Source organism: Thalassophryne amazonica, chromosome 16 (genome assembly GCF_902500255.1).
Source record: "Thalassophryne amazonica chromosome 16, fThaAma1.1, whole genome shotgun sequence".
Taxonomy (NCBI): Eukaryota; Metazoa; Chordata; class Actinopteri; order Batrachoidiformes; family Batrachoididae; genus Thalassophryne; species Thalassophryne amazonica.
In genome coordinates this window covers 71,247,361-71,370,418 of record NC_047118.1, presented here as the reverse complement: position 1 = coordinate 71,370,418, position 123,058 = coordinate 71,247,361, and the positions used below count along the sequence as shown (strand labels likewise).

The 123,058-nt window shown below is 39.9% G+C and overlaps 1 protein-coding gene across 1 annotated transcript; it reads right to left on the bottom strand.

Moving 5' to 3' along the window:
- Positions 1-20,907: 20,907 nt before the first annotated feature.
- Positions 20,908-117,231, bottom strand: grapa (GRB2 related adaptor protein a). The gene is made up of 5 exons (XM_034190675.1): positions 116,990-117,231; positions 100,452-100,549; positions 94,134-94,253; positions 44,293-44,461; positions 20,908-21,375 (listed from the first exon to the last, which is right to left on the bottom strand). The coding sequence occupies exons 1-5, from the start codon at positions 117,065-117,067 to the stop codon at positions 21,190-21,192; spliced, it is 651 nt and encodes a 216-aa protein (XP_034046566.1). The 5' UTR covers positions 117,068-117,231; the 3' UTR covers positions 20,908-21,189.
- Between the last annotated feature and the right edge of the window lie 5,827 nt (positions 117,232-123,058).

Below are 123,058 nucleotides of genomic sequence, written 5' to 3'. Positions count from 1 at the left end.
AGTACGAATGTTACAATGTTAAAGTAAAGGTTTCAAAATAAAAGTTTTGAAAATTAATTCCCCAAATTTTCATAATAAAGGATGCACATCTTCGTGCTATTCGTAAGCCATATCGGAAACCTGAGGCAGATCTGACAGATAATCAGAGAGATATGCGAGCCACATACTTGCACTCACACAGACGCTTCTTGCTTTATAGATAGATATCTTGTAGATATCAATCTTTGTAGATATCTTGAATATTCTTTTTGATTGGACACAATATAATTGAGAGAACTCAAAATAATTTGTACCTATCTAAAATCTGATGAGTCAAGTAAAACCTATATTTTGTCAAAAGTGTTTGCCAAAGCATGTGCGTGTTCCTGCATTTGTATAGGACATGCAAACATGTTGAAATATGTCATTTTAAATCTCTGTGTCATCCTGTTGTCAGTGACTGACATTAACGGCAATATTCCACCCTTCAAAGAAAACATCATTAAATCGTTAACATGTCACAGGAATCTTTGTACTACCTACCTGTCGGGTCTTGTTTTCGCAATCATTATGGCAGCATGGGGGAATCCCAACCTGGTATCATGAAGGGTTCAAAATGAAACATAATTACCTTTGAGAAAAACCAGAGGAAGGCATGGGCATTAAAATGGCATTCATTGAAACTAATAAACATTTACAGGAATATTGGGCATGTCATTTTGATTTTCCTGAAAACAACCTTTCCAGATTAATGCTGTTTCAGATCCTGGGCTCTGGGATTAACTGAACCGAGGATATGTTCAGGTCTGATTCACATCCCCACACACCCTCTAAACTACTAAATGTACGGCTTAATAACACCTTCATCATTTCAACATCTGCCATAGGAGTCCCACAAACGTTCTTAAAAGCTGCAGGAGATGACAAATGATGTTTCAGGTGCAATTCTACCAGGTTGTCAGATGATGGCGCTTGGCACGTATGAGCACCATTGCAGCACCATGAGCTTCACAAGAAGTATGAAAGAATTCTGCACAATGTTGTCTGAGATCTAGCTCCAAATGGACGAACCCATGGACATGCCATATAGGTTTTTTTGTTCCATGAGAGATCATAAAGAAAAAATTTGGTCTAATTCAGTCTCCTATTAGACAAAATCATCATGAGAAGTTAATCTAAGATTTTCTTGAAGGCATGCAGAATACAGCAGAAGTGTTTTGAACATCACTATGGAAAAAGTATGTTACATTGTTGTGATAACTTTATATTGTCTATTGCAGTTTGTGCAGACATTATATGTATTTTATTTTAGTTTTATTGTATTTTTTATCTTGCTAAGTTAGTGTTAATTTACTTTTACCCAAGGCCATCAAATATGGCCATTGGGTATTGCAAAGGCTTTTCGTCCGTCCGTCCATCTGACCGTCTGGGCTCAGCATAAGTCCAGTTCTACATCCCCTGGCAAAAATTATGGAATCACCGGCCTCGGAGGATGTTCATTCAGTTGTTTAATTTTGTAGAAAAAAAGCAGATCACAGACATGACACAAAACTAAAGTAATTTCAAATGGCAACTTTCTGGCTTTAAGAAACACTACAAGAAATCAAGAAAAAAAAAATGTGGCAGTCAGTAACGGTTACTTTTTTAGACCAAGCAGAGGGAAAAAAAATATGGACTCACTCAATCTGATGAATAAATTATGAAATCACCCTGTAAATTTTCATCCCCAAAACTAACACCTGCATCAAATCAGATCTGCTCGTTAGTCTGCATCTAAAAAGGAGTGATCACACCTTGGAGAGCTGTTGCACCAAGTGGACTGACATGAATCATGGCTCCAACACGAGAGATGTCAATTGAAACAAAAGAAAGGATTATCAAACTCTTAAAAGAGGGTAAATCATCATGCAATGTTGCAAAAGATGTTGGTTGTTCACAGTCAGCTGTGTCTAAACTCTGGACCAAATACAAACAACATGGGAAGGTTGTTAAAGGCAAACATACTGGTAGACCAAGGAAGACATCAAAGCGTCAAGACAGAAAACTTAAAGCAATATGTTTCAAAAATCGAAAATGCACAACAAAACAAATGAGGAACGAATGGGAGGAAACTGGAGTCAACGTCTGTGACCGAACTGTAAGAAACCGCCTAAAGGAAATGGGATTTACAGACAGAAAAGCTAAACGAAAGCCATCATTAACACCTAAACAGAAAAAAAACAAGGTTACAATGGGCTAAGGAAAAGCAATCATGGACTGTGGATGACTGGATGAAAATCATATTCAGTGATGAATCTCGAATCTGCATTGGGCAAGGTGATGATGCTGGAACTTTTGTTTGGTGCCATTCCAATGAGATTTATAAAGATGACTGCATGAAGAGAACATGTAAATTTCCACAGTCATTGATGATATGGGGCTGCATGTCAGGTAAAAGCACTGGGGAGATGGCTGTCATTACATCATCAATAAATGCATAAGTTTACTTTGATTTTTGGACACTTTTCTTATCCCAACATGATAATGCATCTTACCTTAGAGCAAAAGCTGTGAAAACATTCCTTGCAAAAAGACACATAGGGCCTGCAAATAGTCCGGATCTTAATCCAATTGAAAATCTTTGGTGGAAGTTGAAGAAAATGGTCCATGACAAGGCTCCAACCTGCAAAGCTGATCTGGCAACAGCAATCAGAAAAAGTTGGAGCCAGATTGATGAAGAGTACTGTTTGTCACTCATTAAGTCCATGCCTCAGAGACTGCAAGCTGTTATAAAAGCCAGAGGTGGTGCAACAAAATACTAGTGATGTGTTGGAGCGTTCTTTTGTTTTTCATGATTCCATAATTTTTTCCTCAGAATTGAGTGATTCCATATTTTTTTTCCCTCTGCTTGGTCTAAAAAAGTAGCCGTTACTGACTGCCACAGTTTTTTTTCCTGATTTCTTATAGTGTTTCTTAAAGCCAGAAAGTTGCCATTTGAAATGACTTTAGTTTTGTGTCATGTCTGTGATCTGCTTTTTTTCTACAAAATTAAACAACTGAATGAACATCCTCCGAGGCTGGTGATTCCATAATTTTTGCCAGGGGTTGTATTACGGTCAGAGTCTTCAAATTGACAGGGAACATTCTTGGGACACAGATCTTGGACAAGTTCAAAGGTGGCTAACTGTGACATATTTTAAGAGGTATTTTAAGAGGTTAAAAAGTCATATTCTGTTTCAATCTGTCCAGTTTAGAGTAGAGCTGCAACCTAATGGCAATGGCTGGTCTCTCCAAAATCACTTCGTTTTGTGTGTTTATATACATGTTTTTCATATATTATGTAAAAGCTAGTGAGAAATAAACACTTCTAAAACTGAAAACACTGTTTTTGAACCTAATAAAGTTTTAGAAGGCTGAGTTGTAATAAAGGCTGAGTTGTAAATAAGTTCACACCTCCTGAACCTATTTACAACTCAGCCTTTATTTATTTCTAAAGCACATTTAAAATGACAGCAGCCGAACAAAGTGCTGTACATAATTAAAAAATAGGCACCAAGTTACCCCCAATCGTAAATAATCGCAAATAAATGAATTAAAAATAATAAAATTACAACAGGCAATAAAACAACTAAAAGACAAAGTAAAATAAAGAGTAAAAAAGTGGTAGGAAATAATTTAGTTTGATTTAATTTATTTTATTTACATAGTGCCAAACATTTCGCGGCCATTAACATGGTGACGTCACAGGTTGGTAACTAGCTGCAAAACTCAGTTTCATTTTTTGTGTAAATTTATCCTGTTTGTCATATAGAGTATTATGTAAAAGCAAGTGAGAAATAAACACTTCCTAACCTGATAACACCTCTGGACTCATTTGTAAGACATTTTGCAGATGTTAGCATTCATACTAAATTCCGCTAACTCAAAGCTAACTTCCTATGGAGTTAAAGTTGTCTCATTAATACCTGCAAATGCATAGAGGGTGATCAAATATGATTTGATTTTCAAAACTTCCACTCTTAAAACTTGAATATTGTTTATGATTGATTGATTGGTAGAGGGGCTTTATTGAATATGTACAAACTGTAAGTAAGACAATGGGATCTTAATAATTAAACAGCTGTCAATTATAAAGAACACAATGCTTATACAGCCAAGGGTATTTTAGCTTATTTTATCTGTACTGTGAATAATTGTTTTTAACAAAGTAACTTAACTGTTTCCACAGTTTAAAAAAAAAGCTCTTTGCACAAGTAAACTCCTGCACATGTTCATACCTGAGACTGTCAATATGCTACATGTATTCGGATTTGCAGAGTGTCGGATGCAATGAGGTAAAAAACCAAAGGACTTTTCTTTTTACAAAATTTTAGTGCACATCCTAAAGTGTGGTGCAGGAGCAATCTGACACCTCCACAGCTACACATGACAAGATCCCGCACCAACTAACATGAAAAGCAACCTACAATTGGCTGAATGCCGGTGTTCTGTCGAGATGAGGTTCCTCGCGTAACTGCACGTGTGCACTGAAAAAATTACTTGACGAAGTTTGCTTATTTTGATGGGTAAGTAAATGTATAAATTGTTCATCCAAACGTAGTAATGTATAAAATCTACTCACTATAAAACGATAAGTATTTTTAACCTGGAGTTAGCTTATTTCGACAGGCAAAATATACATATACATACATTTATGCTCCTAATGTAAAATACAGAAAATGTTTTACTTACTAGGCTTTAAATAGACTGAATACGTACAATTAATAAAAAAAAAATTTGACGGAAAAAAATGAAAAACCAAATGCGCATGCGCAGTTGCACGTCGAGCGAGTTACATCATCTCCACATGTGCAGTAGCGCGATGCACCTCATCTCGACGGGACACCGGCCTTCAAAAACACCGTCTCTTCTTGTCGGTGGATTAATATGTAACCAGTATTGTCACTGTGGTGATGCCGGTGCTCTTGTAATTCTATATTTAGGGGAGGTGATGGTCTAGTGGTTAAAGTGTTGGGCTTGAGACCAGAGGATCCTCGGTTCAAATCCCACCCTGACTGGAAAATCACTAAGGGCCCTTGGGCAAGGTCTTTAATCCTCTAGTTGCTTCCAGTGTGTAGTGGGCGCCTTGCATGGCTGCAGCCTGACATCGGGGTGAATGTGAGGCGTTGATGTGTAAAGCACTTTGAGCATCTACTACAGATGGAAAAGCGCAATATAAATGCAGTCCATTTGCCATTTACTATATATACGAGGGCTGTCCGTAAAGTATAGGTCCTTTTTATTTTTTTCAAAAACTATATGGATTTCATTCATATGTTTTTACGTCAGACATGCTTGCACCCTCGTGCGCATGCGTGAGTTTTTCCATGCCTGTCGGTGACGTCATTCGCCTGTGAGCACTCCTTGTGGGAGGAGTCGTCCAGCCCCTCGTCGGAATTCCTTTGTCTGAGAAGTTGCTGAGAGACTGGCGCTTTGTTTGATCAAAATTTTTTCTAAACCTGTGAGACACATCGAAGTGGACATGGTTCGAAAAATTAAGCTGGTTTTCAGTGAAAATTTTAACAGCTGATGAGAGATTTTGAGGTGATTCTGTCGCTTTAAGGACTTTTCACGGTGCGAGACGTCGCTCGGCGCTCTCAGGCGGCGTCATCAGCCTGTTTCAAGCTTAAAACCTCCACATTTCAGGCTCTATTAATCCAGGACGTCGTGAGAGAACGGAGAAGTTTCAGAAGAAGTCGGTTTCAGCATTTTATCCGGATATTCCACTGTTAAAGGATATTTTTTTAATGAAAGACGTGCGGACGGGTCCGCGCGTCGGGACGCAGCCGACGCGGCGCGGCGGCACAGGAAAAACACCTCCGTGTTGATAAGCATTTGTGAAAATCCAGTTGGCTTTTGATGGCTTTCAGTGGAGTGAGTATATGAGAAATTGTTTATCAGCTGGAGATGTTCCAACTTGTCCTCAAGGCTTCCAACAGAGGTGTTTTTCCTGTGGCGGAGCGTCGCGGCGGCTGCGAGCCGACGCTGCAATCCGCCCGCACGTCTTTCATTAAAAAAATCTCCTTTAACAGTGGAATATCTGGATAAAATGCTGAAACCGACTTCTTCTGAAACTTCTCTGTTTCAGAATCTATCTATCTATCTATCTATCTATCTATCTATCTATCTATCTATCTATCTATCTATCTATCTATCTATCTATCTATCTATCTATCTATCTATCTATCTATCTATCTATCTATCTATCTATCTATCTATCTATCTATCTATCTATCTATCTATCTATCTATCTATCTATCTATCTATCTATCTATCTATCTCTGTGAATCCATCCATCCATCCATCCATCATTTATCTGTCTGTCCTTCCATTATGTGTCATCTATCTATCTATCTATCTATCTATCTATCTATCTATCTATCTATCTATCTATCTATCTATCTATCTATCTATCTATCTATCTATCTATCTATCTATCTATCTATCTATCTATCTATCTATCTATCTCTGTGAATCCATCCATCCATCCATCCATCATTTATCTGTCTGTCCTTCCATTATGTGTCATCTATCTATCTATCTATCTATCTATCTATCTATCTATCTATCTATCTATCTATCTATCTATCTATCTATCTATCTATCTATCTATCTATCTATCTATCTATCTATCTATCTATCTATCTATCTATCTATCTATCTATCTATCTATCTATCTATCTATCTATCTCTGTGAATCCATCCATCCATCATTTATCTGTCTGTCCTTCCATTATGTGTCATCTATCTATCTATCTATCTATCTATCTATCTATCTATCTATCTATCTATCTATCTATCTATCTATCTATCTATCTATCTATCTATCTATCTATCTATCTATCTATCTATCTATCTATCTATCTCTGTGAATCCATCCATCCATCCATCCATCATTTATCTGTCTGTCCTTCCATTATGTGTCATCTATCTATCTATCTATCTATCTATCTATCTATCTATCTATCTATCTATCTATCTATCTATCTATCTATCTATCTATCTATCTATCTTCCCATTCATATCTTTCCATCCATCCATCCATCCATCCATCCATCCATCCATCCATCCATCCATCCATCCATCCATCCATCATTTATCTGTCTGTCCTTCCATTATGTGTCATCTATCTATCTATCTATCTATCTATCTATCTATCTATCTATCTATCTATCTATCTATCTATCTATCTATCTATCTATCTATCTATCTATCTATCTATCTATCTATCTATCTATCTATCTATCTATCTTCCCATTCATATCTTTCCATCCATCTATCCATCCATCATTTATCTGTCTGTACTTCCATTATGTGTCATCCATCCATCCATATGTCTATCTATCTATCTATCTATCTATCTATCTATCTATCTATCTATCTATCTATCTATCTATCTATCTATCTATCTATCTATCTATCTATCTATCTATCTATCTATCTATCTATCTATCTATCTATCTATCTATCTATCTATCTATCTATCTATCTATCTATTTGTTTATTTGTCTTCCCATTCATATCTTTCCATCTGTCCAGCCATCCGTCTGTCCGTCCGTCCAGCCATCATTCATCCATTCATCTGTCTATAAGTCCATCTGTCGGTTCACCCATTTATTGTCTATGTGTCCCGTCCTTTTCAGGACAGCAGGCAGTGCTGAAGATGAGATCCCAGTAAGGGGGTGGAGTCAGTTTTTTTTTTTAAATTACCTTTTAATTTTGAAAATATCATATGAGTAGCATGGTGGCATAGTGCCTAGAAGGTCCTGGGATCACTTCCCACCTTGTCTTTTCTGTGTACAATTTGTGTGTTCTCACGTGGTTTCCCTCCTGGTGCTCCAGTTTCTTCCTACATCCAGAGACATACAGATGTCTGGTGACTCTTAATGCAAATGTAGGTGTGAATATGTGTGTGAATGTGTTTGTCTGGCATCCTCTTCGGGGTGTGCCCTCCCTTTTGCCCTGTAACTGCTGCGATAGGCCCCACCCCCTCTGTGACCCTTAACTGGAATAAGCAGGTTTAGAAAATGCATGAATGAATGAATGAATGAATATGGTATGTTAGTGAAACACATTTTCACACACCTGATGAAAACCAGTCATGGCTTGAAGCGACACCTCTACATTACTCACAGTCCAGCTGACTCACCTGTCTGTCTGGCCTTTAGCTGACGACACTGACAGCCTCACTTTTTGACATGTTTAATTGAAGCGCTAACCTCCTGTCTGCTTGATTAATTTGTGTCCTCCAGGCTGATTGAGTTTTTTTGTCTTTGTCTGTGTCCAAACGGCTGGATGGCGTAGTCTGTCAAAGTCAAACTGGTTCAGCTTCTTGGATTTGCTGCTCCCGTCTTTGTCGTCACACTTGTTTTACTGTCTCTCTGCTGATGAGTAGCTTCATGTCTGTCTTTCATCAGTCCTTCTCGTCCATTTTTATCTTCGGTCGCTCTCACTTTGACCACATTTCAAACCCGATTAGGTTCCTGTCTGCGTTCTCACTGATATTCTGTTTTCTGATGTATGAGCTTTAGTGAGTACTGCTTTAGTGTAGGTGTGACATCAGGGGCACTGACTAATCTAATGGAACAATCACACATAATCTAATGCGTGACACAAATCTGTCTGCCTGACTGCATGTCATTTATCTTTTGCGCAGACATCAGGCTGATGCACCACTTTAAAAAAAAACAGATGAAGAACACAGCAATTCTATTTCTGGGACACCTTTAATTAATTCCTTCTTCTGTCCTCCTACATGCTGTTGGTTTATTAACAAACTGTCACCGGCGAGGCAGAGACAAGTCCATCAGGACTGGAAAAAAAGCAGATTGTTTTAAGTCATAATTGGTTGGAAGGGGACTGTGGCATGCATTAAATATTACAGAGAGGAAGAAACAGCATTCCCACGTTTCTATGAGAATGCACAGGGTTCACATGCATGGCCACACCATCATCACATTAAAGTGCATCAACTGTCCTGGAAACAGTGACAGTATGCCTGAAATGTGTGCATTTAGTTCCACTTGAAAATTCAGTAAGGTATGTCTTCTAGAATATATTTCATTTCTAAGGTAGACCTCTACTACTAAGGTATATCTAAATATCTAAAAAAGGAAGAGTAGAATAGAGTAAAGTAGAGCCACTTATGTGCCTGGTTTTGAGAACCAGGGATGGTTTGGGGGCAAAATACATCTTATGCTACAGTCACAGGGGATCAGCAAAAGATATACAGTGCATCCAGAAAGTATTCACAGCACTTCACTTTATGTTACAGCCTTCTTCCAAAATGGAGTAAATACATTTTCCCCTAGAAAATTCTACACACAATACCCCATAATGACAACATGAAAAAAGTTTTTTTTTCATATTTATTAAAAATAAAAAATAAAGAAATCACACACACATAAGTACTCACACCCTTTGCTCAATACTTGAGCATAGCCATTTTCAGATCTCTCCAGAGATGTTCAACTGGATTCAGGTCTGGGCTCTGGCTGGGCCACTCAAGGAAATTCACAGAGTTGTCCTGAAGCCACTCCTTTGATATCTTGGCTGTGTGCTTAGGGTCATTGTCCTGCTGAAAGATGAACCATCGTCCCAGTCTGAGGTCAAGAGCGCTCTGGAGCAGGTTTTCATCGAGGATGTCTCTGTACATTGCTGCATTCATCTGTCCCTCAATTCTGACTAGTATCCCTGTTCCTGCTGCTCAAAAACATCCCCACAGCATGATGATGACACCACCATGCTTCACTGTAGTTCCCTGGTTAAGGCCCTTCTCCCCCAGTCGCTCAGTTTACACGGGCGGCCAGCTCTAGGAAGAGTTCTGGTGGATCTGAACATCTTCCATTTATGGATGATGGAGACCACTGTGCTCATTGGGACCTTAAAAGCAGCAGAAATGTTTCTGTACCCTTCTCCAGATTTGTGCCTCAAGACAATCCTGTCTCAGAGGTCTCCAGACAATTCCTTTGACTTCATGCTTGGTTTGTGCTCTGACATGCACTGTCAAGGTGTGTGCCTTTCCAGTTGTCCACTCAACTCAGTTTACCCCAGGTGGACTCCAGTTAAGCTGTAGAAACCTCTCAAGGATGATCAGTGGAAACAGGATGCACCTGAGCTAAATTTTGAGCTTCATGGCAAAGGCTGTGAATACTTACGTACGTGTGATTTTTTGTTGTTGTTTTTATATACATTTGTAAAAATGTAAAAACAAACAAAAAACCTTTTCACATTGTCATTATGGGGTATTGTGTAGAATTATGAGGAAGAAAATGAATTTCATCCATTTTGGAATAAGGCTGTAACATACAAAAAAATGTGGAAAAAGTGCAGCGCTGTGAATACTTTCTGGATGCACTGTACTTGAGTAATCACCCGATATCAGTCATTTTATATATATATATATACGTATATATATATATATACAGTAGTGTTCAGAATAATAGTAGTGCTATGTGACTAAAAAAGATTAATCCAGGTTTTGAGTATATTTCTTATTGTTACATGGGAAACAAGGTACCTTTAGATTCAGTAGATTCTCACAAATCCAACAAGACCAAGCATTCATGATATGCACACTCTTAAGGCTATGAAATTGGGCTATTAGTACAAAAAAGTAGAAAGGGGGTGTTCATAATAATAGTAGTGTGGCATTCAGTCAGTGAGTTGTCAGTTTTGTGGAACAAACAGGTGTGAATCAGGTGTCCCCTATTTAAGGATGAAGCCAGCACCTGTTGAACATGCTTTTCTCTTTGAAAGCCTGAGGAAAATGGGACGTTCAAGACATTGTGCAGAAGAACAGCGTAGTTTGATTACAAAGTTAATTGGAGAGGGAAAAACTTATACGCAGGTGCAAAACATTATAGGCTGTTCATCTACAATGATCTCCAATGCTTTAAAATGGACAAAAAACCAGAGATGGCTGGAAGAAAACGAAAAAACAACCATCAAAATGGATAGAAGAATAACCAGAATGGCAAAGTCTCACCCATTGATCAGCTCCAGGATGATCAAAGACAGTCTGGAGTTACCTGTAAGTGCTGTGACAGTTAGAAGACACCTGTGTGAAGCTAATTTATTTGCAAAAATCCCCCGCAAAGTCCCTCTGTTAAATAAAAGACGTGCAGAAGACGTAACAATTTGTCAAAGAACACATCAACTGGCCTAAAGATAAATGGAGGAATATTTTGTGCACTGATGAGAGTAAAATTGTTCTTTTTGGGTCCAAGGGCCACAGACAGTTTGTGAGATGACCCCACAAACTCTGAATTCAAGCCACAGTTCACAGTGAAGACAGTGAAGCATGGTGGTGCAAGCATCATGATATGGGCATGTTTCTCCTACTATGGTGTTGGGCCATATATCACATACCAGGTATCATGATCAGTTTGGATATGTCCAAAATACTTGAAGAGGTCATGTTGCCTTATGCTGAAGAGGACATGCCCTTGAAATGGGTGTTTCAACAAGACAATGACCCCAAGCACACTAGTAAACGAGCAAAATCTTGGTTCCAAACCAACAAAATTAATGCCTCGCAGATGTGAAGAAATCATGAAAAACTGTGGTTATACAACTAAATACTAGTTTAGTGATTCACAGGATTGCTAAAAAAGCAGTTTCAACATAATAGTTTTGAGTTTGTAGCGTCAACAGCAGATGCTACTATTATTGTGAACACCCCCTTTTCTACTTTTTTTTACTAATAGCCCAATTTCATATCCTTAAGAGTGTGCATATCATGAATGCTTGGTCTTGTTGGATTTGTGAGAATCTACTGAATCTACTGGTCCCTTGTTTTCCATGTAACAATAAGAAATATACTTAAAACCTGGATTAATCTTTTTAGTCACATAGCACTACTATTATTCTGAACACTACTGTATATACAGTGAGGAAAATAAGTATTTGAACACCCTGCGATTGGCAAGTTCTCCCACTTAGAATCATGGAGGGGTCTGAAATTTTGATCTTAGGTGCATGTCCACTGTGAGAGACATAATCTAAAAAAAAAAAAAAAAAAAAATCCAGAAATCACAATGTATGATTTTTTTAAAATAATTTATTTGTATGTTAGTGCTGCAAATAAGTATTGATCCCCTACCAACCAGCAAGAATTCTGGCTCTCACAGACCTGTTAATTTTTTATTCTGCACTCTTTACCTGTATTGCCAGGGTGGGATAATGTTTTTGACTGTTAAACTTTGCTGACTTTACCAGCAAAAAAATGTTATCAGACTGAAAGTTATTGGAACTAAATTATTGGAAGATAATTGGTCCAATGATGGTTTTAAAATAATCTGTAAAGCTAATCCGCTAGCAAAACCGTTAGCTTTGATAATTATCTGCTATCGGATTAACTGAACTGTGCCCACCACTACTAAACACTCCAATATTCATATGTGGTGCAGTGAGTCACAGTCTTTCCTGTAGTCAATCCAGGCTCAGGTTGGTCTGCCTGGACTTAGAGTCCTGGTGTAGTCCCCTGTCAACCAGTAGCTAGTGCTTTGGCCTGCTGGCATTGTTTAAAATGCCCTTCTGACCCATTGTTTTCAATGCACGGTCATATGTTGACTCATGTGCCTACTCAGTTGGTTGCTATGATGTCTGAGAGGAGATTCCATGGACATGAGTGTCATGGTAATTTTGGGCTGTTGAACAGTTCTTTTGCCAGGGTGGAATAATTGTACAGCATTGTGACCAACCTAAGGCACACCTGTGCAATAATCATGCTGTCTAATGAGCATCTTGATATTCCACACCTATGAGATGGGATGGATTATCTCGGCAAAGGAGAAGTGCTCACTAACACAGAGTTAGACAGATTTGTGAACAGGTATTTTGTGTATACAGAAAATGTTTTAGATCTTTGAGTTCAGCTCATGAAAAATGGGAGCAAAAACAAAAATTTTACGTTTATATTTTTGTTCCGTGTATATATACATACTCGTATACCCCCACTAATATTTGCTTAAAAATGTCCCTTAGCTAGCTGCCCCTTGACCAGATGCTTTTGGTCGTCATCAAAAACCCTCTGGCATAATTGTAGTTGGATATTTGACCAATCTTCTTTGTAGAACTGGAAGAGTTCATTTAAATTAGTTGGTTTCCTGACTTGGAGTCAGCTTTTAAGCTTTCAAGAGGGTTGAGGTCGGGGCTTTGGGAAGGCAAAGTGATGACACATCTGACTGACTTGATTGATGATCTTGGAATTTGTAATTGTTTGGAAATGGCAACCTTCCCAGCTTGTGTAAGTTTACAATTCTCCTTCTTAGGTCTTCACTGAATTCTTTTGAATTTCTCATTGTTCTTACTGTTGGTCAGTCCAATGAGTGCAATCAAACACATCCTTTTTATGCTGGAAAAGAGAAACTCGCAGTTGTAGTCAATCATGATCACAAGCAAAGAGTTAATAGGTCTTGGCCTTGTCATGTTAAAAGACATGGTAGAACCTTCAGCAGGACCTGTTTAAAAATTTAACTGAATTTCTGCATGTATTTGAGCCTGTATATATAATTTTGACCCTGTGTCGATAAGAGAAGAGCTAAAACAAATTCAAATGTGTGCACCCAATTCTTGTTTGTTTAAGTCATGAATGATGGATGCGATACAAACATTCCACCCTGGCAAAAGAACTATTCAAAGACATCATTAAAAGCCCAAAATGACCATGGCACAGTCATGTCCATGTTAAGTGTACGTAACCGTCAGACCACAACTGTGTTTTTAGTTTCTTTTAAATTATGCTGAGTGTAAATCTGTGCACTGTTCTAAAATGTAATGGTTTGTTCTTGATAAGATTAATTGTTCCAACAGTTTTCACAAGGCTTTATAATCATGCCTGAACAAACAAGCAAGCAAACAAGAAAACAAATGGCAGTAATTTCATGATATTACACGTGGAGGTAAATACAAATGCACATGAACATAGAGTGTGTTGCAGAATAAACAGAACTCCAATGAAATATAGGCCTCTTTTGTAAAAAGGAAAAAAAAAAAAAGAAGAAAAGATAGGCCTTGCATTGAAGATTTAGGTATTGTAATTGCATTGAAATTTGCCATAAATTTGGTTTACACAGTTTTAAGTCAGTCAGACTGCTTCATCTGAATTTGAAGCATTCTGAATTTATTGATCCTAAATCCACAAATTTGGTGATTGTGTATTTATTGGGTATGTTCTTAATATTAAAAATGTATAATCCAATTAATGGAAATTATATATGTCATGAAAATACATGAATCTTAAAATTAAGGCCAATTTGTTTCTTGAATGAAACTTTCCATCAGTAACATTTTATTACTGATCTATTTCATATTCTTTGTAAATGTATAAATAATGGTGAATACATATAAAAGTGAAGTGTATCATATCACAAGGTGCAAACAAACATCTGAGAACAAAAGCTTAAAGAGAAAAAATTGTGGCTTTATTTTAAATGATTTGTCATTACACATTAAGGAAGACTGAACCAAGTTCTTCTATTATATGTACACATACATACATACATATATATATATATATATATATATATATATATATATATATATATATATATATATATATATATATATATATATATACAACATAAAGCTGGATTGTGTGTTGAGAGAAGCAGAGCCTTTTTTACATTATGTTTAATATTTTCTTGGGATATTATTAGTTTACACATGAACCAAAAATTCCATAAAACAAAATATTATTTTAATGAAGGAATCCATATATTTTATTTTGAAAAACAGGTGGTATCTGGACAGTGTTCATCTGTTTGGTTACTGGAACACAATATTCTTCTTTACTAGTCCACATGGTGTACACCAGTCCATTAGTCCCTTTCCTCTCAGCCAGTGACCTAAATATGGCACAATCATCCTCTGACTCTCCAAAAACTGGATCTCCTCACAGGAAGGTCCTCACAAGAACCCATTTGTCTCCCTGGAAGGTCCTCAAAAGAACCTGGTCTCCTTACAGGAATGTCTTCTGAAGAACTGAATCTCTGCACAGGATCATCCTCTGAAAAACTGGAGCTCCTCAAATGAAGGCCTTTGTTATGTGTCGACGCGGGTTGAGGAGCGGACCTGCGTCTGACAGAACCCAGCGGTTAAAATAACCAGAAGGCGGTTCCCAACAGAAAACAATTTATTTTTCACCTGTGCTTACAAATGTAAAACATAAAAAGCGTCCCTCTGGTGGAGTGATAAGTGGCACGTTCTCCAGCGCCCGCAAGGATTAAAGTCCGGCGCTCCTGGACTCACTACCACCGCCAAACACCCCCCAGGTGGACACGACGAACCGATTCTCTGTGGAGCAAAGAGGAGGTGAGGTGAGTCAGCAGATACAACTCTATCTTTCGCATAACACACGCTATCAGCAACACACTCAGGTCAATGTTTCTTTTTAACTTTATGCAAATGAGCAGCCTCTCACAACAAGTGGAGGATCACTTATCCTGCACGCCACTGCAGTGAGAAGCAAGCTGCACAATTCTCTTCACAGTCTCAGTTTACTGTGTAACAAAACACCAAGATACTATCAACAATTACTTAATCACTTAATTACCTTTAGCGTGTGCTGACAGCATGTGTCCTCACCCTTCCCTGCTTCACGGGCTCGATATGTCAAACCCAGGCGCGGTCCTCAGCGTCTCACAAACAAACGTCACAAGGTCGAGTTCCCGGCAGTTCTGCTCAAATCACACATGACTTATATGCAGAACGCCATCCAATTATCTGCTCCAGCTGCAAGTCTTCAAGGCCGCACGTGAGCCCCTGCCACAGGTGTTCCACATGACGCTAATAAGGGTGAGGACTCTTCAGCCAGCACTTTCTCCACAGACAAATCAGCCCTCATGCCACCTGGAGAGCAAAGAAAAGAAAAGAACACCAACACAGCCAGCCACGCCCCCCAACACACAACAGCCTTGACAACAATCAGATATTCCCACAGGAAGGTCCTCTGAGGAACCAGATCCTTTCACAGGAAGGCCTACACAAGAACCAGATATCCTCACAGGAATGCCTTTTGAAGAACTGGATCTGCACACAGGACCATCCTCTGAAGAATTGGATCTTCACACAGGAAAGTTCTCTAAAGAACTGGATCTCCTCATGGGAAAGCTCTCTAAAGAACCAGACCTCACAGAATGTCTTTTGAATACCTCCACAGGAGCATCCTCTAAAGAACTGGATGCCCTCATGGGAAGGTCCTCTGTAGAACCAGACCTTCTCTTAGAAATGTCCTCTACAATCGCCTTTTTTCGTAAGGCAAAAACATCAAAATTCTTCACTGAAGTATAAAAGGTTACAGGTTATACCAGTATTGTTGTATTTCACATAAAATAGCCCAATAGCAATGTCTAAAGTACTTTTAGTGTAAAACAATGTTAAAATGTTGAAATAGAGGTACCCCATAATTGTCCAGTTTCATACTTATCAAAATAGTTTTCCTTATGTAGAAACATAGGCCTGTGACTCCCACAAATATGTATAACATACATACAATTTATTATCATCTTTTTCATCACAGAAGAGATATAAATAATTAACAAAGAAAATCAACAAGTACAAATGAACATATAAAAGGGGTTTATTGATGTGTGTCAAATAAACATGTTCGAGATGAATTATCTCTCATTTATTAAAAACAAAAGTAGATCAATAAATAATAAGATGTTTTACTCTCTTTCAGTAACAAAAATAATATATATTTTATATATACTGTACAGTTTGGCACTTTTCATATATAATATAAACCCTCATCATTCCCATGGTTATAACAAAGAAAAACATTCCCATGGCAATCTGGAAAACACAAAGCATATTGCTAACAGTCTATTTCATACCTAGTTAAACTACCATTTGAAGTCTTAACTGTCTGAATATAAAAAATAAATTGCAAATTGCTAGATTCTCAACATCACAAAAATATTTGTGATGTACGAACTGTGACATGTACGAACCAGACAATTATGGAGTGCCTCTATTTGTTTCATAAAAATACATCAACATTTTAACATTGTTTTACACTAAAAATACTTTCGATGTTGCTGTTGTGCTATTTTATCTGAAATACAACAATATTTGCATAATATGTAACCTTTTATACCTCAGTGAAGATTTTGGTGTTTTTGCCTTATGAAAAAGGTGATTATAGGGTATGTCTATTTGTTGTGTGAAAACAGGTAGTGAGGACCACAATTTTCAATGTTAACATTCAATTTCATTAATGGGACACTCTAAGGCTTCAGAAAAATATAGATTTGTAGAGTTATGGGGGGGGTGCATGGTTACCCATGTTGACCCACGAACTACATCCCATCTCCCCATTGAAGAACCCGTATGTCTTCCAGGGAGACGTATGGGATAAGTCTGAAATAATGGACTGTGATCTGCACCACATATTACTCTTTTAGGAGGCGTCGCTGTTCTGTCTTTTTATTTTCCATCCATTTCCATCCTTGTTTGGTCAGTATGTTTCACCTGATTACCTGCACCTGTCAAACCACTTACACCTGCTTCCTGTTGTCTCATCATAAGGATGAACCACTTCCCCTCAGTCCTTCTTCAATCATAACATTTGTGTTGTGTATCTCACAGACTTGATGCCTGATCTATTGTTTGCATGTTTTGTTTACTGTATATTGCCTTTTCTCTGAGTATATATCAGGGAAAGCCATGGCACCTTTTTGTTTGTTCTTTTGTCTCATTTTGGACTGTAAATTACTATTAATAAAACCTGAATGAGTGTTCTGTTGTTAGGTCTATGCATTCCACCAAGCTGGTGGATGCTCTATCACCAGATCCAGCATTGGGAGCCCAGTACCAGTGGCGGCTTTTGGTACGGGCGATGCAGGCTGCCGCCCGCGATGCCGTTTATGATGGGGCAGTGCAGTGGGCACGACCACTTAAATAAAAATCATCTCCACCACAAAATAGTTTTCTTGTCAGTTTGTAGGATTGGCAAATTGGCGCCCCCTGCAGGCAGCTGTGGCTGCCCCTGCTTGCTGTCAGAGTGCAAAGAAGTAGTGAGATGGTGAAAGAAAGGGGAGGGACGCATGAGAGACAATTCACCTCTGGGTTTCTCTAACAAAAGGGACAAGCGGGGGGTGGTTGTGGGCTGAAGTCAGTGACACCCAGACTTTCTTCCAAATAACGCACATCTCATTCATAATATTGTAAATACAGGCGGACTGGCGTCCTGACCTGGGTGTACCCGGCCTTACGCTCTATGACTGCTGGGATAGGCTCCAGCCCCCCGCGACCCTTAATTGGACTAAGCGGTAGAAGATGAATGAATGAATGAATGAATTCCTGCACATTTTTATGAATTGTGTGAAATGTCCTGCCGCACACAGAGAGGATTCGGCTGCATCCCGAGCTGGGCGCAGCCGAATCCTCTCCGTGCACCGGAGGAAACTGGGGACAGGCGTGCTTCTCCCGTGCGGACTGCTTTGCTTTGGCTCCATCCACTTAGGATGCAGCACAAAACCAGAACTCTGCGCCACATGTCTCTGCAGATCATCCAGCGAACGAGGCAGGCAGCTAGTTTATGAAATAAAAGGCGTTTGAAAGCAGACAGACAGGGTGTGAGAACAGGTTTGAATCTCACCAGAGAGGACAAACTGTACACTCGTGGAAAAAAAGTTTGCAGAAAGGACAGCCTGTATATTTGTAAAGACGGCTTAAAACTTATGCTGTGTTCACATTACTAGCTGAAGTGACTGAATCTGACCATTTTTTGTGTGTCAGCAAAAGAGTGTGTATTTTTACAAAAATGTTCCAGCAGATGGCAACTCTTGTGTTGTCATGTACACTAATAATAATAATAATAATAAAAATTAAAATTAGGCTTATCTTCATAATTAACTGGTTTATTTAATGGAGAAAAAGAATCACATTTGATTTCAATGGCATGAAAATGCTAGTAATATTTCAGTTTAGATTTTCTTTGTTCCACAGATGAAGAGCAAAAAATTGGGAGAAAAAAGGAAAACACTACATAATCAAATTTCTGTCAAACCTAAAACTTTTGCAGATTAGTTAATGCTAAGTATTTCCACATTTAGCCTGATATTTACAAATGTCAAGCTAAATATTTAGCTAAATGTTGAGACAAATATCCACCTTCATAAAACAGTTAATTGTTCCTCCCTGAAAGACAGATTAGTAAAGTGTCCAATGACAGACATTTGGCATGTTTTAAGTTAATCTTGCTACATTGCAGAGGTAGACTTTAGGTTATGAGTACATTAGAAAGAGGCATTCACTGCAAATTAAGTTTTGATTGTTTCTATTTATTCAACACATATTAAATGTTTTAAAATCAGGCTTTTTGAAATGTTGTTTGTGTGAATTTTCTCATAAATAGCTAATGGACTGGTGTTGCAGACAGAACGGTCCCCCCTAAAAATCAGTCTGCCCTGCCTTCACTGCTCATGCGTCATTAGCCTCGGTTCACAGATTATCACCTCATTTCTGCTTCAAACTGCACTCCAGTCATCATCTGTCTCAGCAACAGATATCTGAAGCTTTTGTACAACAATCATTTCCACATAAATTCAGCATTATTTCATCATAAAAGCCAGAGGAAGCGATCAGAATGCCTCAGCTACACGAGCTGCTAACTGATGTGTTCACTGCACGTCTGTCACTTCAAAGCGTCAGAGATTATCACTTCTTTTCTGCTTAACCCTGTGGGGCCGTCGCCGTCGTATACGATGGCTAAGACCAAGCTTTACTAAATTATAAATAACTTTTTTAATGATATGAGATAGAAACTTACTTTTTTTTTTTTGCTGAAAAGTTAACTCCACGGACTTTCGAGCCAGCCATCGGCCATCTTTGTACTCCTCATAGAAGCTGTGTGATGGTAATGGTGAATGTGAGTGTCCAATCAGAATTGGATTGGTTCACCGTCACATGGTTTTCCAAAATCCAATTGCAGGGCAATTTTACCTCATATGAAAAGCCAAAGATCGTTTTCAGGAGTGATATGTTACTAGTTGGCCCGTTTGAATAGCCCCCTGGGTGCTCCAATGAGTACATACTATTGTGCTCCAAATGCGCCCTGCACCATTACACAGCGATCAGTGAAAGCAGATGGAGCAGATGGAAAGCATCTGGTGACAATCTCACGTGCTCAAACAAAGTGTGTATAACTATCAGGATTGCTCCACTAGTTTGCATGTGAATGTTACTGGATAACTCTGTTGCTTTTACCATGAAGACAAATAAACGCATAGATCATTTTGTATATGTTGTTCAAAATGTGCATTTGTGTTTATTGTTTGAACCTTTTTGTTGTACAGTCTTTCACACAGACCTCAAATTATCTTTATAAAGTGTCAAAACAGTTGTTTATTATAGTTTGCTATGTGTTTTGAATAAATGGTGTGGGAAAATTATTTTCCGCTATACGTTTTCCTTCCTTATTTTTGATTGTAAACCTTTATTACACTTATAAACACAACAAAGCATATATATTATGAAGCACAGGTTGCCCTGAAAAAAAAAAAAGAGACATAAAACATTGTGGGATGCAGGGAGAGCTGTTAACAGCAATAATAAAAGATTTTTGCCAGGCGAGTGAACTGTCCAAAATATGCCCTCAGACCCCAGAGGGTTAAAATGGCCACGTTTCTGCTTAAAACTGACTTTAGAATGATTTAAGAGGTTTTACATTGTCATCTGATAGTTAATAATCCCATTAATCCATTTCAGCACTTTGGGTGAAGAGACTCTGTCTCAGACAAGCTGTTGATGCTCCGAAATGACGCATGCGCAGTGGAGGCACGGCGGACCAATTTTTTGGGGCGGACTGTTCGGTCTGCAACACCGGCCTTTAGAGGTGATAGAAGCCTTTGAGAAAATGACACAAAACCACTTGAGCGGATCTAAAATACTGAGATTTATTTATTTGTTTGTTTTGGTTTAGGGTGGATGTATTGTAAATTCCTCAAAGCGTTTAGGCTCAAATCTGGGATTCTGTTTTCCGTATTTAAGGAAAATTGGATTTGAGTTGAGTGGAAATGAAAAGAGTGCCTCTAAGTGACAGCGGCTGTGAAGACCAAGTGGAAGAAGTCTTTGACATGAAGAGACGTTCAGTGTCTGTTCATCTTTCATCTGCTCCAACTGCTCGATGAGTAAAAACCAGGTAGACGGGAAATGGCTGGACGTAGCTCGGCCTGACGAATCACGTCATTGGTAATGGTAAATGGGTTGGACGTACTCGGGGGAAAAGTAGCCGACGCGTCCATGGCAACGGCCTTTCCATCGCAAAGAATCTGAACAGTCAAGCAGTTCAATGACGTCACCACGCAGGAAGCGTAGCTGGGCGGGGTGGTGTGCGGTGAAGTCGAACAGAGCGTGGGCGTGGTGAGGACGCTGTGGAGGAAGAGACAAAACAAGGTCATCACAGTTGTCTGGGATTTTTTTTAATAATGGTTTTACAAACTGAGCAGACAGAACAAACAAGGAGTGGCTTTAGCTTATGTGATGTGATTTATTTTGAATGAGCCGTGATGTTTGCAGAGGATTTTTTTTGTGCTGTCATTGTATTCAAGTGGGAGTAACTTGGTGTGAATTCAGTCTCTTTTGTAACAGTTACTCATAGGTGCACACCTCCCTCTTTGCACTGGAGGATCACCCTGCTTCAACCTTGCCTTTCTTAAAATAGATCAACGAAAAAAAGTCCAACATTTGTACTGAGCAGCCATAACACTGTGGCCACTGACAGGTAAAATGAACAACATTATTTATCTTTTTACAAAGGCCCCATTTACATGCACATAAAAATATGGTTGCTATCTGATTTTTAAGTGGCCGTGTAAACTGCAAAAATGATTATCTGATTATGAGTAACTGGATTGAGACACCTGGAATTCTCCCCTGTACAGTGCATCCAGCACTTTTTCTACATTTTATGTTAAGTTACAGACTTATTCTAAAATAGATTAAATTGATTTTTCCCCTCAAAATTCTACACACAATACCCCATAATGACAATGTTAAAACTTTTTTTAGATGTTTGCAAATTTATATATATATATATATATATATATATATATATATATATATATATAAAGAAATCAAATGTACATAAGTATTAACACTCTTTGCCATGATGCTCAAAACTGAGCTCAGGTGCATCCTGTTTCCGCTGATCATCCTTGAGATGTTTCTGCAGCTTAATTGGAGTCCACCTGGGGTAAATTCAGTTCAGTTGGACATGGTTTGGAAAGAAACACACTTCTCTACATATAAGGTCTCACAGTTGACAGTGCATGTCAGAGCACAAACAAAGCATGAAGTCAAAGGAATTGTCTGTAGAACTCTGAGAGGATTGTCTCGAGGCACAAATCTGGGGAAGGATACAGAAACATTTCTGCTGCATTGAAGGTCCCAATGAGCACAGTGGCCTCCATCATCCTTAAATGGAAGAAGTTCAGATCCACCAGGACTCTTCCCAGAGCTGGCCACCTGTCAAAACCGAGTGATCAGAGAAGAAGGGCTAGTCAGGGAAGTAACCAAGAACCTAATGGTGACTCTGTCAGAGCTCCAGCATTCCTCTGTGAAAAAAGGAAAACCTTCCAGAAGGACAACCATCTCTGCAGCAATCCACCACTTAGGCCTGTATGGTAGAGTGGCCAGACAGAAGCCACTTTTTAGTAAAAAGCACATGGCAGCTCACCTGGAGTTTTCCAAAAGGCAGCTGAAGGACTCTCAGACCATGAGAAACAAAATTCTCTGGTCTGATGAGACAAAGATTGAACTCTTTGGTGTGAATGTCAGGCGTCATGTTTGGAGGAAACCAAGCGCCATCCCTACAGTGAAGCATGGTGCTGGCAGCATCATGGTTTGGGGATATTTTTCAGTGGCAGGAACTGGGAAACTAGTGAGGATTGAGGGAAAAACGAATGTAGCAATGTACCGAGTCATCCTGGATGAAAACCTGCTCCAGAGCGCTCTTGACCTCAGACTGGAGTGACAGTTCTTCTTTCAGCAGGGCAGTGACCCTAAGCACAAAGCCAAGATATCAAAGAAGTGGCTTCAGGACAACTCTGTGAATGCTCAGCCAGAGCCCAGACCTGAATCCCATTGAACATCTCTGGAGAGATCTGAAAATGGCTGTGCACCAACGCTCCCCATCCAACCTGATGGCGCTTGAGAGGTGCTGCAAAGAGGAACGGGCAAAACTGCCCAAAGATAGATGCACCAAGCTTGTGTGTGGAATCACAATCAAGAAGACTTGAGACTGTAATTGCTGCCAAATGTACATCAACAAAGTATTGAGCAAATGGTGTGAATACTTATGTACACGTGATTTCTTAATAAACTTGCAAAAAATAAAAAAAAATATTTTTTATGCTGTCATTATGGGGTGTTGTGACTAGACGTTTGAGGGTAAAACATGCAACATAACAAAATGTGGAAAAAGTGAAGCGCTGTGAATACTTTCCTGATGCACCATGCTCCGCAGAACAACTCTTGCTTGGACTGTATGAGACAACAATTACAGCAATGGCAAGCCAGCTCAGCTGAGGTAAGTCTATCTTTTACAAATGTTTGTTTTTTCACATTACAAATCAATAAAGTGCTGAGTTTTCAAATGTTTGATTACACTGCACATTTACCTCAGCAATGATCATCTATTCAGTGGCCAAAACACAGTTTATTCATGTTTTGTGCCTTGTACAATAACATTAATTAGCTCAGTAGCCTCTGATTGCTCATGCAGCATTTGCATTATTTGCAATCTGGCAATTAGATTAATTTTGCTTCTTATTGCATGAAGTGGTAGCACCACATTTCCAAAATAAGTTGACAGTACTTATGTATCATATTTTCCTCTTCGTGGTGCATTATTGGACACATGCGACTAATACTACAGGGCTACTTATAATCTGGAAAATACGGTACACAAATTTCTGCATGTTAAGTTGATGAAACTGTCACTAAATGCTGCATTAGGAGTAATAGGAGGAGTAACAGGAAGACGGGGGACGGGAAGGAGAGGAACAGTTGCAACCAGTAGTCAATAGCAAGCAGTATTTCTGGTATTTATATTTGTATTTACATTTTGCAAATTGTTTTTTACTTCTACTTTTGATACTCGGTGTGCTTCTTACCCTGTGTGCTGCTGTAACCTCAGTTTCCCCAAGGGAGTCTTCCCAAGTCTTCCCAAGTTGTATCTAAACTAATCTAATCTAATCTTTATGACAGATGTAATAAAGTCTTAAATCTTCTCTATAATCTCATTTATTCTTGATTTGCACATATCTGGGCTTTATCAGGGCTGAACATCTTGAAACGTGTGACACAGATGAGTTATGAGACCAGAACTACATAAGTGAGGCAGAGACAAGACTGCAAACTTGTCCACACAAAAATACGACGGCCAGCTGTTGTCAGGTAAACGCTTTTGTCTCGTTGTGTATTTTGGCTTCACAAAGTCGCCTCTTTCTTCTCCCCTGATAGCGGCCTCCTCTGATCTCAGTCAGCACGCGGGGTAAACACCGGCAGAATAAAAGTGGCTATTTTAAGGACAACATCTTGCACTTTACCAGCCTCTTCGCCATCAGTTGCACCCTGCAGAGCAAAGCGAATGTTGCGCGAACCCCGAGGGAGCCGAAAGAGACAAGACTTTCAGATTTTATATATATATATATTTTTCCGCATGAATGTATCTGCATTGAAAAAGATGACTGCCTCAACACAGAGTAGCTATGCATTTAAAAATTTGAACTAAATCCTGAAGGATGGAAGAGGAAAATGATTTCTGTTTTTCCCCAGTTATAGTTATTCTTTTTTTCTGGCATGAAATTGAACCCATAAATGCCTCAATCATTGTGAGCTTTGCTTTTTCTTTCAGACAGCTCTTAATGCTCACATTTAGCAAAGACATTATGTAGACGGTTCAGGAACTATAACCCATAAACTAAAATGGTGCTGAAAGCAGGTCTAATGACCAACTTTACAGCCAATGAAGTAAAACAGGATATGACCATTGGGGAGGTGATGGTCTAGTGGTTAAGGTGTTGGGCTTGAGACCAGAAGATCCTCGGTTCAAATCCCTGCCTGACTGGAAAAATCACTAAGGGCCCTTGGGCAAGGTCTTTAAATGGTTACATTTACAGCTGATAGCATCCAAACTTCACATTGTGTGAAGGGGCCCATTAGTTTTGTATTTTTAATAAACTTGCAAAAATTAAAAATATTTTTTATGCTGTCATTATGGGGTGTTGTGATTAGAATTTTGAGGGGAAAAATGAACATAACAAAATGTGGAAAAAGTGAAGTCCTGTGAATACTTTCCTGATGCACCGTACTACGCAGAACAACTTTTGCTTGGACTGTGTGAGACACAATTACAGCAATGGCAAGTCAGCTCAGCTAAGGTGTGTCTATCTTTTACAAATGAAACTGAACCCATAAATGCCTTGATCATTGTGAGCTTTGTTTTTCCTTTCATACAGCTGTTAATGTTCATATTTAGCAAAGACATTATGTCAACGGTTCAGGAACTACAACCCATAAAATGAAATGGTGGTGAAAGCAGGTCTAATGAGCAACTTTATAGCCACTGAAGTAAAACAGCATATGACCACTATCAAGCTGACGTTAATAATGGAGACGCAAAACCTTCAAGTCTTTTTTTTTTTTTTAACTCAAACTCTGGATGTTCCAGCACTGTTTCATTTAAAAACCCTTAGAATTCTTTACAATTATCATTCTTAATGTTTGTTTCTGTTGCCAAGTGTGAAAGGGTATAAGGATCTGGGCTCCTCTTATGTCAACCTGGGTTCAAATCCCGCTCATGCTACCAGCTGTAAATGATTACCGGGCTTGGCTGGGGGAAGTAGCCTGAGTTGGACTGGTGTTTCATCCATGGGGACTCTTGATAGTACTTTATTGGCTGCACACCTGACTGAGCTAGTCAGCTTGTGGCAGAGTGAATGGAATGGAAAATGAAATGGAAAATGTTTCATGTTAGGTGGTACTTGAGAACCAGTGCGATCCACTAAAAAGGTCTTCAACTGTGTTTCACAGAGATCACCTGTACAGCATGTTTTCCAACCATGCTGACTCCACCTACAGCTAACTGACTCAGCTGTGCTCAGGCCAGTCAGGAGCTAGAAACACCGGTTGTTAATTAAGCAGTATGAGACATGCAGGGCGTTCTCCAGAAGCAGGTTGGAAACCAGTACACATCAAATTTTGCAGAGTAAAATATGCTCTGCCAGGATAACATTTGGTGCCAGTCCAAATAGAGTTAAATATACTCTATCACAGTGCTAACAGTGCTAAATCAGTTCTATTGCAGGGTCAAATCAACTCTATCCTGCCTGTGATTGACTCTTATTGGAGCTGAAAAATGTGATTTGACAAGACGGTAGAGCTGATTTCACTGTATTTATCTCTGTTTGGACTGGGACCAAATGTTATCCTGGGAGAGTATATTTTACTCTGCAAAATTTACTGTGTAGTCTTGATAATGCATTCTTATGGCCTTTTTACACTGGATTAAGACCCATATAAGACCTACAAGACCATGGCCTGTTGTCAGCTCTCACAGGTCTTGGCTGGTCACCAGTTTGATCTGTTATTTGTGTTTACACTAAGCTTGCATTGCAACTGAATTGTGCGAGTGAAATATATGCTAACATCCGCAATCAGTCATGCAACACCATGCAGAGTCAATTGAGAGTCTATTACAACCCATAGGATTAGGTTGGGAGTGGGTTGGAACCTGTGAGAGTTAATGAGACCGATTATGAGACCCGTGTATCTTTTAACCAGTTGCACAACTGTTGCGAGTGTTTTAAACACTTCAATGCACTCATGCACCTACTGGAGACCGATGGAGAGTAGGCATGTGGAGATTAATTGATACAAATCGGTATCTAGATACAAACGTGCGTGATGCGAGTGCATCGATTCATTCAGTATGCATCGATTCAATTGACGGGTTGAATTGTGTTGCATCGCTCGCTGCCTGCTTGCATCAATTTTTCCAAGGCACATTGAATGCACCACGTATGGTTCGGGACACCAGAGCAGCCATTGTTGTTGAGGGTTGTTATCAAGAAAATTATTATTTCTTGATGATGATTGCAGACTACATTGGGTCTGCTTGAAGCTTGAAGCAATGAAACAGCGATTTGCCCTGCCGTACGCTGGTTTTCAGAAGCGGCAAGTCCTCTGGCGTGAGGACCAGCCGCTGTGTACAATGAAGTTGTTAAACAGGTAAAGAAAATAGAAATAATATTAATAATAATATCCTCTGTTTTGTGGGCTTAAGTGCACAGCTCCAAAGAGCCGCTCAGATGTCGGTCAGAATTAATAACTTCAGAGCAAATCGCCGTTTTAAATCAAGTGACACCTCTTTCCAAACGTTATAATACAAACAATAAACTACAACCGACCAAACCCATTTTCCCCCAAAATGAGACGTCCTGCACTTTTATGAATTACATCCTGACGTGCAGCACAGCCAGCTGAGCTCAGCTCAGAGTCTGTGGGGTTACATTTGTGCGATTAATATCTGAAAGGAAACGCTTCTGACAAAAACTACAGATTTTGTTTATTCCTATTTATGTTCAGAGATCAAGGATCCATCATGTACATCAACGATCCAGTGACCAATTACATATTTATTTACTTTAAGACTCAATAAAATGCTGTTGACATAGAAAACCTGTAAAGCCTACTTTTAGGAGACAGAAAATTCACAAGAGGTATTGATAAGGGAATCGATAAAATATCGGATCAATAAGCAGAATCGATAATGGCATTGATATCGATAAAATCTTATCAATACCCATCATTAATCACATCATGCCAAATCGCATCGTATCACATTGTGAGGAACTGAATCGCCATCAAATACATATCAAATCGCATCAATCAGGAACAGGGGTGAATCATATCACATCGTATCGTCAGCATCATCATGTATCACTATAGGTATCGTATCGCTGGTAGTGTATCGAGGTGCACATCGAATCGTTGTCAGTGATGAGATTCACATGCGTAATGGAGAGTGATGATGACCGAGGGGGATCTTTGTTCTGACCATGGAGACCCCACTGTGACCAGCCTGCAACACCGGTAAGAGCCATTGAGATTGATGGTGAGCAGAACCCATTTTTCAATCGCACATCGGTTGTGGACTCGGTGTAAAAGGGCTGTAACTAGACAGCAGGATTAAACTCAGCAGATGCTACACATCAATTCCACATTTGTTCGGGGGATCCAGTTAGTTAGCGAGTGCATGTGTTTGTCAGCCTTCTGAGAGGTAACCGTTTGAAAAGACAAACACGGTCCATCTGCATCAACTATGACTGGTTTCGTCTCACAGCAGCTGCCTCAAAAGAAGTACACTGCTACCGGAACAAATCAGTCTGCAACATTGCTGGACTGCAACTTTTGCAAATTTATTGGAATGATAAAAGTGACTGTGCGAGCATTTCCAGTTTAAGGCAATGCAGTGTCAAACAGAGGGTGGTGTTTTGCAGATCAGACCAAAGCTGATTTTCTGCACAGGTTTGAGATTCGAGTTGATCTGAAAACATAATGAAGTGAGTCACTGTGGAGACGTGAGCAAGAAAGAAGAAAGCGCAAAACAAATCCATGGGTGATTCATGGACTTAGGAGGAGGTTCCTGGTTCTAATCCCATCCGGTCCTTTCTGTGTGAAGTTTGTGTATTCTCTCTGTTTGCATGGATTCCCTCTTGGTGCTCCGACGACCTCCCGCTTCCAAAGACACGCAGGTGAATTGGTGACACTAAACCGACTGTGGGTGTGAGTGAGATTATGACTGTGTTTATTATTGCACACTTCAGTGACTACACAGTTTATCATAACAGTTCCGTCTTAATAAAGCACTTAAAGCTTTAAGTATGGCTAAATATGTTTTTCAAAATTAAATATACCACTCCTTGGGTGGTGGTAGTGGCCCTGAGGTGGGTGTCCTTTATTTTCATTTCTGAAAGGTGGCAACCCTAGTGTCCACGTGTCGGCTTGTCCAGGATGGACCTGCCCTTCACCCAGTAATCACTGAGATAGACTTCAAACCAGATGACCCTTAAGAGGAAGACGGCAACTCAGTAAATGATGGAATGAATGAATGGTGAAGTGATCACTTCAGGCAGGCAGAAATGTTTCCTAGAAAAGAACAGGTTTTTGGGTTTTTTATCACACCACCAATGGTACCAGATGTTGTTACATCAACTTTTCAAATCTGAGTACTTCCGACCTGCATTAAAATGGTAGCAGCAGTTGACACTCGTACTTGTTTTTACCTGCAGCACTGTTGAACCTGAGGTGAACTGTGGTTTGTGTAATTGTGCTGTTTTCCACTAACTCTAATGTCAACCATTGGCATCAACCATTAGTGGTGCAGCTTAGCTAAAATTTCCATAAAAAATGTTCATTTCCAACTTTGGAAAAAAAAAAAATGCAATTGGTTGAGTTAATAGCATTTTAAAAAGAAATAGTTTGCACCATCTGTTGTGCTTAGTTATCATGTTACGGGATAACATATGTCATACTTCATAGAATCCAATTGATGTCAACCTTGTTTGACCTTTACTTTGGAGACCAAGCATTCAACACAGTCAAAACTATACCATTTATTAATCATTTTATTTCAACCAATTATTTGCATCACTTTTTACCTAAATTGGAGCAACTTTAACTTTTGACCCCTGTACAAACTGAAGCTGATATTTGTCACCATTTTTGTCGTTTTTACCCCATAACTCCAGAACATTCAGTCATAGATAGTCCAAACTTAACTTTTTTTGAATTGTTATGATCAGACAAATAATTTTCAACATGATTGGAGCATTTTTACATTTTGACCACTGTGTAATTCTTTAGTGACCCCTGTAGCTCATTAGAGGTCAGTTCCAGGATGGCTTCATAGCTGAAAATAAAATCAAATATCCACTAAATCCATAATATGGATCAGATGCGGATGAAACTTAGTCTATTCATTGAGCGTACCAGTTCACACTTCATTGTCACAAATGAGAGTGATTGAAGCATTTTTGATTGAGATATAATAAAATTTTACTTAATTTAGAGTATGTGTCTCAAATTCCATGCTTTTATCACAAAATGAACAATTGTTTTGCTATGCCGCCCCACTACATGGTTGTCATCTGTAGTTAACATTCTTTTTTGTTAATATTGTTCATAAGTCGTCACATACACGTTGCAGCTTTGCCGCTGGCTGAATCAGCGCCCCTGATCCAGTCAGATCTCAAAAGTGAAACAATATGGGTCCTGATTAATACTTTACTGGGAGAACATCAGCAGTTCTGAGATTTCTATATGTGACTGTGGAGTTATAAGTCCATCCATCCATCCATCCATTTTCTTCCGCTTTATCCGGAGTCAGGTCGCGGGGGCAGCAGCTCAAGCAAAGCCGCCCAGACCTCCCGATCCACACACACCTCCCCCAGCTCCTCCGGAGGAACCCCAAAGCGTTCCCAAGCCAGCCGAGAGATGTAGTCCCTCCAGCGTGTCCTGGGTCTTCCCCGGGGCCTCCTCCCAATGGGACGTGCCCGGAACACCTCTCCAGCGAGGCGTCCAGGGGGCATCTGGAAAAGATGCCCGAGCCACCTCAACTGACTCCTTTCGATGTGGAGGAGCAGCGGCTCGACTCTGAGCTCCTCCTGAGTGACCGAGCTCCTCACCCTATCTCTAAGGGAGCGCCCAGCCACCCTGCGGAGGAAACTCATCTCAGCCGCTTGTACTCGTGATCTCATTCTTTCGGTCATGAACCAAATCTCATGACCATAGGTGAGGATCGGAACGTAGATTGATTGGTAAATCGAGAGCTTTGCCCCCCTACTCAGCTCTCTCTTCACCACGACGGTCCGATACAGCGACCGCATCACTGCAGACGCTGCACCGATCTGTCTATCGATCTCACGCTCCATCCGTCCCTCACTTGTGAACAAGACCCCGAGATACTTAAACTCCTCCACTTGAGGCAAGGACACTCCACCGACCTGAGGAGGGCAAAGCACCTTTTTCCGGTCGAGAACCATGGCCTTGGATTTGGAGGTGCTGATTTTCATCCCGGACGCCTCACACTCGGCTGCAAACCGCCCCAGTGCACGCTGAAGGTCCTGATTTGACGAAGCCAACAGAACCACATTGTCCGCAAACAGCAGAGACGAGATTCTGTGGTTCCCAAACCAGACCCCCTCTACACCCTGGCTGCACCTAGAAATTCTGGAGTTACAAGTGAACATGGGAATGGTTACACCATTACGGGAGCTGATTACAACGGCTGCAGAGTAAAGAATGTTGTGACTAAGCTGAACTGATGTGAAAAGACAGATTTATTCAGAGACTGTGTAGCCTGTAGCTAAAAGCTGCACTGCCAGCATGCTACCCTTGGCTGTGGAGCATGTTGTGACGTAGGTACATCACACCTCCAGGCCATGAGCAGACAACACCACAATAAAAGCAACACCCACCAACACCTTTACACTTAGATTATCCATATTAACACACACCCCAAATGCACCTGCACTATAGGTCATCCAGATAGAGCTCCAAATTTGTGGAAGACTGAATGTAGCAATGGTTTTAATCACTCCCACTGAAAAGGGAGAGGAGTAAATGAGCGTGTATGCACAAAATAAGCAATACAAAAGCATATGTTGTGTAATTTTAACAACCTACTTTAATCATTTCTTGCGCAACCACTGTGCAGAGGCTGTGGTTTGCCACCCAAAGTGTGACAAACGTATTCTGCTATATGTACTGAATATGTTCAAGTACATACATACCCTGGAGTAAAAATCACACATGAAAATCTAAATTTAAGTCATCTGACGTTCTAAGTCTTTGAAGAAAGATAAGCAGGTTTGACAGCTGACAGTTTGCAACAAGACAAGCTGACTCAAGTATATTTTAATAAAGTGTTTTAGTTTTTACATGTGATAAATTACAGATGTTCCCCAATGAATGTCATCGGCAGCTGATTTTCTGATTAGTATTAGCGGGCTGCTGTTGTCATAGTGATAAGTATATGTTGTCAGTCAGGATTACTTAAGGGGAAAAAAATTACCCAATACAAATTTGGTGTAATTGATGGTGCTGCCACACCCACAAATGCAGAACAAACATCATGTTTAGTTTAATGATTTTACAGTAACACTGCGCAGTAGCACGGCCATTGGATCGTAGATGGTAAGCATAGTAGGTCCTGATTAGACCGCAGGAAACCACCTGTATCTCCATGACTACAGTTGTGTCAGGATAGGCATCCGGTATGTAACTGGGAGAAAAAACAAACAAACAAACAAACAAAAAAAAACAGTAACCTCCCTATCAGTTCAGTTTTAAATTGTTTTTTGCAGACACTTACACTTCTTTGCAGATTACTGGTTGTTGTTGTAGAGTGTTATTGTGTATTTACAGTGCTGTTTAGTAGTTTTGAATGCATGTCAATGTGACTGTTGTTAACAGTTTAACTGAAATGTGAACTCAGTACATCACAGGAAAAAAACTGAACAGGTTAAAACTATAACTATAAAACTATATGACGATGAAAACATGAATCAGAAGTGCATGAATTAGAATGAAAACCTCCACAAAGCTCCGTTTCACACAACAGTGTAAAGTTAAATAATATATATTTTTTATAAAGTCAGTGTGCATTTTCTCCACCCCTGCCACAAAATTAAACTGTTTTTGTTCTGCTACCTGTTCTGCCAGTCTGGTAATTAAATAGTTATTACCTCTGCCAACAAAGTTGGAGGAGGTTATATTTTCACCTGCTTGTTTGTTTGTGAACAGTGAAGCCCACAGTTTTTCATATATTGTTATGATTTTTTTTTCTATTTTTTTACTGAAGATCCATATCCCGATAGGCAGGAATTGATTCAATTGTGAAGGTCATAGGTCAAAGGTCAAAATCAGGAAAAATCTTGGAAAATTAGAAAAATCCCTATCCTTAACATTAAAGGAATTTTCAATAATGCATAACTGTCGAAAATGATTAAATTTCATATTTGAGAGCCTTACGTAGGATGGTATTCTTAATCGACTGACAAAAGTTTGATCCGGATCCAGCTCCGCCGTTCGGCATAAGCAGACTACGCAGCCTGCGTGGGCCACCAACCATGTTGCACTAGTTTGCAGGGCCTCCAATTGACTGAAAAATGTGTTGAAATTAGTACATTATTACATTTCAAAATCAATATGAATTATTTATGAATAGGCCCATCGTTTTTGTCTTTAAACATTGTGTAGGCCCCTACCCCATTACTTAATTGGGGCAAATTAACTGTTTTTTTTTTTTTGTTTGTTTTTTTTTTGCCTAATATAAAGCCCCCATCCACCCCCGCCCCAATTCCCTTCTCTGTTCGCTGTGTTGCCTAACCAGGGTTGCCAGATGTGACCATTTCCAGTCCAAAAAATGCTCAAAAATGCATGGAGGCACTAAATCCTGAACTGAACTGATTTTTAAAATGTGTGTGGCAATTTTATACAAAAAACTCATCTAGTGCCATATTTTTACCCTAAACAAACCAATTGGATGGGAAAACACCCAATCTGGCAACCCTGCGCCTAACTGAAGTAGCACTGCTAGCCCACATTTGATTCTGACACAAGACAACAAGTTGCCACTATGCCACAATTAAACAATGAAGCGACAGCAGGAATCTGGAGCTGAAAAACGGGGAAAACAAACAAAAAGATGATGCCCATGCATCCCTTGCTGGTAAGTACGTGTTAAAGGTTTAAATTGTTTTGATTAGTAGAGAAGCTTGAATCTTCGACTGGACTGGGTTGCTTGACGTGAGGACGTTTCGCTTCAAATCGCAGAAGCTTCCTCAGCTAAAATTCTTGCTCTGGTAGTCTGACTTCCGTCTTGACTCTTGTAGAGAAGAATAAAACAGAAGCCAACAAAAGCTGGAGTTTTTAACCTAACCAGACCCCTCCTACCGAGAGGCCGAGTGCTACAGGCTGGTGACTAAACAATAGCTCTAATTAGCACCTATTGTGCTCTAGTTAGCACCTTCCTGATGACAGGGCAGCTGTCCCTCCTAATGATGGGACGGAAGTCTCTCCTGATGGCTCCCTTGATGACTCTCCTGATGACGTGAATGACTCATTACCATGAACAAAAGACTGAAACTGCTTTGACCTGAGTACCCCATTGTAAACAGGGGACAAAGCGTGTCTGAGACCCCCTCCCCGGTTAAGGCTGGATTTCAACTGCGAAACGTCCTCATGTCAAGCAACCCAGTCCAGTTCGAGAGTCAAGCTTCTCTACTACGGAAACCACCTGGACAACTGATAGCCTACACAGAAGCATTGTTTTGATTACTTAATGTTCAGTGGTGCTGCTTAAGCTAGGTTGCTCTGGCTTTGCTGATTTGATGTAGCTTTAAACACTAAACTAATCTGGATATTACAAGGCATGTGGCACATTTGCAAATAGTTGGGCAGTGTAGTTTGGATATTTTGAGTGCCTTATGAGTCAACAAAGTCCTAGTTAGCCGTCAGTGCACTACTTAGGTCCAAATCTATTCTGCCTGACAACATGATCAGACAGCAACTATAAATTTGACAGGCTGACAAATATACCAAGAATAGTGAGAATAATTTCAGAACTTTTATTTAAGGCATATGTATGTAAATTACATATCCACTGCTTAAAATAGACATGCATGCTTTCGTGCAGTCAGCAGAATGCTGGAAAGAAACGTGTGTGTGTGTGTGTGGGTGGGTGGTGGTGGGGGGTCTCTTGTATGGGGGTGGGGGGGCTTCCCTGACCAGTTATGCTTAGGGCCTCCAAAACCTTAGCAGCGGCCCTGTCCGGATCTGATCCAAATTACAGATTTTGTGTCCATTTAAATGTATTATAAAAATCCTCATTTAATGTTTATTTTACATTATATCATAATCAAACGTACCCCAGTCCCCACTATTGAGGTGTAGACTGACACTCACTATCACCTGACAAAATTTGATCTGGATCTAATCTGGATTGTGGATTTTGTAGACATTTGAATTTAATATTGAAAAGCCCATTTGGTGTACATTTTGTATTATATCAATCAGTATATATATATATATATCAATCAAAAGTGCTTCAATCACTCTCATTTGTGACAATGAGGTGCAAACTGGTACTCTCAACGAATAGACTAAGTTTCATCCGCATCTGATCAGTATTGCGGATTTAGCGGATATTTGATTTTTAACATTGAAAATCCCTTTTGATCTATATTTTGTATAATATTTTAGCTCATGAAAAGCCACTTCTAACAGGACTTTGACCTTGAAGGTAAAAAAAAATTTGTGGAATTGGAAACTAGTGTTGGCAGAGGTTTACTCTCTACAAGCGTGATGCTCTAGTTGTTTATATTTTTATTTGTTAATTGCATTTTAGCCTTGGGATAGACTGGCATCCTCATCCCCTATGGCGGCTGGGATAGGCTCCACCCCAACCCTTAACTGGTGTAAGCGGGTGTAGAAAATGAATGAATGAATAATTTAATTTTATTTTTACTGTTTTTTGCAGAAATTTCACTCGTTTAGTGGTTATTAGCGGCATTGTTTGTATGTAACGATGGGGAAATTGAGAAGTTTTGAGCCTGACCCCAGAAAAAAGTAGGGCATAGTTCTCCATTGTTTACATTCTGAGAAACCAACATTTCTCCATAATGTGTGAAATTCTCACTTACTTGGTGCAATACAGAGAAATGTTGGTTTCTCAGAATGCAAAAGATGGAGAACTTGCACCCTTCTTATTATGGGTCAGGCTCAAACCAGGACGGATTTAACTAAGTTACCCGTCAAATGGTGGCTGCGATTTTGCCGCAAGTCGTGCACAAAACTACTATATTGGTGGTTTTGATGGAAGTGGTTTGAGTGGAAAAAACGTTGGTGTGTCTGCATGTAAGTTTTCTGCCTGCTGCAGACTCGATGGGTTGATGTCAGCTTGAACTTATTAAACTTTCTCTTATTTCCAGTCCTTCCAATATTGTGAATCCACTTGTTTCGAAGTGTTGCATTCTTCCGAAAAAACATAGAAGTTCACATGATTATCCCTAAGATGATTATTGAAGCATCCAGGGACACAACAAATAATTCTTAGCCTTTTTGTTTACCTTCTAACTGTGTCTGTGCATCTGCAGCAGGCACACATTTCCCACAATCCCCTGCACGACCAAAATCCAACATGGCGGGTATGCAATCCCCCTACTGAATTTGAATTAATAAGTTCCCTTACCAAAAATAGTACTGATAAGTATATTAAAAGTAAACTGGAAGTATACTTGAAGCATACTTGCATGTACTACTTTTTGGTAAGGGTTGCCCTTCCGCACAATGATCATTGTTAAATTTGTTGAAACCACAGCTTTTTGTCTGTAATTTTTACAAATTATAAAAGTCTCCAGCACATTTTGCTGTTTGTGAAAGAGTTTTCATAAATCTCAGTTTTTAAATTTCCTCACTCTACCTTTAAATACAACAGTACTTTTGATAGATGTGGGCCACATGTTTTCAATGAATTCTGCAAATACTTGACAATTTCTCAAGCAGCCTATATTACAGCAGAAAAAAAAATTCTAAATAAATAAAAAAATTAAACTGATCTAGATCTACTGTGGAGTAGAATTTCACACCAGAACTGAACTGTTTACAATTTATAGTGCAGCAGATAAGAGAATATTTAGAGTGGAATCCTGCAAATGGTGATAAAGCATAAAATTCAGCAGAAATACTCCTCAGACAATCCTCTTTTGAAGAAAAAAAAAAAACGTTGGAATTTTCAGTTGGCGTTCAGGTAGAGGTCAGTTGAAGACTTACACAGGAGTCAAAATTAAAGATGCTCCAATCATATTGAAACCTATGCCACATTATTTGCCTTATCATAAAGATTCCAAAAGGTATGGTTTGGATGGTCTGTAACTGAATTCTGTGGAGTTATGGGATAAAACAGCAATTCTTCAATTAACCCCTACCTGAACCACCGACTGAAAAGTCAAATGGACAATCTTTTTTTTTTAAAGAGGAGTGTCTAAGGAGTATTTCTGCTGAATTTGATGCTTTTATCACTATTTGCCATGATTGTATCAGTTATCTGCTGCACTATTAATGAAAGTCTGTTGTTAAACAAAAAAAAATCCGTCTCACATTTTAAATAAAAGGGGCCATCCCTCAGTCAAGCACATCATTTTTATTTCTTGATATGGTTTAAGTTCAGGTTTTTAAAATTCCTTTTGGATTAATTCAACACACAACTGTGTAAACACAACCTCCTTCGGGAGGTAACCTCCACTGACTAGATGAACTCTTATCTGATCTTTATTGTACCAAATTATTTGGGTGTTTCTGGACAAAATCCAAATTTTGTCTTTAATCTCACTGTGGTTCAGTGGGATAGTTGGTTAGGGTTTCCAATATGTAGACTAGGGTTTGATTCCTGAAGTCTGCATAGAGCTTCTACTTGATTCCATAAATTAAAATATCAGCCAATCATTGAACTTTTTTCTCCATTCATTTCATTTTCTGCCGCTTTGTCCAGGTCTGGGTCCCGTGGCGCAGACTAAGCAGCCCCCTCCCTCACGTCCCTATACTCAGCCAAGTTCCCAACTATTCTTGGGGGATCCTAAGGTGTTCCCAAGCCATCTTGGAAAAATAATCCTCCAGCATGTATGGATCTTCCCAGAGTCTCCTCCAGTTAGGCGTGCCTGGAGGACCTCCCTAGGTAGATGACTAGGGGTCATCTTCACTAGATGCCCGAACCACCATCAACTGACTCCTGTCGTTCAAAGAAGCAGCAGCTCTTGACCCTGTCCCTGAGTGTAAGGCCAGATACCTGACAGAGGAATCTCATTTCCGTGACTTGTTTCTTTCAGTCATTACCCAAAGTCATGACCCATAAGTCATACACTGAAAAAATGTCTGATCGATTTACATGAAAAAAAAAATATGTACATCGGTTGCACATATTAAAGTTATGTTTACTAAAAATTATTTAGTCATGCTCAATATACTGAATTTTTACTTGCTCAAATAACATGAATTTTTTTATGTTGATTTAAAGCTTTTATTTTATGTTACATACAGTAGTGTTCAGAATAATAGTAGTGCTATGTGACTAAAAAGATTAATCCAGGTTTGAGTATATTTCTTATTGTTACATGGGAACAAGGTACCAGTAGATTCAGTAGATTCTCACAAATCCAACAAGACCAAGCATTCATGATATGCACACTCTTAAGGCTATGAAATTGGGCTGTTAGTAAAAAAGTAGAAAAGCGGGTGTTCACAATAATAGTAGTGTGGCATTCAGTCGGTGAGTTTGTCAATTTTGTGGAACAAACAGGTGTGAATCAGGTGTCCCCTATTTAAGGATGAAGCCAGCACCTGTTGAACATGCTTTTCTCTTTGAAAGCCTGAGGAAAATGGGACATTCAAGACACTGTTCTGAAGAACAGCGTAGTTTGATTAAAAAGTTGATTGGAGAGGGGAAAACTTATACACAGGTGCAAAACATTATAGGCTGTTCATCTACAATGATCTCCAATGCTTTAAAATGGAAAAAAAAAAAAAAAACAGAGATGCGTGGAAGAAACAGAAAAACAACCATCAAAATGGATAGAAGAATAACCAGAATGGCAAAGGCTCACCCATTGATCAGCTCCAGGATGATCAAAGACAGTCTGGAGTTACCTGTAAGTGCTGTGACAGTTAGAAGATGCCTGTGTGAAGCTAATTTATTTGCAAGAATCCCCCGCAAAGTCCCCTCTGTTAAATAAAAGACATGTGCAGAAGAGGTTACCAATTTGCCAAAGAACACATCAACTGGCCAAAAGAGAAATGGAGGAATATTTTGTGGACTGATGAGAGTAAAATGTTCTTTTTGGGTCCAAGGGCCGCAGACAGGTTTGTGAGACGACCCCCAAACTCTGAATTCAAGCCACAGTTCACAGTGAAGACAGTGAAGCATGGTGGTGCAAGCATCATGATATGGGCATGTTTCTCCTACTATGGTGTTGGACCTGTATATCACATACCAGGTATCATGGATCAGTTTGGATATGTCAGAATACTTGAAGAGGTCATGCTGCCATATGCTGAAGAGGACATGCCCTTGAAATGGGTGTTTCAACAAGACAATGACCCCAAGGACACTAGTAAACGAGCAAAATATTGGTTCCAAGCCAACAAAATTAGTGCCTCGCACATGTGAAGAAATCATGAAAAACTGTGGTTATACAACTAAATACTAGTTTAGTGATTCACAGGATTGCTAAAAAGCAGTTTGAACATAATAGTTTTGAGTTTGTAGCATCAACAGCAGATGCTACTATTATTGTGAACACCCCCTTTTCTACTTTTTTTTTTACTAACAGCCCAATTTCATAGTCTTAGAGTGTGCATATCATGAATGCTAGGTCTTGTTGGATTTGTGAGAATCTAAATCTACTGGTACCTTCTTTCCCATGTAACATAAGAAATATACTCAAAAACCTGCATTATATCTTTTAGTCACAGAGCACTAGTATTATTCTGAACACTACTGTATATTGAAACTACCATATGTTAAACCAACATGACTTTTTATGTTTAGTGTATTAGTCTCATCTGTTAAAGCAACATGAGGTTTTTTTTTTTGTTTTTTTTACATAAAGTATACGCAGTGTTTTTTATGTTATGAATCTAATCTGTTCAAGTAGGTCTCACACTATTAAGTTACAAAGCTTCTGCATACTTTGCTATTTCTGTATGTTGATTTTTGTTATCTAAATCAATTAATCCAGCCCAATCTCTCAATACAGCTTTACTACAATAAAACTTTCAAAAACATGAGGCATGAAGAAAACGATTTCTTTACAACAGCTGTATTTTGTCAAAAAAAAAAAATAAGACAACTTTAACACTGGACTATAAATCCAGTTTTAACACATCTCACTTGTTAGAACAGACCATTTAGTTCACAAGGACAATACTTGTTGACCAGGTTATCAAGAGTGCATCGTAAACATCCATAACTACTTCTTCTTTTTCTTCGTTGTGTTTAATGGCGTTTGGCACCAGCTTACATGGGGCATTATTGCCACCAACTGGACTGCAGTGTTGGTCAGGAGGCTGACATTACGTGGCTAACTGCTTCAGTGGTAAAGTTTTCCCTCCCATGGAGCGTAGTCCCAGGAGGTGGAGTTTCCAGACAAAACATAACTACTATCTTTCTTAATATGACTGAGACTTGTTGATTTTACATCCCTGTAGATTACAAGAATTCTACAAGACTGACATATGTTCAGAAAAGAAACATAAATTAATTGTGTCACATTATACAAACTACATATTTGTACATTGAATGATCCCCCTTTTCCCCTTTTTTCAGTGTAGGGGTATAAATCAGCTGGTAAATTAATAAAGTCTTGTCTTCCACCTCAGCATTTCCATCGCTACGATGGTCCAGTAGAGCATTCCGCAAACATCATCAACCCTCCATCTGACCCCCACTCATGAACAAGACCATGAGATACCTGAATTCCTCCACTTGGGGCAATACCTTTCCCTGACCCGAGGGGACAATCCACCCTTTTCCAACAGACAACATGGTCTCAGATTTGGAAGTGCTGATCCATCCCAGTTACTTCACACCTCAGCCTCAAACCTGCCCAGTGCACATCAGAGGTCACTGTCAGAGGTCACTGTGTGATGACTATTATACAAACAAATGGAAATAAAAATACTGTTTAACCTAAATGAAATAACACTATTGCACTGTGCATTCTCCATTTTTACTGTGTTATATTGCAACACTTGAGTCATGTTCTTATATCTATCTCCTGACTTCTGTAAGACCAAGTGAGTGTAAAAATGCTAATTTAGTTGTAAAAAAGTATTTGAAAATGTAATTTGCCTGGAGAACCCAACATTTTGGAGGAAGTAAAGTAAATGTAGCATCCAGTCTACTGCTTTTAATTGTAGCTGATGTAAATATGTATGAGAAGATTATGTTTTTCCCATTTGTCTGTTTATTGATTTGGTTTCAGGGATACTGTGAAGTGTGATACCAGCACCATACTCCCAGACTCGCTTGCTGTTTGTCTCCACAATGATTTAAAATGTTCTGGGCACATTTAAAAAAAATTTTTAACTCAAAAGAATTGGTGCAGTTCCAGAAGTTGGAATAATTTGAACGGCATGTACTCTAAAGAGTGCTGATCCAGTTTACGCTTAAAAATCCAGTTTTCTGTCTGGCTCGTCTCTGCTGATGACTCATCTTGTTCAGCTCCAAACCTGCGGCACATCTGTGATTGTTCCTCAGGAGTGCTGTGTAATAACGATGTTCCTAGGAGTGTCACTTCCTCCAGGAACGGGTTATACATAGAAGACAAAAATTAAATATGGCTGTGTGAAATTTATTTTATTTGCCAGAGCATAAAATCGTAAGTAGATGTGTCTTAAATGTGAGGGGCTGCTCTCAGCATGAAATGATCCAGATTGAAGGTTCTGTCTGATCTGGTAGACAGGAATGAGTTCAAATCTCTGGAGTCTTTTGATCAAACTTATGTTGGATGTGAGGAAATGATCTGATTTTGGTGAACTGGTTCTTAATAAAAGTCAAATTGATTAAGATATTTATTATGCCCGTCAAGGACATAATATTAGTGCAGCGGATAACTGAAATAATCCTTCAAATGGTGATACAAGTACCAAAATCGGCACAAATACTCGTTAGATATTACTCTTTTGAAAAAACCAACGAGCCACTTGAATTTTTAATAGGCGGCCAGGTAGGGGTCAATTGAATAATTACACAGGGGTCAAAATTAAAAATGCTCCAGTCAAATTGAAAACTACACCAAATTATTTGTCTGATCATAACAATTGCAAAAAGGTATAGTTTGGACTGTCTGTGAATGAATGTTCTGGAGTTATGGGGTAAAAACAGCAAAAATGGTGACAAAGTTCAGTTTCAGTTTGTACAGGGGTCAAAAGTTAAAGTTGCTCCAATTTTGGTAAAAAAAAAATGATGCAAATTATTCGTTGAGTTAACAGGGTTTTAAAAAAGGAATAGTTTGGACCATGTGTCATGCTTAGTTATCATGTTACGGAGTAAAATATGTCACATGTCATAGAATCCAATGGACATTGACCTTGTTTGACCTTGACTTTGGAAACCAAGCATTCAACACAATCGAAACTATTCCATTTATCCTATTTGATGCTTCTATCACCATTTGCAGGTTTATGCTCTAAATATTCTCTTAGCAGCTGCACTATATTGAATCATCAATGTTTATTTATTTGTCTGTCTGTTAGCAGGATTATGTCAAAACTACTGCATGGATTTTGACAAAATTTTCACCACAGATAGATATTAGTGCATGGAAGACTCCACTGAATTTTGGAGGTGATCTGGATCCGGATTCTGGATGAGGTTTCACTTTATATAAACTTTGAAGGATTACGTCAAAACTACTTAATGGATTTTCTCCAAATGTGCACCACACATTGTTGTTTGGCTTTGGAAGACTCTATTAAATTTATGAGGTGATCTGTATCTGGATCCAGTTTCTGGATCAGGATTTCTCTTTGTAGATGTTTAAGGATTACATCAAACTATTCCACTGATTTTTATGACATTTTCACCACAGACAGATATCAGGGTATGGAAGACTCCAATAAATTTAGGAGGTGATCCTGATCCTGGATCAAGATTTGTCTTTATATAAGCTTTGAAGGATTATGGCAAAACTGCTTCACAGATTCTCACCAAATTTGCAACACATATAGTTATCAGGGTATAGAAGACTTCACTGTATTTTGGAGTTGATCCAGATCTGGATTTGTTGGGAGTGATCCAGATCAATATGCGGGTTCTGCAGCAGAAAGATACATCACGGTGTAAAACCAACATCAGGAAGACACTATTTTGTTTCAGCTTTTGCATTAAATATCAGATTGCAACATCTTGATCAGTCGGACCATTCTGGATCAGTATGTAATTATTGCATTGTGTAGTGAAATGTGGATCCAGGTGAAGTCTGGGTTGCGATCTTTTATTTTGAATCTTGTCAACCCTTGGTGGACATCAGAAATCTCGGATTGCTCTTGTTGTTAGTGAACCTGACTGTTGTAACATTTTGTGCCCTGTGACGCTTGGGGGGGGAGGGGGGGGGGTAGTTTTTTTTAAACTGTGGAAAATTTGCTATTTGGGGACTGAACTGTTCCACATTCAGATCTTAGTATTAACACTGAGAACCTATTAGAATGAACTAAGGGCCCGTCCACATGGAGACAAGTTTAAGTGTATCCTCAAAAGTTTTGTATTGTATTGTTTTGGAGCCCAATGCATTTTTGGGTGTGCAACCAATACGCAACTTTTGTGAAACGATGATGTCATCTGCTGTTTTTGTATACAGGAAACTTTACATGTGCAGCTCCACATCTTCTTCTCAGGTTCTTGTGGGAGGGTACAGCACCACATACAGGTCTGGCATATATACTACAACATTTTCAGTTTTCAGTGGTTTCAAGGCATAACTGGGTTTGTGTCTTTTTTTATATATATAAATCAAAAGCTTCTTTGTGCAATGACTCCATAATAATTTCCATATTTTCTGGGGTACAAATCACTATGGAGTATAAATTACATCTATCAACAAATGCATTGTGAAGTGTGTGTTCCTAGTGCAGGTTTAACAACAAACAGGAAGTCAATGGCGGCCATGTGCAGAGCGTATCTCTGCTTTTGTTTGGGTTATTATGGATTAATTACAACAATACAGATGATGGACAAACACACATGCACTGGGCCACAGACTGGATGTTATGTGAGGCCGTGTTAACAGCAGAAGACGTGGGACAGACAGCGATGGTCTACAAAGGCATTGGAAACATTACACAAAAAAGTGAGTACAGCATTAACCCAAAAACAATGTTTTTTGTTGTTTGTTTTTTTTTTTTTTTTTTTTATCAGATTTGTCATGACTACCACATGTCTCATCAGCTGAGAGGAAGAAGTGCATTGACGTCACGAAGACTAGTCCTGTCCACTGGCTCTTAATTAAATGCTGATATAGACAAACTATGGCAAATTAGATTCTTTTTCAGTTGCCGTTGTATGAAGGACTTTCTATCACAATGATCTTCAGAGTATTACTGCACAGTTTAGTTTTTTGTTTAAGGGAATTTGAAGGGTGCATGATCTGATTGCTCCTTTTTGAGTCTATGGCTTTGATTAAAAGCAGAATTGCACATTGACTGTTTAAAATGGAGAAACACACTCACCCTGGCGAAGTGCTCGGGGTCTCTGAGAAACACGGTCCTCTCCTTGGCGATGCTGTTGCTATGATAAAAGTCCACCAGCTCATTCAGGGAAGAGAAGATCTCGTCCCACACGTAGTACTGACTGCATCGGTCCTGCAGCACTTTAAAATGCTGAACGTGGTCTCCATAACTGGAAGACAAACAAACCGATATTCAACATGTCATCACTTGAAATCATATTTACCATCAACACAAAATGTCCATTGCTGTTTGAAAAATATTCATAATGGGCATATTCGCTAAATCCTCACTCTTATCATTACCCAAGGCCATCACATATGGCCATTGGGTATTGCGAAGACTTTGCATCTCTCCATCCTTCCATCCCTCCATCTGTCCGTCTGTCTGTGCTGAGCATAAGTCCAGTCCTATTACTGCCAGAGTCTTCAAATTTATAGGGAGCATTCTTGGGACACAGACCTTGGACAAGTTCAAAGATGGCTAACCTTGATGTATTTTAAGGGGTTTAAAAGTCAAATTCTGTTTAAATCTGTTCAGTTTGTTTGTTTGTTTTGTTTGAGTGGTGGAGGTGACAGCCAATCAGAGTAGAGCAGCACCATGATGTCAGGGAGCGGTCTCTCTAAAACACTTTTTATATGTTTATATAAAATGTTTCTCATATATTCTGTAAAAGCTAGCAAAAAATACTGCAAATGCTGTTTCTGGAGCCTAATAACACCTCTGAAGTGATTTTCAAGACATTTTGCGGATGTTAGCATAGTGATGTCACAGGCTAGCTGCAATCCATTTTGTTTGTGTGTAAATAAAACCTCTTTGTCACATATTATGTAAAAGCAAGAGAGAAATAAAACACTTTGAAAACTGAAAATGCTGTTTTGTTACCCGATAACACCTCTGGAGTGATTTACAAGACATTTCGCAAACATCAGGCTAACTTCCACTAACTTAAATCTAACGTCCGCTCTTGTCAAAGGCTCATAAATGTAAATATTGTTTATGATGGATTGATTGATTGATAGAGAAGCTTTGTACAAATTGTAAACAAATAGCACCTTAATAATTTTATATATATATGTATATATATATATATATATATATATATATATATATATATATATATATATATATATATATATATATACACTCATGAAAAAATATAAATGCAACACTTTTGGTTTGCTCCCATTTGTATGAGATGAACTCAAGATCTAAAACTTTTTCCACATACACAATATCACCATTTCCCTCAAATATTGTTCACAAACCAGTCTAAATCTGTGATAGTGAGCACTTCTCCTTTGCTGAGATAATCCATCCCACCTCACAGGTTTGCCATATCAAGATGCTGATTAGACACCATGAATAGTGCACAGGTGTGCCTTAGACTGCCCACAATAAAAGGCCACTCTGAAAGGTGCAGTTTTCTCACACAGCACAATGCCACAGATGTCGCAAGATTTGAGGAGCGTGCAATTGGCATGCTGACAGCAGAAATGTCAACCAGAGCTGTTGCTCGTGTATTGAATGTTCATTTCTCTACCATAAGCCGTCTCCAAAGGCGTTTCAGAGAATTTGGCAGTACATCCAACCAGCCTCACAACCGCAGACCACGTGTAACCACACCAGCCCAGGACCTCCACATCCAGCATGTTCACCTCCAGATCGTCTGAGACCAGCCACTCGGACAGCTGCTGAAACAATCGGTTTGCATAACCAAAGAATTTCTGCACAAACTGTCAGAAACCGTCTCAGGGAAGCTCATCTGCATGCTCGTAGTCATCATCGGGGTCTCGACCTGACTCCAGTTTTGTCGTCGTAACCGACTTGAGTGGGCAAATGCTCACATTCGCTGGCGTTTGGCACGTTGGAGAGGTGTTCTCTTCATGGATGAATCCCGGTTCACACTGTTCAGGGCAGATGGCAGACAGCGTGTGTGGCGTCGTGTGGGTGAGCGGTTTTCTGATGTCAATGTTGTGGATCGAGTGGCCCATGGGGGTCGGTGGGGTTATGGTATGGGGCAGGCATCTGTTATGGACGAAGAACACAGGTGCATTTTATTGATGGCATTTTGAATGCACAGAGATACCGTGACGAGATCCTGAGGCCCATTGTTGTGCCCTACATCCAAGAACATCACCTCATGTTGCAGCAGGATAATGCACGGCCCCATGTTGCAAGGATCTGTACACAATTCTTGGAAAGCTGAAAATGTCCTAGTTCTTGCATGGCCGGCATACTCACCGGACATGTCACCCATTGAGCATGTTGGGATGCTCTGGACCGGCGTATACGACAGCGTGTACCAGTTCCTGCCAATATCCAGCAACTTCGCACAGCCATTGAAGAGGAGTGGACCAACATTCCACAGGCCACAATTGACAACCTGATCAACTCTATGCGAAGGAGATGTGTTGCACTGCATGAGGCAAATGGTGGTCACACCAGATACTGACTGGTATCCCCCCAATAAAACAAAACTGCACCTTTCAGAGTGGCCTTTTATTGTGGGCAGTCTAAGGCACACCTGTGCACTAATCATGGTGTCTAATCAGCATCTTGATATGGCACACCTGTGAGGTGGGATGGATTATCTCAGCAAAGGAGAAGTGCTTACTATCAGATTTAGACTGGTTTGTGAACAATATTTGAGGGAAATGGTGATATTGTGTATGTGGAAAAGTTTTAGATCTTTGAGTTCATCTCATACAAAATGGGAGCAAAACCAAAAGTGTTGCATTTATATTTTTGTTGAGTATATATATATATAAACAACTGCAAATTGTACCCTCGGCTCATACGGCTGAGGGTATTTTAGCATTGTGTTATTTTTTTAAAGCTTATGTTTATTCTTTCATTTGCTGGAGTGAGATTTGTTCAAGTGTTGGGGAATTTATTTGATAAATGGAGGACGCAGGACATGTTACATTACATTTCGTAATGATCTCAAACCAAATTTGACATTAATCTTGTCATGCAGCCTGTTTTAAATTATTTACTAAGAACTCAGACGTTCCAGATTTAGTTTTTTTTTTTTTGGATGGCTGATTGTCCACATTTGACTGGGATTGAGTTCTCCACTTCAATGGAGGTCTGAGGTGTAATGTGGGCCAGGAGCTACCTCTGCGAAGAAGATGGCATTTCGTTCAGGCTATGATAACATGAAAAAAAATCTCTATTGAAGTAGCGACATGAAAATCTGGATAAACATTTCCCATTTAAAAACTAACAGATGCAATCAGAAAAAACAAACAGCCATTACTGTCTCCACAACTGACGAGGGGGAATCATCACCATTATGATTTTATCATGCCAGGTCACTGGGGTGTCACAAGGAGCTGAGCATGAAATCAAAGGAAAAACCTATTATGTAATGTTACTGAAGAAAAGAAGCAGATTTTACATTACTAAATTTTTCTCAGCAGGATTACTTATATTCTTGTAAACATCATTTCAATCCGTTTGGTGAAACATTTGGGTTTTGAAAGGATCTCAACATGTTTTCATGCTTTTTTTTCTTTTTTTTTGAAGGTATCAAATACTTTTTTGAGTTGGATATATATTGATGCTGCTGACTCTCAACAAATGAAAAAAAGAAAAACAAAATCATGACCACTTTTTGGCTTTGGTGGCGTTTCCTCTCCAATTCAAAGTTCAACATTCTTTATAATGGTCCTCCCTTAGAAGAAATTTGGCTTTGTGCATGAGGGGGGGGGGGGGGGTTCTACTGCATAAACAATAAAACAAGACCAACATTTAAAACAATAAAAAAACATAAAAAGAAATACAAACCAACAATAAAATAACCTTTAAAACAGTGAAAAATGAACATAAAATCACTACAACCAACCAGCTATAAATTACTAAAACAACACAGCCATTTAACAACTTAAACCATTCGACTAGACAGATGTGCAAAACTTATCCTATAACAGAAAAGACCACAAAAAAAGGTATGCAATTACCTTGTTCATCGATAGGCTTAATGGACAACGGAACGAATGAATGTTGTACTGGTGTCGCAGACCGAACGTCCACTCCTAAAAATCGATCCGCCTTTTGCATCTACACATGCGTCATTTCGGACCACAGCAGCACGTCTGAGACGGAGTCTCTTCACCCAAAGCAATTAAATGGATTAATGGGATTATTAACCATCAGATGATAAAGGTAAAACCTCTTAAATCATTCTAAAGTCAGTTTTAAGCAGAAACAAGGCTGTTTTAAGCAGATGCTTTGAAATGGCCAACACGCAGTAAACGCATCAGCTAGCAGCTCCTTTAGCCTGCGATGCTCTCATCACTGTTTGCCGCCTTTTATGATGAAATAATGCTGAATTTATGTGGAAATGATTGTTGTACAAAAGCTTCAGATATCTGCTCTCTGAGATAGATGATGACTGGAAGTGTAGTTTGAAGCAGAAACGAGGTGTTAATCCATGAACCGCGTCATCAGGGGGGACTGATTTTAGGGGGACCGTTCGGTCGGCGACACGGTTACATTTGCACAGAAGAACGTGATACCTCCTCCCTGAGTTTAGCAAGGTATACTCTGACTGCAGAACATGTGAGCTGAGGTCCCTCATAGTTTAAAAGCCCTTTTCCCAGTAAAGACCACAGCTGATTATGGATGAAGGTTGATAAAGGTTTAAAGCTTTGGAAATATATATTTATTATTATTGCTACTATTATTATGTATTCATTCATTTATTAGTTATTTTTATATTATTATATTAATATTACAGTAGGGGTGGTGGCCAAGTGGTTAGTGCACCTGGTTTCAGTGCAGAAGGTTCCAGGTTCAAATCCCACCTCTGCTACATTTCTCCATGTAATGCTGAGTTGCGTCAGGAAGGGCATCCGGCGTTCAACATGCAGATCCACCTCAGATCTGCTGTGGCAACCCAGAGTGAAAACAAGGGAGCAGCCGACGGGATGTACTATATTAGTACTACGGAGTAAAAATTGAATAATGCCACAAACACAATCAGAAAATAAAGACCTGAATTTTCCCCAAATGATAAAAAGGTGCAGAGAGCTTTTTGAAAAGTTTAATTCCACAGGACGTGACAACTGACGACTATGTAACATGACACAAAAAATGAAAGAACAGCTGTTCCTTTTCATTTCAACAGATAATGATTATTAAAAAGGCAGACAGCTAAAATAATAATTAAAAGACAAAAAGGCGTGTGTGTGTGTGTGTGTGTGTTGTGGGGGGGGGGGGGGGTGTGTCATGCTGAGTTTCTGTCAAATCCAAAATTCCAGTGAAGGCCAAGTTTGTCTCTTCAAAACTGTTTTCACATCACACTTTGAAGGAAGACGAAACAGCAGTGAGTTGCAGAAAAAAAATATTAAAATGAAGCAGATGGCAGAGGTAAAAATAACAGTGTCCTTTGTTGCGTTTTGTTTTTGGCTGCCACTCGTACCTGCTCTCCATCCTGCTCTATGGCCGTTGCTAAGTAACTTTACAGTTTATCTTTAGAAATCAGGACTTGTCGCTGTGATTATAATGTTATATAACGGCCTCGAAATCCTGCACGCAGCAGAAGTCAAAATAACACCTCCGTGTTTCTAAATGCATTACAGGAGCAGTCGAACCATGTCTGCCTGGTATCTGTCAAGAAAAAATATGCTCTGATTTTATTATTTCCACTAGCGAAGTTGGGCAGAGATTATATTTTCACCCCTGTTTGTTTGTCTGTTTTTGAACAGCTTGTAACCCACATTTTTCATATATCATTATGAAATTTTTACTGAGGATTCATATCTTGATAGGCAAGAACTGATTAAATTTTGAAGGTCATAAGTCAAAGGTCAAAGTCAGGAAAAATCTTGGAAAATGGAAAAATCCCAATATCCTTTAACATTGAAGGAATTTTCAAAAAAAATCATAACTCAAGGCTGTAGGATGGTATCTTTTATCGAATGACAAAGGTTGATACTGATCCGACCCAGATTACAGATTTTGTGGCCATTTAGGGAATAACCTTGTTGTGTCTGATGATTTGCGGATGTTCATGCTGGTTATACAGTTGCAAATAGAGCTTTACTGGCGTCGCGTTAGCGGAGACGGTAAAAAGAAGTTTTAAAATGGCTGTTGCGACCGACATTCCGACCCTCACTTATGGTCATGAGATTTGGCTCAATCACTCTCATTTGTGACAATGAGGTTCAAACTGGCACTCTCAATGAATAGACAAAGTTCTGATCTAATCCGTATTGCTGATTTAGCAGATATTTGATTTTAACACTGAAAAGCCACTTTTAACAGGACTTTGACCTTGAAAATTTTCCATACATGAGATTTGGCTCATGACCGAAAGAACAAGATCGCGAGTACAAGCGGCCGAGATGAGTTTCCTCCGCAGGGTGGCTGGGCGCTCCCTTAGAGATAGGGTGAGGAGCTCGGTCACTCGGGAGGAGCTCGGAGTCGAGCCACTGCTCCTCCACATCGAAAGGAGCCAGCTGAGGTAGCTCGGGCATCTTTTCCGGATGCCCCCTGGACGCCTCGCTGGAGAGGTGTTCCGGGCACATCCCGTTGGGAGGAGGCCCAGGACACGCTGGAGGGACTACGTCTCTCGGCTGGCTTGGGAACACTTCAAGGTTCCCCCAGAGGAGCTGGGGGAGGTGTGTGTGGATCGGGAGGTCTGGGCGGCTTTGCTTGAGCTGCTTCCCCCACGACCCGACTCCGGATAAAGCGGAAGAAAATGAATGGATGGTTGGATGGATGGATGGATGTTTGCAACCGTATAAAAACATGAGCGTCTGCAAATCATCAGACACAAGGGGGTTATTCCCATTCTAATTCAATTCCATTGTTTGTACGGTTTATTTTTCTGTGGGTAATTCGGTCGGCGAGGCTTACCGTCAAGCCGAGGCGGCGTCACTCCAACAGCAGTCAGGGTGCAGAGTAATCCATCAAATGTGAAAATCCATCAAATCCATCAAATGTGAAACAGTAATTCTATATCAGAATCCTCATCAATACTTTCGCATGGTAGCTTAAATTCACCCATTTAGGCGGCAGCGTCAGTACGCAACTTTCTCTCGCTCTCAGCTAAAAGCGCTAACAGTTAGCAGCGCGTGCAGCCGGTGTTCTGTCGAACTTTGCGTCTCGTCACATAAATTGACAGTTCCGCGTCCTGACAATATTGCAAGTAGGAGCAGGACAGGAGTGACATTTCACAGGAATGTCATCTTGTCAGAACACCACTCAGGGTGCGGAGTAATACACCCAAATGTGAAATGGTCTAATATTTTGCCACGTTACCCCAACATTATATGGTCTGAAATCTCATACTCTTAACCAATCAGATTCATGGAAAAAAAATGTAATTGGATTAGAATAAAATTTAACATTGTAAACCTCATTTAATGTATATTTTATATTATATCTTAATCAAACATGCCCCGATCACTCTCATATTTGAAAGTGAGGTGCAGACTGACATTCACTATCACCGGACAAAGTTTAATCCTGATCCAGACTGTGGATTTTGTAGACATTTTAATTTAAAATTGAAAAGCCCATTTGGTTTACATTTTGCATTATATCTCAATCAAAAGTGCCTCAATCACTCTCATTTGTGACAATGAGGTTCAAACTGGCACTCTCAATGAATAGACAAAGTTCTGTCTAATCCGTATTGCTGATTTAGCAGATATTTGATTTTAACACTGAAAAGCCACTTTTAACAGGACTTTGACCTTGAAAATTTTCCATATATCCATTTTCTTCCACTTTATCCGGAGTCGGGTCGCGGATCGGATTTTTTCCAAGTTAAAAATTTGTGGAACTGGAAACTAGAGTTGGCGGAGGTTTCCACTCTACGAGCGTGGTGTTCCAGGTTATTTCTGTTTTCAGACTGAAAAACCAAACTGATCAATCTCATAATTTTTTTTTAACTTTATAAAACCCATGTTGTCCCACTTCACTCTATCCTTTTCACATTGTTGCTGACAGATTGTTTTTCAGACTACCATACATGTTCTTGGTTCTGACTGTGTTTTTTATCATCGATCTGTAAAAATAGTCAACCTGATATATGTAAAATATCACTATGATTGTGCGTTTTATGGTAAAGGCACAAAATAAGACAATTTGACATATAATAAAAATACATGTTGTGCCAAGCTCATTAAAAAAATAATATAATCTGTGTACGGTGTATCTGGAAAGTGTTCACAGCACTTCAGTTTTTCAATATTTTGTTATGTTAGTCTTGCTCTAAAATGGAGTAAATTCATTTTTCCCTCAAAATTCTACTTACAAACCCCATAATGACATCAAAAAGGTTTTTTTTTTTTTTTTTTACATTTTTGCAAATGTATTAAAAAGAAAAAACTAAGAAATTACAAGTATTTGCATCCTTTGCTCAATACGTAGTTGATGCACTTTTGGCAGCAATTGCAGCCTCAAGTCTTCTTGAATATGATGCCACAATCTTGGTGCACTTATGTATCTTTGGGTAGTTTGTCCATTCTTCTTTGCAGCACCTCTCAAGCTCTAACAGGTTGGATGGGGAGCATTGGCGCACCACCATTTTCAGTTCTCTCCAGAGATGTTCAATCAGATTCAGGTCTGGGCTCTGACTGGGCCCTTCAAGGACATTCACAGAGTTGTCCTGAAGCCACTCCTTTGATATCTTGGCTGTGTGCTTAGGGTCATTGTCCTGCTGAAAGATGAACTGTTGCTCCAATCTGAGGTCAAGAGCGCTCTGGAGCAGGTTTTCATCCAGGATGTCTCTGTACATTGTTGCACTCATCTTTCCCTCAATCCTGACTAGTCTCCTGGTTCCTGCTGCTGAAAAACATCCCCACAGCATGATGCTACCACCACCATGCTTCACTGTAGGGATGGTACTTGGTTTCTTCCAAACATGACACCTGGCATTCACACCAAAGAGTTCAATCTTTGTCTCATCAGACCAGAGAATTTTATCTCTCATGGTCTGAGAGTCCTTCAGGTGCCTTCTGACAAACTCCAGGCGGGCTGCCATCTGCCTTTTACTAAGGAGTGGCTTCCATCTGAACACTCTAAAATGTCATTATGGGGTATTGTGTGTAGATTTTTGAGGGAGGAAAAATAAATTCTTTTTGGAATAAGGCTGTAACACAACAAAGTGTGGAAAAGGTGAAGTGTTGTGAATACTTTCCAGGTTCACTGTGTGTCAACATACAGTCAAAAATGTGTGCCTTTCCAAATCATGTCCAATCAACTAAATTTAGTCCACGTGGACTCCAGTTAAGTTGGTGAAACATCTCAAGGAGGATCAGTGGAAACAGGATGCACCTGAACTCAGTTTTGATCTACATGGCAAAGGCTGTGAATACTTACGTACATGTGGTTTCTTAGTTGAGTTTTGTTTGTTTGGTTGCTTTTTTTTTTTTTTTTTTTAACATATTTGCAAAAATCTTTATAAAACTTTTTCATGTTGTCATTATGGGGTATTGTGTGTAGAATTCTTCTTCTTCTTCTTTGTCTTTCGGCTGTTCCCGTTAGGGGTCACCACAGCAGATCAAAAAGAGGCTTATTTAAGGTTTTAGGTGATCATGCATGATATGGTAAATGGACTGCATTTATATAACGCTTTTTCATCTGCATCAGATGCTCAAAGTGCTTTACAAATAATGCCTCACATTCACCCCTATGTCAGGGTGTTGCCATACAAGGCACCCACTACACACCAGGGGATTAAGGACCTTGCCCAAGGACCCTTAGTGATTTCCCAGTCAGGCTGGGATTTGAACTGAGTCTCCAGTCTGAAGCCCAACGCTTTAACCACTAGACCATCACCTCCCCATATACTTTTGTTTGATGTGGTTTTTGAGAGATATGGTGATTCTGCACTGGGAAATGATTAGCCCTTCCGATCTTCTTGCAAATTGATGCTGGGCCATATGTTTGCCATTTCACCTCCGGGAAGTCAGCAAAAACATAGAGGCAGGGGAAAGGAACATGCTTCTAACAGATACATGCAATAAAGAAAACCACAACAATTTGGTATCACTGGAAAGGTCTGAGTTCATGCTAACTATTCATAGTTTGCAAATTGCCATGATGTCATTAATGACATCACTAGAGGTCAAAAGGTCAATGATTTCGGGGGGCAGGTGAAAATCTGGGGTACCAGCACACATTATTTTTTGTGCCAATATGCAATGAGTTATTAGCAAATGGAATAGTACAAAATGTTAAGGAGATATCAAGGACGTTTTTGATACAAGAAAGTTTATATCTATTATGTAGATTGTACGTTAACCCCGTGTGTCAAAAATGGGGAATTTCAAGAAATCGGCCAAAATAGACATATTTCACCTCTTTGTTGTTACTGCTCAAAATAATTGTTTTATATTTATAGATATTTGTTATTTTCTTTATTTGGAATCCCCCATTTAACATTCCCACTACTTGAAACCATTGTCTGAAATTATGCCTGGTAAGCACTTCCAGGCTTCTGTACATTCTTAAAGGACTCTTCATTGGATGGAAGTATGAATTTTTGCCTCTCTTCTCCACATGTAACATGTGGCTTTCTGTCACATCACTAAGATCAGTAATTTCAGTTTGAAGTTGTGAAAACCTGTCTGAATGTGGTTTAGCCAGAGGTAAGTTAATATGTATGTGTCACGGACATGAACGAGCGAACAGCGAAGCTCTTCAGAATCTCACCATGTCATTTAGGTCCTTCAGACTTTTTTTTTTTTGAGTAAATCCTTCAGGGGAGCATTAGCATGGCTAAAACCTTTCAGCTTCTGGGGGGCTTTGCTCCCCCAGACCCCCCGCCTTTTTAAGCATTGTCCTTTTTTTGCCTTTCAGCTTTTGGGGGGAGGTTCCGCCCCCCAGACTCCCTGCCTTTTACGCGTTTTTCTTTTTTCCTTTCAGCTGACCCCCCCTAATTACAGCCATCTTAACCCCCTGCCACTTTAAGCATTTTTTTTTAATGTAGATGTAAATTAATATTCAAAGTTATCAGCAAGTTGACAGTAGGGCTGTACAATATGGCCAAATTATCGTATCTCAATATTGTCATATCAGTATGATATACGATATGACTATGATTTGACACAAAGTGCAGCAACAGTGAAAATTAAACATTCTTAAACAAAACAGTAATAATACCACACTCATTTTGCACTCATCATAAAGTTAGGACACTGTGGCCTCCAAAAGTATTGGAAAACAGTATTTCACACATTTTAATTTGTTTATGCCATTTCAAATACAACAAATACAAAAAAATATAAAGAATAAAAAATTCTAAAATTATGTTCCTCAAACTCAAACTGAAAGCAAATCTCTAAAACTTGATAAAACCTGTAAATAATAATCAGTTTTATTGCCAGTTTTCTTCAGACAAGTCAGGGGATGGAAACATGAACAATATGTCTTGGACTTTATTTACATCAGTTATGAAGAAATACAAAAATTTCTTTGACCAAAACATCAAATCTTGGCTTTCATCTCAAATGTACTTTCTGGCAAATTGTAGCTGAACTTTAAGGTCTTCTTTTTCTTTTTCTTCCAAACCATAAACCTGCATGTCAAAATGTGCAAAGAAATGATTCTGTATTTGGTTGCTGCAGGACATCACAAATATGTTTCTTGCGTGCACCACTACATACAAACAACGGAAGGGCTGCCAGATACTGTCCGATCTCAGTTTGAAACAGGAAAGTTCACTGTTCGAGTAAAGCCTGGTAAATACACTCAACAAAAATATAAACGCAACACTTTTGGTTTTGCTCCCATTTCGTATGAGATGAACTCAAAGATCTAAAACTCTTTCCACATACACAATATCACCATTTCCCTCAAATATTGTTCACAAACCAGTCTAAATCTGTGATAGTGAGCACTTCTCCTTTGCTGAGATAATCCATCCCACCTCACAGGTGTGCCATATCAAGATGCTGATTAGACACCATGATTAGTGCACAGTTGTGCCTTAGACTGTCCACAATAAAAGGCCACTCTGAAAGGTGCAGTTTTATCACACAGCACAATGCCACAGATGTCGCAAGATTTGAGGGAGCGTGCAATTGGCATGCTGACAGCAGGAATGTCAACCAGAGCTGTTGCTCGTGTATTGAATGTTCATTTCTCTACCATAAGCTGTCTCCAAAGGCGTTTCAGAGAATTTGGCAGTACATCCAACCAGCCTCACAACCGCAGACCACATGTAACCACACCAGCCCAGGACCTCCACATCCAGCATGTTCACCTCCAAGATCATCTGAGACCAGCCACTCGGACAGCTGCTGAAACAATCGGTTTGCATAACCAAAGAATTTCTTCACAAACTGTCAGAAACCGTCTCAGGGAAGCTCATCTGCATGCTCGTCGTCCTCATCGGGGTCTCGACCTGACTCCAGTTCGTCGTCGTAACCGACTTGAGTGGGCAAATGCTCACATTCGCTGGCGTTTGGCACGTTGGAGAGGTGTTCTCTTCATGGATGAATCCTGGTTCACACTGTTCAGGGCAGATGGCAGACAGCGTGTGTGGCGTCGTGTGGGTGAGCGGTTTTCTGATGTCAATGTTGTGGATCGAGTGGCCCATGGTGGTGGTGGGGTTATGATATGGGTAGGCGTCTGTTATGGACGAAGAACACAGATTTAGACTGGTTTGTGAACAATATTTGAGGGAAATGGTGATATTGTGTATGTGGAAAAAGTTTTAGATCTTTGAGTTCATCTCATACAAAATGGGAGCAAAACCAAAAGTGTTGCGTTTATATTTTTGTTGAGTGTACAATGGAGCGGGGACAAACTTTCAATAAAGATGCTAACACAAGGTTGTTCTCTGGCGTATTGCAATCCCAAACAATGATCAGCAAGCACAACAAACCCTTGAAATGGTCCACATGATGAAGGATGACGTCCTGCCAAGAAATAGTTCATCAGTGAAAGACAACAACTGTGTCTCAAACATAACCAAGGTCATTAGTGATACGTACGTTTATCAGTCCATTCACAAACTGTGTTACTGAGTCCCTGAGAAACAATGCAACAGTGGTTGTCTCTTCTAGATTGGATGATTGCAATGTTCTATTTTCTGGTTTACCGCAGTCCATCATTAGGGGTCTCCAATTGGTTCAAAATGCTGCTGCCAGACTTTTGACAGGAATCAGAACATTTCACCACATTACACCAATTTTGGCATCCCTTCACTGGCTTCCTGTCCCTGTGAGATCAGATTTTATGGTTCTACTACTAGCCCATAAAATTGTTTACGGACTGGCACCTCCCTACTTAGCTGACCTAATTAAACCTTACGTACTGGCCTGGGCTTTACATTCTCAGGGTGCAGGACTATATGGTGTCCCTAAGGTGAATAAAAAGTCTGTGGGTCACAGAGCTTTCTCTTATCGTGCCCCTGTTCTGTGGGATGATCTCCCTGCAGCTAAGTCCAGACTTAAGACACACTTATTTTTCCTTTCGTATGGCTAGCATACTGGCATAATATGTTACTATGCTTTTTACTATTTTAATTCATTTTATTAGGAAACGGAGCGGGCTGCGGCCTCAACTATATCTAAATTCTGGGTTTTTTAGTGAAGCTTAGGGCTAGTGGCCGGTGATCACCTTAGTATTTCTTATGTTTTTCTTGTTGCTTAATGCTGACAAATTATACTATATTTGTTGTCTTTCTGATGCCTGATTCTGCTTTCTTCTGTCTGTTTGAGGTTCAGCTCCATCCAGGGTTGGGTGTGGTGTCTGTTTCTGTAACCCTCCTGTCCTGTGCACCAGCAAAATTTCTTGTATATTCATTTTATGAAGTGTTTTGTAAATTGTGTCAGTAGCATGGCCCAAGCAGAGGGTCACCCCTTTAAGTCTGGTCTGCTTGAGGTTTCTTCCTCAAATCATCAGAGGGAGTTTTTCCTTACCACTGTTGCCTGTGTGCTTGCTCTTGGGGTTGGGAAGGTTAGATCTTACTTGTGTGAAGCACCTTGAGGAAACTTTGTTGTGATTTGGTCCTGTATAAATGAAAATAAATTAAATTGAAATTTAAACAGGTGAAGTAGCCTCTTCTACAGATCTGGCAACAGCCAAAAAGAAAGGCTTTACTGCACTTAAGCTGGCAGAAGAGAACAATGCAGCTAAGGTTGTTCCCCTTCACCTGAAAATCTTCCTGGAGAAAAGCAAACCATTATCAAAAGTTTCAAAACAAAAAGAGCTCCATCAGGAAGAACAGGATGCCATGTGGTCTTTGTGCTTTGCTCAAAATTTGGATGAAACACAGAAAACTGATGCATTTTTGCATGAATGGACCAGATATCCTAGTTCACTGTTTGACCCAGATAAGGATTACCTATGTGGCTTTGCAATGCATAAAGGCAATAAAGCAGACTGGCTTGTTGCCTTGAAAGAGGCCTGCAGAACCTCCTGGGTCCAATGAAACACGTCCAACAAATGAAGCCAATAGATTTTTAGCAGCACTGGTGTGATTGTGGATATGATGGCATTCGTATAGTGCTTTCAGGACATGGGCTGCACTGATTTCAATCAACTTCAGAAATGTTACCTGCAAAAGATGGTTACATCCAGATGGATGTCAAATAATTCACATTGTAGGGGATAGATATGACGTCAGCCCAGAGAGAAGCTTAAAGCAGGAAACACGATGCCATCGGGAGAAAGACACTCGGTCATTGGCGACCTTCATTCCTCAGCCTAACCTGCCCTTGCCAAAATGGAAAAAAATCATCAGGAAGAAAGAAAACAAGAGAAACTTTCTCAAGTTTCTTCTGGACTCATAGTCCAAAGGACAGAATGATATCCCTGAAGGAATTCAAATCATTGTTGGCAGCTTTACTGAAACGACAGTTAAATTGGCAAGTCCAGGAAATAACAACACTCTCAAACCCAAATCACAAAGAAGCAGACACCCTCATCTTTGCTCATGCTGCCTACGTGGTTAGAGATCAGAAAATCAGGTGGATAATCATTGAGGCAAATGACACAGATTTAGTGATAATGGGTATTTTTCCATGTTCATCGCTTAGCTGGTTTGCAGGCACTTTGGCTTTACAAGCACTCAGTAACATCAAATGTGCACATATCCTGCCATGCCATTTCTACATACCTGGAGGAAACATTCCCAAACCAAAACATAACTGGGGTGATCCTGGTAGCATATATCCTAAAAGGTTGTGACAAGGTTAGTTACCCTTTCTGAATTGGTAAGAAACAAGCTTTGAAAGAGGCACTGCAATGCATCAGCTATCTTGACCCAGTGGCAAACTTCGGTGAAGGTGTGATAGATGTCCAGCCATCTGCAAGTGTAGCAGATTCCGCTCAGAACTACTTCTTTGCATTGTATGGGAAGAAAGGCTTCACTGGGATAATCGATGAACTACGTTGCCATCTCTTCATGACCAAAAACAAGACTTAAGATCACTGCCCCCAAAGAGGTGATGGTCTTGTGGTTAAGCATTGGGCTTGAGACCAGAGGATCCTCAGTTCAAATCCCAGCCTAACTGGAAAATCACTAAGGGCCCTTGGGCAAGGTCCTTAATCCCCTATTACTCCCGGTGTGTGATGAGTACCTCTGAGTAGTATGGCAGCACCCTCACATCAGGGTGAATGTGAGGCACTATTTGTAAAGTGCTTTGAAAGTCTGATGCAGATGGAAAAGCGCTATATAAATGCAGTCCGTTTACCGTTTCCATTCTGTTTTCCTGCCCCCAACTTCTGATACATTCAAACTTCATCAGCTAGGAGCACTCAATCAGTTGACGATTTGCAAAAAAGCTACAGCAGTGAAGCCTACACTGCCAGAGCCTACATTATCTGGATGACACATTGAAAATGGTAAGCTTGCTGCAGTGAGAATGACTACAGGTTGAATGCCAAACTATGTCAGTACAGCGTGTAAATGTAAAAAAAGGGCATTGCCGGGTGAGGTGCTAGTGTAAAGCTGCCATGGTGAAGAAGTGCACAATGGCTTGTGCTTGCAGTAGTTAGCCAGAGTTATGTGATCTACAGCCACAAGAATAGTTTACTGATGACTTTGATACAATGTCATAAACAAATTGTGTACATACTAGTATTTTTGCATATTGCAAAGGCATTCTCCATCAGATGGGACAGCCCTTGAGAGTCCATCAGCAACTCGGGTTGGAAAGGGTTAAACTATGTGGATTATCATTCTAGGGGGTTAATTTGATATCTTTAACATCTTTTCAGGATGTTTACCAAGTTATAACATTGATATAACTGTTGTGCAGTGATGCCTCAAAATTTTGAGATATGTCTATGTTGGCCAATTTCGTGAAATTCCTGTATTGGACACAAGGGGTTTACGTGCAATGTACTTAATAAATATAATCTTCCTTGGTTTCAAAAACTTCCTTGTTATCTCCTTAACATTTTGCAGTATTTCATTTGCTTCTAACTCGTTGCATAATGCCACAAGAAAATAATGTGTGTGCTGACACCCCAGATTTTCACTTGCCCCCAAAATTGGTGACATTTGACTGCAGCTGACATCATGGCAATTTGGATACTATGAGTAGTTAACATGAACTAAGACCTTTCCAGTGATATGAAATAGTTATGGTTTTCTTTACTGCAAGTATCTGTTAGAAGCATTTTCCTTTCCCCTACCCCTACGTTTTTGCTGACTTTTCTCGTAGGTGAAATGGCAAACATATGGCCCTAGCATCAATTCGCTTGAAGAGCTAACAATTTTTTTCTCAGTGCAGAATCATGCTATCTATCAAAAAACACATCAAACAAAAAATATATCATGCATGACGACCTCCATCCCAATTTGAGGCCTTTGGCTCCCCTACTATAAGTCTCTTTTCTGTTTTTTTATAAATTAATATAATATCAAATGACAAGGCTCTATTTAGCCGTTATATAAAACAAATAATGAATGTTTATGAGTTCAGTGGCATGAATATTTAGTTTGGTGAAAGATGTTCACCGAGTTGAATGGAACATTCCATCTTTCACCTCATGAAATCTTCGCACCATTGAACTCATAAATATTCATTATTTGTAAATTAACAAATCAAAGATACAGATAAAGAAAAAGTGTCTACAACAAACTTCATAAGAACAATTCTACAACCATCTTCACCTTAAGATGCCTTTGGAAAAGTGGCCTAGCTGCTTTGTGAGAAATAAATAAATAAATAAATAATCCTCCAAAAATCCAGGATTTTCTTGGTCTCAATGACATGTTGATGTGAAATATGCACTATTAGAGTTGATCAAAAGTTTTGTCTAAGCTGCATATTTTCATTTGTAGTTTGTTTCCTGTGCCAAGTAAAGAAATTTTCCACCAGTATTTGTTTGTTTGACTGTGGGTGGCTGTGAGCAGGACAACTCAAAAAGACATAATGAACAGATTTAGGTGAAATTTGGTGAACAGAAAACATTCTAAGAAATAACTGATTCTGGAAGTGAGATTCAGAAAGCTGGCATAGTGGCTTAGTGTCGCCTCACAGCCTTGACTGAAGTAAATGGGTATAGGAAATGAATGCGTGAGAATTCTCTTACAAATATAATATAACCTATACGTCTGATTTTAATTTCAGTGAGAAGCAATGGCTCTCAGAAAGGTATAATCCCATTGCTCATACCGTGAATTAACTAATTCAAGTCAGAGAAGGAGCCATGGATATAGACTTAGATTACAATGAAGTTTGTAAAATGCTAGTTACACTATGCACTGATTAATTCTCCCTGTTGTTCAGCTGTCACTATTTTTGTTTTAAATTGATATGTAATTTCTATGTGTTTTTAGTAAATTTCTTTACTGTTTCTGCTGCATTTATGTATCTTTTTATATATGCCACGATTGTATATTGTGTATGAATAAATATATCAAATTGAATTGAACTGAAAGAGACCAAGATAGCACCATTTAACTCAAAAGGTTGTGATAGGATGTCGAAGATATGTGGTGAGCAGATGGATAATGTCTTCAAATTAGCTCTGGAACATATTTTGGATCAAAAGAAGTTTTTAATCTTCATGTTTTAAGGATCAACATTTGATTAAAAAATGTACTAACTAGAAGCACTCAGAGAGCGCAAACCTCCACCAAGGCCATAGGGTCACTGACGTCACATGGAATACCCTTTGGCAAAGAGACTTATTCCACGTCGTTTCACACATCTACCATGTGAAACGATGGTAGATGTGGTTAGATGTAGAATGGTTAACCCTCTGGGGTCCGAGGGCATTTTTTGGACAGTTCACTCGCCTGGCATAAATGTTTTATTATTGCTGTTAACAGCTCTCCCTGCATCCCACAATCAAGTTTTATGTCTCTTTTTTCAGGTCAACCTGTACTTTTACAATATATATGCTATAGTTGTGTTTTATAAGTGTAATAAAGGTTTACAATCAGAAATAAGAAAGCAAAAAGTAAAGCGGAAATAATTTTCCACACACATTTATTCAAAACACACAGTAAACTATAATAAACAACTGTTTTGACACTTTATAAAGGTAATTTGAGGTCTTGTGTGAAAGACTGCACAACAAAAAGGTTCAAATAATAAACACAAATGCAGATTTTGAACAATAAATACAAAATGGTCTATGCGTTTTGTTTGTCTTCATCTCAAAGCAATTTCTGTCTGCTATTACACAAAGGTCACATCACAAACTTCTACTATGAAGTTGACTGTGTGTTTGTTCTCTCCTGCTCTGAAAGCAACATTCACACTTTGAGGCTCATTCAGTTTGAGGAGCGGCCCCTCCCCCTGGCTCCATTGATATGGTAAACAGTGCTTTACGCCAGAGCAAGAGAGCTTGCCACAGGCTTATCCAGTAACATTCACAGGAAAACTAGTCAAGCAATCCTGATACTCACACACTGTTTGAGCACGTGAGATTGTATGAGAGGCTCTCCGTCTGCTCACTTTCACTTTCGCTGTGCGTAATGGCGCAGGGCAGCCAGGAGGCTATTCAAACGGGCCAACTAGTAACACATCACTCCTAAAAACAATCTTTGGTGTGTCACGTGAGGTGAATCTGCACTATGATTGGATTTTGGAAAACCATGTGACGGTGAACCAATTCTGATTGGACACTCACATTGCTCACGTCATCACATAGCTTCTAAGAGGAGTAAAAAGATGGTGGACGGTGGCTCGAAAGTCCATGGAGTTAACTTTTCAGCAAAAAAAAAAAACAGTAAATTTCTATCTCATATCATTAAAAAGTTATTTATAATTTAGTAAAGCTTGGTCTCAGCCGTCGTATACAACGGCGTCGGCCCCAGAGGGTTAAACCCTTAGATCTTCAGTAAATGTATTTATAAAGAGAAACTGCATGAACTACACAGTTTTTTTTTAATAAGTTTATTCAATGAGGAGAAACAAATGCTAAATTATTGTTGTGTCGTAACTTAATTTTTGTTCAGCCTTTGTGACCCGTCTTTATGAAGTTAGATACAAAAATGTTGAAATTGCAATGATAAAGAATCCTTTAAAAAATGAATGGATCCGGATCATGTTCCAGATCATTACCAAAATTTAAAGACTTCTAAGTTAGGGCAAGATACACCCCTGGTAAAAATTTCATTGAAATCCGTTTAGGATTTTTTGAGTAATCCTGCTAACAATCCAACCAACCAATGAACCAACAAACAAACGGATGCGACCGAAAACATAATCTCCTTGGCGGAGGCAATAATGAACATCTCTAACTTTTCGTGAGCAGATGAGTAATGCCCTAGGAAATAATTTATGTAATTTTTAGTCAATCCAGAATATTCGATGCATCTTGGATCCAGAGGAATTTAGAGATACTGTATAGCAACACTGAAATCAAAATGTTATGAATGGATCTTGATGAAATTTTAAGCACATCAATAAATTTTGTGGACTCTATCCTGGATATTTTGGGGAATATGTCGCCTGGTTGGGGTAGTTTGGAAGATATTGTCTTGTTAAATTAATTTGTTCTGTATAAGCATGAAAAATACATATTTCATCTCATGCTTTCATACTGAGTAATGTTTTGAAGAAATTATGTAAAAACTTGAAGTAAGTAAAATGCTGACTTTAAATAATCCCAAACTCTGAGCTTGTTTTTGTTCTTCCCTAAACCAGCCGCAGTGACTGAACTCGTCTCTTCTCATCGATCTACCCTCTGACACAAATGACGCATCTTATGATGGTGGCCTGTTTTACCCAGAGTTCCGTTCACCACTCACACAAGTGGGGCCGTGTCCCTGATGACTAGATGCGATTCGGCTTCACCTCCAACCTGCTTTTCTTTCTCTGTCATCTCTGTTTCACTTTGTCCTCGTTTTTCTCTTTCAGCGTCTCATCACTCTGTCAAGCTTCTAAAACCGGAACGTTATCAAAGTATAAAAAAATATAAATCAATGCTAAAATACACTCGGCCGTAGGAGCATTATCTTCTTTATAATTTGGAGTTATTTAATTGGTATCCCAGTGCAATATATATATATATATATATATATATATATATATACGTATAGACACACACACACATTTATTGTTATTTACATTAATTATTAAGATCCTTTTGTCTTACTTACAATTTGTACATGTTCAATAAAGCCCCTCTATCAATCAGTCAATCAATCAATCATAAACAATATTTATGTTTATGAGCTTTTGACAAACACAGAAGTTAGCTTAGAGTTAGGGGAAGTTAGCGTGCATGCTGACATCCATGAAATGTCTTGTAAATCACTCCAGAGGCATTATCAGGTTCCAAAAACAGTGTTTCAGTTTTAGAAGTCTTTATTTCTCACTAGCTTTTACAGAATATATGAGAAACATGTTATATTTACACACAAATGAAACGGTTTACAGCTAGCCTCTGACGTCACCACGTTAACATCTGCAAAATGTCTTTTAAATCACTTCAGAGGTGTTATTAGGTTCCAAAAACAGCGTTTTCAGTTTTATAGGTGTTTATTTCTCGGTAGCTTTACAGAATATATGAGAAACATGTTACATAAAAGCATTTTTAGAGAGACCTGCCACAGACGTCACGATGCTGCTCTACCCTGATTGTCACCCCCGCCACTCAAAAAACAAAACAAAACAAAACAACAAAAAGAAAAACTGAACAGAATGAAACACAATGTGACTTTTTAACCTCTTAGAATGCCTCTTACAATAGGTCCCAAGAATGTTCCCTGTGAATTTGAAGACTCTGGCAGTAACAGGAGTGGATTTATCCTGAGCACAGACAGACAGGCAGCTGGATGGAATCTTTTTTTTTTTTTTAGGGACAAGCTTTTACATGTTGAGTATAAAGACTTTGAACATGATTGTTCATGCTCTGTATTATTCTGTTTTGTTCCTACAATTGTCTGATTACTTCTACTTATAATCTACTTATGTCAAACGGATTTACAAAATGTGGGTGTTTAAATGTGAAAAGAAAATTGGAACAAATTGCCAAATTAACTGTGTATTTTTTTTTCCCATTAATCCAATTATGTTCTGTCAGGACGGTTGGCAAAACTAGATTCTGTAAATACAGGATTTCATTATTTTAGAGTGTAGTTAAGATCATTGTTCAGCAAACACACACACGGACTGACTCTGCTGCACCCTGCTGGTGTGGTGGTGTGACTGCACTCACTGCCCAGATTTGCATCTACAGTTTGGCTCCAGTGACATATGACACACAACTGAAGAAACACAAAAGTGAGAAAAGTGAAAGAAAGGTGAAAAATGCTTTATTTGATAAAGAATAATAAAAGATTTAATTGTCTTGATAGTAATAGTCCTGGATGACACTCAGCATTACTGAATAAAGGTCCTTTCTTGAAGAATTACTATAATTCGTGATTAAGCGACATTACTTGGTCACATGAGTGAGATTACTTCAGGAGCACTGGTTCAATTGGCACCAAACGTGTTACATGTATTTCACTTCGCGACCCCAAGAAACCTGTTGATTTTGGGTGAAAAGGTCAAGGTCATTGGAGCATAGTTTGTAAAAACAGTGTGAGTGCAGTAAGTTATTTTTTTAAATGCCTGATTGTCACCAAACTCAGAACGCACATTAGGTACTCTGACCCCAAGAAGCCTATTGCCTTTGGGGTAAAAAGGTCACAAGTCAAGGTCACTGGCACACACATTGTAAAAACATTGTGAGTGCAATGACTTCTTTCCTTATTGCCTGACTGTAACCTAACTTGGTCTGTATGTTAGACATGGTGACCCCAAAATGCCTATTTAGTTTGGGGTTAAAAGTTCAAAGGTCATGGTCACTGGACATACTTTTAAAAAATCTTCTGTGACCAACAACTTATTTTAACTGCCCTAGTGTGACCAAATTTGGGATGTTAAGTAGCTTGACCCCAAGAAGCTTATTGTCTTTATGGTCCAAAGGTCAAAAGTCACAATCCTAGGGTTGCAAAAATCTGATCAGTGTAATAACTTGTTTCCTAATTGCTTTGTCACCAATTTTGGTATATGTGTTAGGCATGGTGACCCCAAGAAGCCATATGGGGATGAAAAGACCAAATTTCAAAAATCACTGAATTGCAATTCAGCATCTCTCATTAATAAGCTCATCAATGTTTGCCCATGGTGCTGTGTTACAGACTGTGGCTGTGTCCCAGTTCAGCAGCTGTATGCTTCTGAGGCTGCATTCATCATTGGCTTACATAATAGATACCGCAACTTTATTGTCCCATTTCAAAGGCTCCTTGTACGCAACTTTCTTTCCCCTAAAAACAAAGGTTACCATAGGTGCTTTTAAAGACGAACAACTGTTTTTAAAGACAAAATGGTTGGTAAATTAAAAAAATTAATAAAAACCCCAAAAGGACACTTTTGGGGCCCATATGTGCAACTGTAAATAAGTAATGTTTTTAGTAAAGTATAAACACGCGTAAATACAGAAAAATCATTACTAAACTACGGGTTACGACCTCTAAGCTAGCGTGTCGTGTGCGGTGGCATTTCAGAATGGCTTGTTCCAGCCTCCAATGTATTTGAAGGGCTGAAGACTGAAGAAATTCGTGGGACACAGTCCTGAGAAATATACAGACCCTAAATTGGGACACAGGTTACGCGCATGTTTGTGCTTGTAAGATGTTAAAACAAGCTCCCAGTGTATAGGGGTCATTCTCTGAGTGTGTGCACATAAAATATGACATGGGAGTCAAAAATTCAAAATGCAAAAATTTAATTGTCTTCAGATTATTTACACCCCTTGTTGACTTTGTGAATTCCATGCATAACAGATGTGGACACCAATAGTTATGTAAGGAAGCAAAATTTTGACCTCAGATATTTTGGAATTATGGGGTGGTGGCCAAGTGGTTAATGCGCTTGGTTTCAGTTCAGAAGGTTCCGGGTTCAAATCCCACCCCTGCCACATTTCTCCATGTAATGTGGAGTTGCGTCAGGAAGGGCATCCGGCGTAAAACTTGTGCCAATTCAACATGCAGATCCACCTTGGATTTGCTGTGGCGACCCCGAGTGCAAACAAGGGAGCAGCCGAAGGGACTTACTATGGATAGATGCACCAGAAAAAGTAACTGAAACATTAATTTCCAACACAATTCTTTATTTCTTTGTGTTTTGTACAAAATTTGGTTGATGTTTAAATCAAGAAATTACTTCATCTTTTATGGTAGTTGAGAATCTCACTTTTTTCTTATTTTAGGTCAAAAATATTTGAAAATTTGAGCAATACCAGTGGAATATTTTAGGTGGGAAACAGAATGAAAATGATTTTGAATTACTGCATGAAAATCTATCAGTGTGCCAACAGGCAAAATGAGCCCACTTTCAGAGAATAACCCACAGACCTGGATTTGATTCCTGGTCACACTGTTAGACTGGCATCCCATCAAGAGGACTTTGTAGTCTCTCATTCACATCACACAACTGAATTGAGGGGTCAACATTTACACCAATGGGCTTCCAGGCCAATATAGAAATCGAGTGTCAGGTATGTTTTTCCAGAAAGACTCAAATGCACCTAATCAAGAACAGCTCATAGGAAGTATCTGTTAGCCCTCCCACTCATAAATTCACAATAGGTAGGTTCTGTTTTTAGTTAAGTAGACTACTCAAGGCATTTTTGTTAAAAGCGGACAACAAGCTGATTCTTATGTATTGGACTGCATTTATAGCGCTTTTCCATCTGTATCAGATGCTCAAAGCACTTTACAATAATGCCTCACATTCACCCCGATATCAGGGTGCTGCCATACAAGGCGTTCACTACACAGCAAGAGTAACTAGGACATTAAGGACCTTGCCCAGGGGCCCTTAGTGATTTTCCAGTCAGGCTGGGATTTGAACCGAGGATCCTCTGGTCTCAAGCCCAACGCTTAACCACTAGACCATCACCTCCCCTGAGTTCAAAAATTGCTGTTGCCATGCTGTATCTTTACTCTTTCACCTTCTAATTTGCATATAAAACAAAATGGTCACCCAAGTTACCTTGTATTTGCATTAGAAACAGAAAAAGTCTATTCTTATATATTTTGACCTGCAGAATTCAAATATTGTTGTTAGCATGCTGAATCTCTACTCCTTCACTGACTAATTTGTATAAAACAAAATGGCCACTCGGTTTTTCACATTTTCCCAAAGTTTACTTGTTTTTGCTCAAGAAAGGCAATGCAAACACTTATCTTTGTGTTATTTGAACTGCTGAGTTCATAGTTTCTTATTTACAAGCTGCATCTTCTCTCCTTCATCCCTAATATGCATGAAACAACATGGCCGCCTGCTGTTTTCATACTTTGTAGAAGCTTGTTCTACAAAATAAACTGATAATAAAACCAATTTTTTTCCCCATGCCTCTGCTGCACAATTCAGCCTACAAATGCATTTATTTGTCATTGCATCTATACTGGCATGTTGAAAAACATCTCCTGTGCATTTAAAAATCACAATATCATTATATTAATTCCTTGATGACATGTGAATGACTGTTGTGTATTTTTTCATCACAAATGCTGAACAATATAATGATAATACTATGTGGAAAACCTATATAATTAGCTCATACAGCACAGATAATGTACTGTATACAGCTTCAACACCAGAGGACTACTGCCTTGCGACACCAGAGGGCAGGCCTCACTGCCAGTGGCGAGGCACATGGTGCCACAGTGACTCAACAGCAGCAGCAGCAGCCACAGCATAGACGTGGTAAATCAAACTGCTTTGTTTCCTGATTTGTGGAGGGTCTTCCTTTCACAGTCATGTTAAGGAAACTCTGAGATACTTTCTTCATCTATATCTGTGCATGTTCATGTTCCACTGTGTTGGATTGCATGGACAAGTTCCAATCTTGTGGTATTGGTTTTGTAGTACAATATATTATACTTAGTAGCATTAGTTAGAGTTGTGTGTCTCTTGTCTGCTGATTCTCTTTATATACACAGTGTTAGGTTGACAGTGTCCCTTGTGACTAGATTGATTTGCATATCATCTTGAAAGTGTTAGGTAGTAAGATAATAAGATAAGATCAGATATAGGATGGGCCAATAAAATGTTACCACTATTTTAATTCATACAATTTCCAAAATAACAAAGATTTATTTTTCATTTTCAGGAATATAAAATCCTGAAAATGAAAAAGAACTTCAGAGAATCCCTCTTGAGATGTGTGGCAATGTCATCACAAACTTCAATGTGCGTGTTGCAGCTGTAATCCAAAGAGGAGAGTGGATTGAACATGTCATCAAACATTGAACTGTGTGGAAAACAAGAGACAAAGTGGGAAACCTTTGGTATCAAATGTTATTTTGATGCTTCTGTTACAAGTGTGTAAATAAAATTTTCAAAAAAGTTCTAATTTCAAAAACGTACGTACGATCAAAAAGTGGTAACATTTTGCTAGCCCACCCTGTAGTTGAATCTCTGTGATCTCTAGCATTTAGGTTTAGTTGCATTCATCACTTCAGTTGTGGAGTGACTTCCTCTTGTTAGCACTTTCTCTTGCTGCATACTTCAGTGATGATCAAAACATTTTGACTGTTCTCAATACTTACAACCCCAATTCCAGTGAAGTTGGGACGTTGTGTAAAATGTTAATAAAAACACAGTACAATGATTTGCAAATCCTCTTCAACCTATATTCAATTGAATACACCACAAAGCAAGCCCGGCACCAGAAAAAAAATATTAAGGGGGCGATGAGTTTATCACAGGGGGCGGGGTCGCCCCCCCCAAAAGTGTGCACCGGAGGGGACATGCCTCTGAGCGTGTGTAATGAATTGGGTGCACTCCTAGAAAGCTTGTGTATTTAGGGTACACCATTGTATGAGACTGACTAAGAGTAAAGAGCGATGACAGTATTTTTTTTATTATTATTTGTCAAGTGATCTCCTGCATACCACAAAACCAAACCAACAAGTGATCTGAGAAACGACACGAGACAGTAGATTAACCCCACATACAGCCCTCCATCACAACCGCAAACACAGCGCAATTGGGCATGTGTGCCACTCCATGGAACAGAACCCAACTACGCATGCAGTCACAAAGTTCTTCTGAAAAACTGGAGCGAGAAGGAAAGGTGATGTAACACAGTGGTAAACATACCACTGTCCCAACTTTTTTGAAACGTGTTTTCAAGCATCCATTTTAAAATGAGCAAATATTTGAGTTATATAAGTTTATCATTTTGAACATTAAATATCTTGTCTTTGTGGTGTATTCATTTGAATATAGGATTTGCAAATTGTATTCTGTTTTTATTTACATCATACACAACGTCCCAACTTAATTGGAACTGGCGTTGTAGGTAACAATCTCTGTTGTGTTGAATTGAAAAATGAAGGGTTTAGGCAACATGAAACGAGATTCTTCAGTGGATGGTGATGTCTGCATCAATTTTGTTCAGGGGAGTGACAAAGGAAGGGCTACATTGCAGGATAGTGCAAGAGTCCATCACAAGCTCAAAGGTATAGAGAACAAACTCACAACGGAGAGGAAATTGAGTTCAGATGAGACGTCTCTAACATGGAATAGATCCTGTTACAGTTGGTTCACCAACAAGACAAAAATGAGGAGACTAGAGAAAAGGTCAATGTCTCAAAACTGAACCCATTGTAGGTCACTCCACTGATCCAACTGCAAGACTCAGAAGTTCCTTCAGTACTTTCAAATGATCCCTTTGCATATTCTGCCAGGAGGAGAAGGCTGACAAGACTCTGCACAATGTTGAGACCTTCAAGATGAATGATAAGACATTGAAGGCTGCAGAGTTTGATCATGATCTGCACATTGCTCTTCCTGGTTGTGGTGATCTCATGGCAGCAGAAGCAAAATATTAGAACAGCTTTACCCACATTTGACCTTTAGAGGCATGCATATTTATCCCCAAAATGTGTTTCATTTCAAACAATCATTCTTTTTTACTTAATTTTGTTCATTTGCTTGCCTTGGTTGAATCAAAGATGACTTACGAGGTCTGTTAGAAAAGTATCCGACCTTATTATTTTTTTCAAAAACCATATGGATTTGAATCATGTGTGATTGCGTCAGCCAAGCTTGAACCCTCGTGCGCATGCGTGAGTTTTTTCATGCCTGTCGGTTGCTTCATTCGCCTGTGAGCAGGCTTTGAGTGAGGTGTGGTCTACCCCTCTCGTCTATTTTTATTGCGAATAAATGTCTGAACGATTTGGATCTTTGCTGCATCAATTTTTTTTTCCAGAAACTGTGAGAGACCTCCAGGTGGACACCGTTTGAAAAATTAATATGGCTTTCAGGGACGATTTTATGGGGATTAAACATATTACGGGTGTTACTGCCACTTTAAGGACGGCCCACAACTGGCTGAGAGCGCAGCGGCGCATCCCAGCGCCAATGGACAGGCTGACACCCCGCTGGAACAACCAGATCATTTCCAACGTGAAAGCTTTGTTGATCCGGGACGTCGTCTGACTTTCACAAAAAGGCAGAAGATGTGACATCAGCACTTTTTCCGCATATTCCACCGTTATAGGAGTTGGTTTCATGGAAAGAAAAGCGGAGGGACGCGCCACGGAGCCGTTCATTACGCGGGACAAAACCACCTCGGTGTTGGTCTCACAGGACGGCTTAAAGGGTGGATTTCCGACAAATTCCGGTTGCTTCCAGTCGTGTGAATATCCGATTGTGATTGTGCATGAGCTGAACATGCCAGAACATGTCCAATGAGGCTTCATCACGGCGTTTCTTTTCGCCATGCAGCTCCGCCGCGATGCGCGGAATTCCTCCGCCTTTGTTCCTCTTTCCATGACAAAAACTCCTGTAACAGTGGAATGTGCCGTTCATTTCTAAACTGGACGCTGTCTTGATCTGGTATGTCCTCTGACTAGCACAGGAATTGTGAAAAGACGTGGACATCAGCACTTTTTCCGGCACATTAAGACAGACGTGCGGAGGAGTTCGGTGCGTCGTGGTGCAGCCGCTTGGCGCAAAGAAACGCCGTGATGAAGTCTCACAGGACATGTTGGGGCTTGTCCAGCTCAAGCTCAATTTCTCTGATATTCACACGACAGAAAAGCAGCCGGAATCCATCTGAAAGCCGTCCTGAGAGACCAACACCGAGGTGGTTTTGTGCCGCGTCAAAAGCGGCACGGTGGCGCGTCCCTCGGCTTTTTTTTCCATGAAAAAAAAAACTCCTGTAACGGTGGAATGTGCTGGAAAAAGTGCTGATGTCCACGTCTTTTCACAATTCCTGTGCTAGTCAGAGGACATACCAGATCAAGACAGCGTCCAGTTTAGAAATGAACAGCACATTTCACTGTTACAGGAGTTTTTGTCATGGAAAGAGGAACAAAGGTGGAGGAACTCCGTGCGTCACGGCGGAGCTGCATGGTGAAAAGAAACGCCGTGATGAAGCCTCACGGGACATGTGCTAGCATGTTCAGCTCATGCACAATCACCATCGGATATTCACACGACTGGAAAGCAACCGGAATCCGTCTGAAATCCACCTTTAAGCCGCCCTGTGAGACCAACACCGAGGTTGTTTTGACCCGCGTAATGAACGGCTCCGTGGCGCGGTCCCTCGGCTTCTTTTCCATGAAAAAAAAACTCCTGTAACGGTGGAATGTGCCGGAAAAAGTGCTGATGTCCACATCTTCTGCCTTTTTGTGAAAGTCAGACGAGGTCCCGGATCAACAAAGCTTTCATGTTGGAAATGATCTGGTTGTTCCAGCGGGGTGTCAGCCTGTCGATGGGGGCTGGGAGCACGCTGCACTCTCAGCAGTTGTGGGCCATCCTTAAAGCGGCAGTAACACCCCGTAATCTGTTTAATCCCCATAAAATCGTCCCTGTAAGCCATATTAATTTTTCGAACGGTGTCCACCTGGATGTCTCTTACAGTTTCTGGAAAAAATTGATGCAGCAAAAGATCCAAAATCATTCAGACATTTATTCACAATAAAAAATAGATGAGAGGGGTAGACCACACCTCACTCAAAGCCTGCTCACAGGCTAATGAAGCAACCGACAGGCATGAAAAAACTCACGCATGCGCACAAGGGTTCAACCTTGGCTGACGCAATCACATGTGATTCAAATCCATATGGTTTTTGAAAAAAATAATAAGATCGGATACTTTTCTAACAGACCTCGTACAGTACTTTTTTACTGGTAACAATACCAGGCAGGTCACCAAATTAATTAATTTTTTTTTTGTTAATTATGGGGGGGTGAAGGAGTAGGGATACAGCTTTCCAACACAATATTTAAATTCAGCAGGTCAAATTACATAGAAATATGTTGCATTTTCTCATCCAAAGCAAATAGCACCACACTTCCGACAAATTTGATGAAGCAGGTGGCCATTTTATTATGCAAATTAGGCGTGAAGGAGTAAAGATACAGCTTGACAACAACTATAATTGAACTCGACATGTCAAAGTACATAGAAATAGAAGTTTTATTTTCTCTTTGAATGCAAACACAAGCTTCATGAAATGCATGGCCATTTGTTTTATGTATATTGGGGGGTGAAGGGGTAAAGATACAGCTTGCCAACAACAATATTTGAATTCAGCCGGTCAAAATACACAGAAAAGGATGTTTAGTTTGCTTTTATTGTACATATACAACCAAAATTGTGCAAATGTAGATGTAATTGGTGGCCATTTTGCTTTATGCTAAATAGGGGATGAAGGTGTAAAGATACAGCATGACAACAGCAATTTTTGAACTCGGCAAGTCAAAATGCATAAGAATCAGTCTCTTGTCTGCTTTTAACAGAAAATGCCTTGGGCACTTTATACAAGCTTCTTTTTTGAAAATGGAACCTTACTCCATTCTGAGTCACGAATATGTTGCTTGCAGTCACTGATATGGACATAACCTCCTCCACCTCACAGCCACCAGTTGGTCACTGTCTGATGCATGGGGTAGGCTCTGCCCCTGCCTTCTTCAAAATGTACGTACATACCCCAACACTGACAAGGACCTCCACCAAGGACTGTTCTAACATTCCGTACATTCTCACTATGGATTAAAACCTTTAAATCAGGGGTGGGCAATGGTGGCCGAGACACTGCAGGTTTTCCTTGCAACCAGTCACCTCAGCAGGTGGGTTGCTGATTAGCTTCTCCCCTGAGCATAAACACCTGATCATTAATGAAATCATCTGCTGAGGTGATTGGTAGCAAGGAAAACCTGCAGGGTCTCGGCCCTTCATGGCACATGATTGCCCATCCCTGCTTTAAATGTTTCTTGTCTTCCGAGTCTTTATGCTAAAATATCTTCTAGTCAAAGATCAAGACATTTCATCTGCACTGCTCCAGTCCTCCCAGCTGTACATGGGTAGACTCTAATCTGATTTGCGCTGCATTGTCCGGCGATAGATACCATCACCAATGGACGTCACCTCTGGACCAAGAGGTCATTATCTTCTGCTGCTTCTTCTCATGAGAAATCAGAAATTCAGAGATCCCAGTTGTTATCAAATGCAGCATAACTACTGAACTAACTAACTATCAGTTGTGATGTGATGACTGACTCCATAGTTGCTTTGGGTCTCACAAGGAGACATTATACCAATAAGCTAAATCAAGAAAATTCACTTTGCCAGCTTTCACTGTGACCACCTCCTTAATCCCCCCTGCAGTCCAACAACCAAACATACACTCAACAAAAATATAAACGCAACACTTTTGTTTTTGCTCCCATTTTGTATGAGATGAACTCAAAGATCTAAAACTTTTTCCACATACACAATATCACCATTTCCCTCAAATATTGTTCACAAACCAGTCTAAATCTGTGATAGTGAGCACTTCTCCTTTGCTGAGATAATCCATCCCACCTCACAGGTGTGCCATACCAAGATGCTGATTAGACACCATGATTAGTGCACAGGTGTGCCTTAGACTGCCCACAATAAAAGGCCACTCTGAAAGGTGCAGTTTTCTCACACAGCACAATGCCATAGATGTCACAAGATTTGAGGGAGCGTGCAATTGGCATGCTGACAGCAGGAATGTCAACCAGAGCTGTTGCTCGTGTATTGAATGTTCATGTCTCTACCATAAGCCCTCTCCAAAGGCGTTTCAGAGAATTTGGCAGTACATCCAACCAGCCTCACAACCGCAGACCACGTGTAACCACACCAGCCCAGGACCTCCACATCCAGCATGTTCACCTCCAAGATCATCTGAGACCAGCCACTCGGACAGCTGCTGAAACAATCGTTTGCATAACCAAAGAATTTCTGCACAAACTGTCAGAAACTGTCTCAGGGAAGCTCATCTGCATGCTCATCGTCCTCATCGGGGTCTCGACCTGACTCCAGTTCATCGCCATAACCGACTTGAGTGGGTAAATGCTCACATTCACTGGCGTTTGGCACGTTGGAGAGGTGTTCTCTTCACAGATGATGCCAAGGAGATGTGTTGCAACTGCATGAGGCAAATGGTGGTCACACCAGATACTAACTGGTATCCCCCTCAATAAAACAAAACTGCACCTTTCAGAGTGGCCTTTTATTGTGGACAGTCTAAGGCACACCTGTGCACTAATCATGGTGTCTAATCAGCATCTTGATATGGCATACCTGTGAGGTGGGATGGATTATCTCAGCAAAGGAGAAGTGCTCACTATCACAGATTTAGACTGGTTTGTGAACAATATTTGAGGGAAATGGTGATATTGTGTATGTGGAAAAAGTTTTAGCTCTTTGAGTTCATCTCATACAAAATAGGAGCAAAACCAAAAGTGTTGCATTTATATTTTTGTTGAGTATAGGTACAAACATGATCTGCTTGGCAGAGATGAATGAATTAATTAAAGCACTTCGAAGACATGTAGCAGATGTCATGTAATGACCAATGTGTTGGATGATGTCGTGTTGATGTTTCTTTTTTAATAACAGACAGCATCTGTCTGAGCCTCATCATGCGGGCGCCCTCTCATCTCCTCCATCCAGTGTAATTAAAGCCTGTGGCAAAGGACAGATATGTTCTTACGCCAACTAAAAGAAAATGAGAACTGTGGATTAAGGCAGAGAAGGAAGAGAGGAATGATTGAAATAGAGAAAATTAAATATGTAGGCGAGAGCTGCAGCACAGAGATGTAAGAATGAAAGTTCCTCAGTCTGAATCAGCCTCCATGAAGGTCCTCTCCTCCGCTTAGTCTTTGCATCCGTCCGGTTTCACTTCTAGACTCTGTCAGTCTGCCGACCCCATTCTCTAATCCCATGTTTGGCCTCTAAACCTCTATAGATGTCTGGAATTCCTCTCACAGCAGGACACCTCCAGCTGTCACTCAGGGAAACTCACATGTCCATGTGTTTGTCTCCGATGTCTCTACTGGCTTCTACTGGTGGTTTGCTCTCACTGCGGTATTGTATCACTTGCTGTTCCGGAGCACAGCGGTGTTTTGCTGTATGTGTTAGCTGTTTAATCTGCGCAGTTAGATTGATCTAGTTAACTAGATAATGATTTGTTTCACAGTGTAATCTTCACATGCCTTAACTAAAGCACTCCCTCTGCTGAATCACCTCTAAATTATTTACACATTATTCACTTTGTGTGTTTTTAGGAATCCGCTAGCTTAGCGCAGCTACTAGCTCTTAGCCGGTTTAGCATGGCGGCTTTTCCTGTCTCTCCCGCACTTTTCTGCTCTGGGTGTGAAATGTTTAGTTATTCCTCGGCCTCCTTTAGCAGTAATGGTACTTGTAATAAGTGTAGCTTATTCGTAGCTTTGGAGGCCAGGCTGGGCGAATTGGAGACTCGGCTCTGCACCTTGGAAAATCCTACAGCTAGCCAGGCCCCTGTAGTCGGTGCGGACCAAGGTAGCTTAGCTGCCGTTAGTTCCCCTCCAGCAGATCCTGAGCAGCCGGGAAAGCAGGCCGACTGGGTGACTGTGAGGAGGAAGCATAGTCCTAAACAGAAGCCCCGTGTACACTGCCAACCCGTTCACATTTCTAACCATTTTTCCCCACTCGGCGACACACCCACCGAGGAACAAACTCTGGTTATTGGCGACTCTGTTTTGAGAAATGTGAAGTTAGCGACACCAGCAACCATAGTCAATTGTCTTCCGGGGGCCAGAGCAGGCGACATCGAAGGAAATTTGAAACTGCTGGCTAAGGCTAAGCGTAAATTTGGTAAGATTGTAATTCACGTCGGCAGTAATGACACCCGGTTACGCCAATCGGAGGTCACTAAAATTAACATTGAATCGGTGTGTAACTTTGCAAAAACAATGTCGGACTCTGTAGTTTTCTCTGGGCCCCTCCCCAATCGGACCGGGAGTGACATGTTTAGCCGCATGTTCTCCTTGAATTGCTGGCTGTCTGAGTGGTGTCCAAAAAATGAGGTGGGCTTCATAGATAATTGGCAAAGCTTCTGGGGAAAACCTGGTCTTGTTAGGAGAGACGGCATCCATCCCACTGTGGATGGAGCAGCTCTCATTTCTAGAAATCTGGACAATTTTATTAAATCTTCCAAACCGTGACTACTCAGGGTTGGGACCAGGAAGCAGAGTTGTAGTCTTACACACCTCTCTGCAGCTTCTCTCCCCCTGCCATCCCCTCATTACCCCATCCCCGTAGAGACGGTGCCTGCTCCCAGACCACCAATAACCAGCAAAAATCTATTTAAGCATAAAAATTCAAAAAGAAAAAATAATATAGAACCTTCAACTGCACCACAGACTAAAACAGTTAAATGTGGTCTATTAAACATTAGGTCTCTCTCTTCTAAGTCCCTGTTAGTAAATGATATAATAATTGATCAACATATTGATTTATTCTGCCTTACAGAAACCTGGTTACAGCAGGATGAATATGTTAGTTTAAATGAGTCAACACCCCCGAGTCACACTAACTGCCAAAATGCTCGTAGCATGGGCCGAGGCGGAGGATTATCAGCAATATTCCACTCCAACTTATTAATTAATCAAAAACCCAGACAGAGCTTTAATTCATTTGAAAGCTTGACTCTTAGTCTTGTCCATCCAAATTGGAAGTCCCAAAAACCAGTTTTATTTGTTTTTATCTATCATCCACCTGGTCGTTACTGTGAGTTTCTCTGTGAATTTTCGGCCCTTTTGTCTGACTTAGTGCTTAGCTCAGATAAGATAATTATAGTGGCCGATTTTAACATCCACACAGATGCTGAGAATGACAGTCTCAACACTGCATTTAATCTATTGTTAGACTCGATTGGCTTTGCTCAAAATGTAAATGAGTCCACCCACCACTTTAATCATACCTTAGATCTTGTTCTGACTTATGGTATGGAAATTGAAGACTTAACAGTATTCCCTGAAAACTCCCTTCTGTCTGATCATTTCTTAATAACATTTACATTTACTCTGATGGACTACCCAGCAGTGGGGAATAAGTTTCATTACAGTAGAAGTCTTTCAGAAAGCTCTGTAACTAGGTTTAAGGATATGATTCCTTCTTTATGTTCTCCAATGCCATATACCAACACAGGGCAGAGTAGCTACCTAAACTCTGTGAGTGAGATAGATTATCTCATCAGTAGTTTTACATCCTCATTGAAGACAACTTTGGATGCTGCAGCTCCTCTGAAAAAGAGAGCCTTAAATCAGAAGTGCCTGACTCCGTGGTATAACTCACAAACTCGCAGCTTAAAGCAGATAACCCGTAAGTTGGAGAGGAAATGGCGTCTCACTAATTTAGAAGATCTTCACTTAGCCTGGAAAAAGAGTCTGTTGCGCTATAAAAAAGCCCTCCGTAAAGCTAGGACATCTTACTACTCATCACTTATTGAAGAAAATAAGAACAACCCCAGGTTTCTTTTCAGCACTGTAGCCAGGCTGACAAAGAGTCAGAGCTCTATTGAGCCGAGTATTCCTTTAACTTTAACTAGTAATGACTTCATGACTTTCTTTGCTAATAAAATTTTAACTATTAGAGAAAAAAATTACTCGTAACCATCCCAAAGACATATCGTTATCTTTGGCTGCTTTCAGTGATGCCGGTATTTGGTTAGACTCTTTCTCTCCGATTGTTCTGTCTGAGTTATTTTCATTAGTTACTTCCTCCAAACCATCAACATTGTCTATTAGACCCCATTCCTACCAGGCTGCTCAAGGAAGCCCTACCATTAATTAATGCTTCGATCTTAAATATGATCAATCTATCTTTATTAGTTGGCTATGTACCACAGGCTTTTAAGGTGGCAGTAATTAAACCATTACTTAAAAAGCCATCACTTGACCCAGCTATCTTAGCTAATTATAGGCCAATCTCCAACCTTCCTTTTCTCTCAAAAATTCTTGAAAGGGTAGTTGTAAAACAGCTAACTGATCATCTGCAGAGGAATTGTCTATTTGAAGAGTTTCAGTCAGGTTTTAGAATTCATCAAGTACAGAAACAGCATTAGTGAAGGTTAGAAATGATCTTCTTTTGGCCTCAGACAGTGGACCCATCTCTGTGCTTGTCCTGTTAGACCTCAGTGCTGCTTTTGATACTGTTGACCATAAAATTTTATTACAGAGATTCCCAGATGTACTGAGTGTTTCTTTCTCTTTTTGCTCTGTATGCACCACTCTGCATTTAATCATTAGTGATTGATCTCTGCTGTCTTCCACAGCATGTCTTTTTCCTGGTTCTCTCCTCAGCCCAAGCAGTCCCAGCAGAAGACTGCCCCTCCCTGAGCCTGGTTCTGCTGGAGGTTTCTTCCTGTTAAAAGGGGAGGTTTTCCTTCCCAGTGTCGCCAAGTGCTTGCTCACAGGGGTCGTTTTGACTGTTGGGGTTTTTCCGTAATTATTGTATGGCTTTGCCTTACAATATAAAGCGCCTTGGGACAACTGTTGTTGTGATTTGGCGCTATATAAAATAAAATTGATTTGATTTGATTTGATCACAGGGCCGTGATGTGTTCACACATGTAGATCTCTTGTCAAACTCTTAGGTTTTCGCCTGTGCCCTCTGCAGGAGGTGCAGATCTTCACTGTTCTTTTCATTTGTTTGGATGGATGGATGAGCAGAAATGCAGTGTTTATCCCGCATTTGGCACAGAAATATGTTGCTTCCCAGTTGGGGAAAAAAGCAGCTTGGAACCAAACTTTCAGAGTGGATTTCAGGTTATTTGAATATAATTTGCAGCAGTCAGTGCCTTCACTTTGTTGAGTGATGGAGGTGTTTGTCTATGTGGAATCAGAAGATACCCTGATTACTGACTGAGGATTTGGAGCGTCCTGGATCCAGACAAAGATCAGGGCTTTCAATGACTTCCTAGACTCTTGAACGCATCATACATGGTCAGATCATGTTTGGGAGCATGTGCTTGTGCTGCACATTGCCACATGTACCAGCATGGAATCACTTTCAGTCCACAATGGCAACCATCCATTCAGACACCCAGTCCATCCCATCTTCTTCATGTGGGCTAAGTATCACACCTGTAGAGACATTTAGTTATCTCAGCAGTGACGTTCATGTGTCTGGGTCCTTGTTTTTTGAGAGGTGCCTGGGAAAAGCTTATGGAGTCATCATCTCCTCCATCACTGAGTCCATCATCTCCTCCTCCATCACCATTTAGTACACTGCTGCCAGGAGCAGACTGCAGCGTATCATCCATGCAGCAGAGATTGCAGTCTGCCATCCCTACAGGACCTGTATGGCTTCAGGGCTCTGAGGTGAGCAAGGAAGATTGTGGCCGATCCCTCCCACCCAGGACACAAACTTTTTGTCATCCTCCCCTCTGGCAGGCAGATGAGGTCCATCAGGACCAAAACCTCCATACACAAAAACAGGTTCTTTCCATCCACAGACTAATAAATAATGCCAGAGACCCTCACTTACCCCCCCACTACCACAAAGTACAGATTGGTCATCCCTGCACTGAAGTGCTGTACATTTGTACTTCAATCACCTGTTTTTGCACAGTCCCCCTCCATTACATTATATTTATCTTTATTTAACAGTGACTATATTATTGCCAATCTGACTCATTTACTGCTTACAGATGTGTTTTTTTCTTTTCTTATTCTTATTGTTTATGCACCAATAACACCACATCAAATTCCTTCTATACTCAACAAAAATATAAACGCAACACTTTTGGTTTTGCTCCCATTTTGTATGAGATTAACTCAACGATCTAAAACTTTTTCCACATACACAATATCACCATTTCCCTCAAATACTGTGCACAAACCAGTCTAAATCTGTGATAGTGAGCACTTCTCCTTTGCTGAGATAATCCATCCCACCTCACAGGTGTGCCATACCAAGATGCTGATTAGACACCGTGATTAGTGCACAGGTGTGCCTTAGACTGGCCCACAATAAAAGGCCACTCTGAAAGGTGTAGTTTTGTTTTTATTGGGGGGGGATACCAGTCAGTATCTGGTGTGACCACCATTTGCCTCATGCAGTGCAACACATCGTCCTTCGCATCATTCGTGAAGAGAACACCTCTCCAACGTGCCAAATGGCAGCGAATGTGAGCATTTGCCCACTCCAAATCGGTTACGACGACGAACTGGAGTCAGGTCGAGACCCCGATGAGGATGACGAGCATGCAGATGAGCTTCCCTGAGACAGTTTCTGACAGTTTGTGCAGAAATTCTTTGGTTATGCAAACCGATTGTTCCAGCAGCTGTCCGAGTGGCTGGTCTCAAGAACGATCTTGGAGGTGAACATGCTGGATGTGGAGGTCCTGGGCTGGTGTGGTTACACGTGGTCTGCGGTTGTGAGGCTGGTTGGATGTACTGCCAAATTCTCTGAAACGCCTTTGGAGACGGCTTATGGTAGAGAATGAACATTCAATACATAAGCACAGCTCTGGTTGACATTCCTGCTGTCAGCATGCCCAATTGCACGCTCCCTCAAATCTTGCGACATCTGTGGCATTGTACTGTGTGATAAAACTGAACCTTTCAGAGTGGCCTTTATTGTGGGCAGTCTAAGGCACACCTGTGCACTAATCATGGTGTCTAATCAGCATCTTGATATGGCACACCTGTGAGGTGGGATGGATTATCTCAGCAAAGGAGAAGTGCTCACTATCACAGATTTAGACTGGTTTGTGAACAATATTTGAGAGAAATGGTGATACTGTATATGTGGAAAAAGTTTTAGATCTTTGAGTTCATCTCATACAAAATGGGAGCAAAACCAAAAGTGTTGCGTTTACTTAGCAATAAATTTGATTCTGATTGTGATGAGGTCAGTGGTCAGATATGTTTGTTGATGCTGATATCTTTGCAGGAGAACGTCTTTCGGTTCCTGGTGCTACCTGTCTTACTGCTAACTCGTGACCTAAGGCGGTGACTGGATGTCTTTAATTACTACATATCTTTGGAGGATCCTTTGACATTTTGGGCCATGCAATACGTTTCTTCTGTTTGTGAAGGATCTCAGAAGCTGGAGAAAACCAAGAGGAATGCTGGAGTTCACCTGGCTGCAGGAGATAGATGATACTTTGGAGAGGTGGGGGTGGACCAGCTGTGTGCTTGGATGATTGCATCCAAGACCCAAGCAGAACCATAGTGTGGTAGATGCTCCATGTCCTGACCTGACTCAGAAACCATAAGGTAAGTTATTAGAAGAAGAGAATTGGACTAAGTGTGCAACACAGAGCGAGATGCCAGGAGAGAGACACAAGAACATCTTGTTGATAAATTCATTCATCACTGATTATCATCCCCCCTTTGCTATTTTTATAGAAGTATGGACTGGGACATAAAATGTATGAAGTACTTATTTATTGGAGGGTTTTAAATTTTTAATTAAAATCTCTTGAATAACTTCACCGACTGACTTCATCACCTTCTCTGAAGTGAAGACACGACTTTTATCTGAGGATGATCAAGAGTCATTTCATATGAAATTGCCTCTGGTGATAACATTTATGGGACTCTGAGCTTGTAAAGTGTTAGAAAAGATTATGTCTCCGTTAAAAAAAATCCAGAGGATTAGTTCCTGTTAATGGTCCTGATAAGAGACTAATGACGACTGATGACAGAAATCCAAAAAAATCTAAATTCTTTGCCTCTGGCATCTGAGACTGTGAGAACTACAAACCACATGTACAAACGTATAACTGCACAGACAGGAGCTCACTGACTAAACGGGACAAGCAGTAGTGGTGGACTTGTCTGTCCAGAGGAGTAAGTCTGGTACTTATCCTCGGATACATAGCGTGAAGTGGATGAATGCCTATGAAACCTCCTGGAGAGGACACCAGTCCATCGCAGGTTAGTTCACTTGTAATGACTAGTAATCAGGATAAAAACACAAGTGATTTGGATCCAATTTCAGGTTCAAAGTTGAGTGATCAGGATCAAATCACTCATCAATAAGGATTACAGATGAATGATTCAGCTCAATGTTCAGGATTAAGGATGAGTGTTTTGGTAGAAATTCAGGATTAAAAAAAATGACTGATTGGGATCAAAGCAGTCTGTGGTAAGTATCAAAGATGAATGATCAGGATTATTCTTCAGGATCAAAGATGAGTGATAAGAATCAAACTTCAGGAGTGAGTCAACTCTCTGTGCTCTTCGAATAATGATACTATACTCCAGAAATAACAGCTTTTCAACAGCTCATCACTAACGCAATCTTTGTTGAAATGTTACACAAACTTAAGCACACAGCTATTTCACAGCAGTCATCAATAAACTGATGCTGACAGACAGGTTGAGAGGACTGAATTTTGAACTGATTCTCTCTATAGGATCAAGGTTGAGTGATCAGGATCACGCTTCAGGATAAAAGATGATTGATTAGGATTAAAGATCAGGATCAACTTTCAGGATAGAAATTGACTTATCAGTTTCAGAGCATGAAGCAGCAATAATCAAAGGTGACTGAGCATGATCAAAGCACTCAGCAATGAAGAGACTGAGCAGGATCAAAGAACTCAGCAGTGATGATCAAAGTTGACATATGAGGATGAAAGCACTCAACAGTGAAGATCAAAATTCAGTTATGAGGATCAAAGTACTCAGCTATGAAGATGAAAGCTGACTTATGAGGATCAAAGCACTCAGCAATGAAGATCACAGCTGACATATGAGGCTCAAAGTACTCAGCAATGAAGATCAAAACTGACTTATGAGGATCAAAGCACTCAGCAATGAAGATCATAGCTGAATGAACATAACTTAGAACTTGGAGGACTGAGACGATGCAAATGAAGAGTCTTATGCAGGGACACTGAAGCACAGACTGGGACTGAAACCCGCGTTCTATATCTTGGTATTCTGACTCCTGTCCCACAGAATCACCTGCTCTTTTCACTTCCATAAATCTGAGACTCCTTTGATTCCTTGATTTCTAATTGGACCTTTATGGGATTCCAAAATGTTTTCATTTCAACTGAACTGAACCTTATTTCACTGTTTCATGTGAGTGAATCCTATTTACTGACTGACGTGAGATCTGGACCGAACAGACCCGGGACTAAAGTGTCAACACTTAGTCCTGTTAGTCACAACGTCTCCTGTGACAGAACTGTTAGCGCACATGTGCCACACACACATACCTGACCCACTTTTCAGGTTACTATGGCAGCCAACAATAACAGCCAGAGACGTCAAAGACAACCCCCCAAACACACACACACATACATACACACACAAGGGAAAAAGCGTCAGATTTTCCCCCAAAAAACCTGTTATTTGCTTGTATTTTTCTTTTGTATTTATGTCGACATCCTCATTTTCTCTATTTTCTTCTATATCAATTTGATTTTTGAGCTTTTCATTTATTTTCATTTCCCTATTTTTTTTTTCATTTTCTTTCCTGTTTCCTTGCATTCCTTTCTGGTTTAAAAACGCTTTCCTTTCGTTTCCTTTATATCTTGTTCTTTTCCTCATTTGCGCTTCCTTTCATGTTTACTTTTTCATTCCCATTGACTTTCTGTTGTCTTTTCCTTTTGTGTTTACTTATCTTTTTCCTTTACTTTTTAGATTATTTTGCTTTCTTTTTTCTGTCTTCCCTTCCTGTTTTACATGTCTTTAGTAATTCTGTAATCACAACAACATAAATATTCTGATGTTTCTGTCTACAAAATAAATCTATAACCTGAACCTGATCCAATCATCTTTCTGCAGGAGCACCCTCAGCTCCAGTCCTGGCTCCAGGACCAGACTTCAAACCCATCTCAGGTCCAACATCTTCAGAGCTGCAGCTCAATTAGACTTTCAGCCAAAGTGTCGGAACGGCTCGGCCCCTTCAGCAGCTCGGCCCCGAATCCAGATGCTGCTTTGTGCCAGACAGGATTAGCTCCCTCTTCCCCTCCATCCTGCAGCCTCTTCTTTAACAGCCCTCCTCTGATCTGCTGCCACGATCACACTATTACCCCCCCCCCCCCCCCAAAAAAAAAAGCTACACAAATGAATGCACACATCCAAAATTATTAATGAGGACACAGAAACTTTAGGCTCCAGCTGAACCACCTCAGACTGGACTCAGATTCTTCCACTCGCTGACTCGGAAGATGAGATGAAACTCCTCCAATCATTTTTTTTTTTCTGACTCAAAGTCTGAGCAGCATCCAGATTTATACAAAGCTCTACGAATGTGAGCTAATTCTAACAGCAGGTTTATTAAAATAAAAAAATAACAATAGCAGTAGTTGATGTTGGATCCTTTGACCTTTTACCTAGGGATCTATATACATATAGGTCTACGTCTGTCTGTCTGTCTGTCTGTCAAAGATAAACTCCCAAACTATAATATGTAGCCCTAAAAACTATATATATTCTGAATCCTCATGACATGGGGAACAAACTGGTATCAGTTTTTAAAAGGTGAACTGAAAATTACCCCCAAAATAGCCAGCTATGGGTATGACCTGGCAGATTCAAATTTTCAACCCTGTATATGTGTTGGCCATCTCTGTTTATTTAATCCCTTTCTATAGCACACTCAGCACAGCACAGCCACAGCACACTCAGCAAAACATTAGCATGCTTAGGCTGAGGCTGTGGGAATGACCAGGCAGATTCAAATTTCCAGCCCTGTATATGTGTTGGCCATCTCTGTTTATTTAATCCCTTTCTACAGCACACTCACCACAGCACAGCCACAGCACACTCAGCAAAACAACAGCATGCTTAGGCTGAGGCTGTGGGTATGACCAGGCAGATTCAAATTTTCAGCCCTGTATATGTGTTGGCCATCTCTGTTTATTTAATCCCTTTCTATAGCACACTCAGCACAGCACAGCCACAGCACACTCAGCAAAACAACAGCATGCTTAGGCTGAGGCTGTGGGAATGACCAGGCAGATTCAAATTTCCAGCCCTGTATATGTGTTGGCCATCTCTGTTTATTTAATCCCTTTCTACAGCACACTCGCCACAGCACACTCAGCAAAACAACAGCATGCTTAGGCTGAGGCTGTGGGTATGACCAGGCAGATTCAAATTTCCAGCCCTGTATATGTGTTGGCCATCTCTGTTTGTTTAATCCCTTCCTTCACCTACTTTATCTTCTCAACTGTTAAGCATCTGACTGTCCTGTACAACCCAGTTTGCCTTCCTGTCTGAATACATTCATTTTATGTTTGTAAAATTGCAATGTAAAAACAGTGAACTACAACACTACCTCAATTTTGATTCATTGATATGTACATTTACTGTTACCTACCTTTTGTGTGTAATTTTGTTATAAATTTGATTGCAAAATAAAGTCTGCATGAAGGACTTCAAATGTGTTTGTCTTTTAATCAAGTATTTCCACTTAGTTGGGGGAGTCCACCTCTTATAGTTCTGCTGGACAAACGTTGGCCCATTAACTATTATACGTATTTATAAGACATCAGCATTACAAAAACAAATGCAGGGCAATTGTTTTGATTAAAATGATTGGCATTTGGCTTATGTCTAAAACAGGTTAACCTGGGCAGCACCGGGTACCCCAGCTAGTGTAATTTTAAAACAACAGGATGAGCCTGACGTTCAGAAGGTTCACACAGCAAAACCTATTTCATGTGGACTGACCCATCTTATCGTAAGGTCTTACTGAAATGTGCAAATGGAACAAGGAACTGTCTTTTCAGCAAAAATGGTCAGGATTCTTAAACACAAGCAAACTGGAAAGCGGAACATTATTTATTTATCTGTTTGTTTGTTTTTCATTTAACCTTTGTGGTGATTCTGCAGTCACTGATGTCTGTGGCATATCTCAAAAAGACATGACTGGATTTCATTGAAATGTGTTGGAGATATACGTAGGTCACAGATCCAAGAAAACCCATTAAATTCAGGATCAGATCAACCAGTAATTAGGATAAAAAATTTGTGATTTGGATCACATTTCTAAGCATGAACCAATCAGGATTCAACTTCAGGACCAATGTTCAGGGTAAAAGATGAGTGGTTAGCATCAAAGATGAGTGGTTGGGACTGAGCTTCAAGATGAAAGGTGTCATCAGGATCAAAGACCATGATTTAGAATAAAAGACAAATGATGAGGGTAAAATATTAGGCTCCAACTTCAGGATAAATGTTGAGTAATCAGGATCAAAGCACTCAGCAATGAGGATTAAAGATGAGCATTTAGGATCAAACTTCACGAAATGAGTTATTGGGAGCAAACCTCAGTGATAATGAACAGACCTCAGGCTCAAAGGCAAGCGATAAGGATCGATGATGAGTGATCAGGATCAGATTTCAAAAATGCGTGATGAGGATCAAAGATTAGTTATCAGAGTCAGACTTGAGGATCAAAGGTTAGCCCCCAGGATTATAGATGAGTAATCAGGATCAGGCATCAACTATGAGTGATCACGATCAAAGATTAGTGATGAGGCCCAAAGATTAGCTTCCAGGATCAATGATCGTGATCAGGATCAAAGCAGTCAGCAGTAAGGCTCAACAATACATGATGACAATGTGGTTCAACAATCAAGATCAAAGTCAATCAAACAGGATCACAGGTCATCAATCAGGATCAATGATAAGCTGTCAGGATCAAACATAACAGGATCCATTCAGGATCCAGGATTGTATATTCATAGACAACGATTTGCTCTGTTGATCCACAGTGAAAAGGTTCCAGGTTCTCTTCTGTCCTGGTGCTTTCTGAGTGGTGTTTGTGTGTTCTCCCCATGCTTGTGGGGGTTCCCTCTAGGTGCTGGTTTCCTCCCATTTCCAAAGACATGCAGGTTAGGTGAATTGAAAACTTAAAAGTGACCATAGGTGTGAAAGTATTTGTCTATATGAGGCCCTGCAATTGATTGGCTGCCTGTCCAGGGTGAACCCCACCTCTCACCCAATGACCCCGAGGAAAGGCTCCAGCCCCTCTGACCCTTAATTGGAATAAGCAGGTTTTTGAAAATGAATGAATGTTTTATTGTACAAAAAATGGATTTTGTACTGAAGCACTGCATTAGAGTGAACTAAAGTTTGGAATTTAGTTTGGAAAAGAAGTTGCAGAGTGCATCATCATCATCATCACACATCCAACCAATGTACAATCAAAGAGGAATAACTGAAATCTGACCAAATGCTGTATTTCAGTTGCAAAGAGAGAGTGTGTGTGTGCATGTGTGTGTGTGTGTGTGTGTGTGTGTGTGTGTGTGTGTGTGTGTGTGTGTGTGTGTGTGTGTGTGTGTGCATGCGCATGTGCGTGCGTTTCCATGTGTTTGTGTGTGTGTGTGTGTGTGCGTGCATGTATGTGTGGTTGTTTGTGTGTGTTTTTGCATTTGTGTGCGTGTGTGTGTGTGTGTGTGCGCATGCAAGTATGTGTGTGCATGTATTGCTGTATGTTATATGTATGTATACTTGGATGAAGCGTAGCCCTAAACAGAAGCCCCGTGTACACCGCCAACCCGTTCACATCTCTAACCGTTTTTCCCCACTCGACGACACACCCACCGAGGATCAAACTCTGGTTATTGGCGACTCTGTTTTGCGAAATGTGAAGTTAGCGACACCAGCAACCATAGTCAATTGTCTTCCGGGGGCCAGAGCAGGCGACATTGAAGGAAATTTGAAACTGCTGGCTAAGGCTAAGCGTAAATTTGGTAAGATTGTAATTCACATCGACAGTAATGACACCCGGTTACGCCAATCGGAGGTCACTAAAATTAACATTAAATCGGTGTGTAACTTTGCAAAAACAATGTCGGACTCTGTAGTTTTCTCTGGGCCCCTCCCCAATCGGACCGGGAGTGACATGTTTAGCCGCATGTTCTCCTTGAATTGCTGGCTGTCTGAGTGGTGTCCAAAAAATGAGGTGGGCTTCATAGATAATTGGCAAAGCTTCTGGGGAAAACCTGGTCTTGTTAGGAGAGACGGCATCCATCCCACTTTGGATGGAGCAGCTCTCATTTCTAGAAATCTGGCCAATTTTCTTAAATCCTCCAAACCGTGACTATCCAGGGTTGGGACCAGGAAGCAGAGTTGTAGTCTTACACACCTCTCTGCAGCTTCTCTCCCCCTGCCATCCCCTCATTACCCCATCCCCGTAGAGACGGTGCCTGCTCCCAGACCACCAACAACCAGCAAAAATCTATTTAAGCATAAAAATTCAAAAAGAAAAAATAATATAGCACCTTCAACTGCACCACAGACTAAAACAGTTAAATGTGGTCTATTAAACATTAGGTCTCTCTCTTCTAAGTCCCTGTTGGTAAATGATATAATAATTGATCAACATATTGATTTATTCTGCCTTACAGAAACCTGGTTACAGCAGGATGAATATGTTAGTTTAAATGAGTCAACACCCCCGAGTCACACTAACTGTCAGAATGCTCGTAGCACAGGCCGAGGCGGAGGATTAGCAGCAATCTTCCATTCCAGCTTATTAATTAATCAAAAACCCAGACAGAGCTTTAATTCATTTGAAAGCTTGACTCTTAGTCTTGTCCATCCAAATTGGAAGTCCCAAAAACCAGTTTTATTTGTTATTATCTATCGTCCACCTGGTTGTTACTGTGAGTTTCTCTGTGAATTTTCAGACCTTTTGTCTGACTTAATAACTTGATAATTATAGTGGGCGATTTTAACATCCACACAGATGCTGAGAATAACAGTCTCAACACTGCATTTAATCTATTATTAGACTCTATTGGCTTTGCTCAAAAAGTAAATGAGTCCACCCACCACTTTAATCATATCTTAGATCTTGTTCTGACTTATGGTATGGAAATAGAAGACTTAACAGTATTCCCTGAAAACTCCCTTCTGTCTGATCATTTCTTAATAACATTTACATTTACTCTGATGGACTACCCAGCAGTGGGGAATAAGTTTCATTACACTAGAAGTCTTTCAGAAAGCGCTGTAACTAGGTTTAAGGATATGATTCCTTCTTTATGTTCTCTAATGCCATATACCAACACAGTGCAGAGTAGCTACCTAAACTCTGTAAGTGAGATAGAGTATCTCATCAATAGTTTTACATCCTCATTGAAGACAACTTTGGATGCTGTAGCTCCTCTAAAAAAGAGAGCTTTAAATCAGAAGTGCCTGACTCCGTGGTATAACTCACAAACTCGTAGCTTAAAGCAGATAACCCGTAAGTTGGAGAGGAAATGGCATCTCACTAATTTAGAAGATCTTCACTTAGCCTGGAAAAAGAGTCTGTTGCTCTATAAAAAAGCCCTTCGTAAAGCTAGGACATCTTTCTACTCATCACTAATTGAAGAAAATAAGAACAACCCCAGGTTTCTTTTCAGCACTGTAACCAGGCTGACAAAGAGTCAGAGCTCTATTGAGCTCAGTATTCCATTAACTTTAACTAGTAATGACTTCATGACTTTCTTTGCTAACAAAATTTTAACTATTAGAGAAAAAATTACTCATAACCATCCCAAAGACGTATCATTATCTTTGGCTGCTTTCAGTGATGCCGGTATTTGGTTAGACTCTTTCTCTCCGATTGTTCTGTCTGAGTTATTTTCATTAGTTACTTCATCCAAACCATCAACATGTTTATTAGACCCCATTCCTACCAGGCTGCTCAAGGAAGCCCTACCATTATTTAATGCTTCGATCTTAAATATGATCAATCTATCTTTGTTAGTTGGCTATGTACCACAGGCTTTTAAGGTGGCAGTAATTAAACCATTACTTAAAAAGCCATCACTTGACCCAGCTATCTTAGCTAATTATAGGCCAATCTCCAACCTTCCTTTTCTCTCAAAAATTCTTGAAAGGGTAGTTGTAAAACAGCTAACTGATCATCTGCAGAGGAATGGTCTATTTGAAGAGTTTCAGTCAGGTTTTAGAATTCATCATAGTACAGAAACAGCATTAGTGAAGGTTACAAATGATCTTCTTATGGCCTCGGACAGTGGACTCATCTCTGTGCTTGTTCTGTTAGACCTCAGTGCTGCTTTTGATACTGTTGACCATAAAATTTTATTACAGAGATTAGAGCATGCCATAGGTATTAAAGGCACTGCGCTGCGGTGGTTTGAATCATATTTGTCTAATAGATTACAATTTGTTCATGTAAATGGGGAATCTTCTTCACAGACTAAAGTTAATTATGGAGTTCCACAAGGTTCTGTGCTAGGACCAATTTTATTCACTTTATACATGCTTCCCTTAGGCAGTATTATTAGACGGTATTGCTTAAATTTTCATTGTTACGCAGATGATACCCAGCTTTATCTATCCATGAAGCCAGAGGACACACACCAATTAGCTAAACTGCAGGATTGTCTTACAGACATAAAGACATGGATGACCTCTAATTTCCTGCTTTTAAACTCAGATAAAACTGAAGTTATTGTACTTGGCCCCACAAATCTTAGAAACATGGTGTCTAACCAGATCCTTACTCTGGATGGCATTACCCTGACCTCTAGTAATACTGTGAGAAATCTTGGAGTCATTTTTGATCAGGATATGTCATTCAAAGCGCATATTAAACAAATATGTAGGACTGCTTTTTTGCATTTATGCAATATCTCTAAAATCAGAAAGGTGTTGTCTCAGAGTGATGCTGAAAAACTAATTCATGCATTTATTTCCTCTAGGCTGGACTATTGTAATTCATTATTATCAGGTTGTCCTAAAAGTTCCCTAAAAAGCCTTCAGTTAATTCAAAATGCTGTAGCTAGAGTACTGACGGGGACTAGAAGGAGAGAGCATATCTCACCCATATTGGCCTCTCTTCATTGGCTTCCTGTTAATTCTAGAATAGAATTTAAAATTCTTCTTCTTACTTATAAGGTTTTGAATAATCAGGTCCCATCTTATCTTAGGGACCTCGTAGTACCATATCACCCCAATAGAGCGCTTCGCTCTCAGACTGCAGGCTTACTTGTAGTTCCTAGGGTTTGTAAGAGTAGAATGGGAGGCAGAGCCTTCAGCTTTCAGGCTCCTCTCCTGTGGAACCAGCTCCCAATTCAGATCAGGGAGACAGACACCCTCTCTACTTTTAAGATTAGGCTTAAAACTTTCCTTTTTGCTCAAGCTTATAGTTAGGGCTGGATCAGGTGACCCTGAACCATCCCTTAGTTATGCTGCTATAGACGTAGACTGCTGGGGGGTTCCCATGATGCACTGTTTCTTTCTCTTTTTGCTCTGTATGCACCACTCTGCATTTAATCATTAGTGATCGATCTCTGCTCCCCTCCACAGCATGTCTTTTTCCTGGTTCTCTCCCTCAGCCCCAACCAGTCCCAGCAGAAGACTGCCCCTCCCTGAGCCTGGTTCTGCTGGAGGTTTTCTTCCTGTTAAAAGGGAGTTTTTCCTTCCCACTGTAGCCAAGTGCTTGCTCACAGGGGGTCGTTTTGACCGTTGGGGTTTTACATAATTATTGTATGGCCTTGCCTTACAATATAAAGCGCCTTGGGGCAACTGTTTGTTGTGATTTGGCGCTATATAAAAAAAAATTGATTGATTGATTGATTGATGTGTGCTTATGTATTATTATGTATTATTGTGTATGGTTTGTTGCATGTGTGTGCATTTGCATGCGTGTGTGTGCGTGTCTGCATGTGCATGCTTGTGCATGTGTGTATGTGAGCTTGTGTATATGCATGTGTTAGTGTGTGTGTGTGTGTGTCTGTGCGCGCGTGCGTGTGTATGCGTGTATATGCGTATGTGTGTGCATGTGTATGTGTATCCATGTATCCATACATGGATGTGTGTGGTTGTTAGTGTGTGCGTGTGTTTGTATGTGTGTGCTTGTGTATCCATGTGTTTGTGTGTGTGTGCATGTATTGATGTATGTTGTATGCATGTATACTTGTGTGTGTGTGTGTGTGTGTGTGTGTGTGTGTGTGTGTGTGTGCGCGCACATGCATGTGTGTGTGTGTGTGTGTATATCCATGTATCCATACATCATACATGGATGTGTGTGGTTGTTTCTGTGTGTGTGTGTGGTGTGTGTGTGTGTGTGTGTGTGTGTGTGTGTGTGTGTGTGTGTGTGTGTGTGTGTGTGTGTGTGTGTGTGTGTGTGTGTGTGTGTGTGTGTGTGTTTTCACCTCCTACCTGACGGACATGGAGAACTCTCCGGGAGCACTTTCACTCTCCCGGACCAGAAACGCTCCACACTCTCTGTGTCTGAGTCGACTCTCGGCCACGCCGCGAGATATTCGACCTGCAAACCACCTGAAACAAACAAACAAACAAACAAAAAAGGATGGCTGCAGATTCCTCTCATGTTTAATTTAGTGCAGGTTCAGGACACTGAAAGGAGACGTGACGACTCCCAGCTGTGATGATCCAGGCTGAGCGGGAAATAAATGAAAGATTAGCACCTTTGTGGAGCTATTTTTATTTTGCTGCACAGTGTGCAGACAAACAAATCCCAAAAAAGCTGCATTTTAGATCTCAGCGGCACAGCATGAATAATAAAGTGTTGTTTTTCATTTTGTTGTTCTTAAGTGGAGCAGTTTGTTGAGTTTCCTTAAATCATTCTGCAGCAGCAGTCGCTTTGACATCTCAACCAAATCAAAAGTAACATTAAGGTCAAACTGTGACAAGGTCACACGGTCACCGCCTGCAGGCCACACCCCCACAGGATGCGGTGACTCATGTAACTCAGAGATGATTGACTGTTTGACCTAAATTAGGTGAGAAGGTGTGCCTGATCAGATCGCAGTCAGAGAATGTTTCTAAATCATTCTAAATTTTTGCACAACTCATATTCATCAAACTTGTTGAACTAAGAACATGTCAGACATCTGGATCCTGGATTACTGGAAAAAATAAAAGTTAGAATTTGGCCACGTGTTGGGATGGTCCCTTACACCACACTATCACACAAGTGTAAACAGTACGACCTGAGACAACCAACCAGTAATATCACACAATTAGCTTTTAAGCACCACCCCGCGTGATCATTCATGGAAGAAGGATGACCAGGACTCAGTTCTCAGACTGACCTCAGCTTTATTACAGAGAATGAGTCAAAGTAACAATAACACAGAGTCTCTGGGTTCACTACAAAGCTTGACCTAACAATCAGACAGAGTCTGGGGTTGTGTCAGGCGCTCTGAATAGAACTCTACCTAACTAAATCTAAACCCTTTTACAACCCCAATGAAGTTGGGATGTTGTGTGAAATGTAAATGAAAACAGAATCTGCAAATCCTCTTCAATCTATATTCAATTGAATACACCACAAAGACAAGATAGGAGGTCTGTTAGAAAAGTATCCAACCGTTTTTTATTTGCAAAAACCTGTTTCATTTGAATCATGTGTGCTTGCATGAGCCAACCTTGAACCTTTGTGCGCATGCATGAATTTTTTCACGCCTGTCGATTGCGTCTTTTGCTGGCAAGTAGCATTTGTGTGAGGACGTGTGTCTGCTCTCGGCAGATTTTCATTGCAAGGAAAATGAGGGAACGACTGGAGCAGCGCGACTGCATCAAATTTTGCCAGAAACTGGGCAACAGCCAGGTGGAAACCATTCGGAAGATTCAGACGGCTTTCATTGACGATCCTATGGGCATCACACAGATTAAGGAGCGGTACAACTGGTTTAAAGACGTCCGCACAACGGTGGAGAGCGAGCCACGCAACGGTCGGCCATCAACATGCTGAAATGACCAGATCATTGCCAAAATGAACGCTGTGGTGATGCGGAACCGTCATGTGACTATCCAAGAAATTGCGGAAGAGGTGGACATCAGCACTTTTTCGGCACATTCCACTGGGACAGAAGATTTGACCATGAAAAGAGTGGCGGCGAAATTCGTGCAGAAGGAGCAAAAGCAACTCCGAGTTGAAGTCTCACAGGACATGCTGGACTCCGAAAAATGATGCCCACCTCTTCCACAATTTCTTGGATAGTCACACGACTGAAAAGCCACCAAAAGCCGTCTGAATCTTCCAAATGGTTTCCACCTGGCTGTCGCCAAGTTTCTGGCAAAATTTGATGCAGTAGCGCTGCTCCAGTCGTTCCGCCATTTTCCTTGCAATGAAAATCCGCTGAGATCACTACACACGTCCTCACACAAATGCTGCTTACCAGCAACTGACGCAATCGACAGGCGTGAAAAACGTCACGCATACGCACAAAGGTTCAAGGTTGGCTCATGCAAGCACACGTGATTCAAATCCATCAGGTTTTTGCAAAAAAGAAAAAAGGTTGGATACTTTTCTGACAGACCTTGTATTTAATGTTCAAACTCATAAACTTCATTGTTTTTGTGCAAATATTTGCTCATTTTGAAATGGATGTCTGCAACATGTTTCAAAAAAGCTGGTAAACATACCACTGTGTTACATCACCTTTCTTTCTAACAACACTCAATAAGCGTTTGGGAACTGACGACATATGATTGGGTATAAAAGGAGCATCCCCAAACGTCTCAGCCGTTCACAAGCAAAGATGGGGCGAGGATCACCACTTTGTGAACAACTGCGTGAAAAATAGTCCAACAGTTTAAGAACAATGTTTCTCAATGTTCAATTGCAAGGAATTTAGGGATTCTATCATCTACAGTCCATAATGTAATCAGAAGATTAAGCAGCAAGGACGAAAACCAACATTGAATTCCCGTGACCTTCGCAAAGTGGAAAAGTGTGCTGTGGTCTGATGAGTCCACATTTCAATTGTTTTTGGAAATCATGGACATCATGTCCTCCGGACAAAAGACCATCCAGATTGTTACCAGCACAAAGTTCAAAAGCGAGCATCTGTGATGGTATGGAGGTGTGTTAGTGCCCATGGCATGGGCAACTTTTTACTGAGATCTCGCAGCGCAGCGACCTCTTCGAGGTTTTGCGAGATTTGAAATGTCAATAGGGCGAATAGCCAACATTTATGTGTCAAGACAATATTGAGTGCACGTTTTACAGTGTAATAAAACGTGTGCATAATATAATAAAACGTGCGCACAACATCATAAAATGTGTGCACAACATAATAAAACGTGCACACAACATCATAAAACGTGTGCACAATATAATAAAATGAGCGCACATTCTCTCCACATGCAAAACATTTTGCGATGACACTTCCAGGGCTCCATAAAAATGCCTGTTTTTACAAATAAAAAAATTTTATATTTTACAAAAGCAGATTTATCTGTAAACACCAACACACGACACACATCACATTACCGTGTTGGTTTACATAATGAATGACTGTGCTTGTGCTTGTGCTTGAAGCCATGTAGTAAACAAGAGCTTCCAGCAGGGGGCAAGATGTTCAAAGACATAAGTGTGGACTCATTGTTTGGGTCTGTTTGTTGTGAAAGTGTAGTGACACGGACCCACAACAGGGGGTGCAAATGAACAGACAATAGAAGGAGTCAAATTTGAACACTTTACTGTTGTGAATGCCACAACCATACACAGCAGATTATAGAATGATACAAAGTCAATGGATAAAGGTGTCGTGTGGGCAGGCTCGACGATAGGAGACGTCCGTCTAAAGAAGAACCACACGATTTCCTCTGCCACCGAACCCGAAGGATACTGGAGCCGCCAGGTCCCCAATCCCCCAGGTGGCCACCGTCTCCGCGTGTCGGATCTGGTACTGCTGGCGAAGAGCAAAGACAGTCAAGTGTGGGTGTGTGTACACCCAGTAACAACAACGGTGGGAATTCCACCTCCACCTCAAATCACACACTCGTGCAGCTCCTGTTTCAGCACTTATCTGGAAAGAGTAAGAGGCGAAGACGTCGGCACTCTCACAAACCACCAATCAGCGGACAAGGCTCCACAGGAAAGCGGCTGCAAAAAGAGGTCAGACTAAGATACAGTTTAGTTTATGGCTGAGAATATTACCTCCTTAGAAGAACGATATCTCGGCAACGTGGTGGAGGTGTCATCCTGCTTTTATCTGGGGTGAAGTGCAGATGATCGGTGACAGCTGTCATAGTTGATGAGTGACAGCTGTCACCTCGGCTGTTCCTGTGAGGCGGCAGCGCCCTCTCGTGCCTGAAGCCCGCACTTCAGGCAGGGCGCCCTCTGGTGGTGGGCCAGCAGTACCTCCTCTTCTGGCGGCCCACACAACACTGTTGTCACTTTTGATGCTACCAGAAGCGATTGTGGTTTAAAACTCAAATTCATTTTGTTAGTAGTTGCAAATATATCAGAGACAATACTGGAATTTATCAGTTATCTGTAACTTCCGATACATTTTTGGGTGGTTTATCGGTTTATCTTTATCAAAGATAACTTTTCAGTTAGCTGATTATCTGATATCAAAGTAAATTTTTTGGTTATCTGTGCCCACCACTGATTATGAGGTTAAAAAAAGAACTCATTTTGATGCTATTTGGGATCTGGATGTTGATTCTGGATGTCTTTGTTATTTTCAGTTGAACAGGAACTCTGTCTTCTCCTTCTTTTTTTTCCAGAAAGGTTTCATCAGCTGATCTCCATGAAGCTTGGTATGTAGATTTATGTATTTATTTTTATTTTGATATATTAAGAGTAACAATTATTAACTAATTATTGCTGGTGACCAGGATGTGGATTATGGATCAGTTCATTAACATACAGTGTGAACACAAAAACGCGCCTTGGTTTCAAATATTTCTAATATCAAAAGTCAGATGAATAATTTGGCAATTTTGAAGAAGACTCTGCAAAAGAGAAAAAAACTTAATGAGTTTCTGCAACTGTTGATACCAAAATTGTAAAATTATTCATGTGACTCTTGATATTATACATATTTGAAACCAAGGAGTGTTTTTGTGTTCACCCTGTATAATGAGACAGAACATATAAATATAAATAAATAAATTACATATATATTAAAAGGACTGCATTTATATAGCGCTTTTCCATCTGCATCAGATGCTCAAAGTGCTTTACAATAATGCCTCACATTCACCCCGATATCAGGGTGCTGCCACACAAGGTGCTCACGACACACCAGGAGCAACTAGGGGATTAAGGACCTTGCCCAAGGGCCCATAGTGATTTTCTGGTCAGGGAGGGATTTGAACCAAGGATCCTCTGGTCTCAAGCCCAACAGCTTAACCACTCGCCCATCACCTCCCCTAAAGGAACCACAGACATTAGAAATTAATTAATTTCTAGTGTTTGTGGTTTCCTTTGCTACCGATGATGTCGATATGATATTAATATTGAAATGTGAAAAAAATCACTCAGCTCACATCATTTCTGTGCAGTTTAGTGCATTTTTAAGTGGACCATGGTGCTCATTAGCAAGGCAGAGCTGCTGTGTGGTGGTTTTGGCCCAGCAGCTGTTTGACCATCTGATGGAGCTACAGCGAGCACCAGCAGCTCCCCTCCGTTAAATAACAAGCTGAGCAGGTCCCTCTGGCTCGGTGCAGCTGTGCACAGCTGCGGGGCCGCACGCGCTCACAGAGCAGCTCCTCACCGTGCACCAGTGCAGGAAGTGTGAAACAGTCATGAGCTTCGTGCATCACATGAACATTTTGTGTTGTGTGCAAAGAATAAATATGAAACCCAGAAGAGCACAGACCACCAGTGAGGCCAAACAGTTCTGTGACGGTGCGTTTGGATGGAGATGAGTCTGCAGCTCTGTTTCTTACTTTGCATTAACTTTATTAATGTCACTGCAGTCTTGCACAAACTTGAAATAGTTAAGTAATTAGAATGTTTTTTTAAAACTTCAAGTTTACACTACTTAAACTTTTAAATTAATTTGAACATTTGGGTTTAGAGTGCACTAATCTAGCTGCTGTCAGTGTGTGTTGTAAAACCGAGGCACTTCAAATCTTGTTCCAGTAAAATATGGGGTCCCACAGAGGTCTGCATTAGGCCCTCTGCTGTTCTCTCTCTATATAGTGCCTCTTGGTCAGATATTGCAACATTCTGAAATGACCTTTTGTTGCTATGCCGATGACACTCAATTGTACATGACACCAGATAATCTCACCCACCCACGCTAGGACTTTAGAGGATTGTCTGGCTTCAATTAAAAAAACTGGATGTCTAGCAGCTTCTTACTTTTAAACTCTGACAAGGCTGAGATGATGATGAGCAATGATCCTGTGAGACACAGACATCAATTTGAGCAGCTAACATTAACCTTGGACTTCGTTATTCATCACTGAGATTAAAAAAAAAAACAAGTGGCCAGAGCTGCTTCTATTTCATTCAGTATGTTGGAAAAATGCTTTATTTGGTTTCATTTTGTCTCCTCCTGTTCAACTTCACAATGAATTTCTGTCACGACAAAAGCGGAATACATTGCTCATACTGTATATTTTGGGAGGTAACGCCTCCAAAGCAGAATGTGAAATCTTTGTTTTGCAGACGATCCAAACAAATGAAGTGTGCCTGTGTGCCTTGGTTCATCGCTATAAAAAAACAAACAAAATAAAACAAGAGAGTGTTTTAATGTTTGCACTTACGCATGTGGACGCAGGTTGATGTAGTTTTTTGGAACAAAGCCTTTTCTGTTGTGGAGCTCAGCTGTGTACCAGTTCGGATCGTCCTCCATGTTGGTGATCTACCAGGAAACATACAAGTCAACACTTTAACGTCTTTAAACTCCTAAATAAAACACACAACATAAATATTACACATACCAATATGACTAATTCTTCCACACCGGAGACATTTCCATTTCCCAGCAGCTCAAAATTCAAAAATGGAGACAAGAAAGAAGAAATGACTCATAATTCAATTCATTTTCAATTGATTTCATTTATATAGCGCCAAATCACAACAGAGCTGCCTCAAGGCGCTTCACACAAGTAAGGTCTAAGCTTACAAACCCCTTGAGCAAGCACCCAGGTGACAGTGGTAAGGAAAAACTCCCTCTGATGATGTGCGGAAGAAACCTCAAGTAGACCAGACTCAAAGGGGTGACCCTGTGCTTGGGCCATGCTACCGACACAATTGACAATACAAATATACAGGAAATTTTATGAGTCCATGCTGGTGCACAGGACGGGAGGCCTGCAGAAGAAAACACCCACTCCTATCTCTGGATGGAGCCGCACCTCAAACAGAGAGAAAAAAAAACAGAATCAGGGGGCAGAAAGACAACTAAAACAGTGTAATTTGTCAGCATTAAGCAACAAGAAAAACAAGAAATACTAAGGTGATTGCCAGCCGCAAGCCCTAAGCTTCACTAAAAGACCCAGACTTTAGATAAAGATGTGGCCAAGACCCACTCCAATTTACGATTAAAATTAATTTAAACGGGTAGAAGACAGAGTACCATACCATGCCAGTATGCTAGCCATACAAAAGGGGAAATAAGTGCGTCTTAACTCTGGACTTCAAAGTCTTTACAGAATCTGATGGTTTTATTAATGCAGGGAGATCATTCCACAGAACAGGGGCACGATAAAAGAAACCCTTACCAAAAAATAGTACTGATAAGTATATAAAAAGTAAACTAGAAGTATACTTGAAACATACTTGCATATACTACTTTTTGGTAAGGGTTAAGCTCTGTGACCCACAGACTTTTTATTCACCCTAGGGACATAAAGTAGTCCTGCACCCTGAGAACGCAGTGCCGGTACATAGGATTTAAGCAGCTCAGCCAAGTAGGGAGGTGCTATTCCATAAATAACTTTATAGGTTAACTAGAAGCACTCGGAGAGTTGTGCGTAATGGCGCAGGGCGCATTGGAGCAGCCAGGGGACTATTTAAACGGGCCAACTAGTAACACATCACTCCTAAAAACAATCTTTGGTGTGTCACGTGAGGTGAATCTGCCCTACGACTGAATTTTGGAAAACCATGTGACGGTGAACCAATTCTGATTGGACACTCACATTGCTCACGTCATCACACAGCTTCTATGAGGAGTACAAAGATGGTGGACGGTGGCTCGAAAGTCCGCAGAGTTAACTTTTCAGCAAAAAAAGTATGTTTCTATCTCATATCATTAAAAAGTTATTTATAATTTAGTAAAGCTTGGTCTCAGCCGTCGTATATGATGCCGTCCGCCCCAGAGGGTTAAACCCTTAGATCTTCAGCAAATGTATTTATAAAGAGAAACTGCATGAACTACACAAGATTTTCTATTTTCTAATAGTTGTTGTGTCATAACTTAATTTTTGTTCAGCCTTTGTGACCCGTCTTCATGAAGTTAGATGCACAAATGTTGTGGCACAAATTGGCCCTATCCTGCAATGATAAAGAATCATTAAAAAAATTACTGGCTGCGGTTCGTGTTCCGGATCATTACCAAAATTTAATGACTTCTAAGTTAGGCCAAGATACACCCCTGGTAAAAATTTCATTGAAATCCATTGAGGATTTTTTGAGTATAATCTTGCTAACAAACCAATCAACCAACCAACAAACAAACGGGCGCTACCGAAAACATAACCTACTTGGCAGGGGTAATAACAGAACCTTAAAATCTGATCTCACAGGGACAGAAAACCAGTGAAGATCCAAAATGGGTGTAATGTGGTCAAACTTTCTGCTTCATGTCAAAAGTCTGGCAGCAGCAATTTGAACCCATTGGAGATCCCTAATGATGGACTGCAGTAAACCAGAAAATAAAACATTGCAATAGTCCAATCTAGAAGAAACAAATGCATGAATCAGGGTCTCAGCATCAGTCATAGACAGGATGGGATGACCTTCACAATATTTTGCAGGTGGAAGAAAGCAGTCCTCATAATATCTCTAAAGTGGAGGTCAAAGGACAGCGTAGGATTAAAAATTACCCCAAGGTTCCTCACTTTTTCAGTGTGATGTATGACACACGAACCTAGGCTATGCGATATCTGGTCAAATTGATGCCGATGTCTAACTGGACCAAGAACCATCAGTTCAGTCTTGTCAGAGTTTAAAAGTAGGAAATTGCTAGACATCCAGCTTTTCATTGATGCAAGGCAATCTTCTCAGGATTTTATGTGGATGAGATTGCCAGCAGTTATCAGCATGTATAACTGAGTATCATCAGCATAGCAATGAAAGGTAATCCCAAAACTCTGCAATATGTGCCCAAGGGGTGCTATATAAAGGGAGAAAACCCTAACCCTAACCCTAAATCCTAACCCTAACCCTAAGACAGAGCCCCGTGGAACCTCAAATTTCATGTCACTAAGGTTAGAGGTAGTGTTGTTGCAAAAAACACAGTGAGAACGACTGGTCAGGTCAGCCTATCTAGTAGAATTTGGTGAGCCACAGTATCATCATAACAATGAAAGACACTACGTGCATTATACGTATAAACCATTAACTTGTCCAGATAGATGAACCATTATTAGTTAACCTGAATTCACTTAGATCAAAAGTCAGGGCCTGATAGTCGGTGCCCTGTTTGTTTGGAGGTTGTAATCCATTATTAGCTGAGTTTTCTGAACATTAAGCTCTGATTACACTAAGGACACCTGAGCAGCTACTATTATTTTTTTTTTAATTGGATTTTGTTATGGCATTTTTACCTCAAGACCAATAAATACGATATACATTTATCCATTATTTAAATGTTAAATCTGCATGATTTGAATGTGAGACTCTATTTATCATGTGCTGTTGATTCCTTGATAGTATAGTTATTGGATTATAACAAATGTTGGACATTTGTTTTCTTAAAATTTGACAATAAAGAAAGTAGTAAGTACTCTAAAAACTCATACTGCTGGATGTTGGATTTTGTTTGCATGCTGTTTGCAGCTGGTGTGCGTGTGTCGGGGGGGGGGGGGGGTGTGTAAATTTGTCTTTGTTTTTGTTCCAAACACATTTCAAACTTAATTCACATTTGTTTCACTGAGTGTGCACATGACAACAATAACCCAAATGAATCACAATGATGACAAAATTGTTGAACTTGTCCACCAGTATCATCAAGGAATTATTACTTTTAGTGTTCCCATTCACTTCTGAGTGCGGCGGCCCAGTGAAAACACTGCAGACATTTTTTCAATTTTCTCAATAATGTTTGCATGCGAGCCAATAATGTAAAACTACTGATAATGTAATAACGGACAACAACATAACAATTTGTCCATTCTGAATATAATATTTGTCCATTCAAACCAGATATTGTAGTAACTTGCTATTGGTTTCGTAACATTTATGGATTGATAATGTAATAACTTTTTGCCCATAATGTAATAACTACTAATAATGTACTAACTGCCAAAAATGCAATAATGTTTGTATTTTTAAAGGAACAAAGGTTAATATTGTAATATCTTGCCATGTTTGCTCATAATGTAATAACTACATAGCTCGCTAATGGTACAGGGAGTCCCAAACAGGAAGTGCCAAATTTTGAGTCCACGGTGAAACAGGAAATGTCAAACACTTCCTGGATCGACACTTCCTGGATTGACAGATGAGATTTCATGGAATCTTGCGGGAATACAGTTGCAAGTTCACACTGAAACAAGAAGTGCCAAATTTTGAGTCCACAGTGAAACAGGAAATGTCAAATGTCAAACACTTCCTGAATCGACACTGCCTGGATTGACAGACAAGATCTCATGGAATCTTGCGAGAATACAGTGGCAAGTTCACACTGAAACAAGAAGTACCAAATTTTGAGTCAACAGTGACACAGGAAGAGTCAAATGTTGAAAGCTTTCTGGATCCCACGAGATAAGATCTCATTGGATATCACAGGAATTGAGTGACAAGTTGAGACTGACAGAGAAAATGCCAAATTTTGAGTCCACAGAAACAAGAAATGTCAAATGTTGAACACTTCCTGGCATGGGTGGAACGAGAGTGGAGGACAGGTTTGCACTGGACTTCCCTGTAATCTGACTGGACACAGATGATTGACATGTCATGGTTGAAAAGAGCTGCATTTTGAAATCAGTGACCACAAAAAGTTCTAATCCACCTTAGCAGAAGAAAAAAAATGTTTGACTCACAGAGTCCTAATGACACCAAAGTTATATCGTGAGTAAACAGCCATATTTTATGCCAGAAATGAGGCCCAGGTTGTTAAAAGTGGCACTTCTCCTTTAATGTGAGTTTCCGTATATATGCGTGTTTCACAAGTGATTTCAAAAAAGCAGGCAGCTGTTGAGTCATGAGATATAATGTGAAAATGCTCAGGCTGAAAGAAATACAGGTAATTTACTCCTCCTCTGTTCTGTATAAAACCTGTGTACCCTCTTAATTTTGCTCTCTGAAGGACTTATAACCTCTTAATATTACTGTCTGAGTGACACACCAGTGACACAACTTTAGATAAATAAATCTAAAGTTATCTTCCTTAAACTCAAACTGAAAGTAAACTAAGAAACTAAACTCAAAATCTCTACAACTTGACATAAATTAATTAAAATACAAAATCCAGCTTCCTGATGAAGTGGTGTCGAGGAGGCTTTTCTTAAAAAGAAGACCCAATAGTTCAGCTACAATTTACCAGAATATATTTGAGATGAAAGCCTAGATTTGATGTTTTGGTGAAAGAAGCTTTTGTATTTCTTCATAATTGATGTAAAGACATGTAAGACAATGTAAGACATATTCAGTGACTTGGAAATGTTCATGTTTCCATCCCCTGACTTGTCTGAAGAAAATTGGAAATAAAACTGATTATTATTTACAGGTATTATCACATTTTAGAGATTTGCTTTCAGCTTGAGTTTGAGGAAGATAATTTTAGAAATTTTTATTCTTTATATTTTTCTATTTTTTGTATTTGAAATGGCATAAACAAATTAAAATGTGTGAAATATCAAGTGTTCCAATACTTTTGGAGGGCACAGTATCCTAACCTTATGATGAGTGCAAAATGAGTGTGGTATTATTACTGTTTTCTTTAAGAAGGTTTAATTTTCACTGTTGCTGCACTTTGTGTGAAATCATAGTCATATCGTATATCATACTGATATGACCATACTGAGATATGATAATTTGGCCATATTGTACAGCCCTACTGTCAACTCGCTGAAAAGTTTGAATAGTAATTTACATCTACATTAAAAAAATGCTTAAAGCAGCAGAGGGTTAAGATGTAATTGGAGGGGTCAGGAGGGCTTTTCCCCCAGGTTTTTAGTCATGCTAATGCCCCTCAGAAGCATTTACGGAAAATAAAGTGTGAAGGACCCAGTGGTGGGCACAGCTAACCAAAAAGTTAACTTCGATAACCATTAATCCGACAAATTAAGTTATCTTTTATGATGCCAAACTGATAAACTGCTAAAAAATTTTATCTTTATTACCGATAACTTTTAGTATTGATTCGGACGCGGCCACATCATATTACAGTGTCGGCTTCTGATGAACCAGTTTCACTTTCACTTTTCGTTGCTGGGTAAACTAAAACTAAAACCCCAAACACTGTTATCATCTTTCAAAAGCAGTAAAACACAGTATGAGAAGTCACAGTTTATCTCGGTATTATATAAACAAACTAAAAAGCTGCTGCTTTTTCACACGCTTTGAACCCTGCGGCTTAAACAACCGAAATATGTCCATTAATGCATTGATTGGCAGAGTAAAAGACACGATAGTAAATACAAATTTTTACCTGTTAGTTTCAGTGGGATTCATCTGAATAAATAAAGCGTACTTTTTAAAATCCAAAACAGTGTCTAAACGGTGAAGAAAGTCCCTACACATCTGCGCCGTGAGAGCTCCTCTCGCCCACTGAGTCTTGGCGATTAAATTAAATTATTATCAGTCACAAAGAAATAAAATAAAATAGCGTTAAAATGAGTTTGTTTTGTTCGTGTCGAGCAGACAGTAACAGTGTAATGTCCAAAGTGTACCTGAACTACACTAGCCACAATGCTCCCTGCGTCAACCGGCCAATCACATCTTGTGTTTAATGATGACATCATCAGCAAGCGGCAGGTAGCCAGTCTGCCACAAACGCACAACAGATGGACTAAAATGTTTGATTTTAGGGTTTACAAATGTTTTTGACTGTTAAACCTTGCTCACTTTACCAGCAAAAAGAATGTTATCGGACTGAAAGTTATCGGAACTAAATTTATCAGAAGATAATTGGTCCGATGACGGTTTTAAAGCTTATCTGAAAAGCTAATCCGCTGGCAAAAACATTAGCTTTGATAATTATCTGTTATCGGATTAGCTGAACTGTGCCCACCACTGGAAGGACCTAAATGACATGGTTAGATAGTGAGGAGCTTTCAGGCATGTGAGAGGCAAAAAAAAGAAAAATGCTTAAAAAGATGGGGAGTCTCTGAAGCTGAAAGATTTTAGCCATGCTAATGCTGCCCTTAAACATTTACTCAAAAAAAGTCTGAAGGACTTAAATGACATGGTGAGATGCTGAAGAGCTTTGCGCGTTCATATCTACGACATATACGTACATATTAATGTAATAACTGCCAATAATGGGATCTCTTTTTTGTATTTTTAAAAAAGCTAAAGTTGATAATGTAATACCTTGCCACTAATGAAATAAAATGTATCAACCAATAATGTAATAACTTTTTGTCTATAGTGTAATAACTATGAGTAATGTAATAATTGGCAATAATGGAATAATTTAGCATTCTTAAAGTAACAAAAACCAGTACAGTAATAACTTTCCATTAATGTAATAAATTTATGAACTAATCATGTAATAATTGTTTTCTCATAATGTAATAATAATCCAATAACTGCCAATAATGCAAAAAAAATTGTATTAAAAAAAAGTTTATATTGTAATAGCTGCCACTAATGAAATAAAATTTATAAACCAATAATGTAAAAACTTTTTGTCCAACTACTGGTAATGTAATAACTGCCAATAATGTAATTATTTTACATTCTTAAATTTACAAAAGCCAGTATTGTAATAACTTGGAATTAAATTAATAAGCATTTATGAATTAATCACGTAATAACTGTTTGCTCATAATGTAAAAATGACTAATGTAATAACTCCCGAAAACCTGATAGTTTTTTCCATTTTAGTGCAATAAAAGTTGATCATTTAAAAACTTGCCACTAAGGTAATAAAATTTATGAACCAATAGTGTAATGACTTTTTCCCATAATGTATTATTGGCTGATTATTACATTATTGGTGAAGTTTAAAAAATATTTAAAGTTGGGACATCAACTTGTCCTCTAACACTCCGAAACGGAGGTGTTCCTTTGTCTCGCTTCATCAGCGAATTGGTCGTGACACGCGAAGCCTCCGCGCGGCTTTCCATGACAAAATCTCTTGTTAAAAGTGAAATCTGCCGGAAAATGGATGATGTCTTGTGATAACCAGAGAAAGAGCACATGACGGTCTCGTATCCACAGAGCCATCAGCTTAGAAATGATCCAGTGGTTTGTGCCGCATCGTCGCAGCTCGCAGCGCGGCGCACCGACCGTCCTTTAAAGGGGTCCTTAACCCTGTAGTTAAAGTCCTTATTCTCTGTGAAGCCCGTAAAATTTTCACTGAAAGCCAGATAAATTTTTCGAATGGTTTCCAGGTGCCAGTCTCTAACAGCTTCTGAAAAAATTCTGATGGAAAAAAAGTCCTTTTCATTCCGCCATTTCCAGACAATGAAAATCCGACGAGGGGGCGGGACCACTCCTTCCACAAGGCGTGCTCACAGGCGAATGACGTCACCGACAGGCGTGGAAAAATTCACGCATGCGCACGAGGGTTCAAGCATGTCTGACGTAAAAACATATGAATGAAATCCATATAGTTTTTGAAAAAAATAAAAAGGTACGATACTTTACGGACAGACCTCGTACTTATATCACTTTTTTTTTTTTAATTTATTGGTTTTAACGTGTCACTCTTTCGTGACACTTTCTCACCATTGCCTTTTTCACACGGCTTGTCAAATTCCATGAGCACATGCATGCCCACACACACACAAAAAGGTGAAATATTGACCCAAAGTGTTATTGATGCAGAATGTCCATCTGAAAGGCCACGACCATTTCTCTACATTAGCCTCATCAACAAATCCTCTGTTCCTCCTCTAACTGCTACAGTCACTCCCGTGTGTGTGTGTGTGTGTGTGTGTGTGTGTGTGTGTGTGTGTGTGTGTGTGTGTGTGTGTGTGTGTGTGTGTGTGTGTGTGTGTGTGTGTGTGTGTGTGTGTGTGTGTGTGTGTGTGTGTGTGTGTGTGTATTACTGAGGAGTTCTAAACACCATATAAGCTCTTCTTGATTACACAGCAGAGCTGGCAAACAGACCTGACAAATCTGGCCTGAATTACTTCACAGCAAGTTTGCAACACAACATCTTTGAATTTCAGAATCGGATTTTGACTGAACAGTTGTTCTGGGGATGCTTTCAAGTTGACATCATGTCAGATTTCTTGCAGAAAGCGCCACTAATGGTGTAAAACATATTCATATCAGCTGACTAATGGCATCTTAGAGCCATTTACACAGATTGAAGTCACCACAATGCTTTATGTGAAATTAATGATGGACACTGTACACCCCGTTCAGTCATTACAGGTCTAGATTTCTCTGGGTTCTGGAGTCACAAACTTGGACACATCTGACTCGGGTACTGCGGGAGTACGACTTGCATTGTGAGTGAAGGTCAGTTTTGGCACTGCGGCCATGTGCTGCGTTGTTCTGTGCTTAATCCTGCACATGGGTGCCTCACTTTTAATGACTGTAGCAACTGGAAAAGGCCAAGAAAGCACCCAAGGAGGCACCCACATTTAACCTGGTTAGTTTGGAGAGGTGGTGATGGATCGTGTGCCTGGATGAATGTCTCATCTCTTATTCCAGTGATTTCCAGTCCATAGAACTATTTCAAGAAGTGGTGCATGTGGTGTCGGGGAAACGTGAGTCAGAACTCAAACAGAATCTAAAGACATATCTCAAGTCAGTAAATTAGAAACTACACGATGAGAACCATGTTGAACAGGAACTATTGAGTACCTGCAGCCAGTTCCCTGGTTGCATTCCCACAGTGTAAATATGGAATAAATGAGGTCATTCTTCACACCAAAGACAGAAGAAGGCGGAGCTTTATTTGACTAGAGAATATCTCAAGAATTAATGGATTTCCACTAAGGGCCTCTTCACACATAACATGAAAGATGCAGAAACCAGAGGAAACACACCAAACACAAAATGGGGAACCACGAAACATTCCACCTGCTGTCGAGACGGACACGCGATCGCACAGGCATGCACGACACATCGGCAATGGTTTCGTGCACACTCGTGCACATACACAAACACAGTGCAAGCAGCTAGGACGTGTTGCACCACATCGCACCCTTGATGTGGAGAAAAATAAAATAAATTAGTGAATATGTATAATTACTGAATATCACTGGGTTGATATAAATAATAAATGAAAGAGGATGCAATACAGAACCCTGTGGTTAAATAACCCTGGTTAAATCAAAAATAAATGCACCCACTTGCAGGATTCAAACCTGCAATTTACAAAAGCTCAGATTACTAGTCAGAAACTTTACCACTGCACTACAATCACAATGTCTTATAACAGCACTGTAAAATGCCTAAACACAACAAGGAGATAAACATTCATTTAAAAAAAAGAGAAAAAAGCACTGTAATAACTGACAACACAGCGTTTGTTACGGCCTATTTTTGATGATACGTGACTGAAATGGCGTATTTGTGGCGCTGTTGGCTTGTCATATTGTCATAGCCATGCGGCACGCATGTTCTGCCGGACAAGTGACATTCAGATTGCCTGCTGCGTGATCTGACAGTCCGTTTCACATGCAGCAGTCTACCGACGTGCGCTGTGTGTGGCCACTGCAAATGTGGCTGAGCAGCCCCCATATGATCATGTCTGTTAATACATAGCAGCATGTCATGCAAGTGTGCTGTCCCACTGCACGCCACATGTACGATACACATGCAGACCATGTGTATTGCTGTTTGCAAAGCCACCCTCGTGGGGGCACTTAGACAAATTTCACAAGTTGACAAGTTGGCATACAACTGAAGACCAAAAAGGCCAAAGACAACTTCTGGTTATGTCGCTTTGATTACTATCAATTTGTCATATTCAAGACAACCCACATAGTATTAACTTGTCATTACAAAAACCGAATGACACTTAATGACAGCAGTCATAAACACTTATGACATTGATATAATGTTTATGACATGTTCATGACTGTCATGTAACAGTTATGACAGTGTTATGTCACTATGGTGATGATACTTTCAAGTAAAGTGTTACCAAATGTTTTGTAGTATATACTAAATATTATATTATTAATATTTAGAACACCAAACCCACCCCACCTCAACACACACACACACACACACACACACACACACACACACACACACACACACGCACACACAGTGAAGCAACCCCCGAACTAGCCAGAGAATAATGACAATTTATTCAGCTTAACTAATTAGCAAAACTAATTTCTAAGCTGTGTTCACATCTGCTGGTCATTTAATTCAATTATTTAGTTATTTATTATTAAGTTATTCATTCATTAATTTATTTATTTATTAAGAAAATAATGGATTTTAGTTTCCATCTCACTGCTTTCAAACATCAGTGATTGTGTGCTTGGCCCCCTCAATGCAGTTGCATTACCAGTTTACCACTAGTTATGTCACAGCCTGTGAAGCTTTTTTTGCTTATCACAGGCTCCCAGTGGCCGCAAAGCCCACTGCTGCTTGTTAAAAAAAAAAAAATAATTTAGAATTCCTAAATTCTACTCTGTAGAACATTACAACCCTATTTAGTTTTTTCTCCACTCACTTTGACTCACTTTGTCTTTGGCTCAAATAGCACGTACAGGTTTTCAACAGAATTGTGTAAATTTTAGAAATTTACACGTGTACTTGTTGACTGTATGTAGGGCTCCTTCACACGTAACACGAAAGACGCAGAAACCAGAAGAAACTCCGCGAACCAAAAACAAAATGGAGAACCACAAAACATTCCACCTGCTGTCAGAGGGGCGCATGGTCAGACAGGCATGCACAAAACCGCGGTGACGGTTTTGTGCATGCTCGTGTTTGTGCGCACAAACACAGTGCGAGCACACGCAAAGTCGTGTACACAGCAGTGGAGGAAAAAAAATTTAAAAACACCACAATTTATAATACTTAATTCCTTTTCTAAAGTGCGGATTTAGCCTCCGCCTAGATGTACACCAGGAAGTAATGAAATGACGTGGATTACTGTTCTCCGTTTTATGTTTCACATGAATTACCTGATGGGCTCATCTCATGAAGAGCCAGCTGGCTCCTGTGTCATAAAGAACCGGCTCCCATCTCATGAAGAGCCAGCCTGTCACGTCGTGAGCACATCAGCCGTGATACACTGCAAATGTGATATGCGTTTTAATTATTATAATATGGGGAAATCCCACAGTGACACATGCCTTGCAGTCTGGTGGGGTGATTTTCTGCATGGCACAATATTCAGCAGCTTTGCGGTGCACTGACACAACGGCCAGCTGGAGCAATATATTTTAATTTATTTCCACGTGAGGACAGCAAGCTGACATCCACGCTTCACGCTGTAGTTATGCAACTTCATAGTCTACAAGCCAGTACAAGTGTTCCTGAGCTGAGACCTGCAAGCACAGATATCTGACCAGCTGCACATCGCAGGGGGACACGCCCACCTCTATCAGCGGACCTCGGCAGGTCACAGAAATAAAAGGCTCACTGTTGCTTTGTTCTGTGATTTTAATTTCATGTATGTATTATTATGTGTTTGTCCTGTATCTGTCTCATGTCTGTGTTGTAATGTAACACCTTGTGTGCATGGTCATGTCCAGCTGTCAGTCGGCAGTCAGCTGACAGGTGCTGTGTGTCCACAGTAAAGCGTATGAGCAAAGTGATCACACAAGAATGAGTTCACGTCTTCCCCCTCATTTGTTTTATTTAATTTCCACTCTTTCTGTCTGTCATGTAAACTACAATTTAAGTGGTGCAGGTGACATCAGCCGGCCAGATGGCTTCACACTGTGCCGCACGCTGAAACGCTGGCCGGTCCTCATGAGGGCGTGAGCACCCGCACACATGTGTACTGCATGTACTCCAGCTGAGGTGCAGTACACAGCTGTCAGCTGGTCCAGCACTGGATTCTGGGACCTTCAGCCACAGTTGACAATGTTGGATTCATGGTGCGTGTGTGTATACTGGTGATGGTGGTTGGGGGGGCAACACACAGTCACACCCATCTGTATTGCTAGCTTACACCACACTCGTGTGGCACTTAGTCACTTTTCACAGACAGGTCGAATGTGGTCGCTTGCTGTCTACTATCGTACCAGGAGCATGAATAGCCCCGCTTTTTCTCAGTGTCCAGTGAGCAATGTTAGATGTTTGTGTGTGACACCTGGAATTTGGCTGACACCTGCCGAGAGGGGGATTGAATGAGCACCCACAGGGCATTCCCTGTCTTTCGGCCACTTGTGTGCATGAATGGTTGTGGCGACAGCTGTAGGATGCGTTTGAGGTGGCTCTAATTTTTCACGAATGTCATGCAATTCCTCTTTCGTGCACTAGTCAGCTTCAATCATGTTATGTGTCAAGGGGTCCTTAGGTCTGTAAGTTATCAGTTGAAAAAAAATCTGAAGGGACTGGCTAAATGGCAGCTGTCTTCTTTAAAGCATAGTTGATTCATACACTCTAAAAATTGTTACTGTGTTCTACTCAAATTTTTTGGTGAAACATTTTGACACTTTAAAATATTGAGTAAATTAAAAAGCTGTAAAATCATTTAAATATACTCGATGAACTTCGTAAATCTAAGTAAAAATATTAAGTATATTAGTCCTTTCCAAATATTCTGAATGAAATTATCATATATTATAGATAGATAGATAGATAGATAGATAGATAGATAGATAGATAGATAGATAGATAGATAGATAGATAGATAGATAGATAGATAGATAGATAGATAGATAGATAGATAGATAGATAGATAGATAGATAGATAGATAGATAGATAGATAGATAGATAGATAGATAGATAGATAGATAGATAGATATACTGTGTGGTGAACATTCACTTTCTATACCAGCTTACTCTAATTAAGGGTCATAGTGGGACTGGAGCCTATCCTAGCAGCCATAGGTTGTGAGGCGGGGTACACCCTGGACAGGACGGCAAACTATCACAGGGCCACAAATACACAAACATATTTACACCCACACACACACCTATGGTCAATTTAAAGTTTCCATCTGCATGTCTTTGGATGTGGGAGTAAGCCGGAGCACCCAGAGGGAACTCATGCAAGTACAGGGAGAACACGCAAACGCCACACAGAAAGGCCATAGGTGGGAAGCAATCCCATGACCCTCTTCTCCTGTTTACTTATACATCTACTCCTGAAATGTTTCCCAATAAGATAAAAGAAAGTTTCCATAAAGTTGATGTAAATCTTAAAAATGTTTTGGGCACTGCTCATCTGTCAGACGTTGTCCTGCCTGTCACTGAAGTTAATTTCATGCATCGATGCTTCACTGGTAGCGTGATGTGTTCCTATGAGGCACTGTGTAGGAGTTGATGTTGGTGCGAGCTGTTAATTTACTTTTATGTGATTTCATGCCTCATTTGGCCGCTAATGCAGTAACTTCTCAGTAATGCTCTGTAGATACTCCAGATTATCTCCATCTGAATTCCGAGGATGGAGTTCATGATCATAATCTCCACAGCAATCAACAAGAGCATCTCAGACACAAACATCACTTTAATTCATTTTAGTCCGATTTATTCCCATTGATGGAATCAAAGACGGCAACACGTGAGAAGCTGAGTGAGGAGTCAGAGAGTCTGGGTTTGTGATTATCCTGGATCAAGGCGAAGATTAAGACCCCCATCACACTTAGTACGATTGTAGCACACGTCAAGCCAAATCAGGCAGAATGGAAAAAACAAGGATCCATGCCACATCTGTGGCAGTAAGAATTGCGGAGGACAGCCGTCGAACACCAAGACTGCGCTCTGACCCGCCCCAACTGATTCATGCTCGTGCCATGCGCAATGTGTTCTTTTCCAGCAGTCTGGGACATGTCTGGGACATAGCTATAGAGTGTAGAAAAATAGTTTTCTCTTTATTGGGGCTTTCATTGCGAGGGCCAAAATTTTACTTATTCTTTGGTTCAGGCCGTTATTATTAATTACATCTCACTAAGACCTCAAATAAATGGTGATATTATTTACTTGGTTATAAGGGCTGATAAATACTGTAGTCTTCCTATAACAGGAAAGGTCAGCATAAAAATTTACTGAATACAATTTTAATGTTTTGTGACCATGCAATGGGAGTTTTCCCACTTAAATTAGAGATATATTCAATTATTATTTTGTATATTGCTAATCTAGTACAATGTTAATCTTTTCTATAAGTTCTCTAAATACTTGTATATCTTGCCATGTTGCAGATGACTAAAGTCTGAAATATCTTGACTGTAGTACTGATAGCATCTTGGCTTTGGATATCCATGAAATAACTTTAAGAAGTGTAAAACTGTGGTCAGTTAGAGATATGTTAGATTATTATTATCTTGTATATTGCTAATCTTGTACTGTTAATCTTTTCTCATAAATTATCTAAATACTTAATCATCTTGCCATGTTGCGGATGGTTATAATCTGAAATATCTTGATTGCAGTTCTGACAACATATTGGCTTTGGATATCCACTCACTAACTTTAGGATGTGTCAAATTGTGGTAAATTAGAGGTGTCTTCTATTATTATTTTGTATATTGCTAATCTTGTATACTGTTAATCTTTTCTCATAAATTCTCTAAATACTTAATCATCTTGCCATGTTGCAGATGATTAAAATCTGAAATAGCTTGTTTTGACAACATGGCTTTGGATATCCACTAAATACCTTTAGAATATGTGAAATTGTGGTGAATTATAGATTTATTTATTTTTTTGCAATTGAAGCAGTCAGAACTGCACTAACAGGGTTATGGTTGGGGTTAGGGTTAAGGATAATGTGAGCTAAGCTTGACTGCGTTGCAAAGGTGTGATGCATTTCATGACCGAATCACGAAAAAATGTGAGACTCAGCTGGGAAACACAGTTATAACTGAATTTTGGATATTTCTACTTCAATATTCTCTACATTATTACCTACATCTGAAATTACAAATTGGACAAAACATGAATAAATTCAGGATATGCTTCATGTGCATGAAAATGCCAGCCCAGTCTCACGTTTTTTTTTTTTTTTCATCCTCCCATCACGAAATGAGTCAAATTTTCGTGACAGGGTTTTTTTTTAACTCACTATTACTAACCCTAACCTTAACCATAACCTAATCCAACTTCTTCCCCCACCCTAACCATAACCACCCCGACCGCCCGCTTCACTTTTAATTTCATGCAGCCATCATGGAATAAATTAGAATGAATTTGTGCTGCTGTGACAAAAATGAGGTGCTTTTGATCACAATATCAGTAGATTACCAATAGATTAATGTACACTTTGTGCTGCTGAATCACAACTTGCAGTGAGACTGGGTTGGAAAATGCATATGTTAAACAGTACCCCATGCAACAGTTAACATATTACGAATTGACTTTTTGTTAGTTAAATCACTCTGTGATTGCATTCCAACTACTGATATATTTCTAAATGCACTTTTGTCTTGAAATAATTTAAAGATATGTATTATTTGGAATTCACATTTTAAATAGTTAAAACTGGTTTGTAAGTATCTCGCAGCAGTTTCCATTCAAATCAGTGGGTCGCTGTTACTAGTCAGAAATTAAACTGTAAATTTTGATTTTGTCTTCTCAGAAGAGATGTTCAGGTACCCTGCTGACAGATAGATAGATAGATAGATAGATAGATAGATAGATAGATAGATAGATAGATAGATAGATAGATAGATAGATAGATAGATAGATAGATAGATAGATAGATAGATAGATAGATAGATAGATAGATAGATAGATAGATAGATAGATAGATAGATAGATAGATAGATAGATAGATAGATAGATAGATAGATAGATAGATAGATAGATAGATAGATAGATAGATAGATAGATAGATAGATAGATAGATAGATAGATAGATGTGCTTACCTTTAGTAAGTCTCCCTTATTGAAACTGAGTTCATCGCCTTCTGTTGCACGGAACGTGTACAGAGCCACTGCTTCCATCCCGAAACCCCCCAACACTCTCACATATACTCATACACACTCACATACACTCTGTGACCCCCTCTAATGCCCCGAACATGGGGGTGACAAAGCAAGAGAGATTAAAAGAAAAGAAATCAGATAACAGTGCAATGAATAATAGGAGGAAGAGGAGTCCTGTCTGTGCGCCGAACAACAGAGCAAAAGACAGAGAGTCAGATCAGAGCAGAAGAGAGAGAGCGAGAGCTGAGCGAGGGGAAAAACACAACTGGCTGCTGCTCAGCAACACACTGCCATGAGTAATACTGAGAGAGAGCGAGAGAGAGAGAGAGAGATTCTTCCTGTGTGTATTTTTGTCTGTCTGTGGTTTTTGTCGGCATAGCCTGTGTATTATTTTTCATTATGTGTCTGTTATGCTGTATGTCTGTCTGTGGTTCAATTTTCAATAATAGTTCATGTATCTTTAGTGTAAAATCAATTCATTTTTAACAGTTTTAGATTTCACCTCTGACTAAAGGTCAAACAAAAACTAAGAATTTTTCTTTCTTTCTTTCTTTCTTTCTTTCTTTCTTTCTTTCTTTCTTTCTTTCTTTCTTTCTTTCTTTCTTTCTTTCTTTCTTTCTTTCTTTCTACCTGGAATGCTCCCCTTCAGACTGATCTGTGAAATCTTCCTGTTTCTTTGTCAACTTTTCCAGAGTCTTCAGTTCATAGGATCTGCATGTTATGTGGCCATAAAGGAAAACAGGTGAAACTCACACAGTATTTGCCTCATTTGTCCAGGTGTAGTTAGAGTCCCTGAATTGAGAGAGTAGGGACATGATCAGCCAAAAAAAGGTCACTGACTCGTGATGCCACCTTGGGGCCAAAATAGCATTCACTGTTAATCTGCCTGCATGTAAATCCAGCTATTTTATTTATTTAATCACTGAAAATGCTGGGTTGCCATGCATTTGGATGCACAAATAGACACAAGGGCTTCAAGATGAACAGATTTCCTTCAGATCCAAACAGAAGAAACATTTGGAAAAATAAAGTCATCTGTGTGGGATGGTAGTGACTTTGCGAGGTAAAGTATAGTATGTATATTAAAACTCACCTAAACCATCATCGTACAAACCGGTTATTCGCAGTTACTGGACAAAAAAGTCCCAATGTTTTTAAATTGTTTTCCATGTAACAAACACCATATACAACAGATTTTGTATAATGGATTTTCAATCACATATGATAAAATGTACCATCCCATTGCAATGTATTTCCATTAAAAAAAAACCCTCACCTGTGGGACCGGAGTCATTTCCGTGATTGAAAAACCGACCGTTTATTTTTTTCACACTGTGCTCAGACTCGGACCTGTAATCTGACATGCACTTGTTCAATAAGACACAGCAAAAGGCTGTGATTTGACACTTTTCTGCTTTCACTCTTTCATCTCCTCTCATGTTTTAATAGTTTTTGCAGTGTGCACGCTGATTACAAATGGATCAGAAAAGTCCGGTCATTTTCAGCAGTCGGTAAAAATTTTACATCTTACCTTTAAATTGAAGGCGATGATTGTAGGAAGAAAAGCTTGTTGAGGGTCAAATTTGTCAAATTCATCCAGAATAAAGTGTAATCCAGCAACGGAGAACTTTACAGGTACAGGTACTATCAAAATAAATATAAAAATAATTAAGCTATCAAATTTACACAAATTTACAATTTATGATGATTTATTTAATGAATTTAAAGCCTTATTTATGCTTCTGCAGCACTAGAATCCCTCAAAGCTGCCAAGAGAAAAGCCCAGCAAACCACCTGTCACCATGCCAGCTAATACTTGTTGGACCTCTGCAGCAGTATAGAGACATCTGCTGACACTGGGGATGCAAGAGGCATGTATGACGGCATCAAGAAGGCAACAGGCCCCTCCACCTCCAAGTCTTCCTTACTCAAGTCAAAGAAGGCGAAGTCATCACAGACCAGGGGAAGCAGCTGCAGCGCTGGGTTGAGTACTATCTCGAGCTGTACACAACCCAGAACATTGTCACAGTCACAGGTGAACAGGTTAACTGGAAACAGGTGAGTGTCATGATTGGGTATTAAAGGAGCATCCCCAAGCAAAGATGGGGTGAGGATCACCACTTTGTGAACAACTGTGTGAAAAAATAGTCAAGCAGTTTAAGAACAATGTTTCTCAATGTTCAGTTCCAAGGAATTTAGGGATTCCATCATCTACAGTCCATAATATAATCAGAAGATTCAGAGAATCAGGAGAACTTTCTACACGTAAGCGGAAAGTCCGAAAACCAACATTGAATGCCCGTGACCTTCAAACCTAATTCGGCACTGCATTAAAAACCGACATCACTGTGTAAAGGATCTTACCTCATGGGCTCAGGAACACTTCAGAAAACCATTGTCAGTTAACACAGTTCGTTGCTACATCTACAAGTGCAAATTAAAACTCTACCATGCAAAGTGAAAACCATACATCAACAGCATCCAGAAACACCGAAAACCACCAAAAACTCTGGGCCCGAGCTCATTTGAAATGGACAGAAGCAAAGTGGAAAAGTGTGCTGTGGTCTGAGTCCACATTTCAAATTGTTTTGGGAAATCATGGACTTCGTGTCCTCCGGACAAAAAAGGAAAAAGACCATCCAGACTGCTACCAATGCAAAGTTCAAAAGCCAGCATCTGTGATGGTATGGGGGTGTGTTAGTGCCTATGGCATGGGCAACTTACACATCTGTGATGGCACCATCAATGCTGAAAGGTACATTGAGGTTTTGAAGCAACACATGCTGCCATCAAAGCAACGTCTTTTCAGGGACGTCCCTGCTTATTTCAGCAAGACAATGCCAAGCCACATTCTGCACGCGTTACAACAGCGTGGCTTCGTAGTAAAAGAGTGCGGGTAGTAGACTGGCCTGCCTGCAGTCCAGACCTGTCGCCCGTTGAAAATGTGTGGCGCATTATGAAGCGCAAAATATGACAACGGAGACCCCGGACTGTTGAACAACTGAAGTCGTACATCAAGTAAGAATGGGAAAGAATTCCACCTACAAAGCTTCAACAATTAGTGTCCTCAGTTCTCAAATGCTTATTGAGTGTTGTTAGAAGGAAAGGTGATGAAACACAGTGGTAAACATACCACTGTCCCAGCTTTTTTGAAACGTGTTGCAAGCATCCATTTCAAAATGAGCAAATATTTGCACAAAAACAATAAAGTCTATCAGTTTGAACATTAAATATCTTGTCTTTGTTGTGTATTCAATTGAATATAGGTTGAAGAGGATTTGCAAATCATTGTATTCTGTTTTTATTTACATTTTACACAATGTCCCAACTTCATTGGAATTGGGGTTGTATAATTTGTCCAGGTGTAGTTTCTCTAAGTCTAATATGTCCAAGCATAGTTTGTCCAGATGCAATTTGTCCACGTATAATTTGTCCGGTTGTAATTGTCCAGGTGTAGTTTTTCCAGGTATAATTTGTCCAAGTGTAGGTAGTCTAGATGTAATTTCTCCGAGTGTAATATACCAGGTGTAGTTTGTCCAGATGTAATTTTTCCAGGAATAATTTGTCCATGTGTAGTTTGTCTATGTATAATTTGTACAGGTGTAATTGTCCAGGCGTAGGTTGTCCAGATGGAATTTGTCCAGGTATAATTTGTCCATGTGCAATTTGTCCAGGTGTCATTTGCCATAGTGTCGCTTATCAAGGTGTCGTTTGTCCAAGTGTCACTGTCCGGGTGTAATTGTCCGGGTGTAATTTGTCCAGGTGTTACATGTTCAGGTCTCACTTGTCTCTGCATCATTTTTACAGGTGTAATTGTTGAGGTGTCTTTTTCCAAGTTGACATTTGTCTAGGTGGTATTTGTGCAGCTGTAACTGTCCAGGTGTCTTTTTCCCAGGTGTCATTTGTCAAAGTGAAGTTTGTCAAAGTGTAGTTTGTCCAAGTGCAGTTGTCTAGGTGTAATTTGTGCAGATTTACCTGTCCAGGTTTAATGTGTCTCAGAATAATTGTTCAGGTGTAATTGTCCCAGGTGTAGTTTTTCCCAGGTGTACTTTGTCTCAGAGTAATTGATCAGGTGTAATTGTACCAGGTGCAGCTTGTCCAGGTGTAATTTGTGCAGGTATAATTGTCCAATTTACACCAAACTTGATATATGGATGATGATCGACACCCGAACTGCCCTCAAAAGGGCTTGTTTTAGGAAAGGTCAAAGTATTTGAGTATTAAGTATTGGGTTCAAAGGTCAAGGTCACTTTTTAATGCAATGTACATCGAATTTGGCACATATATATGGAAGTGGGTTCTGGAATTTTCCAGGCAAGTTCAGTTTTCCAAAGGTCAATCACTGGTGCCTGTTTGTTGGCCTGCTACTCAGTTCCATTTGCTGATTACGACAAAACATGGTATATCAATGAAGGTTGATCCCAAAATTTCACTTTAAGAATTAATTTTGGGAGAGATCATGGACAAGGTCAAGAAATTGGTGGAATTAAGTGACTTCTAGAATGGCACTGGCCCGGTCAACCAGAGGTCCATCATTTTGGTAAAGTATGGGGTCATGTCAGATTGCCATAGCCCTCACTGTGTTCATGCCCATGGGCAACGTTATCAAGTTTGCTAATAAATTGACATGTCTTTGTTTTGTTTTTTGTTTGTTTTGTTTTGTGTTGTTTTTTGTTTTTGTCTCCAGTTTTTCACCCTTCCAATGTCTTTAAGTATTTTGGAGAAGAACAAGTGCTACTACCATGTTACAGAATGAACCAGTTTTATTACTGATGTTGAAACAATGAGAGCTTTTACTGCCTATTTATGACCCCCAGCTTTATTCTGGTGCTGAACCATGACACGAGAAGACCAGAGAAGAGGTGTGAGCAGAACAACACAAAACCAGATGCTACTGTTAGCGTGACCTCTCCAATAAATCTACAGTCAGCTGGTCACATGAGAAAAAGCTGCAAGCAGAATAGCGGTGATGAGGAAGAGGAGGTGAGGAAGTGAAACCGCCTTTCAGCTCGAATCAAAGTGCCAGCTGTTGATTACTGTTAACTCCGATACCACTTGCAGTTGGATTTTTTTCTTCCTTTCCTTGTGTGGTATGAGGTGACCTTTGCAGCACATGACTCCACCAGTACATATATACCACATGACTCCACCAGTACATATATACCACATGACTCCACCAGTACATATAGGCAAAATAAGTATTTAACAAATCACCAATTTTCTCATTAAATATATTTCTAAAGGTGCTATTGACATGGAATTTGCACCAGATGTTGGTAACAACCCAAGTAATCCATGCATGCAAAGGAATCAAACCATAGATGTCCATACATTATGTGTAATAATGTGAAATAATGCAGGAAAAAAGTACTGAACACCTGAACAAAGGGACATACTAAAAGACATGGAAAGCCAAAAAAACATCTGAAATCTATCAGTAATTAGACATCAATCCTGCCCTTTGTCAGTGCAGATTAATATCAGCTGGTTCAGTCCCAACTGATGGCCTATAAAAACATGTCTCATTACAAAGGTGCCACACAAGAAACATCTCATGATGAGTAAAAGAAAAGAGCTCTGTCAAGATCTTCACAACCTCATTGTTGTAAAACATACTGATGGCATTGGTTACAGAAGGATTTCTAAACCTCTGAATGTTCCAGTGAGTACTGTTGGGGCCATAATCTGAAAGTGAAAAGAACATCATTTCACTATAAGCCGGCAATGACCCAGTGCTAACAGTTTCTAACAGAGATGTGAAAAGAATTATCACAAGAGTTGTCCAAGAGCTACAGATCACTTGTGGAGAACAACCAAACAACTGTTGTAACGAAATTGATAAGTAATGCACTCAACCTCCATGGTCTATATGCACGCTCACCATGCAAGACTCCATTGTTTAAGAAAAAGCATGACGAAGCTCATTTAAAGTTTGCTGCACAAAATTTAGACAAGCCTGTTGTCAGAGTGTTCTATGATGCATATCACAAAATGGCCAAGACACATCCA

Excerpts from the sequence above, each read along its gene's own strand:
- grapa (XM_034190675.1), bottom strand. The coding sequence starts at position 117,067 with ATGGAAGCAGTGGCTCTGTACACGTTCCGTGCAACAGAAGGCGATGAA. Across the intron at positions 100,550-116,989 it reads ATAAGGGAGACTTACTAAAG|ATCACCAACATGGAGGACGA; the intron begins GTAAGCACATCT and ends GTTTCCTGGTAG. Across the intron at positions 44,462-94,133 it reads GAGTTCTCCATGTCCGTCAG|TTATGGAGACCACGTTCAGC; the intron begins GTAGGAGGTGAA and ends TTTGTCTTCCAG.